Raw genomic sequence first — 144,179 nt, 5'->3', positions numbered from 1 at the left:
ATATATATAAAATAAATAAAAGATAAAATAAAATTTACGCAACATCGGAAACATCGCAATTTTTTATAATTTTTTATAAAAAACCCCGACCCAACGTTTTTGCGATATGCGATGGCTAAAAGGCATGGCATTTGTTTTTAATGATACTTTTGGTTTTTTTTGTTTAACTTTCATTCATGTATGAGTAAAGAGAGATAGTGGTAAGTTAGTATTTTTTTTATTAGTTTTAATATTAAGTAATTTAAAAAATTAATTTTATATTAATTAATTTAAATACAAAATTTAATTAAATAAATTAAATTAAAACTTAAATATTATTTAGATTAATATTAAATAGTTAATTATGTTAATTAGTTAGATTAACATTAATTAATAATAGTTGTTAATTAATTAGTTTACTTTATAATTAACAATCAAATTAGAATTAATTATTAGTTAATTAGAATTCTAATTTAGGATTAGATTTTTAATAAAAAAAATTTCAATTTCATGGCCCCCGAGACCCAGAACACGAAAAAAACTTTAATGTAAATTTTTGAGCTCCCGTGACCTCATGCTAACTTCATCACACAATTTCTCGCATCGCATCTTTAATAAAAAGGCATTCCAAAACAAAATGCAATCAATCATTTTTACGATATGCGATAATCCCATAACTTAACCAAATGATAAAGATCATGGAGCTCAAATTAAAAAACAAAATATAATTACATTTCATAAAATTTCGGGTCCATTAGCGATCACTTGATCGCATGTCGCAAATCAGGTCCATCGCAATTCTCATAACATTCGTATCTTAAAAACCCCGATGACCGATATGCGATGGCAAAGGGATATGAGTTCTATAATAGGTTTCATTCAAAAGGCACTCATACGTGAGTGAAATGTAAAATAGAGAGGGTAGTTATAGTATTGGTGAGGAGTGTAGTGTTCATTTAATAATAGATTAAATAATTAATTTTAAATTAATTAATATGTAATCTATAATTAATTTAATTAAATTGGAATTTAATTACTAGTTAAGTTCCTGTTTAAAGCTTGAACAGGCCCAGTTTAAGTTTCTGGCAGCTGCTATACATTTGGTTCATATGTAACGCCCATTATATTTGCTCAATATAATACCATGCTGATTTTTTTCGTCTGAAAAAAAAAAAAAGTAATTAATAAATAGTTTGTTAATTGATTAGTTTAGATCATAATTATTAGTTAATTAGAATTCTAATTTAGGATTAGATTTTTAATTAAAAATTTTGATTTTTAGTCCAGCAACAGAAATTCCAGAATTGCGCCAGTTTTGACTCATCAATTTTGGAGGCTCATAGATTGAGTTATACTTGGTTAAATAAGGCCCAGGATGGCTCATTGGAAAGATAAAATCAATGAGAACATTTCTGAGGAAGTTTCACTAATAAATTTGGTCATTAATTGGATCAAAAGTCATGCAGAATATCAAGCTCCGAATTTCTAAAACAAAATCAATTCTCTGAGTTATTTTCTGCATTTTCATTTGTCCTAAACCTCTTCTAATTGTAGATTCGCTCATCAATATTATCCTTAGCCAATTAAACCATCCCAGGCATCAATAGAGAGTTTATATTTTATTTTCAATTATTTATTTAAATAGAATTTGATTGGATTTGTTTTAATACCAGAAACGGTATTTTTATTTTATTATTGCATCTTAATTTATTTTGATTTCTTTTTGCAGGAAAACAGTAGAAGAAATATGAAGAAAAGATTTTAATCAATGAGAATGCTCCAGCAATTAAAAGATTGGAATTTTTGAGCAAATAAAATGGGATTGGACAGATTTCTCTTCAACAAACTTTCCTCTCAAGAATTCTTGTGCAAATATTATAAATAGTAGATTGCAGAATGTAATATGGGCTGCTCTCCTCTACAATTCTGGAATTCTAAAAGCACTTTTGTAATAGGGATTTAGAGTTGTAGGTGGGAGGAGTGGAATCTCAGATCTGGAGATTATTGAGGTTTTTCTTTTACATCCTGAGTTATGTATAATGAACAGAGTTTGCACTATTGTAGCTCTGCTTTTGAAAGCAGAAGCTTAGGCATTGTAAAGGACTATTAGAGACCAGAGCTGGAGAAATGGATTCAATAAATTGGTATTTCGAATACTATTATTTTAAATGTTGGTTTTATTTTATGATAACAGGAATGGTGTCAATTTACTTACATATTTGTGCACTTTTGTCGGTATGGGTAATTTGCTTCTATTTTATGTTGTTATTTATCTCTGCTCTTATGAGCTGAATTCTGATTTCTGAGTAACTATTTACTCATAAATCTGTCTTTTAATATTGGATGAATAAATAGTGATATGTTGTGAACTTCTTCCGCATATTATTGTTTAATTATTCAAGTTACTGATTAAATGATCAAGATCATTCTGTGAACTACTTCCTGAGTGTTGTTGATTGATTATTTCAGTTAAAAGGTCTTAATAGGATGTGTTTGGTATCCATAATGTCAGTTAATTGAACTATTTCATTAACTTGATATTCATTATAAACGAGACATTTAAATCTCAATATTTTAAATACCTGCTCTTGGTTAGGTTAGATCTATATCTGCCTAATTGAGATAGGATTAAGATAGTTTCTTTTACTTGCACCTTAGAACAAGTTTGCATTTAGAGTAAATTCTACATTCTTTTAAGTCCTCTTCCCAAAGAGGCAAACTTTAGTAGTGGATTGGTTGAGCCCTAAATCAGCTTAAGGATCACTTTCTTGCCTGATCAGCAAGAAGGACGATCTGATGTCTCTTTTCCATTGGTGAATGAAAGTCATATTTTAAAGCCATTGGAGATTGAGAGAAGGTAACTGGACCTAGTTGAACCAGTCGGAACCACCATTCCAAACGGAAAAGGAGCTGCTTTAAGGTCCGGACCGAGTGGTCATCCCCCATGTTGTTGCAGCGATTTTCGAGGCTTCAAAACCTCCCCACATAGAAGTGGATTTCTCCATTGAACTACTCCAAGGAGAAACTCTAACATCGAAGGCTCTATATAGAATGAGCACTCCAAAATTAATTGAGTTGAAGTTGCAACTCAAAGAGATGCTAAATCAAGGCTACATAAGGCCAAGTGTGTCGTTGTGGGGAGCACCAATCTTATTTGTTCATGAGAAAGAGGCACACTTAGATTGTGCATCGATTACATGAAGCTTAATAAAGTTACCATTAAGAACAGATATCCCCTGCCGCGAATCGATGACCTATTTTATCAATTGTGGGGAACAATAGTCTTCTCAAAAATTGGTTTAAGATCAAGCTATCACCAAGTGTGTATCGAGGATGAAGACATTCATAAGACAACATTCCAGACAAGGTATGGGAAATATTAATTTGTGGTCGTGCCCTTTAGGTTGACCAATGAACTTGCCACTTTCATGTGCTTAATGAACAATGTGTTACACCCTTACTTGGATAAGTTTGTAGTAATTTTTGTTGATGACATATTGGTCTATTAAAATACCAAGGAGGAGCATGAAGAGCACCTAGTTGCGGTACTAACGTTGTTAAGAGAACATAAGCTATATGCAAAGCTTAAAAATGTGAATTCTTTCGGTCACAAATCCATTATTTGGGACACATTTTCTTAAAGGAAGGGATAGTTGCTGGCCCATAAAAGATTAAATCCATCATGGAGTGGCCAACACCAAAGAGTGTGCCTGAAATTAGATTTTTTTTGGCACTAGCGAGCTATTACAAAAGGTTCATCAAGAACTTCTCTAGAATTGGTTATCCAATCACTACATTATAAAAGAAGGGGAAGAAGTTTGAATTGACAATTGAATGTGTTGCAAGCTTATATAAGCTAAAGAAATTGCTCACTAATGCACTAGTAATAAGAATAGCAAACCCAAACAAGGATTTTGTCATTTGCACAGATGCCTGCAAAGAGGGACTTGATGGATCCTTGATGCAGGAAGGCCAAGTTGTGTGCCACAATTGAGAAAGCTAAGTGAGCATGAGAAAAACTATGTAACTCGTGACCTAGAGTTGGCTACTATAATTCATGCATTAAAAATGTAGAGGCATTACCTCCTTGGTATGGGATTCATTTTAATGATTGATCATGGAGGGCTGAAGTATTTTTTGGTCAGCCTAAACTAAGTGTCAAGCAAGCTAGATGGCTAGGAAAAATAAGTGAGTTTGATTTCAAGATTAAGTACATTAAGGGAAAAGAGAATCAAGTGGCTGATGCATTTAGCAAACGGGTGTAAATGTGTTATATATCAGCCATAAGTTCTTATGGGACTAATCTCAAGGAAAGGATTGAAGCGACAAGACAACAAGATGAAAGATATCAACAATTGAAGGAAAATTTGCAATAAGAATCTCGAGGGGTGAAGGACAACGATTTCACACTCTCTCGAGATGGAGTGGTAAAATTTTAAAATAGAATCTATGTGACCAGCGAAAACAATCTAAAAAAACTCTTATAACATAATTTCATGCAAAGCCATTTTCTGACCACCCAGGTTATCAAAAGATGTTGTTAACTAAAAAAAAAAGAAGAAAAAAAGGTTTTATTATTGCCATGATTTAAAAAAAGAAGTGGTTGATATCATTTCTAAATGTAAAGAATGCCAACAAGTGAGGCCAAGTGCAAGCACCCAATTGGATTAATACAACCTATTCTCATTTCAGAATGGAAGTGGGAGGTAATTTCCATAAAATTTATAACATTTTTTTCCAAGTAATGCCAAGCAAAATAATGCAATCATGGCAGTGATTGAAAATTCGAGCAAGGTGGATCACTTTGTGGCCATTAATTTCGCTTCAACAACAAGAAAGGTGGCACAAGTTTTCATAAAATAGATTGAGGTTGAATGGAGTACCCAATTGAATTATCTTGGATAGAGATGCTAAATTCACTTCAAAATTTTGGAAAGAGCTATCTTTTGGCCTAGGGACCGTGTTAACATTTAGCATAGCATACCATCGACAAACGAATGGGAAAACAAAGAGGACAAATAGAATATTAAAAGACATGCCTATGATGTATGTAATGCACCAACCAATGAAGTGGGAAGAATACATTCCACTTGTGGAGTTTGCTTGTAATAAGGGTTACCAAGAATCATTGAAAATGAACCCATTCAAAGCTCTCTATGGGAGGAGCTGCAATACTCCTATCAACTGGAATGATCCAATGAATAAGGTCCTCATTGGGCCTGATATGTTGAAAGAAAGGGAGAAAGGAATGGAAACTATTAGAAGGAATTTAAATGTGACACAAGATAGACATAAGAGCTATGCGTATCAACAAAGAACACAAAAATAGTTCAAAGTTAGGGAGGATGTATACTTGTGAGTTAGGCCCAAGAAAAACTCCTTGAAAATCAATTCATGTGTCATGTTGGCACCACGATTTTGTGGGCCATTTGAAGTGATTGAAAGAATAGGCCCAGTAGCATAGAGGATAGCCTTGACTCCATCAATAAAATTTCATGATGTTTTCCATGTTTCCTTACTTAAAAGATATGTACAGGATGCTAATCATGTGATTGACTAGTCTGTGCTACAGGTAGAACTAGAGGGAGAATTACAGCCAGAACTTCTATGCATCTTGGACTGGAGGCAATGCATGCTCTAGAATAGAGTAATATAATAAATCAAGGTGTAATGGAGGCACTTTCGGCCCGAGAAAACCACAAGGGAAATGGTTGATCAGATGCAAGCAACATGTCCCTTTTTATTTGCTAAATAAAGCAAATGTAAATAAAATTGTAAATAAATTGTACAAAGTTGTTTATATAAAGCTCCAAATAAGTTTTATTATTGACTTAAAGAATGTTTTGATTTATGTTCGGTTACAGAAAACCGAGGACAGTGTTCCTCGAAGGGGGATGGGTTTGTGACAACCCTGGAAAATTCCCTCTTATTGTAAATATTATCTCTATTTTTTCAAATAACAAATCATTGAGAAATTGGGACACTGATTCTAGAGTTTGGGGAAGGAGAATTTCCTTAAGGAAACTTGGTTGATATTAATGTTACAATGTCTGCTTTAAATGAACAGACGACACAATAAATTATGTAATTCTCTAGAAAAATATGCAAAGAGAGAATCAGAATTAAATGAAGTATGGTCACGCTAGCAGACAGGGGCAATGAAGAGGGTGAACGCATGCAATCCAAAAATGGTGGATGCAACATTTTAGTAGGAGGAATTAATGAAGGGAGAATTTCATGTATGCACACATAAGAGGCAAGTATTACTACGCATCTAGAAGAGCCACGACTGCACGCAACCAGAAGGAGCTAGCAATGGAATTAGAAAACATGGAAGATAATTATTTAAGGGAACAATGGTGAAAATAAAAGGTGGGGGGGTGGGTATTTTGTATGACATAGAGAGTTTTCTCTAAAGCAGGGCAACTGAAGAAACCATTTTCAATGGATTGTTTGGTTGAGATAAAAGATTTTACAGAGCAATGGCTTTCCTGGAGGCCGAGGAAACCACTGTGAGTGCCTTGCTTAGGGACTGATGAACCCGCCAGGAAGTTTGTGGATTGATGAACCTATTGAATAGGAGGTAGAAAAATTTAGGTACTTGTGGGGTTGATGAACCACCGAGGATGGCCATGGGATGGGAACATTGGTTCTTGCGTTCATTGATGAAATAATTGGAAGGATGATCTCCATACTCCCATGGTAGCTTGTTTGTTAATGAACCTTCCCATGCTTTAAAGGAACTCTTCTCTTGGTGTTGAGTTATGACTCCTTGTGCTATAAGGAACCTTTGAATTGATATTTTCTAAAATAAAATCTCAAACATATAATAGTTGGAAGTTATTAAGAAGGCGTGAGGGAAGTGGTTCCCTAATCATTGTATTAAACTCTTTAATAACTAGTGGGTAAAGGTGGTGTAGCCTTTGAGGAACCAGTTTCAGTTGAGGTGTTAACTTTACCCTTGTTTTAGACTGAAGTATTGATTTTTACATTGTTAATCACTCCTCCTTGAGCTCTGAAATCTATCTCAAATGTGACAGTTGCAATAAAGGCTTAGTTACAACTTGTCTCAGTATGGGCAGAGAGTTGAAGTCCCAATCTCAGTTGCCAGACTTATTTCATAAGATCAATGTTTAGTTAAATCCTTGCACTTTTGAATGTCATGCATATGTTAAATATGTTGGTTTATTTCCCATGTTATTGATGAGGAATGTTGATTCTTGTATGAATTAATGATGTTAAATGCTTTGTAATTTTTGAGGAATGGTTATTCCCATAAGGGTTGATATATTCATGTTTTCATATGCATCCCTGAATTGAATAATGCATATTGGTCATTGTGTTGCTAGATTACCCATAACACCAAAATGGATATGATTATATGTATAAACAAGTGTTGATGGTTCCTTGAATTATTCCTAAGGGATGGGACTATGTATGTATTCATCCCAAGTTTGAATAATGGTTTAATTATCCTAGTCATAGGAGATGGGAAAATATTTGCTATATTAATTTGATTGTTTGTATTGAAATGAATCAATTGTCGGGCATTGTCTAGTCGAGGTAGTCGACTAGTATAGGTCGTTCAAATGGTCTTGTTAATCGAGTTAAGTCAACTAGTTTGGGTCATTAGACTAGTCTTGTTAGTCGAGGTAAGTATACTAATTGGGGTCATGTGAATGGTCTTGTTAATTGAGGTGAATCAACTAGTTTGGCTCGTTCGACTGGTTAGTTAAGCCATGTCGACTGGTTAGTCGAGGCATGTCAAATGTTTGGGTTATTTGACTATTCTTAGTAGTTGAGGTAAGTCGACTAGCTTGGGTTGTTCTATTGGTTAATCAAGGTATGTCGATTGATCAAGGTCAGTCATCAAGCGAAGTCGACTAGGATGAGTTGGTAGGATTGATCGTTGAGTGAAGTCGACCAGGATAAGTTGGTAGACTCAGCCATCGAGAGAAACCAACTAGGATTATTTAGTAGGTTCATTCATCAACCGAAGTTGACTAGGATGAGTCAGCAAACTTGATCGACGAGCGAAGTTGACCAGGATGAGTTGGCAGGGTTGGTCATTGAGCAAAGTTGACCGAGATGATCCAACCACAATAGTTAGTCAAGATCGATGATGAGTCAGGGCTCGATGATTATTCAGGATTGGTAATTCAGTCAGTGGAGTTGCTAGTCAAGGATCAGGCATATCGAGGCCTAGTGAGAGAGTTGATTAGGTAGAGTGTGGTGTGGCTAGGACAACTAAGTCAGGGTCTCGACTCTAGTTGAGTTCACATTTTATGTTTTTTCTCAAGAAGACTGACTTCCAATTATGCATAGGATGCACTTATTCTACATGGATTCTTCCACGATGCCATAGCGACCATGTAGTGCCATGTGGGAGCCACAAGTGATGTGGTATGATTAAATGGGCCTAATTAAAAATGGTCATAACTCCTTATCCATAAGTTAGATTAAGGTAAATTTTATATCGTCAGAAAGGTCTCGATGAGATGAACACAATGGAGTTGTTTATTATAGGTTTTGAAAAGTTTGAAAAGAGATCTAAATTTTATGACCCCATTTCCATAACAGAACTTTAGAGTTTGGGTCGTCATAGTAACTACCTCCTTCAACATTTAGTATGGGCCACGGATAGTGGAGGGTATGTTATAAGGAATAACCTACTAAGGTCGAGAGGAAATAAAAAGAAATATGCAAGAGATGGAGTAGGTTTAGGTTCAAATTCCATCCACACAAGCCGCCCTTCTAATTCTAGATGGAAAAATTATGCAAGTAATGGAGCCCTAGTTGAGCAAGCGAGGGTATAAAAGGGGAGTGAGTTGATATATTTTTAACGGAGAATTCCCATTATGCTATCTTTCCAAGAGTTGATATTCTTTCCTTTGTTTGGGATCCAAGTGCGTTTGATTGTAATATAGGGATTGCGGCTCATTACCCACCAAATATGAGATCCACCTTTGGGAGTGGAGGCTTGGTCCAAACAATGTCTCCTTTATCGAGATAAATACTTCAAGTGAATTGCTTGTTTCCACTAGTCATTGTAATATGTTATTATATCCACAAGGGTTTCCTCCCTAGAGCCAAATTCACAAGTGAGGAATCTTTCCTACTTACTTCACCATGATTTATAGGAGTTTTCATCGTTGTCTAGTTGACCAGGTGATATCTTTAGTGTATGTTTCATCACATTGCTAGAGGAATTTCCTTGGTTCATAATTGATTGTGTTTTATACCCCCATTAAAGATAAGGTTGTTGATAATTGAAAAACAAGGAGAGCGTATAAAACATCCTCTAGGAGGACAAGTCTCCTAGTTAGATTAAACCACTAGGCTCACCAATTGAGGAATTTTGATTTAAGTTTTTCTAAGACTGGTTATCTAAAGTGATACCTAAAGGGATTTAAACGGATGAGGATACCTAAATATCTGAAAGATGTTTACTCCCCCTAGATTGTGGTCTAAATTATTCTCTGAATTGTTGCATTTATATGTTATTACCATTCCATGTGAGAAAGAGGCTTTTTATTTTATTTATCAGACATCCTAAATAGTGAACAATTTGGTCAAAAAATTCATTGAATATTGTTGTGATAATTGCAAAAGCTCCTCCCACTGTAAGGGTGTCATCAATGTATTTTGCATGGTTTACCACTTTTACGCCCTTGACAATTTTTAGCCCTGGAAAATTGCCCATGTTTTTTCTTGGTCTAGTTTCTTACTAAGAGAATCAACCGTAAGAATATATAGAAGGGAAATAATGGGAATCATTATTCAAGACCTCGAAATACCTTAAATAAACCTATTGATTTTCCATTAACCAGTGGAGAAATATAGGGGAAGATAATGCAATGCCAATATCCAAACAATAAATTTGGGATTGAACATGAACTTGAGTATGACAGTAAAAATGAAACTATGGAATACTTGGTCAAAGGAATCTGTCATGTCTAACTTGATTATCATTCCTTTTTTTGTGCCTTGCTCCACTTGATCCAATATCTTTTGCTTATATATGTATTAAAGAATTACATGGATAAATTGCAGCTTAACCATACAAATTTAATGTGCACATGAAAGGAGAGGAGAAAACACACAAAAGCATGAAAAGAAGACAAGAGACTTGATAACGAAGTTCATCCAATTTGGACTAGGTCTCCCGGCCCTGCTCGATCAATGGGGAGGCCTTCATTCATTAAATGGCATGAGAAAGAAGAAGTACAACCAACATTTACAAAAGGAGTCTTATACCTCCAATCTGGAAAATGGCCGAAAAATGGAGAGCTATGTTACAAAAACTGGCATCACCATTGATTTCTTGTCGCTAAGAGGTGCAAAATCGATATAAAACTTGCCCAATTCTAACACTGGACCAAAACTGGCCCTCTCGAAAATGTGCTCAGGGAAGGTTTTGCCCCATGTCACAGGCCTGCTCACGGTTCCACCTCCTACAAATCATCTACCTCGAAAAATGTGGCACGCTCTCTCCCCTAGGCGCGCTGTGAAAAATGTTGATATATGGTTCTACGGGTGGATATACCAATGAAGGTCGTTGGGCGCATTGGCAAACAAGGAAAATCGTTGAGGAGGGGTCAGGGGATCAAATCCCTCCCCTCCCTTTTTTAATGCATAATGGTTATAAGTTTATTTAAATGGGAGGTGGGTCTTCTGGTCTAGTGGCCTACTCCCCTAAACCTCCATCGTTGCCTTCGTATAAGGTGAGTGGAGTGTCATAATCGGAGGTGGGTCCGCCAATCCCCGTGGCCCACTCCCCCCAAATCCCCGGCGGTTTGAGTGTACAGGTGAGGTGGAGGGGCGACGGGGTTGACAGCCCGCACCCCCACCATATATATATATATATATATGGTTTGTTGGTGGACTCCGGGGGTGGGGGGGTCATGACCGCCTGCCCCATTTAAATATAATTTTTGTTATTTGATGATTGGGTTAGGTGGTGGGATTGGTGGCCCCGCCACCTCTTAATATATATATATATATCTATATATATATATATATATATATATATATATATATATATATATATATATATATATATATATATATATATATATATATATATATAACCCCTGCACAACCATTCATCAAACCTTAAAGGGTATTAGACAAATTAACGCACCCATAATTTCTCCTGGAAAACTGGACGGATTCTGGTGTTGGATTCTTGCCAAATGGCCTCCTTAATCCTGCCACATGGGTAAGTCAACCCCGAACTTTGACTTCTTCTATCTTCTTCATACGGACTCAGATTGGAGTTTCGTTCACACCGTTGGAATCATTGCGACGAGTACTTCGATCTAATGTCAAGTTAATCGACTTTCTGCCTCTTTGAACTTTGAGCCTTTTTCATGCCACTGGTGTCTAGAAATCCACCTAGCTCACCACTAGTGTGAATCGCCTTTTGTAGTGGAATGATGTTGTCTATAATTTGCATTTTTTTTTAACAAACTCCACCTATTGTCCCTAGTTTTCTTAGATTAATTTCAAGTGGAAAGGCTTTAGCCTATTTGAGATGATGTTTGTGACAATATTGTATTAGAAATTATAGAGAGAAATAGGGAATTAAAAAAGAAAAATGAACTATTGATCTCCTTTGGAACCAAAGCTAAGTATGTTAAGTTATATCCCCCTCCATCTTTAAAGACTATTGAACATATGAGATCAATCAGATTAGATCCATATTTATAATTGACCAGCATGATTTATAACTTGGGAAGAGAACCCATCAAGCTAGGGTCTTTATCAAGGTCAAATGAGTTTGACTTCTTAGACTTCATTATCTATAATTGACCCAGTTAGTTTGTTATTTTCTTCTTGGGTTACGAGGTGAGAAATATGTTTCAACATGCTTTTTTAGTCTTCCACATATTTTGATGGTTGCTCTCTATAATCATATGTGTAGTGGTCCATCCCTACCTCTTTAATCTGATTGTATGAGTCTAACATTTTGCCATCATTCAAGGTCATTTTTCTTACATTATACCTTTAAATATGTTATATGGCCTACTTATGAAAAAATAAAGTATTTTCATCTCATGCCTTCAGCCATATACTTTGTGATTTAAGACGTCACATTTCTTCTTCATTTCTTGGTTCCTTTAGATATTATGAAATTTTGTTTCTTCCCCGTTAGTGAGGTGTGTGATATAGGGAATTTATCAAGTTGCTCTTGAATTTCTTCAAGTTGTTTCTTGAGGGAGAGGATGGATGATCCTTATTATGTTTTTTTAGCATTTATCTAGATTTCAATTTCATATTTAGCCTCCTTAATCTTTTGCTCCCAGACATAAATAAAAGATTCATCTATCCATTCCAAGCATTTGGAATTATTCCAAGGAATTTTTCATTCAAAGTCCAAATAGGGTTATAATGAAAAGGGAGTGGACTATAGTTTCTAGTGGGGGGGAAGGGAGGGTGGGAGAGAGAAAGAGGGAGTTGTTGAGCAATGATTATATCTAGACCATGCTAATATTTACAATAAGGTGGTGATATATTCTTCTAAAAAGGAACTATGGATTAAAAATCGATCGAGTCTAGCCATAATATGCCAGGGTCCAAGACATCTATTAGAACAAATGAATTTTCCTCTAGTTGGTTTTAGGTCTACAAGGTTCGAGGAGGAAGAGAAATTTCCACTCTCTCACTAAAGGGGTCTATGATCAAAGATGCACTTTTTTCCCCAGCATGTAGGGTGATATTGAAATCCCTTGTATATTGTTGCGCTCCAAGACTATATCTCTTAAGGTTAACAAAGAGTACCAACATGCTAATTTGTCATGGTAAACACTAGTCATGTACAAATTAATGAAATTGTGGAGCTTACATTTTGGGATATGAAGAAGACTTACAACTATCGAATGCATAGAGAAGGAGCCCTAAATGAGATGGAAATAGTTGAAGACCACATTATCCATATGCCTCCACACGCCCCTCTTGAGTTGATTGCTTTGGATTTTCTTATTTTCCAAATTATTTTGCCTTTAAGGAGGATGAAAAATTCCTCTAGTTTAGTCTTTTGTAGCATAATGATTTGCGGATTATCTACCTTGATTAGATTTATGACTAAGATCCAGTTTTATTCACTCCCCAAACCTGATTAATTCTAGCAGATGACCTTCATTACTTACCAGTTATTTTGGAAACTCCACCAGATGGAGAAACTGAGCCACGTTGGTTTTGGAGATCCTAGTGCTTTGATTATGGGGACCTTCTATGGTGTGTTGAGTATTCATTCCTTTATCTCTATTTGTGTGTTCTTATCTTCTTTCATTAGTAAGTTTCATTCTGCTTTCTTGGTGACTCTACTAGTTATTGAATTCTTGGTGTTTCATCCTTTGAATGTTCTTCTATCATCTTAGTTTCTAGCAAGACTAGACCAATGCTAGATCTAGAGACCCCGGCCCGGCAAACTGAAGAAAACCTACCAACCCCAAGCAAGCGAACAACCCGAAGCTAGCAAATAGATCGCGAACAGCAGATGCAATCCACATTCTGATCTCGATGCTGCATCTTATGAGGGAAAATAAATAATATTTGTTGAGCAGTAAGAGGCATCTTCCACAGGAGACATGTATGTAGACTTTTCTCCCTTATTTACCTTACATTCATTATTATCTGGAATATCCAATTAGGACAAGACTTAAGAGAAATTTGTATGTGGAGAATGATGGATTTATTGGTTCTATGAAGGTGGATTCTTAATGGGTTGTTGTTGCAAGGAAGATGGATCCTAGTTTGTTGAGGGAGTAGATCAGGGGAATAATGAGGGAGTTCTTGTCTTGCCTGTCTCCAACTATATTGTTTTCATTATTCTCCTTGTTCTGCATAGTTTTATTTTAATTACTTTTGGGAAATTAATTGTGAAATGGCCATAAGGTTTAAACGTAAATGGGATTTGATCATAGTCAATTGGTTGGAAAAATATTCAATTGCCTACGAAGAGATGTATGGCTACAATAGTCCTTTTCCCGAATCTACCTCTACACATATTTTGGCATAGGCAAACATTCCTTCTATAGATTCCACTCTACCAATGTACTTCCTCAATGCATTTTTTTTATGTTTTTGAGTGTGTCTTGTTCCAACAATGAAGAGGGAGGAAGGGGAATTTCACCCATATGGGAATGATAGATGGTATGTCATCTTCAGGGTTAGAATCATGGTTCCATTTATCTAGGTATAACCCTTGAGATCCCATGACATAAGGGTCACCTCTCACGATTAAATCCCTACCTTCTTTCTCTCCAAAAAGAAATGTAAAGAATCCCTTCTTGCAAAAGGAGAAGGAGAATGTACCTTTGATAAATGGTTGTCAATTCGTGTTAACCTAGGTGGCCAACATGTGTCTACGAGTCGAAGAGCCATGGAACAATATTTAGCAACATAGATTGGGACTTGAGGACGAATTTAGATTAAGGGGGACTTTGCGGATCTAATTTGAGTAGAAACGGGAATAATGAAAGCATTGGTGTCTAGTGAGAGAGGAGCAGGAGGAGGAGGCAAGCCTCCTTCTCATGCTTGATCCATCAAAGGAGACAAGGCAAAAGACTAGCTAGGGTTTCAATTGACATCTTTGTGCATGATCGTTGATCCATTTAAAGTTTAATATTAATAAGTTATAAATGATGATATTGTTTACTTAGATACAAAATTTATAAGAAATATTACTATATATGTATTAAACTATTTTGTGAATATATTATGAAATTTTTTGATGCGATTTTAGAGTTAATAATCTATGAGTTCTAAATTGTACAAGTTTGTTGGTAAATATTTTTAATTTAGTTTTGTTGTTGTTGATCTTTTTTAGAGTTTTGTCACTCATTGCTAGTGTTTTCATACATACATACATACATACATATATATATATATATATATATATATATATATATATTTTCTAATACTTTTTGTACATTGTAAAATAATGTTAAGAAAATAATAAGCACTCCTGAAATACTTGTAGTACATAAATTTGTATACTTGAACCATGATGAAATAATATGATAACATTTTTTATTGTTAAGTTCAATGCCATCTTTCTTTAATAATTAGACTTTATATTTGCATTTAATAGCAAAACTATATCTAACTTTTATGTTAAGAAAATAATAAGCACTCCTGAAATACTTGTAGTACATAAATTTGTATACTTGAACCATGATGAAATAATATGATAACATTTTTTATTGTTAAGTTCAATGCCATCTTTCTTTAATAATTAGACTCTATATTTGCATTTAATAGCAAAACTATATCTAACTTTTAGAAGAATGACTTTTATCTAATTTCTTTTTTTCTACTTAAGTGTAAAAACTCAAGACCATTGTAGTTATGTTACTTATGTTTTATAAAGTTGATATAAAGACAAGTGTAATTTTTTAGCGGAGAGGCATATGGCAAAGATGTTTTCATGTGATCTTACATTTAAAATTAACAAAATAATACTTACATTAACAAATTAAAAAATAGTAATAACAAAAAAAAACTTCCAATGTCAACCCAAAATAAAATAGTTTAATTTTCCCCTTAATGTTACATCAACTTTATATATAAAGATAAAGTAGTTGAAAGTGAAAAAATAAATAAATAAAATAGTAGTCTATAATTGCTTTCTACTTTTAGTGCCACAAAGATATGTAATCTCTTCACTTCTCAATATAGAGTTGGCACAATATTTATATTACAACCCAGTATGAAGGAGATGTGTAATTTATTTTGTGTATAATTAAGTAAAATATTTCAACATATCACACCGACACACACACATAGGGAGAGGGAGATGTTTTCTACTTCCCAATACAAGGAGAACGTGTATTTAAAATATACTACTAGAAAAAAACATTGTGGACAATGTGGGTCATGAATAAAATATTTCAAGGGCCATGTTGAGTGCATATTTGAAAATAAATTGTGCATATATTATATAAATTAAACTATGCTATACTATATAAAGTAAACGAATATAAAATTCCTTATGGGTAAAACATTTTATTAGTGTGTTGCTCAAAATGAAAGAGATGTGTGAAGTGAGATTTATTAAGTGTCAAGAGGGATCAAATCTCTCTAGGTGCAAACCTCTCTTTAAGTTTTGCACTTTAAAAGAGGTTTGCACTTCAAGAGATTTGATCCCTGTTGGCACTCATAGCTCTGGGTTAACATGGATTTATCTCGGGCATGGAAGGAATTGCACATCTCCTTTGTTCTAAGTAACACACTAATTGTTTTAGCAATTTTATTTTCATTCCCTGACCCACATTGTTCACATTAAAATGTTGTTTTTGTTATTAGTATATTATTAAATACATGCCCCCCTCATATTGGGAAGTAGAAAGCATATATCGATGGGACATAATCTCCATCTTTCTATATGTGTGCGTATGTGTGGTTCACGGTCCTCGCAAATCGGTGACTGCTACATCCACAAAATTATTGTAATGGGCAGGTCTACACGAAACGATTGTTGGCAATATTGTCATTGATGGCAAACGAGCAGCAAGAAAAGGGACAACAAGGGATGCAGGAGTAGCAGCAAGCAAGGAGCAACAACAATCATGCATGGTTGTGATCAATGCTAAAGAAGCAAAGGAAGACATATGTTGTTATAGCTGCAAATTAGCAAACAAAGGAGCAACAAGCAAGCAAAGTAGAAGCAATGCAAGGAGCAACAACAATACAAGGAGTAGCAAGCAACAAAAGATGGCAAAGGAGCAGAAGAAGGAGGAGGAGTTGTGATATATTAAAATGTTTCAATAATGTTCCAAAGATTGCTATATTGAAGAATGTATGATGTGAAAATGTTAAAAGCTTAATTGTTGTGATGCAAAGGCAGGACTCTAAGGCAAAGACAAAAATGTTTCAAAGATTGTTATGATGCATTAAGGACAAATATTGTTATTTGATGTTGACATTAGTTTAATGCATTTAATCATTATATGTGGCTAAAATTAATATTGGATGGATTATTCACTTTTTCTCTAAATATTCAAGATATGAAGAGTTTGGAAATGAATGAAGTGGAAGGCAAAGAGTCAAGCCTATTCAATTCATATTCCTATGTGGAATACAAACAACCAGAAAACTATCTTTATACAAGATGTGAATTTGGAAGGAAGAGAAGTTAGTTAGAGAATAGTTGAATGTATGGGAGTTGATTGAAATATTATGTATTAGTTACATGGCACTTATGAAGCTGATGCGAAGCAAATTTGAAGGGAAGACGATGCCCAAAATGAAGATGGAGATATGAAAATTTTATGACGAGGTAAACCAATACATTGTTATTTAGTGTTTTCATAAGGGGATGGTAGTCTCCTTTCAAGTTGAAGCTTGATAAATATCCAATTGGAGTTGGTTGAGGTAGGAGCCTCCTATGGATTGTAGCCTACAGAAAATCATATGGGAGTTGAAGCTTCCTTGCATGTTGCAGCGTGCAAAAAATTGAGGTAGCAGCCTCCTGTAGGTTGGGGCCTACAGAAAATCAGATGTAATAAGGAGTAGGAGCTTGCCTTTGCATCACAACAATAATAAAACCATGGTTTTCTCCCTTTATGGGTTTCCACATATATTTGGTGTCAATATGTGTTGTTATTATGTTTTGATGTGATGGTTTGGTTTTATTGTTACTTGTTGTTCACATATTCAATATGTTGGTCATTATTTTTCAAGATGCTCATGTAATGCTTCAACTAATGAGTTTGAAGAAAAGAATATTATTTTCCATGAGTATACTAAATTGATTCACCCCACCTCTCAGTTTAGTCAAGTGTTCATCAAGGATCACTTCCTATTGGCTCAACCGTGGAGCCTCACCCTGAGAGTATTGAGAAAATTGAACCTGTGACCTCTCAATAGAAGAGGTGTTTTAACGACTAAGACTCGAACAATTGAGCTCTCTCTCTCTCTCTCTCTCTCTCTCTCTCTCTCTCTCTCTCTCTCTCTCTCTGTATATATATATATATATATATATATATATTCATGCAATTGAAATATTTTACTCAATTCAATTCTCAACCATTGGATCTGACCCTGAGAGTATCGAGAGAATTGAACTCGTGGCCTCTCAATAGCAAAGTTGCTTTAACAACTAAGACTCAGCCAACTAAACTCTCTCTCTCTCTCTCTCTCTCTCTCTCTCTCTCTCTCTATATATATATATATATATATATATATATATATATATATATTCGTGTGTTTGAAATATTTTACTCAATTCAATTCACTTCATATTCCTATGTGGGATACAAACAACCAGAAAATTATCTTTATACAAGATGTGAATTTGGAAGGAAGAGAATGGATGAATGTGTGGGAGTTGATTGAACTATTATGCATTAGTTACCTGACACTTATGAAGTTGATGTGAAGCAGATTTGAAGGGAAGAAGATGCAAAAATGAAGATGAAGATATGCAAAGTTTATGACAAGGTAAACCAGTACATTGTTACTTCGTGTTTGCATAAGGGCATGGTAGTCTCCTTTCAAGTTGAAGCTTGATAAATATCTAGTTGGAGTTGGTTGAGGTAGGAGCCTCCTGTGGGTTGTAGCCTACAGAAATAACATGGGAGTTGAAGCTTCCTTGCATGTTGCAGCTTGCAGAAAATTGAGGTAGCAACCTCTTGTAGGTTGGGGCCTATAGAAAATCAGATGTAATAAGGATTAGGAGCTTTCCTTTGCATCACAACAATAATAAAACCGCAGTTTTCTCCCTTTATGGGTTTCCACATATATCTGGTGTCAATATGTGTTGTTATTATGTGTTTATGAGATGGTTTGGTTTGCTTATTACTTGTTGTTCACATATTCAATATGTTGGTCATTATTTGTTAAGTTGCTCATGTAATGTTTCAATTAATGAGTTTGAAGAAAAGAATATTACTATCCATGAGTATACTAAACTGATTCACCCCCCCCCCCTCTCAGTTTAGTCAAGTGTTCATAAAGGATCACTTCCTATTGGCTCAACCATGGAGCTTGACAATGAGAGTATTGAGAGAATTGAACCCGTGGCCTCTCAATAGCAAAGTTGCTTTAACAACTAAGACTCGGCCAACTTAGTGCTCTCTCTCTCTCTCTCTCTCTCTCTCTATATATATATATATATATATATATATATATATATATATATATATATTTATATATATTAACGTGATTGAAATATTTTACTCAATTCAGTTCAAAATAAATTAAAAAAAATAGAATGCAATTATAAATTATATTATATTTTTTTGCTTAATTTATATCTCTATATAAATTTGATGTAAAATTAAGGAGGAAATTGAAGTATTTAATTTTTTGTAGACATTGAAAGATATCTATATTTCTATGTTTTAATTTGTTAATGGAAGTATTATTGCATTATTTTTAAATGTAACATTATTGGGAAACATCTCTCCCATACTGGAAAACAAGCCTAAGTTTATAGGATTGCTTAATTTATAATTTTTTTCAATTAGTTATTTATATTTTGTGATTGCTTTTTTGGGACCACATCTTATTAGGGAGTCCATCAAGTTTAAAGTTTAATTTAGACTAGATGCTTCATTGTTACTTTATATATAAGATCAAACCATGTTGTTCATTAAAGTGGTGACAATATTGATCGTTATTAAAACCAAACAACTTCCTAGATATTCATGTTTCTTTTTAATATTAAAACTAGCCATCCTTTTACCATCAAATTGAATTCTCGACATTAATACAATACAATTCTTTAAAAGACTTATATCTAATCTTTAAGAGCTTGCTTTGTTTTTTTTCTCCTATGTAACTTTTCATTGAGGTATTTGCATCATAGTGTACAACTTGATATAATTTTTTATCTTCCTCACACACCATTCTTGTTACATTTACCTTTTCACTTTTTGCACCTCCTTTGCTTCTTAACTCTGCTTTATTTCAAATCTCCCCTAGTCACACTTAGCTTGTGGTTGAACTCATTTAACTCCTCCAAATATAGGCTACTGCAAATATACCCCAAAATTTTGTGAATAAGATTAAAACTTCGACCAAGGAGGAGTGAGCTCTACTAGGGTTTCTGACCCCTCAGTTTCTTGACTTCTGTAACCTGATCAGGATCATCTATTATGGATTCCCCTAATCACATCAGTTACAAACTCTTCAGAATCTTTGCCAATTGCAACTAAGAATGATTTCCCCTTGAGGGAGGGGTGCGAGCCCCTCCTATTGAAATATTGTTTCAGGTGATGACCCCTCTAAATCAATTCCGCACTGTGAGAATCATGGGCAAGGCAAGGATAAGGAGAAGATAGACAATACACCATTGGGCACATAATGGCAATCCATATTCAAGAGAAAATGGTTGCCTAAAGCTAATAAAGATCCCAAACATGAGGTAAAATCCACCAAACCTATTAATTATATACAATATATGAAAGACTATGCTCTTATCTGTAAATTTATTAGCATTTTTCCCACTAAAAGGGGCTTAGTCAAATGGATACAACACAAATGGAAAGCTAGAGGACACGTGGACCAAAGGTTTCTTTACAATCATCTTCAAGAATTTCGATGATCGAGCTAAAGTTTTCGAAAATGACCCACATTTTTTTCGATAATGTTGTGTTATTCATGAGATTTTGGGAAGAGCGATACAACCCAAATAAGAATAATTTATAGCTCCCCTAATATGGGTTCAAATTTTCTCGCTACCTAAAGAATTATGGGATCCATAAATCCTTGAGATAATGGGAAATACAATTGGCTATGTTGTGAAGATCTAGATGTTAGAATGAGAGGGCACTTTACTTCCTATTCCAACGTCTATGTCTATATGAGTATCTCTCAACCACTGCAAAAATCTATTGAGATCTCGTATCAAGGTGAAGTCTGGAAACAAACCCTTGATTATGAACATGTGCCCTTTCGTTGTCATCGTTGTCATGAGTATGGCCACCTCTTGATGGACTACCCACTCCTATAGGATGAGTCTAAGAAAGACTCCCAACAAATAGAATCAAAGGGATTTAGAAGAGCAGCAACAAGACAAGGAAACAAAACACCAAAAAAATTGCTAGCCAAAGAAAAAGGGGCCCCATTCAATCAAAAAATAAATTCTCAATCCTTATTAATCAAGAAGAAGAGCCTGTCTTTACAAAATATATTATGAACTTAAATCCAAGAAAAGAGGGAACACACCAAAAATTAACAATATTAGAAAAGGAAAGCTCTTGAAGATAATCAAGAAACCCCAGCCCAGGATGATGAGCTTTTGCATGATGCTTTAGTCATTGAACCAGATGAAGAAACATAGATCCTAGATAAGCATGAAAAAACTTTGCTAGAGTATATTGAAGAATGGAAAATCAAAGATCCAAATACAATTCCAGAACACCAAAAACTTTAATACCAAGAATCTACCTTATGGTAAAAGATCAACATCAATGAAAGAGATAAGGTCAACCAGTGGGGGACTGGGGGTCCACACCTTCTCTAACATAGAACAACCCCCAAAGATCAAAGAAGGTAAACTACAGGGGAAAAGGACCAATAAAGCCTTGATCCAAATAGTTAGAGATCATTTAGTCAATACAAGACATGTTACAATATTATTGGAGGTGTTCTCCTCCTCTAAACACCTTTCCCAGTGAAAATTGTTTCATGGAACATTAAAGGTCTCAATAGCAAATGTTAGTATGAAGTTTTTCTGCAAGTGTATGAAAATCCCTTAACTTAAACTGTTGGTGACATGCAGTCCTAACAACAAAGGTGGTTGCTAAGTATTCTTCAAATCTATAATAAAAAGTTATAAATCCTGCAAAAATAAATCTGCGAATATGAAGGAATATATAACAACAAATAATTAGATTGAAAAACCTAATGAAATGAAGATAGTTTTGTTATTAATGATCAAAATTATAACACCTGGTGAGGAGAGATTATATACTTGGGTCTATAGATCCCCCTCTGTGGGATGGGTCCTTCTTGACCTTGCACTTCAACAATATTCAACTCTCTCTCAATATATGTGTGCAATGGGAAAAAAACAATGGGTGCTTGAACTCAAGTGAGAGCTCAAATGTTATGAGTCGATAATGGGGATGATGAGAATGGTCATGGTGAAGAATGAGGAGAAAACCCCTCTATTTATAACAAAATATTGAGATAGATTGAGAATTAGAAAATAATAAAATATTATTGACTAAATCAAAATCTAGCTGTTATGAATATTTTATTATATTTTTTGAGAAGGAAAAGATATTCGAAATGGTCAAATATCTTTATTTAGAAAGTGGTTAAAGTAATTAACAAATAAAAATGATTTATTAATCATGTTATGGTGATTAAGTCAAATTTGAATTAGAAATAGTAATCAAATATTGATTTAACAATTATCTCATGAGAAAAAGTATGGTACAATAAATAAATAATGATTTATTTAATTATTCGTAAGTGATTAAGTCGAACATGGTTAGAAATAATCATTAAATAATGATTTGATAATTATTTTGAGAGAATATTAAATAAATCATGATTTATTTCATTTTTCTCATGGGGTTTTTGGATTCTAATGAGAAATAATTTAGGAAAATGGTTCACTAAATTATCTCCTATGGTGAAAGTTTGTTTTACCTTGGAAAAACTCATCCTACATGGTGTATTTCAATCAACCTAGTGAGAAATGTCTATGTGAACATTTTTTTGTGATAACAATTTGCCCCCCATTGTAAGAGTGTTAGGAGAAAATCGTATGACTAAAATACATTGTAGTTTTCAATTTCATGAGACACCGAAGGGGAGTCACAAAATCGTATGACTAAAATACGTTGTAGTTTTCAATTTCACGAGACACCGAAGGGGAGGCACACACACACACACACACACACAGAGAGAGAGAGAGAGAGAGAGAGAGAGAGTTGAAGCAATGCAAGGAAGGGTTGAAAGTGGAGGGGGTGAGACCTATTTGTCCGATATAAATCTCCTTTTATTAGTAAGTACATGATCTCATTGAGGCAGGGGAGGCATACCCATACTCGTCGAGACAACTGAGTACAAATGATAATGATGTGCCCAACAATGTGGGTTTGAGAAACATAGTACATCATACATGATATCCTAGAATCAATGAGCCAAAAAAGTAATACAATGATATAATGAGTCCCATATACATAATGTGCCTAGAAGATAAAGGCCAGGATTAATACTATGAAATGTGTTGATCTAATTACATAGACATAATGCCCCCCAAGCTAATAGGAGGGGGATATCACAACCAGAGAATCCATATTTAATAAGAAAGGGATCTGAAGTAAATGGACCATCTGAAAGAGAATTGCATGCAGCGAGCTCTGCAATTGGTTGAAACCGAGCTAGTCAAATCTACGGAACTGCATCTAAGGTTGGATCATGATCTACTGACATTTGGTCATGTGGGGAGCTCCCTGAAGGGCCATCCCCTCATGAGGTCCAGAACATCTCACACACACCCAAGAAATGTTGGTACAATCTGGTGGATCACTGGACCATCAGATGCACGATTCTCGATTGTGCGATAATGAGTTGGAGTCGAGTACACGAGAAACAACCAAGTAAAATGGTAATGATGACTCCCTTTACTTAATTTGAGGCGCCAAACAATGATGAATGATGGAACGAAGATGCAATACCCTCTAGACCACTCTCCCATAAAAGATGTGCTAAAGTTGATAGAAGAGGGCCCGCTAGAGTTGAGGCAATGAAGATTTCTCAACAAAGGCACGAGGATCGAAGTATTGTGATAGATATAGATTGACACTAGGGATGATGATGGAGGAATAAGGGGAACAATGGACTTATGACTTCCCTTGTTAGATCATAATTTCTAAGGTTGATCTGACAATGACTGACACAATTCTACAAGGGATGGTCAACTACTTCAACGAAGGCTTTTCAAAGACATAGTAGAATAGCTAGAGGCTAAATATGAGAAAGATGGGATGAATGTGATGCACATAGGGATAATATTGTAACATGACTCAATGGGACTCTGAAAAAACTCCATGGATGTAGGGGTAACTCATCTCTAATGCTCTGAACAAAGGTGACCCTATGATGCTTCCACATGGGGAAGGCCCAAAGGGGACCATAAAAACATGAGTAAATAGTGGTTGCTCATGATGAAACTCGACACATAAGTCAACAAGTGCAAAGGCAAAGTGTTACTAGAGTACATGTGACTCATATGAAGAGATTTTATTTGAATAGGTGGCAAAGTGAGACCTCATGGAAAAAATGGCTTCCCAACAAAGTTTCAAATTAACAAAAATGAAAAGAGTTCCATTATAAATGTCAGTGAGAGCTTTCCAAAGGTGCCAATGGTTCGTCAAACCAAGCTATGGTTTGTTGATAATGATCAATGGAAAAACTAGGGTTTTTCTTATAAAAGGGTTTCTTACCCCTAATTCCAATTCATTTTCACATTGAGTTGTTGAAGAATTTGGAGAGAAGAGGTCCTAAATCTTGGCGATCTCATAGCGGACAAACCAACCATTGGAATTTAGATCTGCGACTTTCAGGTAGGTGGCCTTACTTGTCTTAAAATGGCCTTAATGCTTCTTAGAAGTATGGTTCCTGATGAAGAATCAAGGAAGAATAATGGAATGAAATGCAAGAGGCTCTCAGATCATCCCCACCCACCAAGTCAAACATGGGGATGGGGTGGTAATTATGGTATCACATAGAGTAGAATATTTGAAGATATGGTATCAAGCATCTACAATATGTTATATGTATATGTCTCGCCGGATAGGCCGGTAAGACAAACTATCCAAGGAATGAAAGGATAATCAACCATACCTAGATCATTGAGGTGTAGGCCGAGACTAATATTGATCTAGTGAGAAAGTGGACGGGGGGGCCATCTTGCTCCCAAGCATGAGATGTTGCCCCCCAACATGTGTGATGGAGGGGATTGATCCGGTATGTAAATGTGCGAATGATGCCCCCATCTGGATGAGTTTGTGGAGTGTCATTGTGTTCCAAGCACTCAAATAGGGGATTCAAGCATTTATCCCTATTGGCACAATGGTATTTAGAGGATGATGAGTGGATGTAAGGGCATAGATGCCCCCCAGTTTTGTATGTATGGTTATAACATGTTATGGCCATGTCGGATGTATTTATAATAGTGGACTCTAAAGACATTATGATGGATATTTTGATACATAATGTGATTATGCATGATGTGGTGTTGTTGCCATTTGTTGTTTACGGTTATCTTCTTATGGGAAGAATAGATAGATAAAGTTGGAGAAATCCAATGGTGCATTATCAATCTAGTTTTGTATTGTATGTGTAATTCAAAGGGACTACATTTTTGGGTTTGCATATATGGTGTCACCATACCAAAGAGTGGCTTTGAATATAATGAACTAGTGCTCACCTAAACGACACTGGGGTTGAACAACAATTATGTCTAAGGGACTGGGTTGTTGATGTAAGATGGAGGAATGATTAAGTGGATCATCCCCAAGGCGATCTGGAGTGATATGGGACTCTAGAGGTTCTTCAAGGTGGGGAAGAATAATAGTACTAGAGTTGACACTACCAGATTCAACAAGAGGGTTAGGGAAAACTACTTCTTATGGACCCTCAAAAGTGAATTCCTCCTCACCCAAACATTGAATGATAATGTAATGGCCACAAGATGGATGTGGTTTGAATTCTTGTGTTCGAAGTGAGGATTAAGTGAACGAATCAACATCATGGAGGACATGGTTCACATACGCAATGTCTTCTAGGGGAGACTAATGACTAGTGGATACAAGGTCCACCAATGTTGAGACCAAAGTGTCTTTATAAGATGGATATAAAGCCACATGGTGAAAAACTCTTAAGGCATTTGAGTAAATTGATCCCATAGATGATGACAGGCAAAGGATGGGTTTTGATTTATCCGTCATCTCAACACCAGGAGGTGGAATCACAATGGTGGGTTGGAAAACCTCCTATCCTGGCGAAGAACTAGGGCCAAAACCCATAGGTAGAGAAGAAGGAGAGTCACCACGAGCAACAACTAACTCACAAAGCACATGAAGTGTATCCTGAAAATATTCAAGACGAGGACAATGATGTGAATAATGTTCGTACTTATCGCACAAAGCATAAGGGTGGTTCGTGTGTAATGATTTTTTCTTCTTAGCGGACTTAGGTAAGGTGACATGGACTTCATGAATGTTAGGATCAAGTTGAGTATTTGAGACCACACTCTTAACATGGGGGAGTTTAAGACAATTATTGGTGGCATGCCTAGGAACATCACACAAATTTAAAGGAGGAATAGGCTTCAGTGGTTTAAGAGGAGTGGTAGTCGCTTTGGTTGCCTTGTCCTTTCCCCCTTTTTCTGGGATTTTCCCCTCACCAGATGCTTTCACAACAAGACTAGATTCTTGTTGAGGTTGTTGTGGAACTAAAGCAAGGGATGGGGAGGTAGGAATGGGTTGAACCAGAGTCAAATCCATGTAAGGTTTGAACTGGTTGGGAGGATTGCTTCCAGGAGGATCGATGTACCAAAATGGGATCCCCAAATTCAAGTTAGGAAGACTCAACCTAGTCATTACAAGAGTAGAAAAGATTCATGGTGGTAGGAATAAGAAAGGTATCTGACCAAAGGAATAATGAATTGAAGGAACTCCCCCCGAGGGAGGAGGGCCAAAAGGAAAACCACCTAAAGGGAACTGGCCTGGAGCATTTGTTCCTAAAGGGCGAGCTAAGTCATGGGTAGCAGATTGTTGAGGAGATGGCTGCTAGGAAGATGTACCAAATTGCTTGTTAACGGGTCGTGACACTTGAAGGATGCAAAAACTTGAAGAGTTGTGCTCAGATGAAATAGGTGGTGGGCCACAATAAGCCCCAATCATAATGGAATATTTATAGACTATCGGGAAAACATCGGTAAGGGTAGGGGTGGTCTTATTACCTATCATTGATTAGACAGTGGTTTGAGGAGAGGTTTGTGACTAAGGGCCATAGTAAGTTAGCTAATCAATAGTGATGATCTTTCCATTATGAGGAAAGCACATCTTACGAAAGGCAAAGGATGTGATATCTGACATGGCGTATGTGTAACTACAACCAAGCAAGATGTTATAATATAAGGGGGCATCGATGACTTTGATATCAATCAATATTGTCTTGCCAACAACGATGATGGGTAAATTCTGACATAAATCGAGGGGCTGCGAGGGGTGACTGTCCCAAGCATGAAGAGTGATAGTGGGTGGTGATAGGTCATGGGAACCAAGTTTCTTCCAAACACTAGCGACCATCACATAAGTGGAGGCGCCTTTGTAGATTATATACCATTGAACAATGGCATTTTTTATTGAGACTGGTATCTGAAAGGCAACAGATGAAGGGAGGAGGGGATGTTCTGCTTTATCGACATCAAATACAATCAAACGATTATCAAAAGGATCGATAAATCCCATCGCAGATAGTAGAGCTTTCCATTGGGATTGACACGTCTAGAGGACTTCCAGTGTTGACATGGAAACAGGAGGTTGCGCCAAATCATCTACTATATCATATGTGTGGGAGGCTTTATAAGAACCAAGATTGACGTAATGATCCTTTGGTGATCTTAGGGTGAACCTCTACCTTAGGCATAGGGGTTTGTAAGGTACCATTTGGTGACTACATGGGCTTAGTGGAACTCTTTGGTTGAGAATCAATCATTGACTTATCAGGAGGATTGTCATATTGGTGTGATCAAGTCTGGAGGTTGATGTCTTTAGAATGTATCATGAGAATCTGGAAATTTCCATTCGCAAGTTGCGAAGGTTGAGGATCTGGAGGATTCTAGTTGGGTTGGGTAGCCACATATCCTTGGTGAGGGAATGGATTAGTTAGCACTATCGGTTGTGAAGAAGAAGCAAGAGGGGGTTGAGTAATGGGTTGTGGCCCTCTAGAGGCGGTTGCTTGAGCTTCCCATGCCTGACACATCTGAGGGAGAAGAGGACATTCATTAGTGTAATGGTCATAAGTCCCACAACAAGCACAAGGTTTATTTGTCCTAAGAGCCTTGCTATGCTTGGGTTGCCTACTCTGTTGTTAGGTTGGGGTATTGGATTAATCACCCTTATTGGCATTAGGTTGTCTACCTTGGTTGCCTTGATTACCCTGAGATGGTTGATTCGGGTTACCCTTCCCCTTATAAATTCTCTTGGGTTGTGGGGGATGGGAGCACTATGTTGAGCATAAACTTGACTTTGTGGAGGTAGTCGTTGTTGTGGTAAAGGAGGTTGAGGTGTTGGTGCCATTAGGGCTAGAGAACTAGGTAGTGAAAATGGATAATAAGGGTTTGCGGTAACATTTTGGTAACCAAGTTGAGAAACATTTGGCCTTGGCATCAAATGATGTGAATGGGAAAATGAGTATGACGTGCTTGTACCTTGGTAAGATTTGACATGTGAAGGATCAAACAAGAGATAAGTGTAGGTGGAACTGGTCCCCCCTTGGGTTGACCATAACTCATAGGAGGTTGAGAATATGGTAATGAATGAGTGTGGTATGTGGATCCAAAAATATCGTCGGTGGCATGAGATTCCCTTGGCACATAAGTAGCACTAGGTCAAGGCAGACTAGGAAGGACAGTTTAAACATAACCTGACTGTGCGTAGATTAGATCATATTTCAGTGTTATATGGAGAGCTTCTTCTTCAATTTGAGGGAAGTGTGAGGCAACATATTTACCTATGGGGACAAAAAGAGTTCTCAAAAACCAATCCATATAAACATGATCCCTAAACTCAGAAGCTTTATAGAGGCTCCTCCTTCTGCGCCATTCTTATACATGGTCAGAAGACGAGTGGCAGAAGTTTGATGAAAATAAGTCAATAGTTCGATATCGATGTCATATCGAAGAGGTAATTGGAAACATGAAAGGAAGGTGTTGGAAAGAGTCACAAAGTTGGAATGAGAGGCGTGCAATTGATCAAAATACCACTTGGTAACAACTCTAGTTAGAGTGAATTGGAAAAGACAAAGAAAAATGGAGTCCTCGGTGATGGAATTTGATGAACACCACATATGGAAAGAGAAAACGCGATTAATAGGACCTTCTCCAAAATTACCTTCAAACAAGGAATGTCTGAGGGAAGTTTGGTGGGCATGGGAGGCCAACTCTGGTCATGGAGAAAGGGATTGTTGATGAGTTGGCTTAAATTGGGGAGCTCAAACTAGCCATATAGGGAAGAAGAGGTTGATTAGCAGTCATATCTCAAGAGGATCCGATATTACCTTGATTAGGACTAATGTTACCACTCTAGTCCCCACCACCCACAATAGCTCCTTACATGGTAGCGGTGTGGGGTTGGGAGGATGTAAAATTAGAGGAAGAGCTAGATGAATCAGAAGAAACAAAGTTATCAATCAAATGAGAACTATTACCTCAAAATGAGAACTCTAGCAAAAAAACCCCAAGAAAACATGAAAAAGCCTTAAAATTCCAACAATTTTCAGCCATGATGTTAAAGATAAAATACTTATAATTGTTTTCAACCATAACATTAAAGATAAAATATCGTGACTTAGAAAAACCTTAAAATTTTGACAAATTTTCAACCATGGAATTAAAACCAAATATGACTACAAAAAACCTTAAGTTTTCAATATATTTCAACCATGGCATTATGAAAAAATTATATGACTAAAAAAAACTTTAAAAATTAACACTTGAATGAAATAGTCATTATACCAAGAGTAATTTCTTTTTTAAATGCTAAAAGTATATCTATTTTAAAATCTTAGCCTAAGACAACTTGACACATTGCAATGAAAATTTAAAAATCAACCATCAAATTGACATGTGATGTAGGGGAACTCGACCTATTGCAATTAAATCTTAATTATCAACCATGAAATGGATACGTTGTGGGGGCAGACTTGTCCATTATAACGATAACTTAAAAATCAACTATAAAATTAACACATAATGAGGTTGCGTTGCTAATTGATAATCGACACGAACCCTGCAAAAAAATAAAATAATAAATAAGCAGATAAATAAATAAAAATGAAAAAAATAAAATTAAATAAAAATTATTATTATTTCTTTAAATAACAGTAAAACAAACAAACAAAAAAAAAAAAAAATAATAACAACTGCTAAATAAAACAATATATTAAAACATAACCAAAAAAAAAAATCACCTGGATGCGGGTGCTCCCGAGGCACATTCAATGCAGGCTCATGTTACGCCGGCAGCTGGATTTTCAGCTAGCGATCCGGCACTGCATTCATTACCCTCCCGCGGTTGATATGAATTTCTTTTGGTACCGGCAGCTTGTCAAGCATTCGACATTGAATGCGCTCCCTGTTCGAGACTTGGCGCAGGTTGTTATATTCATGGCTCCGTCTCTGGTTTTGGTTGTCATTCTCATCGGGTCTCTCTTCATCCGCCTGTCTTTATTCCTGCATCCCTGTGTTGCTCTGGTAGCTTGGTGGCTTCTCCGGTGTATGTTCCTTACCTGGCTTGCCCACCCTCGTCCCTGTTCTGTCTGGTCCTATTCATTTCTTTCCTCAGGTCTCTCTGTTTTCCTGAAGATGGTGCGCCGCCGTGGTTGTTCTCGCCGTGGAGGCACTAGTGGTAATCGTGGTCGCTCTCAGCCTGCTCCCCAGAATATCATTCCTCTGGCTTCGGCTTCCCCGTCCTCTGATCATGGCAAGCCCTTCCCGCATAATTCATTCCAAACCACCCGTTTTAAATTTCACAGTCGGCTCAATAAACCAATTCTCTCAGCTAGCATTACAGTCATTTTAGCTGAGGAAGAAGATAGGCCCAGCAGCTCAGTCCATACCTCACCTTCGCAGTCTCAGGATGACAGTGTGCTCCAGGGAGATGTGGTAGGAACTGTGTTTAATTATGATGATTTGCAGGTTGCGGGGAACGTTCCTGAGGTCCCTAAGCCTCCAGAAGATAATGCTCAGAACAATTTGACCGTGGTCGAGCCGGCGCACCCATCTGATGGCAATCTGAATTTGGTAGCTCCTCCAGGTGGCTGCGACACGGGCGCTGGGGACAATGTCGATGACATGTGGATGGGCTCTCCTTGCCGGGTGGAGAAGGATGCTCGGGACCCTCTGCAACATGCATGATACCTCCGGTACCGCGCCTACTGATTGCAGCTCCCCTTCTGGTTTTTCTATCCTATGTGTTATGCTTCTCTGGATTTTGTCAAACATGTTTTGTATCAGATCTTGGCTAGGTATAGTTATCAGCCATTATGGTCTTATGCTCTGTATCAGGTCTTGGCTCGGCAAGTCTATCAAGCCCTTGTTTTTGTTAAGTTTTGCATATGGTTATCAGGGCAGCACAGATATTATCATGGCCATAGTTCTCATCTGCTTTGTAATGTTGTTTACCACTGTGGTCAGTATTTTTTGTATGTATGGACTCTGGGAACTATGTATTGGGTCATCTTAATCCCGGAATTGGGTCACAGGGTTATCTGGTCATCAAGTTATCTGGTCTTATGGTCTCTGGGTCAGGGTTGTCGGATAGCTTCAGCCTCCTCTGAGGTCTTAAGCTCTCTGTAAATATTTTCTCTTTATTAATAGATTTAGCCTTTACATAGAAAAAAAAAAAATATCAAAACATAAAAAATAAATATAAAATATCTTTTGGAGAAATCATAGAGTAGTTTTCCAATGCTTACTATGATTTATCATGAGGAGGAGATATATATATCACAAAAAAACACAAGTACAAAATTTCAAAAAAAAACTAACTCAAAAAAAACTAAAAAAAAACAAATAAATAATATTGAATTAGATTATTAAAAAAAAAAATGAAATAAATACAAACTGAAAAAATAAAAATAAAAAATTTATTTAAATCATAAAAATAAAAATAAATAATATTTTAGAAAAAAAAAAGATATTTTTTTTAATATAAAAAATTGTAAAAAAAAAAAAAATTAAACTAAAACAGTTTCTATATATATATATATATATGGGTTATGTGTGACACAATCTTATTCATTCTTTTAACTAAATGAAATCAAGGTAGAGGGGATGGCGCGCACTACAGCTGACCGCGAGGGTTTCGGCTAGGGTTTCAGACAGCCCTCCCTCTGCCACCTGAAGCTTAACCGCGCACCTGCTCAGCCTGTTACCCGGCCCGGTTATTCAGGCCCAACTGTCGTTTTCAAGATGACCTCGGATACTGTCGGTGATGTTATGGAAAAGAAGGAGGAGGTAGACTATTCTGAAGACCCACTTCCTTCACAGGTAATTTTTGGACGCCCTAATTTCATATCGTCTAAAGCTAGCCCTAGCCATTCACCGCTTCCGACGCCGCATCCCTCTCTAGTGGTAACTCTCCCGGATCCCCACCCCCTCGACAGCCTGACAAATCCTCCCCTCACGAGCCCCCTAGCTTAGATCTCCCTCCTCTGTCACCAGGGACTCTCCGTTTCCTGTCGACTGTCATCCCCCCGTCGCCATCTTTTGACCCGCATCCTCCGTCCACTTCGTTCCTGGTTGCATCATCTTCTGGACTCCCCTCTTCGTCGGAAGCCGGGCCCTCTACTTCCCTCCTCTCACCCTCGGGATGTTTTGAGACCCCTGCAGTCAGGGTCAGTTCATCAAAAGCGACTCCCCTGGAATGCTCCCCGGATCCATTAGTGGATCACCCTTCAGCACCGCGTTCGGGAAAGAAAAGAACCAAGTGTGTCAAAGCAACCTCCAGGGACATATCTATTCGGTTCGAAGATACATTGGCTATTGGGGAGGCAGCCAGAATGGCAAACACCATTATTGTAGGGCATGTTCGAGGGCGTGCATATTCGGTGACTCGGCTCACCCTTTGGGTGAAGGAGATTTGGGGAGGGGTCCTTAAAGATCTTCCTGAGGTGCAAGTCCTCCCCAGAGGTTGGTTCGCCCTACACTTCGCTAAGGAGAACTATACAGACATGGTATTAGCTAGGTATTGGCACATTGAGATGGTGCCGGTGCTGCTAAAAAGATGGAGCCCCCTCTTCGATCCGAAGCGAGCAAATAGGGGTTGGGCCACTATGGGTTCGCCTGCCTGGGCTTCCCCTCCAGTACTGGAGTGAAGAAGTCTTCATTCGCATCGGGAACGCCCTGGGATCATATCTCGACCATGATCGCACCTTCGTGGAGTCTAGGAACAGAACGCTTGCTCGCATCCTGGTACATCTGGACACACGCGAAGGCTTGGAGGAAAAGATTACTCTTCACTGGGGCAGATACACACGGGTTCAAATTCTGGACTACGAAGGGGTGCCATTCAGATGCTGTCGCTGCCATAGGGTGGGGCATATTTTCAAGGATTTCCCTCTCAATGAGAAACAAGAAGAATCCCCTATGCCATCAAACATGCCCTCGAGGACTATATCTTCGGTCTCTCAGCGTACTCCGGCATCGGGCACCCCCATCAACATTCCTCATCAGGCACCTGGAGCAGCTCACAGCACTATATCTCCGCCGGTTACCAGATCTCGGGCAGCCACAGCATCTGCCTCCGCACCGGGTACATCACTCTTCCCTCCTTTGTCTATTTACTCTCTTGTTTCCTCTTTGCATTCTCCAGCTATGTCTGCTGCATTCTGCACTTTGCCCTCCTCCCCGGTCTTTGCTCCTTCCGCACCCTCATTACATAAGCACTCCTCGCCATCATCCTCACCCTCATCATCCCGGGGGTCAAAACACAACTACAACCTGCGTCCTCGTGCCCACACACTTGGTTCTCATCTGAAAATCGTCGGTTTGGGTATTGCATCATCTGGGTTGACCCCCTTGTCTACCCGAGGGAGAAAATCTCATCTGTCAAAAGCTATCAGGAGGGCGGAAGCTAAGGTTGCCTCTGGGCGACAATCCACCATCGTTGGGGTTCTTAGAGCAGTGAACACCCCTGGCAATCCTCCCCCATGAAGTGCCTTTCCTTCAATTGTCGAGGCTTGGCTAGTGCCTCCAAGAAACTAGCCCTGCACAGGCTGATTGAATCAGCTCCAGTTGACATTATCCTCCTCCAAGAAACCCTTGGCCCGGCTGACTCCATATCTACCTCTTTATCCACCATCATCCCGGGATGGCAATTTATGGCGATGGACTCCACTGGTAGATCGGGGGGCCTTGCGATTGGATTTAACCCAGCATCCATCAAGGCTCATGGTACATGGGGGGGACCTGGATTCTTGGGATTAGACCTCTTCTCGGCTGACCTGGGTATCAATCTCAGGGTAATCAACATATATGGACCCTGTCAACAAAGAGAATCATTCTGGAATCACTTACTGAGTTTATCTATCCTCTCAGCTGAGAATACCATTCTTGGGGGTGACCTAAATTTCTCCCTGGGATATAGCGAATCTTGGGGATCTATGGCACAGATTGACTCGATCACCGGATTTATGACCGACCTCCTGGAGCATCATAACCTGATCGATGTTCCCATGAATAAACCGCTCCCCACCTGGAGGAACAGAAGAATTGGAGAAGCTGCTCTAGCTCGCAGATTAGATAGATTCATAATGAAAGGTACTCTGATTCAACAGCTCCATCATTATAAACAATGGGTCGGTTCTGGAGGCATATCTGATCACTATCCTATTTACCTGGAGATATCGGGGCCAAACAATAAACCAAAAGCCCCCTTCAAGTTCAACCATGGCTGGTTACAGGATCCCTCATACATCAAGTTGGTTAAGGAGTTTTGGATCCACAACCCGATTGATAGGTCAGATTCTTTGGCAAAAGGTTTCTGCACGAACTTATCACAGCTCAAACATCTTTCTATCGAATGGGCCAGAGAAAAATATCAGAAGGAGAACTCAACACTACTGCACATAGAATCTGAACTATCCTCACTTTCAGATGAAAGAGGCCTGGGGTACGTTACAGCTGAAGACAAATCCCATCTGGTGGAACTTGAAAATCAGAGGCAAAAAATTTTAAGGGAGCGAGAAGAATCCATTTGGCTCTGCAGTAGAGCCACCTGGCTAAAAGTTGGAGATGACAATACCCGTTTCTTTCACAATTATGCAAAAGGCAGGAAGGTTAAAAATACTATTTGGAGCCTCCCTCTGCCAGATGGTGGTGTAGCAGATACCTTCTCTAAGCTCTCTCATCTGAGATCAACCCACTTCAGAAATCTCTACAAGCAACCCCCGGGTTCAACTATTGCAGACATCATCAACATCGTTGGTCACTTCCCCAGGTTTGTAAATGAGGATGAGGCAGAGAATCTTTTTGATCCAGTGACACCTGAGGAACTTGAAAACACCATAAAGTGGTTCAAGAAGGATCGAAGCCCGGGGCCGGACGGGTGGACCATCGAGTTTTACATTACCTTCTATGAGCTGATCAACAATGATTTACTGAGGGTAGTGGAGGAATGCAGGGTATCTGGGTCACTGTACAATGCCATCAACACAACTTTCATAGCTCTGATCCCCAAATCTGATACCCCTTCCTCCTTTGACGATTATCGCCCCATCTCCCTTTGCAATGTGCTCTACAAGATCATCTCCAAAATCATAGCTAATCGCATCCGTCCTATTCTGTCTCGTCATATTGCCCCACATCAATTTGCATTCCTGGAACACCGTCAGATTCATGAAGCCATTGGAGTGGCTCAAGAAGCCCTTCACACTATCTGGACCAAGCACCACAAAGCCATTATCTTAAAGATTGATTTAGCCAAGGCTTTTGACCGAGTCAGTTGGCTCTACCTCAAGATGCTTCTCATCCATCTGGGCTTCCCAAATAACTTCATCACTTGGATCATCGCCTGTATCACCACTCCCACTTTTAGTGTACTGATAAATGGGTCTGCATCCCAGTTTTTTCACTCTGAATGTGGTCTTAGACAGGGTTGTCCTCTGTCTCCCCTACTTTTCCTGATTGTCATGGACGGCCTGAGCCGACTTATCGATTCTGCTAAGAGAAATGGAGAATTTAGTGGCCTCAAGATATCCGATGATTGCTTTCTCACCCACCTTCTTTTTGTGGATGAAGTCATGATCTTCCTTGATGGCAGCATCAGGGATTCCCGCTCCTTCTCGAACATTATCACTCTTTTCTCTTCTACTACAGGGATGCTTGCCAACCATACTAAATCTTCCATTATTCTTTCCAGAACTTCTATCCAAGAGTCCCATCTGGCCCGCCATCTGTTTCCTTATAGCATCCATCCCTTAGACCATGGCCTACAATATTTGGGTTTCTGGGTCAAGCCTTTCAGCTCAAAGATCACTGACTGGGTCTGGCTAGTCGCAAAATTGGAGAAACGCCTCAATATCTGGAGCCATCGATATCTCTCTAGAGCAGGTAGACTTGTACTGGTAAAAGTTGTCCTGGAGGCTACCCCAGTCTTTTGGATGGCACTAGCCTGGATTCCGAGAAGCATCCTGGTTAGATTACAAAAAACTTGCAATAGGTACCTGTGGAATGGGAATCAGGATAAGCGCATATTTGCATGGGTTGGATGGAAGAAGATCGCCACTCCCAAAAAATGGGGTGGATGGGGACTAAAAGACCTTCCTACATTCGCTCAAGCCCTTGCGGAAAAAATGGGGTGGACCTTACTCACAGGCAACAATCTCTGGACCAGCATAACATATCACAAATATATCTGGCCTCTCCACATCTTGGAATGGATCCGACTACCAACCTGGCCTAAAACTGGTATATCACCTATATGGAAAGCACTTCTAAACTCTATGCCTCTTATCAGGGATAATCTGGTATGGAAAATCAATGACGGATCATTGGCTCGTATTGGTATGGACCCATGGAATGGTAGTGGCGGTAGGCATATTCTACCTGAAGCTCTCATCCGGCATCTACACCCACAAGAGATTAAAGTTCTGGCTGACATTGTTGATCCACAAAACTCTTCCATATTAGATTAGTGTTGGAAATCTGCATTGCAGATTAATATCCCACCTCTCTGGCACCAGGAATGGTCTGCATATATCAATGCATTATCAGAATCGCATATCAGGATCAAACAAGGGCCGGATGAGCTCATCTAGTATCATTCTGAGAATGGAGTTTACTCACCTAAGACAGGCTATCTCACTCTGATATCGTACAAGGTTCCGAACACAATTTCATTTTGGTGGAAATCAATATGGAAGCTCACCGCTCCCCCCAAGCAGAAACTATTCTTTTGGTGTATCCTAAAGGGAGTAGTACCCACAGGGGAATATCTCATGCGCCATGCAGTCTATGGACCGACCTGGTGCACCCTGTGCAAACGTACCTCCGAATCGAGCATCCATTTGTTTATAAACCGCTCTTCATTAACGTCCTTATGGCAATCTGTATCATCCTCTATTCAATACACAGGCAAATGGGAAGGAGATGATATAATTCGAACCTGGGAAACAATCACAAAAACTCCAAGCTACAAAGCATGCCTATCATTATTAGCTGGTACCTCTGGCTGGCTCGAAATCGGGCGATCTTCGAAGAAAAACCTGTGAACTGGCCGCATCTAACCGCTCTCATCATATTGGCCTATAATGAGCTGCCTGAGCCGCCGCAACCTAGAGCTAGAAGACCGCATGACCCTCCGCATATAGAATATAGCACTCCATGGGCATTCTTCGATGGCGCTGCCCAACAGCAGGGTTGTGGGGGAGGTTTTCTATTATACATTAATGAACATCACTTCTTCAAAGTAAAACTGGGGCTGGGAACTGGCACAAATAATTTCGCTGAGATTATCACCCTCCGTCATCTTTTGCATTTTGCATTGGGGCACAACTGCATGCACATTCATATATATGGATATTTGAAGATTGTCATTGATTGGTTCAACAATATTACTGTTTGCCACACACACACTCTCAGCAACATCTTGGATGATATTAATATACTGAAGGCACAATTTATTGACATCACTTGTAATCATATCTACAGGGAACACAACAGCAGTGCCGACCAACTATCCAAGGAGGCCACGGCACTTCCCAGAGGAGAGTGGATGATTCAGGAGCATCGAGGAACAAATGCATATCACTACTACCATCGTCCGTACATAGATACACACTATCACAGGGCAGCCAGCCCATGAGATACAGATCTGAAAAATGATATTTTTTGAACATTTTGTACATTGATGATAGTATTACATACCAGAAGCCCTGCGTGGCAATATGTATATATAACAGATCAACAAGGAACATCCTGCGTGATGATTTTTGCTTTTGAATAGACATAATAGACATATAACTGGCCCACATGTGGCAGAAGAACTTACAACATATGCACAATGCATCTGCAATATGTAGTTTTTCAAAGTTAATGAAAGATTACGATTTTTCCAGTGAGAAAAATATATATATATATAGATAATTAATTAAAATTTATTTAAAAAAAATTATTAAAAATTAACAAACAAAAAAAAAATTGAAAATATAGTTTAAAGAAATTTTTTTATTAAAAAACAAATAAATACAAGTGAATTAGATAATTATAAAATAAACAAATTAAATACAAATGAGTTAATATATATATATTCCAGCCAAAACCACCTAAGGCTCAAACGAGGTTGTTATAAAGACACCAGGACCTGGTTAAACCATTGGGAGATCGACGAGAATGTTGCATTGCAAAACATTAATAACATTAAAAAGTATTGTTACTTCTAAGTTCAAAGAAAAATGTGGTGTGAGAAAGATTTAGTAGCTAAAAGAAAATTAAGATATTATAAGGAGATCATCAACCCCACCCTAGAAAATCAAAAGTATCTCTCGGTTTTAACTAGCTCAAAGAAGAAAATTAATATTGCCAAGATTAGAACGAACTCTCATGAGTTCCATAGTGAAACAGTCGTTGGGCAGTTCCTAAAACACCATGGATGGAAAGGTTCTGCCATCTCTGTGAGAATACGAACATCGAGGATGAAAATCACTTCATCTTAGAGTGCCCCGCGTACAACCACATTAGATCTTAGTTTCAAAATCTTTGTTGCAACACTGACCTTCCTAGCATTTTACGTTGTCAAAAATACAGTGAACTCGGGAGGCTTCTCTCCAAGCTTTTTGAGCATAAGAATAAAATCTTAAATCAAACTAAATAATTCGTTTCTTTAGGTTTGATAGACCAAAGTTTGGTATCATCATCATCATCATCATCATCATCATCATCATCATCATCATCATCATCATCATCATCAAATTAAATAAATATATATATATATATATATATATATATATATATATAATTGTAAAAAATTATAAAATATAAAACAATTTAAAAAATAATAATAATAAAAAATTTAATTTAATTTAATGAAAATTAAAATTTTAAAACAATTAAAATAAAATAAATTATTTAAAAATATATATATTAAAAAAACTATAATTAAAATTCATTAAAATAAAATAATATAAGAATATTATATATATATATATATATATTAGAAAAATGACCTTCAGTCAAGCAGGATCTGAGGGCCGTCCCTCAGGCCCTAGGGTTGGCCGGCCCTCAAGTCGCCGCCTAGAATCGACCCTCGGCTAGGCGGGGGCCTGAGGACTGCCATAGGGCAGGGTGAGCGGCCTCATGACCAACTCAGTTGGCCATCAGGTCGGGGCCTGGCGGGGGGTCGATGACCCTCAACCAGGCGGGGGCTTAAGGGCCGCCTCGGGTTGAGGCCAACAACCTTAGCCTAAGGCGACCCTCAAACCCTCAACATATGCTTGGCCAGGTGGGGCCCATGATCCTCGGCTAGGCAGGGCCTTGTGGATCGGTCAATCTAGCTTGAGGTCACTCGGCCGATGCTTAGGTGCCAAGCAGATGACCCTCGGCCAAGAAGCCTGAGCCCACTCGGTCGGGCCTTGACGGGGCCCTTAGGCCCTCGCTTGGCGTAGCGGGGTCCTGAGAGCCGGCCAATTTGGCTTGAGGCCGCTTGCCCAACCCTTAGGCACCGAGTAGATGACCCTCATCCAAGTGGCCTAAGGGCACTCGATCGGCCTTGAGGGAGCCCTTAGGCCCCCGCTTGGCCGAGGGTCGATTCCCTGGCATCGACCCTCAGCCAAGTGGGGTCTGAGGGTTATCGTAGCCCATAGGCCGCCATTTAGCCGAGGGTCGATTCCCAGAATCAACCCTCAACCCCCGCAACCGACCCTCGACCAGGGAAGGGTAGAGGGCTGGTTTTATATATATAATAATAATAATAATTTATTTAAATTTTTTATTTTATACATATATTAAATTTAATTTACTTTGTTTTTTTAATATTTTAAAATCATTTTTAATTATAAAATTTTAATTGATTTATTTTAAAAAAATTAATTTATTTCCTTTATTTTAATTTTCTTTTTAAATTAATCTTAAATATATTTTTTAATTTAATTTAATTTAAATATTTTAATTGTTTTTTTAATTATTATTTTTTTTAATTCATATATAATATATAGAAGAATCTTCAGCGAAAATCACATAGAGATAATTTTTTTGTCGACGCGTTCCGAACCAACCAGTGTGGTTCATCGTCAGGGACCCCCTATATCGGTGAGACTGGTCGCTCCATTAACCAAAGGATTAGTGAGCATGCAGCAGACCTCAAGCATATGAGAACCAAGTCTTCCGCTTTAGCAGAGCATGTGGAGAAAACCAATCACCATGTCTGCATCGAAGAAGCTAGTGTGATTGCTAGAGTGTTGCAATTCCATCACTGGAAATTTAGGAAAGCCCTTGAGATTGAAAAAAGGCCAAACAATCTCAATAGAGAGGATGGCTGGAAGATTAGTAGTTGCTGGGTCCCAGCCATCTCCTCCTAGTCGTTTTCTCCCTTGAGTGTTTTTTTTTGCAAGTTCTTTGATTCTTAAATTTAAAATTAATATATTTTATTATTATTATTAAATTTAAAAAAATATATATTATATATATTTCCAAGCTCTTCATTAAAATTAACATTTTTATTTATTTATTAATTTATTTATTATTATTATTATTGTTTTTTTCAACTTCTTTTATTCTTAAATTAAAATTATTATTATTATTATTATTTTTTCATATATATATTATTGTTATTTATTTATTTTTATTTTTGTTTTTGTTTCTATTTTTATTTTTTATTTTTATTTTTACATTTTTTGGCAAGCTCTTTGATTCTTAAATTAAAATTAATATTTATTTAATTTTGTTTTATTTTTAATTTTTATTTTTTAAACTAATATACTAATTTTTACCCTTAATAACTATTAAGTAAATACTTTTATCAGGTTATTGTTTGACTATGAATATGAAACTTATTTACTTATTTATATATATTTTAGATTTAACTATTCTATATTTATATAACCTCGTTGATTTATAATTAATTTATTTTAAGATTTAAACTCCCTTTATCTGATATTTTATTTGAAATATAATTAACTCATATTTATTTAAAATATAGTCAACTATTATCTATTTTTAATTACTCCATTATTTTATGTTTATAGTATATTAACTCACTTATTTTAATATATATTTATAAAATTGTCTATTTACGTTAATAAGAAAATTAATAACCGAATTAACTGATTTGAATAAAAATAAATAAATAAATATTTTAGCCGTTTCCTGGTCAAATCTAGCCGTTACCTGGATATTATGCCCGATCTATTTATAATGCATAGCAAGATCTGTTCATTCAACTTGTCCTGACGATGAACCACACTAGTTGGTTTGAAACACGTCGACAAATTTTTTTTTATCTCTATGTGATTTTCGCCGAAGATTCTTCTCTAAATTGATATGGATCACAGAAGCCTAAATTCAATAATCATTTATATATTTTTGATTGTTTTATTTTTTATAATGTTTATATTTTTTTTTACAATGTTTTTATTTTATTTTATTTTATCTTTTATGTTTTTTTAACTCATTAAAAAAAATAATAAATAAATAATAAATAAATAAAAAATAAAAAATAAAAAAATATGGTTTTTTATTTTTATTTTTTAAATGTGTTTTAATAAAATTTTATTTATTTAAAAAAAAAAATAGTTTTAGTTTTTATTTACATTTTTTTTTATTATCTAGTTCACTTTTTTTCTTTTTTCTTTTTTAAATCTTAACTTCTTTTTCTTTCTTCTTCTTCTTTTTTTTAACAAAGTTATCGGTCTCGACTGCGCGACTAGGGTTTGTGCGAGCTCTGCGACCTCCCCTCGATGCCTCTGGTTCAGGCCTTTGGGGCCTTGCCAGCCATGGTGGATCTGCAACAGCATCCTAGAGCTCGCTCCTTCAAGGATATGGTCTCTAGTTGGTCGCCAGACCAGGCTTCATTCTTCACAAAGTTTGCCTCCAGCTCTGCCTTCTGCACGCCACCAGGAGGAAGCTCTGACAAAGAAGAAATTACTCATCCACAACAAAACGAGCTGCCAAAAAGGAATGAAGACACAATGAAAAGGTCAACCAAGGATACTCGGGTAGACAAGAGCAAGGCCGCAGACTCGCCCTTCCCTACTAATGTCAATCCTTCAAAATCTCAGGAGCAGCTACAGGATCAGGCAAAAATACTAAGAATAATTGTAACCCCAAAGCCAAGAAAATCCCAGAACTGGAAATCCAGGACCCTGGGGTAGCTGAATATAGAGAATACATGCAAGAACACACAGTTATATGCAAGTTCATGGGAATATGGCCAACTGAAAGAGCCATAAATTGGTGGATTCATAGCAAATGGACATCCAAAGGGGAGATCAGACTTCAGTTAGGCTCCAAAGGATTTTACACAGTCATCTTTGGCCTCCTCAAAGATAAAGACATAATTTTTTAAGGAGGACACTATTTCTACAACTCAGTCGGTTTATACATGAGATTCTGGAGGGAGAACTTCACACCGAAAAAAGAGGATTTCACTAGGGTTCTAGTCTAGGTACACCTCTACTCCTTACCAACTTATTATTGGGCTCCTTCAGTCTTAAAAGGGATAGGAGACCAGTTAGCAGAGTACATCAAAATGTCTAAAGGCACCAGAATAGGTCACTATGTTTCCTATGCCTGAATCTGCGTATACATAGACGTCTCTAGTGCTCTGCCAGAAGCAATCAAATTAATCTCCAAGGATGAAGTCTGCCTGCCAAGTATAGACTATGAGCATATACCCTTTCGATGCAAAATGTGTCATGAGAATGGGAATATTTTCTGTGATTTTCCTATGAATAAAACTCCTCAAATGCCAGAGCAAGCAAATAAACAAAAATACATCGAAGGTTTTACCAAAGTCATCTCCAGGAACAAGAATAGTAGGAAAAAATCTATCCCCAAGAAAAACCTATCTAAAATAGCAAGCCAGAACCTAAAATAGCAAGCCAGAACCAGTTCAATGTACAGAACAGTACCCAAGAGAAAATGGATCCTAACGAATTGATAGCAGATGAAGCAGGAGAGGAAGAAATGAACCCAGTAGATAGCGAACATGATGAAAGGGATACAGGTAACACCAATAGAAGGAAGCAACAGGAGCAAGAGGATACATAAATGCAACAAGTAGAAATAGAGGAAAACGCAGTAGAGGAAGCTCTAAAGGTGGTAGACCTTGCAACAATTGCAGAGGAATGGAAACAAAAAGGAATAAATGCCATATTAGAATAACAACTACAAAAAATTGAAGGAGCTTATCTCCTCCATGAAGAATTAAAACTCAAAACTCACTATCCAGTACAAGAAAGCACGGCTTCAAAAGGCATATTAGCCAATACTCCAGTAGAAGAACTCAACCTCAAAGGCTTAAGCAGAAAGCGAGGATGAAAGACCACCAGTCAACTCCTTCAAGAACTGGGTGCCAAGCTAATCAGTGAAGGAAAGGTAAAGGCTCTGGCTCTTCCATGTCAATGAATTGCATCTCTTGGAATATTAGGGGACTTAACAGTCGTGGGAAGAAACGCATCTTAAAAAGCAGAATCATGTCTGATCACCCCGACATCCTTCTAATTCAAGAAACTAAACTTGACTCAACTCACCCTCCCCTCCTTCTCAACTTGTGCTTCAAGCCTTACAGCTCCTTGGCTAATATGGCTTCAGGAACGACGGGGGGCATAATGACTTTTTGGAAAAACTCTAAATTCAACCTTATTTCCTCTCTGGCCACTCACCATTCCATAACTGTAATCCTGAGAATCATAGGCACCAACGAGACCATTTGCATAACCAATATTTATGCCCCACACAAGGTGACAAACTGTATCAAAATGCTCCAAACCTTATCCAATCTCCTTGACCCTCTACACCACCCCCTCAAAATCATAGCTGGTGATTTTAATATGATAACTAACTTATCTGAAAAGAAAGGAGGAATCTAGAAGTTAGATAAAGACTTTGAGGCTTTCCTCACCACCATTGAAAACCTCAACCTCATCGACATTCCCACTAGCAATGGCTTATTCACCTGGAATAATAGAAGAGGAGGAGACCATCAAATAGCCTCCCGTTTAGACCGCTTCCTTCTATCCAAGGCCACTTATCTTACCTCTTGGGAAACGGAGGCGAGAATCCTTCTGCAAGCAGGCTCTGATCACTAGCCTATCTCTCTCAAGTTTCAAATTTCCAATGGTCTGAAAAATAAGCCTTTTAGATTTGAGGCCTTCTAGTTGGATCACCAGGATTTCATGGAAAAAATGAAACAATGGTGGACTTACTCTCCTATCAGAACTGGAAACAAAATGTTTACTTTCCAACAAAAGTTAAAACGCATCAAAGAGGAAATCAAAAAATGGAACAGAGACACATTTGGAAACATCATTACGGATTAAAAAAACTTGGAACACCAACTGGAACTTATCCAACAAAATATAATTGAAGAAGGGCTAACAGAGAACAGTAAGCAAGAAGAACAATGACTACAACAAAGTTGGGATGAAAGATCCATTCAGGAAGAAAAGTTGTGGCAACAAAAATCTAGAATAAATTGGCTGAAATGTGGGGAAAGGAACACGACCTTTTTCCATAAAACAATGATACAACACAAGAGGAACAATAAAATTCTGGCTTTGAAGAATCAAGAGGGTCATCTCATTCACTCTCAAGAGGAGTTGGAAACAGAGCTCAACCACTATTTCAGCTCTCTTCTCAAAGAGCCAAGGAATGATCAGGATCAGGACATCAAAAAGATCACCAAGAATATCCCCAAAATCCTCACGGAGGACCATAACAAAATGCTCCTAAGGAAAGTCTCCCTCCAGGAAGTGGAAGATGTGGTCATGGGAATGCCCAATGGCAAAGCTCCAGGTCCGAATGGGTTCACCATTGATTTCTACAAAGCTTGCTGGCCTATCATAAAATTGGAAGTTCATTCCTTGGTTGAGGAATATCATATTCAGAAGTCTGTCCTTAAAGCCCTCAACTCTACTTTTCTAACTCTGATACACAACGAAATCTTTGCGGATTCCCAAGACAAATGTAGGCCCATAGCCCTCTCCAACGTCATATACAAAATAATCTCCAAAGTTATGTCCAATTGAATCAAAGTTATCCTCCCTCTCCTCATCTCCCACCAACAGTCTGGCTATGTGGAAGGAAGACAAATCATGGATAGTATCATCCTCTCTCATGAGCTTATTCATTCTCTCAAATCACAAAAAAAACCAGGTATGATGATTCAACTAGACATGTCCAAAGCCTTTGACAAAATTAGTTGGAACTATATGAGACAGGTCCTGGATGCATTTGGGTTCCACAAAGAAAGCATCAAGTGGATCATGGCTATGGTGTTGGGAGCTTTCTTCTCCATCCTCGTGAATGGATCACCTTCGCAACCCTTCAATCCTTCAAGGGGTATCAGGCAAGGGGATCCAATCTCTCCCTTCCTCTTTGTTATAATGGCGGAAGGGCTAGGTCGCTCTATCTCTGTTGCCCTGCATGAAAATAAGCTCTCTGGTCTCTAGCCCCATGCCTCGGCCCCCCCTACAACTCACCAGCAATTTGTGGATGATACCCTTCTCATGGGCCTCCCAACTATCAAAGAGGTTGCCTCTTTCACGTCCATCCTGACGGACTTCTCTGCTGCTTTTGGTACCTCCATCAACCCCCTGAAATCCAAGTTGTTCTTCTTTAACACTCTGCTACCCATTTGTAGGAACATCGCCAGACTCCTGACTATTCCCATTAGTACTCTACCCTCCACTTACCTTGGGGTTCCCCTAACAGATAGGCCTCTCTCCCGGGCCACTTGGGAGAACCTGATTAACAAAATGGAGAAAAGAATTGCCAACTGGACCTTCAGATCTCTCAATTTGGTTGGTCGTCTTATCCTGGTTAAATCTGTCCTTCAAGCCATCTCGCTTTACTTGTACTCGGCTCTAGCAGCCCCAAAAATGATTTCAAAGAAAATAAGAAACCTTCAGAGGAACTTCTTATGGAAAGGTGCAGAGGTCAAACAAAAATGGGCTCTAGTTGCATGGGAAAAAATCTGCAAACCCAAAAAAGATGGTGGCCTTAGTCTTAGTGACATAGACCTCTTGGGAAAGGCCCTGGGAGCCAAAAACTTACGGAGATGGTTTGCAAACCCCAATTCCCCTTGGGGAATCCTTTGGAAAGAAAAGTACACCCCCTCCTTAACGCAAGAGCAAATCATTAGGCTCAATGGAAACATCAAAGGTTCAGTCATCTGGAATCAAGCTCGAGAGAATAGGGACATCATTCAAAGACATAGCTTCTGGGAAATAGGCAGTGGGAACAAGGCTCTTTTCTGGGAGGATGCCTGGTAGAAAAGGTCTAAACTTGATCAAGATCACTATCACCAAATCAAGGCTAAAATGCAAAACAAAGGGAAGATCAAAGTCAACCAGTACTGGGGAAAAAGTGAAGAAAATGGCAGATGGAGAAATTGGATGAAACAAGAGGAATGGACTCCCCACATGAACCCCCAAACCTGGTCGGACCTTTCTTCAGAATTACAAAAATGACAAGTCCTCCTTGACTTTGCTGAGGATAAACACAGATGGAGAAAAAACTCAGCAGGACACTTCATATTAAGAGAAGCCTATAGATACATTGCAAAGCATGATCAACTCCAACCAAACCCAAAGTGGAATGCAATCTAGGACAGGAAGCACTGGTCGAAAATTTCTATCTTTCTTTCGTTATTCATGCACATAAAAGTTATAACGTGGGACTATCTAAGAAGGAAAGGATTTATTGCCCTTCGAGATGCCCCCTCTGCCAGCAAGAAGAAGAAACCCCCAATCATATGTTAAATGTTTGCCCTTTCGCTTCCAATTTATGGAATTGGATTTCTTTAGTCTTCAAAAGATTTGACTGGGACCCCTCTTCTATTCAAAGTACCATCGCGAACTCAAGAACAGTCTTTTCCCCACATCCTCTGGTTAATCGCACATGGAATCTAATTCCAGGTTTGATATGCTGGGCTCTGTGGAAGGAACGCAACGCAAGAATCTTTCGTGGCTTCTCCACCCAGGAGGAATTCATTATCTTGAAGATCAAAAGTGCGCTCTAGGAAATTATGACCTCTCTACCCACTCAGACTGTCAAAGCCCCTCCCACCTTCCTTGAAGTGAGCATTCTCTCAATGTTGGATCTCCTTCAAATCAAGGTCTGTGAAGTCACTCCCCTCCCCAGGCATGAAAATAAAAATAACACTTGGCAGCTGCCAGAGCAAGGGACCTTCAAGCTCAACTATGATGGCGTAACCAAAGGGAATCTGAGCCCAACCAGTTTTGGTGGGGTCTTCAGAAACTCTAAAGGAGAGATAATTTGGATATATGAGGGCAATATAGGTTCAACCACAAACAATGTCGTAGAACTTCATGCCCTGGAACATGGCATCACCACAATGCGTGACGTAAACCTCAGTCCTCTGATAGTTGAAGGAGACTCCACGCTGGCCACCCAAATTGACAAAAAACTTCAGCAGAGCATTAACATGGACAAAATCTCATAAAACTAGCACCTAAACAAAATAATACATCGGATCAAGTAGGGAATTGACAACATGGTAGGCCTCCACTTTCAAGCAATCGGAAGGAAGGAAAATAAAGTCACGGACAAACTAGCAAATGAGGGTATGTATAGTACCCTACGCCTGAAGTCCCAACTATGGCAGGAATTGGATGAAGGGGAACTCCGTCAACAATGTGAAAAAATCAATGACGAAGACAACTACTCTACTAAACAATATATGTTTGCGTACCTTCCATCATTACAAGGTCACTTCTCTACTCAATTGGAAGGATAGGTGGATGGCACCTAAGTACTGAATCATCCTTGGCTCACCTGATTCTAGAGCCCGCGATGCCACCTCCCCTATCCCTTGTGTGACCACCGCCTCTCAGTCAGATCCTCTCTATTTTGTCATTCCTTCGCCGTCCCTCATCAGATCTTCGCATGCTTCCCCTTCCCGCCTTCTCTCCCCCATTCAGGCCTCCTTCCTTTTCTCGGCTTCTATTAATTCACCCCTCCCCCTTCTCCCCCTCATTCATCTATCTACATTTTCCCCTCTCAGTTGGTCCCTTTCTCTCTGGTTCCCCTCGCTCCCTAGTCCTTCTGCTTCTATCATGGCCTCGAGGAATTGCTCCACCCCTGGTCCAAGTCGGGGAGGTGCACGCAGTCGCGCTGCCTCCCATTGGCAATCCCTAGGCCCGGCCCCTACTGGGCGCGCAGCTTTGTGCTATGCGGCAGCTGTTAATTCGGAAACTCAACAACGAATTTCAAATTTAGAAGCCCAAGCAAATGTTCTCCGTAGAGAGGTCACCACTGAGGAGGTCGATGTCAAATTTGCGTGGATTTCGAGTGTGCGAAAACCTCTATGCGCGTTCTATAGAAACATGGTGGCAAATGAAGACCATAATGGGGCTTGCTATGCAGGAACAAGAGGAGCGCACCAAGGTTCTAGAAACAAAGATTGATCGGCTCACTGAGAAGTTTGTAATGTATGTAGAAGCCATCCACCACTGCAGATTCATCACTCGAGACGCTCTGAATTATATTTTCATCAAGAAAAAGTCGACAACAAAGGTCCATTCAACTGCGGAAGGATCCCTGAGCATTAAGAAAGAGGACGTCGAGGCCTCCACGAGTTGTCGAATCACCACTGCGCAGCAGAAGGAAAGCTCTCAGGAGACTCCTATTCGTCTAAATGAGGATCGAGTCACCACCAACCATGAGTGATGTCGTCAGTTTCCTTCCCTATTCTTCTTCCTTTGTGTATGTTTTTCTTCCTTTGCGAAAGGCTTTCTATTGCGAAGGAAATCAAAATCTGTGTGGTCGGCTGCCATAATGCTTCCTTCTCCTTTCTCGGCTTATATACTCTCAATTTTGAGAATGTTGTAAAGAGGGTTTCGCGGTTCCCACTTTTGTTCTCGGAATCCGCTTTTGCTATGACCAACACTAGTATCTATGTTGGGTCTTGTGTCAGATTCTCGTTCCCACACAAGCCAAATATTGTAATCTGTTAGTTTACCAAGTAATATATTTTATCTTATTTACAAAAAAAAATAGTTTTGTTTTTTAAAGAAATTTTACGGTTTTTTTGTGTTTTATGTTGTATATATATATATTTGTGTTTTTTTTAAATAGTATATTTTGGTAATAATTATTTTTTGCAAAGTATTAATTAAGGATATATAAATTTATAAAAAAATCCTAGCTTCAAAATATCAATGTCATTCATTATAAAAAACATTGCAAAACAAAAAACACATATTTGGAAATCTCTTAAAAAAAAACATTTTATGATGAAAAATAATAAGAAGAATAAGATAACTTGAACAATTGTTAAATAATCAACATTTAAAAAAAAAAAATTGTTCATAGTTAGGACATGAGAAAATTTTAAGTGTCAAAAATATGCCTTAAAAATGATGATTTTCATAATTCACATGAAAATCACAAACATTTTAAAAAATATTTACACACTCAATACATTAGAAAATTTAAAGTGTCAAAAATAAACTCTCTAAAAAAAGGGGGTTGATGTTGCATCAACACTTTTCAAAATCAGTATGAAAAATAGTTAACATTTAAAAAAAATTAAAGTGTTAAAAATATGCTCCATAAAAAAAAGGTTGACGTTGCATCAACACTTTTCAAAATCATTAACTTAAAAAAAAAATGTTTATAAGAAATTTTGAAGTGTCCAAAATATGGTTAAAAAAAAGGTGTATTATGAATCAACAATTTTCAAAATCGGATGATTTTTTTGGTATCTTAAAAAAATTGGTAATTGGTAATTTTCTTGTTTGATCGATAACTATGTTAAGAACTAGAGTCTGTATGCAAACACAATGGAGGACTATGAGGATGGACCCTAACTCGATGAGTAGGGGTAAGAAGATGTCCTAAAAGAAACGAGGGCAAAGGCCACAAAGTCTCCGCAAAAGACGCCTAAGGGGTGCAATGGTATCATGACAAAATGATGACACTAAAGGCTAAACGGTAATGATGAAGGATGAGAGTAACAAACAAGAAGCAAACACCTAGTGCAATGGTGCCAATGTCAACTAATTATAATGATATGCGACTCTAATCCAAGAAAACATGTCATATCAAAAAGAAAATGACCTCTAACATAAAGGTAGTCTAAATCCTCAAACAAGTCTTGGTTCTACTGTTTCAGATGGCTTTCCAAAAGACTTCTTACTTGATTGGGTTTGATCTCCACAAGCAGAGCTGTCTAGAGAAAGGTAGGGTAGAGGAGCAATTGCTTTTCCCATAGCCACTGCCTATAGGGTGTTTTCCTAAGATTGGCCACCAAGGTTACCTTTGTCCCAAGGGGGCAGTCGAGTCTTGGGCTTCTTGGCAATCAATCAACAATGTGGAACGTTGTACCAACGAGTTAGGCTAGCCTCGTGGAGAGTCACACACACTGAGACCTAAGCCTAACCTCCTCTCAAATGGGTCCTTCGCGTGCACCGACTTTGGAATGTGGGATTATGAAGGATTTTAATCTCCCTACAAGGACAACTTTCTATGTCTTGGTGTAAGTGATCGATGGGTGTTTTTTGAATCCTATCCTACTGATCCTAAACCTAACTACAAAGATTTTTTTGCCCTATTTCCCAAGTGGGCTTAATCTATGTGAGTTAAGTTATTATTAATGTGGAGTGTCTCAAGTCTTAGCTTGGTGGTTGTAATCATGATCACATTCACTTAAGGTGTGCGTGTGTGAAAAATGTGTCAATGGATGAGTTAATTGAGCATGTTTTGAGATGTCATTTCCACTGAAAAAAAATGCATAAATTGTAAATAATAATGAAAATGAACAGTAAAATAAACAACAAACTCAAGCACACAAACCCCTCCCAAATGACTATCAAGCAACAAGAAAAATAATGGAAAAATAAGCGACTCAAAGGCACAAAGTGACCAAAAGATCTAATGTCTAAAGGGACTGGGATCTTAAGGCAAAAATATGCTAAAATGATGTAGAAAAACCAGCAAAAAACATAAAGGAAAGTGTCGGAAAATGGCAGAAAATAAGCTGCAAGAAGAAGGGTATTCAAGGAGATGCTAAAGAGGGCAAGCAACACAAGTTTCTAAGGAAAACAAAGTGTCTAAAAGCTACCTAAACAAGGATGCAAAAAGATGAAAAAACATTGGATAACAATTGTTCAAAATTCTGCAAACTAAACTCCTCAACTCAACAAATTTTCTCCTAAATGATAGAGGTGTACTCTAAACCCTATGGTCATTTTTCCTTCCTCAAAATGAGAAAAATGCTAAGAGACTGTAGGCCTAGGGGTGACTAAGAAAAAGTGCAAAAACCCTTCCCCGCACACCAACAAAACTCTTGGAAAAGACTAAAAATTTCTTAAAACTAGAGGGCATAGATGTTGACTTGTTTAGTGCACCTCGATGCAAAAAAGGGCCAAAAAGTGTGTTTTAGGGCACATTTAATGGTCCAAAAGTGAGTTTTGTTCTCGGAGGACCAACTCAACAAATCTGTTGCAAACTCTGTAGTCTCTTGCGTGACTAGTACCTGTGACTTGCAAAAAAGATGTGAAAACCCAACAGAAGCAAGAATTTTCTAGCAAAAGGCAAAAATCTAAAATAGAAATGAGAATTGAGAGAAAAAGAAATTCTAAAAATTATTGAAAATTGTTGAAACAACAATTACCAAGGTTCTGAATTGCTACACCAGTGGAATCTGTCAGTATGAAATTTTTCTGCAAGTGTGTGAAAATCCCTTCACTTAAACTACTGGTGACATGCAATCCTAACAACAAAGGTGGTTGCTAAGTATTCTTCATATTTGCAATAAAAAGATACAAATCCTGCAAAAATAAACCTACAAATATGGAGGAATATATAATAGTAAGTAATAAGATTGAAAAACCCATTGAAATAAAGATAGTTTTATTATTAATGATCAAAATTATAACACCTGGTGAGGAGAGATTATAGACTTGGGTCTATAAAACCCCCTCCATGGGATGGGTCCTTCTTGACCTAGTGCTTCAGGAATATTCAACTCTCTTTCTCAATATATGTGTGCAATGGGCAAAACACAACAATGGGTGCTTGAACACAAGTGAGAGCTCAAATGTTATGAGACGATAATGGTGACGATGAGAATGGTCATGGTGAAGAGTGAGCGAAAAACCCTCTATTTATAACAAAATATTGAGATAGATTACAAAATAGAAAATAATAAAATATTATTGACTAAATCAAAATCTAGTTGTTGTGAATATTTTATTATATTTTTTGAGAGAGAAAATATATTCAAAATGGTCAAATATCTTTATTTAGAAAGTAGTTAAAGTAATTAATAAATAAAAAATGATTTATTATATATTTTATGGTGATAGAATCAAATTTGAATTAGAAACAATCATTAAATAATGATTTAACAATTATCTCATGAGGAAAATTAGGGAATAATAAATAAATAATGTTTTATTTAATTATTCTCGTAGGGTTTTTGGATTTTAATGAGAAATCATTTAGGAAAATGGTTCACTAAATTATTTCCTATGGTGAAAGTGAGTTTTACCATGGAAAAAATCATCCTACATGGTGTATTTCGATCAACCTAGTAAGAAATGGCTAGGTGGACATTTTTGGGCGATAACAACAAAGAAAAGTAGAGTCTTTTCAAGGAAATAATTTGGAAGGAAAGCCCGACAATCATTATAATACAAGACACAAAAATCTTTGGAGACAAAATCAATGAAATAACCCCCTTATGTTTGCAAGGTTTTGAACCATTAGCACTTGATGTTGTTGGCAATGCTCATGGCTTGATGATCTTATGGAATCCCCAAGAAGTGTCATTTATTGACTGGACTGTTATGCCTTGCATTATCTCATGAAGATTTGAATGTGCTGGAACTAGGGAGATTGGTTATATTATTGCAATCTATGGCCCCCATATCCAAGTAGAAAAACTTGATTTCCTCAAAAACACAGAAGCCATCGGAGCCATCCATCATAAGGAACTCTGGATACTAGGCAGGCACTTTAATTTAATAAAATCCCCAAAGGAGAAAAAAAGGTAGTATCTAAAGTTTGGGCTTGAAGTCTTGGCAATTTAAGGACTTATTTCAATAACTCCAAGTGATAAATGTGAAAACCATAAATGATATATTCACCTAGAATAACAGGCAAGGAGGGAAGCATTAGATTACCTATAGACTAGACGAATTTATTGTCTCTGAAGCATTCTTAGAAAAATATATTTTTGTGGAAGCTTCAATCTTACCAAGACTAAACAAATTTATTGTCTCTGAAGCATTATTAGAGAAGGATATTTTTGTGGAAGCTTCAATCTTACCAAGTACATGTTCATTTCGTTGGCTCCTATGCTTGCAACTAGATCTTAAAATTGAACCTTGTAACCGTCCTTTCAGATTTGAAAGTTTATGGATGCAAGATCCATCCTTTTTAACGAAAGCTAAGGAATTGTAGTCAGAAATAGATAGCTAGGGGAGGAATAACATGCATGCACTCCAACTAAAATTAAAGGTGTTTAAAACAAAGATAAAAGACTAGAATAAATCAGAGTTTGGTAATATTTTCACAAAAAAAGCAAGCTCTAGAATCTCAAATGTAGCAAGTTCAAGAGAAAAACATCATGGAAGCATGCATCGAAGATTTGATCAAGGAAGCAGAACAACACTCACGAAAATAGAGGAGTGTTGTAAGCAAGAATTACTATGGAAACAAGAATCCAAAATAAGGTGGTTAAAAGAAAGGAAAAAAACACAAAATTTTTCCACAAGGTGATGATCAAACATAGAGAAAACAACATCATCTTCTCTTTAACCTCTACGGATGGGGGCAAACTTGTTGCACATGCAGATTTGGAATAGGTATTGAGGCAACCATCAATTTATATTTGATTTCCCTTTATAATACAACCTATAAATTCATATATACGATCATAACTAATTGTATCAAACCCCTTTTTAGCTCTATCATATCCCCTACACAAGCATGATTTGTGGAAGGTAGACAGATCTTGGACGAAATCATAGTGGCTCATGAAACAAAACACTCTTTGTAAAAAAACAAAGAAGGTTAGGATAATGATTAAGCTTGATTTGTCTAAAACTTATGATGGACTAAATTGAGATTATCTCCTTAGGATTCTTTGGGCTTATGGCCTCTCATAACATTAGAACGAATGTATCAACTCTTTGATCTCGACTCCCTTCTTCTCAATTCTCATGTATGGCTTCCTGACCTCCACATTCAACTACTCTAGTGGGATTCTCTAGGGGTATCTCTTGTCCCCATTCTAGTGGCAAAGTGTCTATGACAGTCTCTCGAATAACCAATAAATCAAGGCAAACTCAAAGTCTTTTGCTTATATGGAGAGGATCCTCCCATTACACATCAATAGTTAATAGATGACATGATCTTGTTTAGAGCACTAATGGATAGAGAAGCCAATGCTTTGAAACAACTCCTCAATGATTACATGGACACATCAAGTACCTCTATCGATGTTGAAAAAACTCATTCTTTTTAATACTAATGTGGTTGTGAAACACCACTTGGCTCAAATATTGGGATTCCAAATCAGTACCCCACCAACCAAATACCTAGTGCCCCTCTAGTTGAAAGCTCAATGCAAACAACCCACTAGCAAGACAACCTGCAACAGATTTCACAAAAGCTCAATAGCTCGACCTTCCAGTTGTTAAACCTGGTTGACCTATCCATGCTTTTGAAATCAATATTACATTCACCTCCCTCATACTAGCTCTCAGTGATGGTAGCCCCCAAAGTGATTCTCAAATTAATCAAGAATATTTATATAACCTGCAATTTGAGGTCATGATATGAAGATAAGCGAGTCGGTAAGGGATATTATACTAGAAAGAATTTTTTAATTGGCCTCGAAGGGTTGTTGCTAGATGGAAAGACTATTTTATAAATAAAAAAATCCCACAAGTTATTTACCAAGTAGGATGGCACCTCTAATGACCTTTTTACGCCTCTAGCATACTTATTACTTGGAGTTATTCAGTTCTCCTCGTATATCAAGTTTTAGAAGGATGTATCGCAACTTATGATTCAAGACAAATAAGGAAAGAATGGGGGTTATTAGACCATAAATTTGCTTTGAGTAAGACCTTTGCAAGATATAATGAACCAAAGTTCCATAACCCAAAGACCTAGTCACAATTCATTTAAGGCTTCTCTTCCTAAAAGTAATCTCAAATAGGGGTAATATGGAATAAGGGAGAAAAAGAAGCAATAACATTAGAAAAGTGTTTCTATTTCATACATAGACTAACCATTCCCAACATTGTTTACCATGTCTTGGATCTGATTTTTGTTTGGATTGATTTCGTACAAGGCTTTTTTGCATTGACCCATGGTTTTCAATGTCCCTATTAGTTGATCCTTAATGCTCAAGAGTGGATCTTATCATGGTTTTCATCTTCATAGCACTTTGACTTGTGTCCCTTATTTATAATTATATGTCTTCCTCTCTTTCACCTTATATGGATGTGATGGAATTTAGTGAAATTTTCCCTTTGGTTATTTAGTTTAATATTGTGAACCAATCATTATGGTAGATTGGGACTCTAATATAAAAATGTCAATTTTGAACAATACTATCATTTTGCATCCTCTTTCTTTCTAGGTTATTTTTCAACAAGTTATGCAGGGGGGACAAAAGTGTCTATAAGAAGGGAAAATGACAACACATTTTTATTGGCAAAGCTTCTTCAACTCATCTTTGATATCTTGAACCCATCGTTCCCTCATAAATGGGTGTGCTAGTTTGTTTATGAAGAGAGTTGATTCACTGAGGAGATTGAGCACTAGATCGATAACCATTTTGAAAGCTAGTGCCATATGTTATGGGAAATCTGGAGAGGGAGCCCTCCCATCTGCTAATTCAGATAATTTACAAACCTACGATTGAGAAACTCCAATGGCGAAAAAAAGAAATAAGAAAAAGACCTCGATATTTCAAATCCCTCATTATTCAAATGACTAATCTCAATGAAATTGGTGAAGGAACTTATGAACATGTACACAAGAGGGTCATTTGACTAGCAACAAATCTAGATTTATCATTGGACAAGAAGAAAGTCGGTCATAAGTGAAAGAGAGTAGAGTTGAAACTGCATGTCTAAAGTTTTTTGTTTTTTGTTTTTTGTTTTGTTTTGTTTTTTTGTTTTTTTTTGTTTTTTTGTTTTTTGTTTTTTGTTTTTTTGTCTTTCGTTTTTTTGGTTTTTTGTTTTGTTTTTGGTGGTCACAATGAGATTGGGGTTTGTGTCCTTATGGACCTAGAAGGAAACAATGCCACCAATATGGTCCTTTCCATGAGGAGTAAGGTTGTACTTGAAACCACAATGGATGTTGTAGCCAAAGACGATATCTTTGAGCAATATGGGGATTGTGTTTTTAGCACAAAGTGAAGGCTACAAAGAGGATATTTTGACAATGTTCTATTTTATCACGAGAAGTCTACAGTGGTGAAGAATTTATTTTTCCATGCAAAAGAGAGCGTCCAAGTTTATAGAGTGGCCTAACTCAGCCTTGAATATTAACTCATGGCTAGAAGAAAATTTTGAATGTGATTTGTTTTATTCATGTTAACTCATGTTGATTTAGGGTCCGCCATACCATATATCATCAAATGCACAAATGAGTAAATTCATCAACCTCTGATGTTTTAAATAATGATTTTAAGGTTATGACATCATTTAAAGTTGGAGAATGTATGAGAAAAGTTGCAAACAAGACTACTCCCCCACCTTCGGGTACAAAAAGCATGGATGGAATTGGTTGGTAGAATCCTTGGGAATATGTTACCAACTTAACTATAAAAACTGGTAAGACTGTTTTTGGTTCGTCTTCCAGTAAGTAGTGTGCCACAAAGCCTGTTGGAGAAATTAGTTCTATCGATAAACTATCGTGTGAGCTTCTTGTTGCATTAAAAACAATTTTTATTGCATAATAAACATTCGATAATAGATTGGAAAATGACACTCTCAGATCAAGAACCATTAGTTTTAAGCAGTTTCCCCATGGCCTCCCAAGTTGCTGCATGTTGTTTAGCAACATGCATTCTTTCAAAAGGTTGGAAACTAAAGATGCTTCCTAGTGTTGAGAAATGGTGAATCTTGTTTATGTTCTTATTGATGATAAAGGTGAAGTGTCAAAACATGGGAGCAAGTGGTTGTTTAACTAGGCACCATGAGAAATAGATTTTTTAAGTGTTGAGAAACGAGGTAGGGGTAGTTCAAACATTTTGGCAAATGTTGCAAGATCTTGTTGAAGGTTTGAGGTGGATTCCTTTGTCAAGAGTACATGCCATGCCTTTATGTGGGGGAGATGTTGTGCTCATATTTTTCAACACCTAATTTGACCTTTTATCCTCATGTTTTACACTCATAACCACATATCGCCTATGTTATTATGCATCGCTAACCCTTTGAACCCAAAATCCTTTTGACACACATATCGAGGTAAAAGTTGTTGATTTGTATTAATTCCCAAGCCTCTAATGAATAAATTGAGTTTTAAGTTGATTTTGTAAATGACAAATTGTTTAGCCGAATTCTTGTACAAGTAGTTTAGTTCCCGTACCCGATCATGGTTAGTACATTTGTGCCTTTCTAGAAGAAATTCTGCCACATGAGTTTTGAAGGAAAAGGTATTAAAATAATTCTAGGTTTGTCCAGTTTGTACATGAGAAGCTCCAACTCTAAAACAAAGTTAGGTCAAATGTAACACCCTCCTCCCACAGCTACCTAAGTAACTATCCAACCAAGGTAACACATGAGACGAGAGGCTACTATGATTGGATTCAACCTCCTATGTGACCTTAAGGAAGTGGAATCAACAAAACATCGCACACAGTCATCCAACATTGGCTTCAGAATCCTCGGGAGACAATTCAGCCACTCAGATAGCCTGTCCCTAGGTCCCACTAATGGTCTGGACATCTTAGACCTCAGTCGCTCCCATGCCATGGGTAAGAGAGCGTCCAAAAACCCAAAGTCGCTCTCACAGTCTTGCCTGCCAGCGATCAGAGACTAAGATTGCCAGTTTTGTGCCAGTGACCCCGGGATTTAAGCCACTTTTTCAGGCCCAGAGCCCAAGTCACTGCCCAAAATGGAGTGATATCTTAAAATCGGTAAAAGTATAGGGAAACAATGATGTCAAAGCAATAATTTGAACAATACCTTAACCAGACCCCTACTAGCTATGACAGACATTTCGTCAAACATATCATTAACATGTAACCTACAGGTATAAACAACAGAATTAAGTGTAGGGATCTCATACTTATCTGAGAATAGTTATGAACCATTGTTCTCTCATGTCATTTGTTGCATTATTATCTATTAGGTCATAGGCACATTATCCATTCATTTACAAGTAAAAACATGCTAAGAGCCATACATAGTTGTTGTCATAAAACATACATATAACCAACATAATAGGAACAAAAATATCATAAACATATCAACCATAAAATCCACATATACATCAATACATTTACACATGAAAATTAAGGGAATGAATTTCTCATTAATGAATGCAATAAACCAACCAGAGATGGGACTACCACGTTCCACCCAACCATAGATTGGCTGAGCCAAGTCTCTCTTCAACCAATCACCCTCATGCCATATTCCAAGCATGAATGTGGGACTCATAGAACACACCAAAAACACCAACAAGCATGGATTCCATCGAAGTTCTTCGCCTACACCATGAGGAATTTGAGTACCTCCTAGCCTCTCAAGATTTACCGCAATCCACAGACCTATCTAAGGATCAATAGGCCCTACATCGAGACATACCCTCCAGGCTTTACCGTACATCCCATCTCGGGACTACTAGGCCCAACAGAAGGAAAATCCACCTCTTAGCTTTATTGTATATCCCGCCATTCACCAGCAAGGATTCTTAGGCCCACCGAGGTGCACAAACTGGCTTTACTATAACCCACAGTCTAGTTCATGGGTTACTAGGCCAGTGGCTTTACCGTGATCCACAGTCCGGTTCAGGGACCACTAGGCCATGTGTTTGTCAGTTCGGAGATCCACCCCACTCAACTTCGAATCCAATTTGACCATCCCACATTAACCGAATGTGAGAACCCATCTCATCAAAGCTATCAGGAAATGGAAAGGCTAGGCTAAAGAACATTTTCACACCTAGAAAAACCCATGCCATGATAGAAAAGAACCACATGCAATCCCATGCATGCCAAATCTAGCAAGGAAAATACACATGCAAGTCAATACCTGCAATGAAACCTATTGTAGCTGCTTGATCATGCATTTCCCTGCTTGATCTTTGCTTCCTCTTGCCTTCTTCGCCTTTCTTGCTCCAATGCTAAAGTGCTCCAAGAAACTCTAAGTGTCCAAGAGTGAGAGAGCTCCAAGACTCAACTGACAAAACATTACCAACTGAGAGAGCTCCAAGACTCAACTGACAAAACGTTACCAACTGAGAGAGCTCCAAGACTCAACTGACAAAACGTTACCAACTGATCCTCAAAATCCTTTTTATCAATGAGGCCTCTATTTTCTTCATTTTCCATTATTTTCCTTCATTTCCTCCTCACATGCAACATGTGACCTTTCACCTCTTTTTTCTCCTAATTTCCATTTTTTCATAAATAATTGTGCCAAAAATGTCACACCCCCTAGGATGTTTTGCCCAACATTCAACTCGGAATAAGTGTCCCATCGACTGTGGTTATTGTTTTTAACTTTTATGACATGGAATTTTCACTAGGGTTGTTACATCAAAGTTTTTAGGCAAACAACTTTGGGCACATTTTTTGAGGCTACAAGCGAGAATTTCAAAAATTTGTGACTTGGCTTTTGTTCCTCGTATGGAAACTTGGTGACACAATGGGTTTTTTTTCCAAAATACTGAAAAATTTAAGGGATGTCCATGGTTCTTTAACACTAATTTGGCCAAAATGCATAATTAAGCCCATATTTGTAAACAGTGCCTATATTTGAGCAAAATGCCAGATTAGTGATCAAGACAACAAGGGGAGATGAATCTCAACTACCTTGAATAATAGAAACCTTTTGTTAACATGTATTTGTATTTTTGGGAAGCAAGAGATCTAATTTGTTTTGAGTGTCATTGTTTTACTATCTTGAATGTATTTCACAGTTAGGAAAATTTGAGATTGGGGGATTGGTTTTGTTCCACGTAATGCTTTGTTTGAACGAATACTTACTCATAATAGAGTTGGGAGTTGTTGATCATTCATTCTGTAATAGATTTTGGATGGGTAGTTGATAGGAGATTTATTGTGGCAACAAGGTTGTGTGTTGCCCTTTTGTAATCAAAGTTGGTTTATCATCAATGAATGTTGTTTGTTCCTAATCTTTGTTGTATCATCTCAATATGATTTGAGTGTTCTTGGAAGCATTAACCAAGCTAAGAAGGATCCCTCAATCTTGTGTGATGATCTGCCTCTCTATTTTGCTAGTTTAGTTCATGTTATTTAATTTGCCTCTATTGTTACTACATTACTTTATGTTCTAATGCCTCGTCTTTAATCTCAACATTTGATTCCAAGGAACTAAGAATCACAACTAGATTCCTTTACTTTCTTGTTATTGGTTGCATGAACGTCGTCTGAAAGAAGTGAAAGATTGCAATCGAAGTCGTGCCAAGCGGTTTGAGACAAGGATTGGCTAGATGAATTTTGGTTTCAATGTGTTTTTATTGACCTTTAGTTTTCCTTCATAAATATGTCATTTAATTGCAATTTTTCAACAGTAGTTTCGAGAATTAGGTTAGATTAGAGTATATTAGGATATAATAGGGTTTTGATCTCGCATATACTTTTCTTGCATCTCCAAGTATTATGATCTCGGTTTGATAATTAAATGTTGGTAATATAATACATATATTTTTCCCAACATAATGCTTGACAACAACTACCGAAGTTGGAATCCCAAGAAGAGTTCATGAAGCTTGCAAATCTCACCGCTGCTCAAAACTGCAACACTATCTATGATTTATAGAAAGCATCTTCTAACCCCTGATAATGGATAAATTGGGAATAAAGGGAGGATTGGTCAACTCTGCTAGCTTTGGACCCCTAGACAAAGCTCAATTAGAAATTGCAAAACTGCAAATAATTATAACAAACAACCCTGATAAGCTCCACTGGGGAGACCAAACAAAAGGAGTGTTCCCAATCAAAGAAGTCTACTCACTAAATAACATAACTCCCTCTCTAAAATGTCCATTTGGTTTAAATTTTGGCTTCAAGGTCATTTTCCAAAAGTGGCACAATTCCTTTGGATGATAGTCATGTGTCATGCGCTCTTCTAGGACAAAATAAGAAGAAATGGATTTGAGGGTTCGTCAATATGCTTACATTGCAAAAATTAGGAGGAAGACCTAGAGCACCTACTTAATTCTTGTCCCTTCTTTGGAAATTTATGGGATTGGGTTTTGATACTCTTTGGGCATTCTGACCAGAATTTTACCAGCCTCATAGACACTATTGATCAACGGAGACAAAGAATCTTCAACAATCCTATCCTAAACAGAGCATGGATCCTAGTGCTAGAAGTGCTATAATTTCTCTTATGTCTCATATGGAAATAACACAACAAGAGGATTTTCAAGAAAGTAGAGTCTTCAAAAAACACGGTTTGGAAAATTATCATACATAATGTCTGAGAAACAATTCTCTAATCTTCTTGGGTGCATCTTGATTGGGATGTAAACCCACATGCGAAAGTTATTCTTACCAAACTCGAGTTCTCCCTAGATATGAGTATTGCAATAGGACCCACCCTGCCTCATACTAGAGTTGACTCACCTATAATCTTCCCTTGTTTCCTAACAAGGTTTATCAAGCAAAATTTTGATGGAGCTTTGAAAGGAAATTTGAGCTTGGTTAGCTTTGGAGTATTTTCAGATATAACAATGGCCAAGCTTGCTTTACTTGTCAACCACCCCTCCTGAAATCCAAGATGAAATTCGGCAACTTGAAGCCTGGGTTGCAAGTTACCTGAATGCCCGTTTCAAATCAGAAATTTAGGCGGAAGTCTCTGACCGGGTCCCATATCTTGGCCTTACTAGAGGTAGTAGAAACTAATTTTTCCATTCCATCACTCTAAATTGGCAAATGAAGACAATGTTGGGATGTGTCATCAAAGAAGAACAAGATGATCATAATGAAATCATAGCTTGCCTCAATGACTTCCAACAGATTCAAAAGCTAGTGCTCTTGTCTTGTCAACTTGGATGCTTGGTTACCTCACATTGATAGGCATCTTAAATGTGGGAGACACTCTCCAACAAGACCAAGCACATAGGTTCCCACCCTTGCTTCTTCTTTTGAGGACTAATGCATGCCCAGGTCCCCTGTTATTTCATGTTTATGTTTAATGAAATTTATTTTACTTTCTCAAGTGTTTCACAGTTGTGGTTTGTTAGCTACACCTAGTTGAATGTTTGTAAGTTTTATGATAACTTTGCTAGACATTTGTTTTGGCATAGTGATACATAGGCAATATGTTAATTTTGATAGACAAAAGAATGTTGCATCACTTATATAGATATAGATATATATATATATATATATATATATATATATATATATATATATATTGACACACGATCTTCTCGCTACATTATTTTTATATACTTCTTAAACACTGCTACAAAATAATGTTCAATTACTACAGATTTTCCTTTTGGATTCTCATTCGAACTAAAGATTTAAACCTCATCAAAAGTCTATTATCGATTATGTATATAATTATATATTTTTGCATGCACCTTTTGGACAAATCTATATTTCATTCTTGTAATCTATTCTACCAAAATAGAGTCATTCTATTCTATATTATAACACAGAAAGTTATATTTAGCATGTTTGGAAAATACTTTATGTGTGGAACGATTCATTTATTAAGATGATATGAAAGAATTACTCAATGACATTAACATCGGAGTAGTCTTTAACGCGACTTTTTGAAAGCCTTTCCGGCGATTTTTTCCGGTGAAAATCCGGCAGTAATTTATTGGAATCCAAGTTTGATAGCTAATTTCTGCACAATGAAAGCGTCCCAGGGGTTTTTCAGGGTGCTGAATCCGAATATGCAGTTAAAAAACCATTTTAACTGCAACAAATCATGATTTCATCTCAATTTCTTCCGCCGGATTCCGTCACCAGAATCTCAAAAAGTCGCATTATAAACAACTCCATTAACATCTATCACATTGACAATAAGTACATACTTCCAGAGAAAGACTCACATGAACAACCAATGAAATTTTTTAAATAAAAATATTTGTCGTACGCCCTGTACATTTTGCCATCAATAACTATTATTTTTAATAATTATAATAATTAATAATTCTTATTATTATCATTTTGGAAACTAAAAATAGACTAATTGATTCTATTAAAGTAACGTACAATTATTATAAGGCATATGTAAAGCATATATAGAATTAATTATAACAATATATTCGTTTACTTCTACTAGAACATACAAAATGCATATACGAAATACAATATAAAAATGAAGAGCCCTAAAAAAAAATATAGTATTATATATTGGAAAACAATATATTCTTGAGTTTACTTATTTATTTTCATTTTATATATATATATATATATATATATATATTTTTTTTTTTTTCATTTTACATATTTATTTTAAATGAGACACTCTAGCTATAATAGCATAGGAGTGTGAGTCATGTACTTGTGTATAAATGTGTTATATATTGAATTTTAAATTCATAAAAATTAATGTACACATTATTTGAAATTATAATATTTATTTTTATTAAAATTTGATAAATTTTAAAAATTGAATTAGGAACAATTCCTTATTCAGTTTTCAATTTAACATTCGTAGAAACTAAAAAAAAATTAAAGTATATTTTAAAAAATTTAAAACTAATATATTAAGAATTTTACTAACAATTTTAAATTTTAAATAAATAAATATAAAAAATTTACTTGAAGATTTTTATTTTTATTTTTTATTTTGTAAGTTGAAGATTTTCTATTAATCAAAAAGCATAAACAAAGATGTCAAAATGCATGTAGTCTCACCTCGATCAGGTTGGTTGACCAATGTTATAACCATGCAACATACAAAAAGCAAAATGCCCAGTTGAGAGGTCCATAGCCTTAAAGGCCTAACACATCAGAAAACAAAAAGAACTAGAAAGACATAAGTTCCCATAGTCAATCATTAGAAGTGATTGAAGCAAGATTATGTAGCCCCGCTCCTGGAGGAAGAAGAGGGCGATACATGTAGTTGACATGATGCTCAAAGTGTGCAAGCCAAGCTTCCAGCTTTTCGACTTTCTTCGTCAGCGTTTTTTTCCCACGCTAGACAATTACGACTCTTTCACGAACATGGAATTGGAAGTAGTGGATTTGCTTCAACTTGGCCATAATTGCCTCATGCTCCTCCCTACGGGCTCTATTGTGAGATTCCAGTAGGTCAATGACATATTGGACCAACGCCTCAAGAGTCATGGAACTCCCGGTACGCCTGGAAGGAGCATCACCAGCTAAACCCACATGACCCTGGATGTTGCTCCATCCCCGTGAGGCCATGGCTCGGTCGCAACTCGATCCTCTGCATCTTCTGACAACACCACAACCACTCTGAATTAACACTATGTTGGCTCTGCCCACCGTGGAACCGGCCGAGGACCTACACCCTCCACGTGCTCCCTAACTCCCATGCCCTAACACCACATAATGAACCAACACCTTGTCTTTCGCTGCCACCACCTGCGTTCACTATGCCACCCTGAACGCCTTCCTGAACAATTAACCATTCCCTAAGGAGCGACACTTCTGCCTTGCCTGAACCAGGGCACGCAAGGAGTGCGGGCTTGCCTTCACACTGAAGTCCAAGAAGAAGCCCAAATCTGAAAGTCTATCCCCAATCCACGCCAAAGACCACCAAAATAAACCAAGCAGCACGCAACCAGAGACTACATACTCAATCAATTGGCCACCCTCCACTAGATGCCCAACAATCCACATAACAGACAATGAAGGAAAGGGTTTTCGACGCTGCAGATCACCCCACCTTAAATTCACCACTAAAAAATATCGAACCAGGCTCTAGCATGTAAATGGGCCCTTGCCTGGAGAGGCCGCAGGGTGACCTTTGAACTGCGCACAAGAACAGTTAGGAAAGCGGGCTCCCAAAGTCCCGACTGATGCTAGAGCCACAAGGCTATGTCGAAAGGAGGTCTTTTATCAGCGACCCCAAAAGGGAAGAGTCAAGGGATGCCTATAACAGAAAGCCAACACCACCCTAGCACCAATTTCGCCACCCAAACGAAACCAACACCACCAAAAGTCTAGGTGTCATTTAACAAGTAACATACTCCTTATACAGATGACCAAAGAACCACCATACATAAGGCTAAGGCGAGAAACTAGCCAGACCTAGAGCAACTAGGGCCAAAACCAACCAGAACCTCAAACAACATGCCCTCCAACTTAGGAAGAAGAGGGAAAGTTTCACCAAGTGCAATAAGGAATGGAAGATTACTGAATTGAGCCCGCAGGAGGAGTGATAGATAGACGATCACGACTTGGAGATATAGGAACACAGAGGAATTCACATCTCTCGAAGAGCCAAAAAACGACCAGATAATTGCGTGCACCAAGCTACTTAACCAAATAAGCATAAATGTCATTGAACCTCGAGACAGTACAATCCGTTGCACACAAACGAAGGAGGATATTTCACACATACGAGATCAAGGTTATTAACTATCGTGTGGTGAAGGGGCTATAAGCCTGCCCTTCCCTGCTTTAACCAAGGGTTAAATGTCATTGTTCACATGATGAGTGGATCCTGTACTCTGACACCCCCATCGGGGATACTTGAAGAATTTTTCAAAGTATATTTTTGAATTTTTAAATTGATATATTATGAATTTTAATAACAATTTTAAATTTTAGATAAATAAATATAACAAATTTACTTGCTATCATTCTCTTCCATGGTATATATATAATCTTTACTTACCCTAAAATGCTTAATTACATTAAAAAAAATATTCATATAATTCACTTTACAATATTATAATTGGGAACACTTCTTACAACACATTATGACATCAAAATATTTTTGTTTAAACTAAGCAACAGAGACGCTGACTATATAACCTTGTTTCATAAATAAATTTTAAATAAAAATATTAAATATAATGTTAAATAAAATCCAAAAATATAAAACATAAAACATGATTTTGTAATAAGAATAGGAGAATAAACATAAAACAAAGCACAAGGTATTGTTTTACTTTATTAAATATTAAATACATAAACAAAGAAGCCGTGAAACATGTAATATTATATACATTAGTAAATTGTATTGTTTTACTTTATTAAATATTAAATACATAAACAAAGAAGCCGTGAAACATGTAATATTATATACATTAGTAAATTTATAAATAAAATATTGTTTTATTTATATTAAATAAGAATTTAAAAGAATAATCATAAAATAAAAAGCATAAAATATTTAAGTATTTTTAGCTTTGAATCTCACAATATACATAATACTTTATAACACAATAATTTATTAAGTTCTCATTTATTCATTTTTCTCTCTATATATAAGTTTAGATATATCTTAACTCCGAATTTACCAAGCGTCCAAAAAGACCCCCCTTGGGGCTTGGTAGATCTAGAGTTAACATGGATCTAAGTTAGTTTAATCCCCACTTTAAATAAGCTATATTCCACATGGATACATGGGTTCTCATACCATAGGTCAATACATGAGTGAATACCGTGAAATTATTTTTATTTTAACATTTTATTTTATTTTTATTTTTTAATTCATTTTGGTCGAGTAAAAATGTTTTCACGTTATTAATTTTATTTTTATTTTTGATTATCTGAGCCAAAATGTTTAGAGGGTAGGACACGACAAGACATTACAACATCTCTTCCATAGTGGTTGGAGCACATCTCAACAATAATTGAAAAAGAAATAAATTCTAACTTATGAAATTTATGAATGAGTAATTTTAATACATATTAATGTCTATATTTATATTTATACGTAATTATGTTTCTTTTTACAACTCCGTATAAAAATATGTTTGATATTAAATAAATCTTTTTTTTTTTGTAAGCTTGGTAGGACCTTTTCATTCATTTTCTCAAAAAGTACAGGTTACAACCAGAAATCAAATTGTTAGGTGGCCTCAACCTGCCCAAAGGGAAACCATATTTGTTGGCCACCTAACAACATTATATGCCATCCAAAAACATAATAATTTAAGCCTAACAAGCAGTGCTAAATATGTCTGAGTATCCTTAAACTTCCTATACTCTAGATAACTTAAAACAAAAATTAAAGTATGTAGCTTCATCATATAACAAAATTCCAAAACATAAATTAAACCATCATGCTACTAGTCATCAGAGGAATCCACAAGGGTTGAATCCTTCGCACTTGAACCTAGAAGCTCATTTTGCAAGATACATGGAATGTGCTTTTCGATGTGACTATTGCTGAAGCTGAAACTGGATCAGTTGAAATTCCTTATGGAATTTCGAGAATCCCTGAGCAATCTTGGAGGATTTAGTGGGAGGGGTTACCACCGCTTTGACTACTAATTTTTTCATCAACCAATAAAGATAATTTGTCTGCTTATACTGAGAGGATATGCATTTGGAATGACCGGGGTCCGACACCAAATCTTGCCAATCTTCCATATCAATTTGTGTATCTGCAACTCGTTGATTCAAATCACTTCCCACCTTGCAATACACTTGTAGAATTTTTCTACACATCAGCTAGCTCTGATACCATGTAGAATTTTTCTACAAATCAGCTAGCTCACTGATATCATGTAGAAATTTCACCATCTGTAGATCAAACTGATATATGCAATGTACTAAAGCATAATACTAGATCTACTTCTACAACCAATTTAGCGAAAGCTTAATTGAACATGAGCAACATCAATAAGAACACATATAACTGATATGGAGAAATCAAACACACATAACACAGAATATATAACTAGGGGAAAGCACCAGCCTAAAACCCCATCTCTGTATTATCATACAAGTGGAAATATGTCCGGATTACACAAAGCCTTAGCTCGGAAGCTATCCAACTCTCAGTACAATCCCTCTGCTGCTCATAGACAGTCAAAGGCTTCTCACAAACCTTATCCTTTGCCCTCCAAGCCTCCTATTTCTATGCATAGTTTTTCCTGTGTCCTCCAACTACAACCTGTGTGATTCTCACCTCACACACAACACTGACCTCTGAAATAACTACACAAAACTGAAGGAGATAAATCCTCATCATGGATGAGCTTCCTTTATAGGAAAAATATTCATCCAACTGATAGTACACTGTCCCTTCTCTGATCTCAACTAGGTCTCTGTCTAATCTAACATGCATCAGTTATCCATGAGAGAATACTCAGTTATCTGAAAATAACAGTTGTTACACGCATGCAAACATCAACAAACTGTATCTCATTAATTTAACAACTTGTTAAATTAATCTAATTGAACTTGACTAAGTTAAACTAAGTCAACTAATCCTCTCAATATAGAACTCATCCTTAATTCCTCAATCAGTGAGCAAATCAAGGACACATTCCCCAATCAGTGGAGAAATTATTACATGTTCTCACAAAGACTTCAAGTTTGATTTTTCTTAACTAATTAACTCATGAAGAATTAATTAATTAATTAATATTTAAACTACTGGTAAGACCAAATTCGAATTTTACTTCCTATGTTAGACTAGGGATTGTTTAAAAATAGGAATCCAACTTGAACTGCTAAAAATAGAACTTCTATTTTTAACACTTCCTTTTTTCATTCCCTGTTGCCCAATCTAGCACTGATGCCCAAACTGCTATTTTTCGCAATTTCTTGTTGCCAATTTTCAACACTCTCTCTCAACAAGAAAGGCTTCCTCTCGAACCCGATCCTATACCTCTGGAATGTTCTGCATGAAACACATCTACCAAGTGTGGTTGCTCCAGCGACTCTCGGAACAAAAAAAAACTCCCAACTGACCTCTCTGTTGGGCTAGAAACATACTCAAATGCTGAAACACTACCTGCTGCTGACAAGTGCTCCCTCTCTGACCTCTACGCTACTGCAACATCTCCATGCATCTCACACCATTGCCCCCTTCTTTATGCTACCCTGCACTGTGCAACACACTTGTGCCTCTCGCATTGCTGCAACCTGCATGCTCTGCGCTATCCTCAGATTCCCTGCACTGTAGCTCCCTCTGCCACTCCATCCGCATCTGTCTCTACCCAATCAGCTAGTCCTGCTACTCCTCGTTGGGGCTCCTGTAGCAAAGCCGAATCAAAGAGGTTGAGTACCTCAAGGATCCTACCCCTCCTCCTTGGGACGATCACTCCACATCGACCCACCTCTTACTTGGAGGTATGGCTGCATGTGATCCCTCTGCCCACCTGGCTCGAAGTTTCCCCCTACTAGAGGTCTCTGCATGAGTAGATGTCTCTACTCGATCTCCTCTCAGCTTCCCCTGTTGTGGCTGCTCCACAACCTCCTGAAGCTACTTCACCAATTGTGGCTCCTCCATAATTGTCTGAGACTTCTTCTAGTGCTGCATGTTGAGAGGTAATTTACTCTCCCTCTCAACCACCTAGTATCTAACCTTTGCCTTGCTCCTCAAGGCTTTGCATGCATCTTGTACCTCAAGTGCATATAGTTTGTTGGCTAGCACACCAATCTGTTTCATCTTTCCCGCCGCCACGATTTTTTTTTGGAAAAAGAGTTGATTTTAAATCAGCGATATCTCTCTCATCCGAACTCCGATTCAGCCAATTTTTTTTTCGATTTTGGGTATTTTTCCACAAGGAATCCAACTTTGTTATTTGTTTCTGAAAATTTTGTACAGAAATTTTTAGATTTGCTTTGCAGACTCTTGGCCCAAAACTCAAAACTTTGAAATCTCCTCTTCTTGTATATTGTTCTTCCTTGATCACCTGTGCTCTGATACCATGTATAATTTTGTAGAATTTTTCTACACATCAGCTAGCTCTGATACCATGTAGAATTTTTCTACAAATCAGCTAGCTCTGATACCATGTAGAAATTTCACCACCTATAGATCAAACTGATATATGCAATGTACTAAAGCATAATACTAGATCTACTTCTACAACCAATTTAGCGAAAGCTTAATCGAACATGAGCAACATCAATAAGAACACATATAACTGATATGGAGAAATCAAACACACATAACACAAAAGATATAACTAGGGGAAAGCACCAGCTTAAAACCCAATCTCTGTATTATCATACAAGTGGAGATATGTCCATATTACACAAAGCCTTAGCTCGGAAGCTATCCAGCTCTCAGTACAATCCCTCTGCTGCTCATAGACAGTCAAAGGCTTCTCATAAACCTTCTCCTCTACCCTCCAAGCCTCCTATTTCTATGCACAATTTTTCCTGGGTCCTCCAACTGCAACCTATGTGATTCTCACCTCACACACAACACTGACCTCTGAAATAATTGCACAAACCTGAAGGAGATAAATCCTCATCATGGATGAGCTTCCTTTATAGGAAAAATATTCATCCAACTGATAGTACACTGTCCCTTCTCTGATCTCAACTAGGTCTCTGTCTAATCTAACATGCATCAGTTATCCATGAGAGAATACTCAGTTATCTGAAAATAACAGTTGTTACACGCATGCAAACATCAACAAACTGTATCTCATTAATTTAACAACTTGTTAAATTAATCTAATTGAACTTGACTAAGTTAAACTAAGTCAATTGATCCTCTCAATATAGAACTCATCCTTAATTCCTCAATCAATGGAGCAAATCAAGGACACATTCCCCAATCAGTGGAGAAATTATTGCATGTTTGCACAAAGTCTTCAAGTTTGATTTTTTTTTAACTAATTAACTCATGGAGAATTAATTAATTAATATTCATATTGCTGGTAAGACCAAATTTGAATTTTACTTCCTATGTTAGACCAGGGACTGTCTAAAAATAGGAATCCAACTTGAACTTCTAAAAATAGAACTTCTATTTTTAGCACTTCCATTTTTCATTCCCTGTTGCCCAATCCAACACTGATGTCCAAACTACTATTTTTAGCAGTGCTATTTTTAGCAATTTCTTGTTGCCAATTTTCAACAATGCTGACAATCCTGAGGCAAATTACCTTCATGGAAGGCATGGGCTGTGTCTTAGATGAGACAAGAGGTTGTTTTATGGCCTTTATTTTTTCACTGGTCGAGGGCGCGTTTGACTACCCTCATAGGTCAACATTGGATTCTTACCACGACCGCAAGAACCCCCAACTTGCTGACCTTTCACCGAGGTGGCATGAGCCACGGAACAAATAATATTAGAACCCCCGATGGTATCAACCAGAGACCACAATGACAAAACCTTGGCTGCCCCACACGAAACAACCTTAAAATTCTAGAGGTCACACCGAACAGGAGAACCTGCCAAACTATTAAGGCAAGAAGGCATAACACAATAAGTATACCGACAACCTGCTCTACAATGGGGAGCGATAATGAGCTGGAGCAAACCTCGGAGCCCAAAAAAGCACAGCCAAGGCTTCCCTGAGCAACTCAAGATGTCAACATGAGACATACAAAAACGAACCAAAACCATGAATGTAACAACCTTGGTTAAAAATCCATGCAAAAATATATATATATATATATATATATATATATATATATATATATATATATATATATATATATATATATATATATAAGGCCACGCTCATGGGACACATATTCCGAGCTTAATGGTGGGGAAAACATCCTAGTGTGTGTTCATTTCGGTTATTATGGCTAAGGAAATTGGCAAAGGCAATGCCTAAGGCTTTGGAAAGGCAAAATGACATTTTTGGCACATTTATTTATGAAAATAATGGAAATTATGAGAAAAGGGAGGTGAAGGTCACAAGTTGCATGTGAGAAGGAAAATGAAGGAAAATAATGCCCTCATTGATAAAAAGGCTTATGAGGATTAGTTGGCAGGCTTGGTTAGTGCAAGCTTGGTCAGTTCAGTTTTGGAGCTCCTCCAATATTCTCTCTCTCTGTCACTCTTGGATACTTAGATTTTTCTTGGAGCACCCTTGGAGTTGTGGAGCAAGAAGGCAAAGGAAGAGCAGGAAAGCGCAAGAGGACATCGGTATCAACAACTACAACGGATTTGGCTTGCAGGTACCGAGTTGCATGTATGTTTTCCTCAATAGTTTTGGCATGCATGTGGTTTATTGGTCATGATTTGTCATTGACATGGAGGATAGGTGGGATTGATAGTGGATTTGCCTAGCCTTTCCATTTCCTGGATAACCATGGAGATTGTGGGTTTATTTCCTTGTTTTGTCTTGGTTGGTTCTCATGTTTCCTTTAGCTTGGGTTGAGTTATTAGTTCCTGGAAGCCTTGGTTGGACAAACACTCAGGAAGCCTTGTAACAGCTTGGGTTGCGTTACTAGTCCTAGAAGCCTTGATTGGGCAAATGCTCTTGAAGCCTGGCGACATCTGTGGGTTGAGTTACTAGTCTTGGAAGCCTTGGTTGGAAGAAACGCTCTGGAAGCCTCAAATAGAGACCAATTTGATGATGGTTTTGTGATGCTCGACCGTGAGGTGGAATCACTGTTTGATGGGTTGAGGTGGATGGCCTTTGGAGGCCTTTGATGGTTTTGGATTGATGTGTTCTATGAGATCCCACATTCATGCTTGGAATATGACACGAGGGTGAGTGACTGAAGAGAGATTTGGCTCAACCATTCTATGGTCGAGTGGAATGTGGAAGTCCCATCCCGGGTTTGGATTTTGCATGATCAATATGAGGTTATTTCTCTTTGTATTTCTGTGAGTATTACACTGGTTTATATGTGGATCATATGGCTGTATTTCCTTGGTATTTATGTTGTTATTATGCTGGTTATGAATGTGTATTATGACAGTGGCTATGTATGACTCCCATCATGTTTTTACTTGTATATGAATGAACAATGTATTTATGGCCTAATGGATGAAACTGCAACTAATGTGATAAGAAAACAATGCTTCATAGTGAATCTAAGATAAGTACGAAACCCCTATGCTCAAATATGTTATTTACACATGTAGATTACATATTTGTGATATGTTTGACGAAGTGCCTGTCATGGCTAGTAAGGGTCCAGTCAAGGTCTTATTCAAGTAATTGCATTAGTACTGTTATTTCCATGTTATTTTACTGTTATTAAGGTGTCATTTAAGACCTAGGCTTTGGGCTTGAAAATGTAGCTTAAATCCTGGGGACGCTAGCACAAAAATGAGTAAAATAGTCCCTAGACGCTGGCTTGTAGGTCTGTGAGAGCGTCCAGAGGTCCCTGGATGCTGGCTTGCAGGCCTATGAGAGCGTCCAAAGGTCCTTGGACGTTGGCATGCCCATAACAGGAGAGCGCCCAGAGGTCAATTGGTCCAAAATGTCAGTGGGACCCAGGGGCTGGTTGGTATAAATGTTGGGTTGGTTCCTGAGGGTCTTAATGTTGATGTTGAAGGTTTGTATGGTATGTTTTCGTCGGTTCTACTTCCTCAATGTGAATTAAGAGGTCGAATCATATCATAGTAACTTCTCATCACATGTTTACCTCGGTTGGCTAGTTACTTGGGTAGATGTAGGAGGAGGGTGTTATAATGAAAACCCAATGTAGATCACTGAATACATCCATTGAAATATCATTACAGTTGCCACATGCAGTCAAACAAAGGAAATAAATTAGTTTCCATAGCTGATCCCCCGGTATATTCCCATGCGAGAAAGCAAAATTCCAAAGTATACAGAGACAACTGTGCATAATACAAACAAACCATCATAATAATCAACCATTTCCTTCCAAAAACCATAGTGAGACTTCCATCGAACATCAGACATCTAGATATGACCACTCCTCCAAAGAAAAAGTAGAGATACTTGGCGAGCAATGGAGGTGAGGCGAAAAAAACCTAAGCTAGAAACATAGCTATAGAAAGCGACTGAAGCATAGCGAAAATCCGTTGCAACCGAATGAAGGACCACGAGGAGCACCGTCTAGAATCCGCAACAATCCATGAACAAGACTCTATCCAAATTCCTCATAGAACAAAAAATTTACTTACCCTTACAATGAAATTACCCTAAAACTTCGACAATACTCTGTTAGTGCCACATTCCTTAATCACATTAATGGAATGCATGCGAGAGGCAACTCTCCATACACCTTATACATGCGAGGGGTGGTGAAGCTCTGCCATTGTACCTTGTTCATTACGATATGCCAATTGATGAGCCCGATGCCTCCTACTCGCACCCCGATTGGAGAAAATTAAGTTTAAATTTAAATTTCAATAGATACCAACTTTTAACTCTTATGCCAAATAATTTATTGATATAAATGAGGTCAATTTTTAAAATGATTTAAACTTTTCAAACATAACCTGTTTAACCTACTTTTTAAAATATCAACTCAGGTGTATTATGCAGGAAAGAGCTAACCAGCCATATATTGGGTATTTAATGCCCTCAGAGCAGCACGCGACTTAACGCGATAACACGGGAGCGGGCAAATTCGGCATTAAATAATATTTGCCCACTCCCGTGTTATCGGGCTAAGTGGCGTGCTGCTCTGAAGGCATTAAATACCCAATATATGGCTGGTTAGCTCCAGCCATAGCTTTGTATTATGCATACTTTCTCGTAAAAAGTGAATCGAAAGTCATGTCTTAAACAAATGTGGAATTAGCATCCAAAGTAAACAATAATAATTTAATTGAAATGACCTTCTAACCAAATATAAAATTAATTAAAAAAGTAAACAACAATAAATATTGTTTATTAATGATTGTTACTTCGGAATTTAAAATGCTTTTTGCATGTTTTGAATATGTCACTCACATGCGAGGGTCAAACGTGGCAGCGGGAACTGGGAAGAAAACAACAATCTTGGTTAGGTGCAGAGCCGCGTATGCATAAATATGTCCCACATGAATTGTGCAGGCGACCACGAGAAAACCGACCTTAAGTTTGGCGGTTTTTTTTTCAAAAGGAGGTTAGAGGTCAAATCCGGGGGCGCAAGTAATCTCCTCTGGCGTCGGTCATTTTTAAAGATTACGCTCGGTCTTTTTTAAATATTACGCTTTGCGACCTCGACAGAGGGAGGCTAAAGAAAAAAGCTCTGTAACGTCGGTAGAAGACAGGAAGATCACCGAAAATGGATTCGCAGCCCGCAGTCTTAGTGATCACGGACTCCGTGACCATTCATGCAGCCATCGTTAGCTGGGGTATTCAAAACTTTCAAGTCAAAGCTGAAGATTTACATGTTATTACACAGGCAGATCGGTTAGGTTTGTCCAGAAATCCTTTTATTATTATTATTATTATTGTTTATGCAAATTCTCGTTTTTGTTTGTTTAGGCATTTCTGGATATTGATATGGATTGATCTGTTGCAGAGGGAAAATTAAATTTGAAATCGTCGTCACTGGATGCGGTCGTTTCGGTCTCTGGACTTCACACGCAGCAATGGCTGCTGGAGCTCGCGAGGGTTCTCAGACCTGGCGGGATTATCGTTCTTCAAAACCCTAATTCTGCAAATCATGTACGTGCCTGCAATTCTTTTGAAAATTTTAAGGCTTTTCTATGCATTCATGGGGTCGTTTCATGACAATTATGCTTTTTTTTATAGGATGTTAAAGAAACCCTTTCTGCCCTAGAACGCGATCTTCTGCTGTCGGGATTTGTAGTTTCAGAGAGCGCCGATGGCAGTATTGACGGGCTTGGGCCCTTGGTGGTTAAGGGACGGAAGCCTGTTTGGGAGACAGGATCCTCGTTTAAGCTTAAGAAGAAGGTGGTGGAGAAGCCAGCTAATGTGGTAAAGGCTGACATACCAGACTTCAGGGTTCAATTAGGGGATGACCTGGACGATCTCATTGATGAGGACAGTTTGCTTACAGAGGAGGATTTGAAGAAGCCCAACCTGCCACAAGGTTTTCTTCGAAACCCTAAATCTCACCATTGGAGTTAATTTTATTATGGGTTGCCAAAGGCAGAGGGTAGTTGAGAATCCATCATTTAAATTATTTAGTTATTTCCCCCCTTTTATAACTTCTTTTCTGTATACTTAATATTGACCTCCTACCTTGCCGTTAAAAGAAAAATTCACATGATGGCTAAATTTGTGAAATTCAGTTCATTTCTTAATCAGAAGCAGTAAGTCTATCGAATGTTTACATTACATGTATCATACATTACAGTTTACTAAGACACGCTTTCTTGGTCTATTTCTAAAATTGCATGTGAAATTTGTGTCTTCTAAAACAGTTACAGGTTTTAACAGCGATGCAAATGACGAACCATCATAAGGCTGTCAAATTTCAACACAGGGCCTTTTTTTGAGAAATATCCTCCTATTAACAGAACCATATATTAATAACATTACAAAAAAGTGCAGAAGATTGTTCATTGCCACAAGAAGAGAGCAGGGGTAGAGTACACACGTTTTATAAAACCAGCAGAAACATACGGTGATATTCCTTAAAGCCACAAAACCAGGGAGAAACCAAAGACCAAGGTGCAAGAAAGTGCCGCTTTACAAGCACAATGTAAGGGAGAGGCGTGAACCAGGGTTCTGTAAAGCCACTGAATATTTATCCCAGAAAACTGCTGAAAGGTTATTATGGGATATCACATCCTCAACACCTCAAGCAGACATGCTGCCAGCAAAACTGGCCAAAAATTCTCTGCTTTTCAGTTGCTAGCGGCACTGTGGTGCCTAGCTGAGCCAACTTCTCATTGCCCAAGCTGCCTGACCCAGACATAAAATATTCATAAAAGTTTGAAGCGAACAAAGTTCCTTCTACAAATTAATTACTCCAGAAAACATGGAATATATAGATATCCATTAAGGATATAAATATTATATATTAAATATATGAATAAGAATGAGAATTGATATACAAATGAGAAGGAGAGGCTTGCTTATATACCAAGCAAGTGTCTCTTCATGTAGAGTCATGTCCTATTAGACATGCCTCTTCAACCTAATTACTATTTAATAATTATTTATGCTTATTATCATTTATATTATTTTACATTATTTATATATATTTTATTCGTTACATTGCCTCCTTCCTCAAAAAGCTTTGTCCTCAAAGCTTGTTGATGATAAAAGGCTTGATCTCTTTTTCGGCTTCAAGCGTCTTTCTATCTTGGAACAATCATCTTCGTCGATACACGCTGATATGATCTTCTTAGTGACAAACAGAATTGTTGCACTGAGAAGGGATCAGACCATCCCAGATTAATCTTCTATATAGTATTCTGATCACTAGAACTTTGTAACGACTTGGCATCATAAGACGAGATTGATTTTACGTCATTATTCTCTGAAACATCAATTTGTTGTTTCTGGTCTGAATGGTCCTGATACATAGATTGGTTGAGTTGTCTATTCTCACGATTTGGATGTTGATAGGGAACTTTTTTGGTTTTACTTTCCCTTATTTGGCACGTGGCAATTTTTATAATTTCTTCTGGCGTTACTGAATTTGGTTCCAGTGTAAAATCTTGGAGCGTTATTTTCTTCTTTTTGTTAGCTGAGACTATGTTTTAGCTATTCCTCAATGTTGAGAGGAAATTGTCCCAAATTTCAGCTGATGTTAAAGGACATAATAGGTTTTAAGGTCTATTTATTCATTGTAATGTACCAATGAAACAATAGGAGGTGAGTCTTTATTGAAATGTGACTTGATGTTTGGCAAGAAGAAATGTCTTTGTTTAGTAGTCTTTCTTAATACAAGTTGTTGAAGAGTAGGTGTGTAGATTTGCAAGGGGAGGGTATCCATGAGTAACTGGGTCTTGAGAATGATGCAATATCATTTGCTTCAGAGGAGGATTGGGATGTGGACATGATGTTTGGAGGGACACTTGCTAAATTAGAATCATGCAGGTAAGGTTGCCGTTAGGGTTGGAGGGATTAGCACTAGACTATGACACAGTTACAAGTTTGTGGAGTTTGACTTTCTTAACAATTTGTTGCCTTGATTGAGTAGAAAAATATGTGTTTTGGTAGCCTTTGCTATCCTTGTGAAGTTTGTCAATGTTGAAGAATCCATTGAAACACAATCATTTGTATCAATGGAAGGTTGAATGGAAAGACAACATAACAACTATATGTGATGGGTGTGGAGAATCAACTTCCTTTACCCATCTAAGATGATATGGCCACAAATGTGGTGTGTTAAAGCATTGGGGCAGTTAGTCAACCTTTGAGATATTAGGTTCATTTCATTGTGATTTTCCTTGACCAAGGCTCTCCTTGTTTGAGGTTTTGCCCAATCTAGAAAGTGAAGAGAGGCTCTCGCTCTAGATTGCTGTCTTATTGGGCTAGGAATTGTTGGAGGAACTAGAATCATGGAACTTGGAGTTCTCTGGATGTTCGTGGGGGCATGTTCTTTGATTACTTGTAGTTGTAGTTTATAAGGAGAACCTTTGTCTTTTTAGCTTGCAAGGTGCAATACTTATCATTGGTATGACTGTAGCACTAATGATAAGAATAATGTTTATTCTTCCCTCTACTAGTGGGATTCATTGTCTCTAGAACAAAATTGGTTGTGGCTGATTTTGGAAGGTAGTTGGAAACTAGAAATGGACTCGACACAAAGCGTACTTGTAAAATCCCTTACCTAAAGTTTGTATAAGAATTTTTTTAAAGTCCTTGATGAATTGTAGAATTGATTGTCTAGGAGCTTGTTAAAGTTGTAGCCGCAATACTAGCATTGCGTCTTTATATCGAAGTGGGTAAAATTTATTGCAAATGTTTTGAAATCCTTCCAACTGTTGATTGGAGTTTGGTTGGAGGTTGCAAGGGGTTTGTCATGTGTTTGCTACCATGTCAGGGCTTGTTTTTCCATGTGGACCTTAATGTCAAGGATCTTTAGTGTGTTTGTCATATTGGGTTGTGTTTTGAATTAGGCTTCTAAACCATGAATCTAGAAGTTGAGTATGCCTGTGAGTGTGGTGTGGTTCGGTAAAGCTTTTCTCTTGAGATCAACATCTTGTTGAGCTCAATGTTTTAAAAAACGACCGAATCGAATTTGAAACGACTGAGTTGATGCGAGTCGTTGGGATTTTTTCTGCCTCGGCAGAAAAAACAGAATGGGAGTCCGAGTCAGTCATGACTCGGTCAACTCGGTCGGTTCTGCAATAACTCGGCCGAGTCAATGAATGCGGCCTGTAACCCCAAAAAAATGTGATTTTTCATATTTTTTAATTTTTTTTAACTGTTAGCTGAGTGTTGGGGACTCCAAGGTGTTTTCTAAATTAGTTAAATGCTTATAAGTAGAACTTCAGCGTAAATCACATAAAGAGAGACATTTGTTGACGCGTTTCGAACCAACTAGTGTGGCTCATCGTCAGGACAAGTTGAAGAAACCGATACAGCTTTGCATGCTAAATAGTCTGAGCAGAGCCTCCAATGGCTATCTTCATCAACGGCTAATTTTGACTTAGGGACGGTAGTCAAAAAGTCAAAATGATAATTTAATGGGAGTTAGTTATCATACCATAGATTATATAAAAGAAATAATTCTAGAAGTTGATTACGTTAATAGTTTATTAAAAAACGTGACTTATATGGGAATTAGTTAGATCAAGGACCTGACATCTATATATATATATATATATATATATATTAAATATAAATGTAAGGCAATTTCAAGATGATAGTTAGTTATAATAACTATATATTACTAGAAAGTTCAAATTATATATATATATATATATATATATATATATATATAAAACTAATAAAAGTTAGTGGAAAGGTATAATTTAAAAATTCAATTAAGTGGGAATTAGTTATATTAAAGACCAATATATATATATATATAAAGTAGGTTAGTTGTAATTACTAGAAACTTAAAAATGAACTAATTTTATATGGTGATTACTTATAAAATTATAAATTCAAAGGACATTAGTTATATAAAAGATAAATATATTTATTTATATAAGGTAACTTTAGGGTTATAGTAATTAAATATTACTAATCTATTAGAATAAGAAGGATAGATAGCTAAAAAATAGAAATGAGTAAAAACTAATTAAGAATGTAAAAGAAATAAAATAATAATAATAATAATAATAATAGTTACAATTATATTCAATAATAACCATCAGGGAGAAATAAATGGAAAGAACCCCTAACAAAAAAAGAAGAAGGACTGGAAAAAGTCTAAAACAAGAAGGACAAAACCCTAACGAAAGCAAAGATGAAAACCCTAACAAAAAAAGAAGAAGGACTGGAAAAAGTCTAAAACAAGAAGGACAAAACCCTAACGAAAGCAAAGATGAAAAGGGGGGAGCGGGGGGGAAGAGGGAGGAAGAGAAGGATGAAAGGGCAGGGATCCAACATCTACCAATCTTCTTGCGGTCATCTCTATTGAGATTGTTTGGCCTTCTTTCAATCTCAATAGCTTCCCTGAATTTACGATGATGGAACTGAGCAACTTTGGCGACAACCTTGGCCTCCTCTATACACACCTGATGCTTGGTCTTTTCTACATGCTCCGCCAATGCTGAAGACTTGGATCTCCCATGTCTTAGGTCGGCAGCATGTTCGCTGATCCTCTGATGGATGGAGCGCCCTGTTTCCCCAATATAGGGGGTCCCACAAGAACAAGGGATCAAGTAGACACCCTTCATGTCCTTAGGGTTAATGGGATCTTTCACCGATCGAAGGGAATTGCGAATGGTGTTGAGGGGCCTAAAGGTTGAGGGAATCTCATACCTCTTAAGGATCCGAGCAATCTTGTCCGTGGTTCCTTGGACATGTTGAAATTTGGTACAGGAGGACAGGTGGTTCCCTTAGGCTTTGATCTTTGGCCTAGGGAAAAGTGTCCAAAAGAATTTAATTTTTCTCCTAAAGTGACTTTATAATTTTATAAAGTTAAATCTAATTTAAAAGTGACTTTAAGTGATAAAGTTACTAAGTCTAATTTTAAAGTGACTTTTATAAAGTCAATGAAAAATTAGAAAGGAAAAGTGACTTTGGAAATAAATGACTAAGTGGGTCTTTATTAAAGTAGGGTGAATTAAAAAAATAAAAGTGAGATTTAAATGAGCATTTAATCTCAGCCTTAGATCTCAATCTATTTCAGCCATTGGATTTAGGGATCACCCAAAAGTCACTTGGGGTTAGATTAAAGGAGGAAAAAGAGGAAAAGATCATTAATTCTTTCATGAGCAGATTGAGAGAAGGAGAGCAAGAGAGCAATGGAGATTTCTGGACAGTGAGCTGCAGAGTTTCAGCAAAGCGGAGTTTCAGCAGTGGAGTTTCAGCAGGGTGGAGTTTCAACAAGTCTGTACAGTGGAGTTTCAGCAGGGCGGAGTTTCAGCAAGTCTGAGATAAGTTGTAAAAGTTTGCTTGTTGATTTTTGCTGAATATTTCTCTTACTGTAAAAAGGCATTTTCCAGAAATAAAAAAGAGTTCTCAAACTGGTTTTCCCCAAGAGTTGTAGGGGGTTTTTCTAGGGTCACATTGACAAAAAATCTCAGTGTTTAAATGTGTTTTAATGGCTGTTTATTACTGTTGATTTTTATTTCTGCAATTTCCAGCATTCTGTAAAATTTCTAGAATTTGTGTTTTCAACAAATTTATTTTTTCCAGCTTGTTAAATGTATGGTTATGGGAAATGGCATTTAACTATATGGGAGAAATAAGGAGAAACTGAAAACCGGGGTGGGAAATGAGAAATTTCTACATGGTATCGGAGCTTGAGCGCTGAAGGACAATTTGGGACAGCAAAAGGAAAAATTACAGCTGCTGATTTTTCACTCAGAAAATTCCAGCAAGTTGATTTTTTTTATAAACAACAGTTTTATCTTTACTATAGCAGTGCTATTTTTCAGTTTTAGGACAGCAGGATGTCATTGGGATTGAGGGTAGAGGATAGGCTGGATGGGCATACAAATTACAGCGTTTGGAAGGAGAGAATGCAGAGTATCTTTGAGGAGGCAGAAGTCTGGGATATCATGGTGCATACCACACAGAGCCCTGTTATTGTGCCTACTGATGCTACTCAGTTGACAGCTTATAATAAAAAGAACAACAAGGGTAAGAGGCTGATTTTAGACGGAATCAAAGACTATTGCATTCCTCATGTGAGAGGAAAGAGCAATGCCCATGAGATGTGGACAACATTGTCCAATCTCTACCAGAGTACCAATGAGAACCGGAAGATGGTCCTGAAGGAGAAGCTGAAGAACATTAAGATGGGTAATGATAGTGCAGTTGGATATCTCACAAAGATTACTAATGTGAGAGATGAGTTGGCAGCGATTGGAGAGGCCATTCCACCCACTGAGTTGGCGTGGATTGTAGTGAATGGCCTCCCCCGTTCATGGTTGAACTTTGTTGATGGGGTTTGTGCACGTGAGACCCTTCTCACATGGGAGATGTTTTGGGATTATTGCATTCAGACAGGGATCAAGAAAGGTCAGCTTGGGGCAGCCAAGCCAGTTGAGCAGGATGAGGATGTAGCACTGGTGGCAGGAGGCAAGAAAGGCAAAGGGAAGAAGCAGGCTTCCACAAGCAGTGGTGGGGGCAAAGGCAAAGGCAAAGGTAAAGGTAAACAGGGGAACACACAGAAGGACTATTCCAAGGTGAAGTGTTGGAATTGTCAAAAGATGGGACACTATGCAGTTGTGTGTCCGGAGAAGAAGAAGAAGAAGGGGAAGAACTAGGACGTGACAGCTTCAGCAGAGATTGAGGACTTTGCAGGTCGTGTTTACCGGGAGTTTGCGTTCACCACGTGTGAGTCCTCTAGTGTAGGATCACCTGGTTCAGAGGGAGCATGCTTTTCCCTCGATTAGCGGAGCATCTTCAGGTATCTGGTATGTGGACAGTGGGGTTTCACGTCACATGACAGGAGTCCGTGAGTACTTCTCAGAGCTTTCAGAGAGTGGCACTGATATAGAGGTAGTACTCGGTGATGACAGAGTTGTTAGAGCAGTCGGGGTGGGGACACTGACATTTCAGAGGGAGTCCAAACCTTCCTTGAAAGTGTCAGATGTTCTTTATGTGCCAGGGATGAGGAAGAACCTCATATCCGTCTCAGCTCTTTGGAGGACAGAGGATATGAGGTACTGTTCAGGGGAGGACAGGTGTTGATGTATCTCAGGGGCAATCCAGCTGATTCAGCTAGAGTGATAGGTGTACGCCATGCAAAGGTGTACAAGTTTGCATTCCAGCCCCTTTTGGCATTGAGCAGTAGTACTGACAGCAGAGCTAGCAGTTCTGAGCTGTGTGAGATTTGGCACCGTAGGATGGGACATATGTATCATGGAGCCTTGAGGACATTGCGGGAGATCACTACAGGTGTGCCAGATTTCAGTACTGATCACTTTGATACTTGCAGAGGTTGTGCGATGGGCAAGTTTGCCAAATCCCCTTTTCCCAGCAGTGACAGTAGAGCGACTGGGATACTTGATTTGATTCATTCTGATGTGAGCGGTCGGATGTCTCATGTTTCCTTGAGTGGATATGAGTACTATGTTTTATTCATTGATGATCACTCCAGGAGGACGTGGATTTATTTTTTGAAAACCAAGAGTGAGGTCTTCAAGCGGTTTCAGGAGTTCAGAGCTCTTGTGGAGACACAGACAGGTCGAAAGATCAAGTCCCTGAGGTCGGACAATGGAAGAGAGTACACCCTTGGAGAGTTTGTTGACTATTGTGCGGAGGTAGGCATTAGGAGGGAGTTCACTGTTCCTTACAACCCCCAGCAGAATCGGGTTGCGGAGAGGAAGAACAGATCCATCATAGGGGCTGCCAAAGCCATGTTACATGATCAGGGGTTGCCATTGTTCTTGTGGGTAGAGGCCTCCAACATAGCTGTTTACTTGCAGAACAAGAGTTCGCATCGTGCCTTGGGGCACATGACTCCGGAGGAGGCTTTCTCTGGGAAGAAGCCTGATATTGGTCATCTTCATATCTTTGGATGCATTACATACTCCTATATACCCAAGGAAAAGAGGACGAAACTAGAGCCCACCGCAGAGAAGGGTATGTTTGTGGGCTACAGTGAGACCTCAAAGGCCTTTCGGATTTACATTCCTGCACAGATGAGAGTTGTTGTCAGATGGGATGTGAGGTTCGAGGAGGACAGGGCCTTTAGGAGGTCACGGGAGTTAAAGTATCTGGATCAGCCAGACTCTCAGCAGCAGTTGAGTCAGTCGCAGGGATCCAGTGGGCAGGGATCAGGAGGATCAGGGGGTACATCTATGAGGATGTCAGGTCCGTCAGTAAGCAGTGGCTCACCGAGCCAGAGGGGTGGTGCTCCGGGCAGCATGCAGAGCAGTTCACAGAGCAGTTCACTAGGGAGTCCACTGATGGACAGTTCACACGGTATCTCAGCTTCTACAGGTTCAGGTGCAGGCAGGAGGACAACAGACAGACAGTTAGGAGTTCAGGCTCCTGATGATGATGAGGAGGAGTTTCATTCTCCGGTGGGAGAAGTGCGCTCAGGGAAGAGGAAGCCCAAGTGGCTTTAGGACACCTTGAGAGATGTCTCATCTGTTGCTGAGCCGAAGAGGTCGATCAGAGAGAGTAGACCACCTGAGAGGTTTTGTAGCTATATGGCGATGGTTGCCAGCATCCTTGACTCTGAGCCTTCTAGCTATGAGGAGGCAGCTAGCCAGCAGGTCTAGAGAGAGGCCATGCAGGAGGAGTATTCTTCTATCATGAAGAATGATGTTTGGGAGGTGGTGTCGAGGCTTGAGGGCAAATCTGTGGTTACTTCCAGATGGCTTTACAAGGTAAAGCATGCTGCAGATAGCAGCATTGAGAAATTCAAAGCAAGGTTTGTGGCTAGAGGGTTCTCCTAGGTAGAGGGAGTTGATTATGAGGAGACCTTCGCTCCCTTGGCTCGATATACTTCGATTCGCTCCATTATATTGATAGCAGCAGAGATGGGTTGGAAGATCCACCAGATGGATGTGAAGATTGCATTTCTCAATGGCTTCATAAATGAGGTGTACATTGAGCAGCCACAGGGCTTTGAGGTGCATGGGAAGGAGTCCCATGTGTGCAGACTGAAGAAGGCCCTTTATGGCCTGAAGCAAGCTCCCAGAGCTTGGTACTCCAGGATAGATACATATTTGCAGGGGATGGGTTTCACAAAGAGTGAGGCAGATCCGAACCTTTCCTTTATTGTGATTGGTGAGGAGCCTCTCATTCTGGTGCTGTATGTGGATAACTTGGTCATTACAGGTGCAGAGAGACTCATAGAGCACTGCAAGAGAGATCTTGCGACGGAGTTTGAGATGAAGGACATCGGCTTGATGCATTACTTTTTGGGCTTGGAGGTGTGGCAGGAGGAGGGGCATTTCTTCCTGGGGCAGGGGAAGTATATTGTGGACATCCTTAGCAGATTCCACATGGAGGATTGTAGACCCATGTCGGCACCGATGATCACCAACTGGAAGAATCTTCATGCTTCGGATTTCGAGTTGGTGGATCCCACATTGTACAAGCAGCTGATTGGTTCCTTGATGTATTTGGTCAACATTAGACCAGATATCTGTTTTGCAGTCAACACGATGAGTCAGTTTATGTGTGAGCCTAGGAAGGTTCACTGGGTGGCTGCAAAACACATTTTGTGGTACTTGCAGGGGACAGTGGATTATGGTCTGGACTACAGGCAGGGAGATGGAGTGAGATTGGCAGGATACACTGATTCTGATTGGGCAGGTTGTGCTTTTGATAGGAAGAGCACTTCAGGGTGCTGTTTTGGGTTGGGTTCAGCAGTAGTGTCATGGTTCAGTCGGAAGCAGTAGTCAGTAGCACTGGGTTCAGCAGAAGCAGAGTATATGGCAACCAGTCTAGCTAGTTGTGAGGCTATTGGCTTATTTGGTCAGTCGTTGAGACCTTCAGTGATTTACTGTGATAATCAGAGTTGCATTAAACTCACGGAGAATCTAGTATTTCATGACAAGTCAAAGCATATCGAGATCAAATATCATTTCATCAGAGACTATGTTCAGAAGGGAGCTGTGAAGCTTGAGTATATTACCACTGATGAGCAGGTTGTAGATATTCTTACCAAAGCCTTACCATGGGGCAAGCATGTCTACTTCAGAGACAAGATGGGTGTGGTGAGGAACACTTTCCTCGGTAAGAGGGACTGTTGAAATTTGGTACCGAAGGACAGGTGGTTCCCTTAGGCTTTGATCTTTGGCCTAGGGAAAAGTGTCCAAAAGAATTTAATTTTTCTCCTAAAGTGATTTTATAATTTTATAAAGTTAAATCTAATTTAAAAGTGACTTTAAGTGATAAAGTTACTAAGTCTAATTTTAAAGTGACTTTTATAAAGTCAATGAAAAATTAGAAAGGAAAAGTGACTTTGGAAATAAATGACTAAGTGGTTCTTTATTAAAGTGGGGTGAATTAAAAAAATAAAAGTGAGATTTAAATGAGCATTTAATCTCAGCCTTAGATCTCAATCTATTTCAGCCATTGGATTTAGGGATCACCCAAAAGTCACTTGGATCATCCAAAAGTCACTTGGGGTTAGATTAAAGGAGGAAAATGTCATTAATTCTTTCATGAGCAAATTGAGAGAAGGAGAGCAAGGGAGATTTCTGGACAGTGAGCTGCGGAGTTTCAACAGAACGGAGTTTCAGCAGAGCGGAGTTTCAGCAGCGAAGTTTCAGCAGGGCGGAGTTTCAACAAGTCTGTTCAGCGGAGTTTCAGCAAGGCTGAGATAAGTTGTAAAAGTTTGCTTGCTGATTTTTGCTTAATATTTCTCTTACTGTAAAAAGGCATTTTCCAGAAATAAAGAAGAGCTCTCAAACAATGTTTTTAAAACCGGAACCGGTGACCGGACTGGTCCACCTAATGAACCGGTTTACCGACCGGAACCGGTCTAACCGGGACTGGTTTGGTCTAAACGAACCGGTTTTAGAAAAATACATTAAATAATTATTTTTTAATGAAAAAAACTATATTTAAGATTTAAAACCATGATTCCAAGCCAATAGAGACAAAATATGCAAAGATTGCTCATTTATATACCATGTAAAGGTGAATATATCAAAATGGCACCGAGTGCAATACATATCATCGACAAAATACATAAGCAATGAGGCTCTAAATGGCCTCTAGAGTGCAAAAACAAAGCCTACAAACTATGGGGCCAGTGGCCTACTACAAGACTTCAGTCTAGACTCTACATATATGATAATAGTAATACTATAATAGTGATCAACATTATCACTTGAAGTTGAAACTTCTCATGAGTCTCAGTCATCATGATCAAACTCAGTTGGTTGAGTCTCGACTCCCAAACTTTGCAGTCACAAACTTCTCTATTGGTTCAGTGACTTGAGTCTCAAACTTCTGAAGGTATTCTGCCCTAATATGCCCTATTATTTCATTTGGTGCTCCACATGGCTTTACATGGCCTCCTATCCCAGCCAACTGTTGCTTGAACCTGTTAATACCTCCTCCTTGAATGGATTTTTGGCAATATTTGCAGATCATTTTGCCATCAATCATATCACAATGAGCCCATGCAGTATCTCTGGCTTTTGGAGGCATGATGACTCCCTGGATGGTAGATCATAGAAGTGAGAAGTTTATAACACATAAAAAAAATTAATTCATGGACAACAGTCAAATAAGGAATTTTCAAGTGCAAATCCTACCTCGAAATACAAACTAGCTTCCTTAGCCTCCTCTTGAAGATGGCAACTCCACTGACAGCTACACACTATCTCCAAAATAGCTCCAACTCCAACTCCAAGATGACTACTTTAGCAAAAACTCAACACTCTCCAAGCTCACAAACACACACACACTCCAAATCAATTGTGTGAGACAAATGAGAGTGAGAGGGGCCTCTTATTAGCTTGGAGAGGGTGTTTTTGGAGGGAAAACACCCTTAGTTCCCCCCCAAAACCCCAAAACCACAGTCAAAAAACCGCTTTTTGCAAGTTATGGTGGGCATGCCTAAAACCGGCTGGTTTAGGACGGAACCGGCCGGTTTTCACCGGTTAGGGCCAAAATTTGGAGAAATTGCCTTTCCAACTGGGTTTTTTGGCCGGTTTAGACCGGTGGCCTTGCTAATCGGCCTGTTAGACCGGTAACCGGTTTTTAAAAACGGTTTTAAAAACACTGCTCTCAAACTAGTTTTCCCCAAGAGTTGTAGGGGGTTTTTCCAGGGTCACATTGACCAAAAATCTCAGTGTTTAAATGTGTTTTAATGGTTGTTTATTACTGCTGATTTTTATTTCTGCAATTTCCAGCGTTCTGAAAAATTTTCAGAATTTGTGTTTTCAGCAAATTTATTTTTTCCAGCTTGTTAAATGTATGGTTATGGGAAATGGCATTTAACTATAAGGGAGAAATAAAGAGAAATTGAAAATCGGAGTGGGAAATGAGAAATTTCTACAGGACATAGGGAAGATGGACACCTAGACGGCGCTCTTTAGGCTCTTTCATTAATGCATTTTTAGAGGTTTTACGGAAAACCTTCTGACCTAGGCGCCTACTATATCCATTTTCCACAAAGACATCAAGGAGATGGGATCTCTCCTTATCAAAGCTCTCACTATCAGAAATCCTAAGGGCACGAACTAGTAAATTTCCATTGAATTTTGTCATGTATTAGGGTATGGAACTCGTATTTAATCAAGAGCACCAATCCCTTTATGTACCTTGATGTTAGTGACATTGGTTGTCGAACTCCTCTGGGATTCGCTCCCAAACTAGGAGTTTCTAAAAATGTCGCTTTCGCTCCTGCTCTCGTTTTCGCCCTCGCTCCTGTTTTCGCTCTTGCTCCCCACTTTCACTCCTGCTCCCAAGTAACACTGAGCCAGATGATGTTGGCAACTCTAGTAGTAGCCAGTAGTACTGGTCACAAACTTTTGTTGTAGAGGCCATTTATAGCCTCCTTGGTTATTTGTTTTTGTTTGGATCTCTATATCATCATCGTGTATGTATTGAACAGTGCACTGGGTGCCATTTTGATATAATGGATATATTCATGAGCCTACTTTGATCATATGTTGTCTTCTATCTATATTTTAATGTTGTGTGTTTGGAAACATGAATGAAAATCTTTAAAATTATGTATAAAAATTAAATATTTAATGTATTTTTTACAATGACCGAGTCATTGAAATCGAGCTGGCTGAGTCGATTCGGAGTCGGTGTTGGAGTCGGAGTCGACCCTCGGTTGAGTCGGAGTTTTAAAACATTGGTTGAGCTAGGTGGACCAAGGAAGGGTTGGAGGATTTGGGATTGTTGATTTCATAGGTCTTCCAAATTGATAATTACTTCTAATGATTTCTTAACTTAATCTTTCATGTGCTCACATTCATCATTAAGTAATTACACAAAAGATATCAACATTAGAAATAACAAAGGCAATAGGATCATAAAGAGACAACCAAACAAGAGACACGAGAAATTTACTCTGGGAAAACCCACTTGGGGGAAAATCCCAACAACCCTTTCTTAGAGAAATTATTCAGTTCAACAAGCAATACAATTTGATCCTCTTCAATCAAAACAAGGCCAGACTTCACTGTAACCAAATTCAAGTCAAACTTGATCAAACATAAATAAGTAGCCTCGGGAATTTCGGTCAATCTTTCCATAGAGAATTTTGACCTTCCTCAGAGATCTGGCCTGTCTCAGAAAAATTCGGTTTGCCATGAACTAGGTCTTCGTTAGGAAAATTTGGTTTGCCATGAACTAGGCCCGCCTTTAATAACTATGTATGTCCATTAACCTAGTCCGCCCATAAAGAATCTTGGTTTGCTGCTTCACGTGTCAACAAAATTGAATAAGAGATTTGAATTGGTTGCTTAATGGAAGAGGTTGAATGCCTTTATATAGTTGTTGGGTTGCCTGAAGTGGTGTGCCTATACCATGAGCTGACTTGTAATTTTGGGGCTAGCCGACATGATCTAGGAGGCAAATAATTTGGATTTTGAAAATTCAATTTCCCACTTTTGAAGTCGACTTAAAATTTAAATTATATGTATTTTTTATTTTTACTTTTGAGGGCTTAAACCAAATGATGAACACTGACCATAGCTACCAAAATTTAACAGGGATCATGGATATTCCTTGGGGTATGTTATTCAATTCATTCTTGTAATTCAACAAGGAGAGCCTTGGTATTTTTAGCTTGCAAGGTGTAATATTCATCGTTGGTACAATGACCATAGTGTTGGTGATAAGCACAATATTTTTGCTTCCCTTGCCTAGTGGGAGTCATTATCGCTAGAAGATAACTTTGTGTGTGAGTTTAATGGCAATGATTGAGTGAGTTGATTAACTTTGGACCATTTGATAGCCTTTTTTTTCACCAAAACCCTTGCGCGTCTTACCAAGACTATACTAGATTATCTAATCTATCTTTGCTTTTCAATTATTTGGCAGGATATTGAGAGCTCATGCAAGGCTTGTGTGTTGGGTGGCATCTCCTGTTTGGTTAGACACTCTTTCTAGGACAAGGTTACAATGGTAGCATTGGACTAGTGTGCTAGGTTCATGTAGGTTTTGATTCAATGGCTTGCCCTTGCTTCCTTGAGACATTTTATTATAGTTTGCTTTGACCTAAGTGTTTACAGAGTCTTTGCGTTGGTAGGTTGACATGGGATACGTGCCCATTGTGTAGTATGAACCCTCATGGGTTGAGATCTCGATAGTCATTGACTCATTGTTGCAAGCAACCAAACCAAGAAAAATAAATGATGTTCGATGTATGGTCGTTCTCTTGAGTCTTAGCTTCCTAGCTTATAGATTCACGAGACTAGTAATGAGGTCGATGGAGGCTTCAAGAATCGATGGAGGTGGGGGTGCATGGTGTATGATCAACCCTTGGATGTTCTGCGATTGGATTTGCATACGAGAGATGGTCCGTAATGGGTTTGCGCATTGGATATGGCTTACTTAGTGGTTGCTTGACCTTAGTTGGGTGTTTTGATGATATTCATCTCTAGGTTGTTGGAGATCTTGAGACAACTTGGTGATGTTCTACATGATGGCCACATGGAGATGGTTGCTTGGTTGGAGAAATCCCTACTTAGCAAGAAGGGTGTTGGGATCGTCAAGGAGGAGCATTTTATATATCTGAGGATGGCCTTGAGCCCTATACAACATAGGATAGCTCGGATACTTGCATGGAGGCTTGGAGTTGGCTTGAGGATGCATGGGTTGTTATAGTGTTCATGTAGTGGGATTGGACCCAATAGAGTATATGGCTTAGGAGGATTGATGGAGTCATTGGAGGCTTATAGGAGGAGCGTTGGACACATTGTGGTAGGTATGTGCATTTGGAGCCTTGCTTGTGGACGACATCACCTTGGATCTTGACACATGTACTCTTAAAAATGTAATACTCCAGGTCTCATGAAGAATTCGCTTTTAGTTTTGGTCATGGAGCATAAGGGCTTTACAGTAGAGTTCAAGAACGAACAAGTCTTAATTTGGTTGAAGGATCCTAGCCTAGATACAACTCAGGTGATTGTGGTTTAGAGAAGGTAATTTGCACAAGCTGTAGGGTGAACCAATTCAAGTTTTTGGTGCATAACAATGACAACTTGTATGAGTTGCGGCATAAGAGAATGGGACACTTGCATCACAGGTTGTTGCCTTTTCTGAGAGAAATAGTCATAGGTCTTTTAGAGTTTAGTGTTGACCAATGTGGAATATTCAAAGGGTGTACACATGGCAAGCATGCCAAGGTTGCTTTTTGAAGTAGTGAGCATTGGTCTAAGGGGATTCTAGACTATGTTTGAAGTAGCGAGCATTGGTCTAAGGGGATTCTAGACTATGTCTGAAGTAGCGAACATTGGTCTAAGGGGATTCTAGACTATGTCTGAAGTAGCGGGCATTGGTCTAAGGGGGTTCTAGACTGTTTTACATTCATATGTTTGTGGATGGATGTCAATGGCTTCAATAACATGAAGCATGCATTATGTGTTAAAATTGTATGAGGACATGTACTTCTATGTTGGCTAAGTGTCATAGCACATAGAAGTCATCCTATTTAATTAATCAGCTCAGACTTTATTATTTTAATAAAGTGACTCGTTAAAAAGTACATCAATTAATTATTGATGTTGACTTGTGGGAATAATTATTTTTAATAATGATTTAATGAGCGCCTTACGAGTTCGGGTCGTCCCCTTACGAGTTATGGTCGCCTTATGAGAGTCCCATCCCTTCTCTGTACCTTTATAGCCTTATAAGGGTATAGCAAGAGTCTCTCTCAGATTCACTGGCCTATTTGAGGGGAGAGTGGAGTGGAAGTCCGAACATCACTTATTGAGATCATCGTTAGCAACTCCCTTAACTGTATCCAATAATAAGGATGGGAAAATATGATTTCATGCATGTTACCTATATATCAATCCGAAGATGAATATCTATTGTGTCTCTTACTACTGACTCGTATGTAATGGATAAGTGTGGTAGGGAAGGCAAGTCATGAGGCAAGCACAGGTTTAGCTAGGTCGGAAGGGGGGGAAAATCAAACTATCCTGACCGGCAATAACTTGGGTGGTACGGAACCAGGCATGACACTGTATCCTTCCAATACCAGAGTCTGTCCTTTCCTCTAGAACAAGTAGCTGGACTCATCGGTGTGTTCGGAGAATGCTGAATGGAGATATAAATGTGGATGAATATATATATTATATTATGCGATTTCATATTCTTATTGTTATTCTATCTCTTTGAGGGCCTTTCAAAGGTCCTTTCAGGCGGGCGGTAAGGTAGGTCCTGCTCACCCAGTAAGCTCCTTCTCAACCCGGTCAAGTCCTTCCTTCTCCCCTTCCTGATCTAACAGGTATGATCTCAGTTTCTCTAACTGTGTGAAGAGTTGGCTTTTCCTGCTGCTGTTGGATCTACCTTCTCTCCCTCTCTTTTCTTGGGGCCCCTCCCCCCAGAGAGCAAGCTCCTCACCATATGAATAGTGAGTCCCTCCGGGCCTCGACCTCGTCTTTCTTCTCTCTCTCTCTAGCTAGGAAATCACTCTCATTATATATGTCATTACGGCAGCAAATTAGGAGTAAAAGAGCTCGGAGTTGAGTGACATGTCATAGAGTGTTTAGTTCAGTTAAGTGAGAGAGTGGAGTTAACTCCAAGAAATGATGGCTGGAGTTATCTCCAAGAAAATCAGTTAACTGTAAGCAAGTGAGAGTTCACTTATGTCGAATGAACTCATGCATGGTGAGAATCCCAAGGAGGGCGCACTTCACTCAGGAATGCATGATGCTAATTCCAAGGCGAGTTAACTAAAGAGGTGGCAAGTTTTGGCATGAATTAAAAATATAGGAGAGGAGAGCTGGTGGTACAGGTTCCCAGGAAAAATGCATAGAAAATACAACACAAAATTCAAGGCAGCTTGTCATAGAATTCTAGGTGTTGTTTTGGCACTGTTTCCTAGATATTTACAGGAGAGTTTTGGCACAAACTTTGAGGGCAGATTGCTGTAATTAACAGCAGAATTTTGCAGGAGATTCGAGATAATTTCTAGGGCTTTTATGCACAGAAATCAAGGCTGCTATCTAAGGCTGTTTATGCATGGAAATTGAGGGACAAATTTTCCGTGTTCAGTCCTATTGTTCTGTAATTTTGTTTTCAGATTTCTCTCTTTCAGACTGAATAAGAAAAACACTATTTCCGGTTTTTCCATTCTGGGTTTCCAAGGTACATACTGTGTCATTTTTGTGTGTGGTTCTATGAAGTTTTCCACTGCAAATCTGTTTAAAGGTTTTGGAATTTTTAAGTACATGCATGTGTGAACACTTGATGAGAATTAAATCAGCTGCAGAACCTATAAAAAATTAAAATTAACATGGTATCAAAGCATTAAAACTCTGAGAAAGAAACCAAATCCTGACACAAGTATTGAAATTAGCAGGGCTATTGATCAGTATAGCAGATAGGGCTATGATGGCAACTAGTGTCAGATGCTAGGACAGCTTGGAGGGAGCCTCAAACTTTCATTAGTGGAAAGTTCGGATCACAGATGTTTTCAAGGGGGAACAAGTTATGGGGTTATGTCACTATAGAGGTGATTCCATCTAAATCAGATCTAGTAGCTTTGGACATTCATGAGGTAAAAGAATCTAGAGCCCAAAGGATTGTTTTAGATGGTGTGAAAGATAATCTAATCTCCACACTTGGCTGAAAAGAAAATAGTTAAAGACATGTGGGACACTTTGACCAAACTCTATCAGTGTGATAACAGGAAATTGGCATTGGGAGAGAAGCTCCATAGTATCAAGATGTCCTATGTAGAGGATGTGATTTCTTACCTTATACGGGTCACACAGGGTAGAGATGAGTTTGCAATCACAGGGGATACAGTTTACGATGAAGAATTGGTACGTATAGCCTTGAATGTATTTACCAAACATTGGAATGTATTTGTCAAATGCATGGTGGGACGAGAGAAGCTTCCAACATGGGAAAGGTTGTGGGATGACTTTACCCAGGAGGAGATCTAGGAAGGATCTCAGAATAAGGACCATAAGAAGCAGAGTGAGGGAGAAGAGAACCTTGCACTTGTAGGCAAAGGGAAAGGAAAAGCTAAGAAATGTTCTAGTAGTAGGGAAACCTCGAAAGGGGAAAAGGAGGACGACATGAGCAAGATAAAATGTATTGCATGTCACAAATCGGGACATTACTTAAGCCAATGTCGTAACAAGAAGCAAAGTCTCGCATGGCAGCTTAAGCAGGTCGAGGACTTCTCAGAGAAGTTTGAAAAGGAGTTTTCATTGTACGCTTGTCTTTCTAGTTCAGTGACCACAAGAGTGTGGTACATCAATAGTGGAGCCTCATGTCACATGATTGGGGTGAAAGAATTCTTCTCAAGCGTAACCCATAAAGACTTAGACCTTGAGATAGAGCTTGGTGATGATGTAAAGTACAATGCTGTTGGCATTGGTACAATGGCATTTGAGAGTGATTTTGAAGTTGTATGTGAAGAATGTCTTGTATGCTCCAAGCTTGACGAAGAATTTGTTTTAGTCTTAGTGTTGGAAGAGAATGGTTATGCAGTAACCTTTATGCATGGGAAAGTACTTATCCATCCTAAAGGTTTTAGCATTAGTTCAACAAAGGTGATTGGGATTAGAAAAGGAAAGCTTTACAAGCTTTAGGCAGATTTAGCTTAGGTATTGATTCATACTAGTACAAAACTGTGCGAGCTGTGGAATAGAGTGATGGCACATTGGCCCCACAAGGCACTTAAGGTGCTACGAGAAATTGTAACCGGACTTCTAGAGTTTAGTACAAAGCATCATGGAGTGTGCAAGGGATGTGTGCTTGGAAAATATGCAAAGATTGCATTTCCAAGTAGTGAAAGTAGGTCCAAGGTAATCTTGGATCTAATTCATTTTGATGTATGTGGGCGAATTTCTTCTATTTTGATTGGTGGATCTAGTTATTATGTTAATTTCATCGATGATAATTCTAGGAACACTTGGTTGTACTTTTTGAAGACCAAGGATGAGGCCTTTAGTAGATTCCAAGTGTTTAAAGCTCTTGTGGAGATTTAGACAGGGAGAAAGTTTAAGGACTTGAGGACTAACAATGGGGGCGAGTTCACCTCAACTGAATTCAATGATTTCTATGCGTATTCAAGAGATAATTGATTGTTCCTTACAACCCCCAACATAATTAGGTGGATGAAAGAAAGAACATGGCTATAATTGGAGCAACCAAAGCAATGCTTTATGATTAGAGTCTTCCATGTTTTTGTGGGTGGAAGCATGCAACACAATAGCTTACATAAAGAACATGAGTCTCCACAAGGTGTTGGGGAACAAAACTCTAGAGGAGGCTTTTATAGGAGTGAAACTTGAGATTGGGCATCTCTGCATCTTTGAAGCCTAGTATATTGTCATGTCCCTTTTGAGAAGAGGACAAAACTAGACCCTACAACAGAATAGGGGATATCTTCATCCAAAAATTAAGGAGGACAATGGTTACACGAGATATTAGATTTGAGGAGGAGAGGGCTTTCAAGAAGTCCCATGATAGTTCTCCACAAGTTACAATAGATCAAGAGCTAGAAGCTCTGAAGGATGAGGAGGCATAGGTGGTTGGTACAGAGACAATCACAGGCTTAGGTGGTTCTGATACTCATACTTCAGAGCAGAGAGAGGAGTGAGATGTTGCTCTTTTATAAGATGTACCTTCCATTTTGGGGAAGATGAAACCCAGGCGGGTTGAGCAGATCTTGAGAGATGCACAAGAGCATGTGGAGGCTCCTAGGAAAACTTTCAAGGAGGGCAAGACACTGTAGAAGTATTCTAGTTACTTGGCACTTGTTTGTGATCTCATAGATTTTAAGCCTTCTAGTTATCAGAAGGTTGCAAACCAACATGTATGGCCAGATGCCATGTTGGAAGAGTATTCTTCCATCATGAAGAATGGAGTTTGGGATGTGGCGCCTTGTTTAGAGGATAAGTCAGTGGTGAGCTCCAAGTGGATTTACAAGATGTAATAGGATGCCAATGGCAACATTGAGAAATACAAGGCAAGAGTCATAGAAAGGGGGTTCTCTCTAAAAGATGAAGTAGATAATGAGGAGACTTTTTCTCTTGTTGCTTGATACACTTTTATTTGAGTTGTCATTTGACTCGCATCTGAGATGGGTTGGAAGATCCATTAGATGGATGTGAAAACAACATTCCTTAATGGAGAGATTGAGGAGGAGGTCTACATTGAGCGACCGAAGGGGTTTGAGGAGTATGACAAGAAGGTATATGTATGCAGGTTGGAGAAGGCCTTTTATGGCTTTAAATTAGGTTTGTCTTGCATGGCACTCTAAGATAGTTGGGTACCTCTTTGGTTTAGGCTTCACCAAGAGTGATGTTAACTCTAACTTGTACTACATGCTTGTAGAGTGTGAGCCAACCATCATTGTTCTATGTGTAGATGATCTGTTATTGACAAGGTCAAAGAGGCTCATTGGCATGCATAAGGAGGAGAGGCTCATTGGCATTAATAAGGAGGATCTTGCCATAGAGTTTGAGATGAAGGATACTGGATCGATGCACTATTTCTTGGGATTAGAGGTATCACAAAAGACAAGGGAAACCTTTCTTGGATAGGGAAAGCATGTAGTAGAAATCTTGAGGAGATTAGGGATGGAGGATTGTAGATCGATGTTAACTCTCATGGTTACCAACTAGAAAAAGATTGATGATTCAAAGTTAAAGTTGGTAGATCTTGCGATCTATTGTCAGTTGATTGGATCCATCATGTATTTGGTCAAAACCAGATCCTCCTTAATTCCTTCCTTCTTGCAAAAATCTATGAATTTATTTGAGATGTATTCCCCTCTGTTGTAGGACTTGAAGATCTTTATTTTCTTTCCTATATGATTTCTAACAAAAGCCTTGAACGCCTTGAATATTTCGAATGCCTCATCCTTTTGCTTCAAATAGTATATCAATGTCTTCCTTGAGAAATCGTCGATGAATTTGATGTAATAAAGATGACCCCCAAGTGAATGCACGAGCATTGGGCCACATATATCAGAATGAATGCGGTGAAGGATGTCTTTCGTCTTGTTGTTGATAGAGGGGAATGGTCCCCTTGTCTTATTTCCACTAGCACACCTAAGGCATACTACTCCATGTTGAGCTTGAACATTAGGGGTCCCGGAGACCAACTTCTTTAATTTTGGAAGAGCATCATAATGCAGATGGGCCAATTGTCGGTGCCACAAGATGATTTGTATTATGGACCATAGCTAGGAGAGGTCTTCCAGAGTCCTTCAAACCTAGATCCCAATGTGAAGGCATTTCTCAGATAGGATCCAACAAGCCAAGTGAGTACTTTTCCTTTGATGAATGCAACCCTCATTCCTTTATCCTCTAGAGCAGATATCGAAACCAAATTCTTCTTTAATCCCGACACATTTAATACATCATGAATCAAGATAGATTCCCCAGAGTTCAAATGAAATTTGACAGAACCAAAGCCCTTTACGGAATGAGTGGTATTTTCCCCAAGAATAATGTTCAAATTGGTCTGCCTCTCTACCAAGTTAGAGAGAACCTCCTTATATCCAAAATAGTGGTAAGAGGCCCCATTATCAACCAACCAACTATCCCAAGAATTTGAATGAGATGAACTAGATAAAGAAAAATTAGAATATATTCAGATTGATTAGTAGCATTGCCTTCATACCTGGAGTTCCTTGACCTCTTTGGAGGACAATAGCTATCTTCATGATCATCGGGAGAGTCTCTTCTTCTTTCATTCCTTCTTCTATCATCTCTTCTTTCATATGACCTGTTGTTGTTGAAGCCATGGTTATTGTTGTAGGACCTTGAAGAGTTTCTTCTTGGAGCATCTCTCTTTTTAGGACAATCTCGAGCATAGTGACCCTTTTGATGACAATTGTAGCACTCAACATCTCTATTTCTCCTTCTTGAATCCTTGGAATCTCGATTGGATTGAGGAGGTCTTCTTGATTTAGATGGATTTCCCTTTCCTTTCTTTCCATTCTTTCTCGATTGGATTGAGGAGGTCTTCTTGATTTAGATGGATTTCCCTTTCCCTTCTTTGCATTTTTTTTTCCTTGAGCAACGAAGGCAATGGGCTCTCCTTCATTTGGTCCTTTAATTCTTCCTCTAGATATCATCGTTGATTCTTCTTGAGTGAGCTTTCCAACAAGCTCACCAAATGAGGGGAAGCTATAGTTGTTACTTATAGTAGTAATGAAGATTTCTTAAATGGAAGGGAGACCTCTAAGAGTTACAATCACGGATTCCTTGTCAAGTGTGGTTTCCCCAATTCTTTGCAATTGATCTCGAAGACGAGATATCCTCATAATGTATGATTGCACAAATTCTCCTTCATTCATCTTCTTGTCTTTGAGTTGGTCTTTCAGAGAGATGATTTAATTCAAATTGTTGAATTCATACATGCAAACTATCTTATCATACATGTCCTTAGACCTTCTCAAATTTGGATTTGCAAGTTACATGTAGGATTGTTTGATTAGGGGGAGCCTACAACATTTACTATGATAATCAAAGTTGTATCAAACTCTCAATCAATCCAATGTATTATGACATGTCCAAGCATCGACAATGTTCGTCCAAACTTTTGGGATGGGGTACAGATAAGGGGGACGTGTGGGAGCCCCCCCAAATTTTAAGGAAATTCAAGGTGATGCGGGGATATTAAGGATTATGTGTGTAATTCACTGAAATAGAAATAGTAAAATATTGTATACTTTGATTTGAAGTCGCCATTCTAGAATCTACATCAATTTGAAGTTGCCATTCATTATTCTAGAATTTGACTAATACTAATAGCAGATACTAAAGTTTGAAGACTAGAATAGTAAATTGAAATTATTGAAACTCAACATAGTAAAGAGTGATGAGTCAAAGATTTGGTTTGAGGTCATTAGTATAAAGAATCAAGACTTAAAAGTTAAAATTGAAAATGAACAATGAACCAATGTTATCAAAATGGTACCAGTAACTGAAACCATCGACCTCAAAATTGGGAAGAAAAAAAGCAGACCAAAAAATCAATTGACCATGAAGTACATAAATATTCAAATTTTGGAAAAAATACATAAATATTCACGTGCATCCAAATGAATCCAAGCCATTATACACAAATATGCAAAGTTTCTCGTATATGGAGCAAGCAAGGGTGCATACAACCAATGTTACCAGACTTAAAATCGACAATAAATCACTGAGGCAAAAGAGCAAAGAGTTTTAATTGGATCGGAAAAAAAGGGGAAAAAACCAGTGGATACAATAAATAAATATATACACATATATTGAATTAAAAAGAAAAAAACATTTTTCACTGATATTCAATAAAGCCATGTCCAAACAATGCATAATATCAATAGATGTCCAAAAAATAATGAGGGCAATGTGTATACTTCAAGTATAAAATATATTCAGTATTGGAGAACATTTAAAACATGTACAAAGATTCAAATGATATTAGGAACTTCCAAGTTTTTGTCAACCAACACTGCGGCCTTGCTAAAATCTTACTTGGGGTTACAGTGGTGTGTTTTCTAAATTGGGTTAAGTTTGTATTGGTAGTGCATTATACCCATTGGTAGATCACCTATACACTCGATGACAACAAATGAATTTAAGGAATTGTTTCATTATTATAGGTCCTTGTAAAGTTCCAACATTCGACAATGATTTGCTTTTATTCAAAACGATATAGAACTTTAACATACTACAACCAGTTTCTTTTATTCAAAATGATATTTTTAAAGGAAAAGAATGTTGCTCGACCATTGGGGAGTAGCCACAAATATGTATCTCTACCAGCCAACTCAATAGCTACTGGCATGAGCATCGAGGCAAGTAGTTCGTGTTTGATAAGCGAACCCATAGTTCACTTAGGTGACTCTTTGGATGGGGGAAGGCGGCGTGGCTGGACCTAAGGCATAAAAAACCTGGAAAGCAGCATAGTTTGGTAAGATGAGCGATCTTGCTAAAGTTGTTGCCTAATACATGAAGTAGACTACCTAATATAGTATACATGAAGCTAACCAACAAAACCCATTGCGACCTTGATGAATTAGAGAAAGGGTTCATGTTTATTGAAGCCGATGTTCGTGTAGTGAGGGAAGATCGTGACAATGGCATTGTTTGATCCACGACGTCTCTGGATAGGCAGGCGACAAGAAGAAATGAAAGTGAACTCCAAGCGCGGTAGGCAGCAAGAAGAAGTGAAAGTGAAACCACAAAATAAAACCCCGCAGACTTCTAACCTATGAATCCGAGTGGCTCGTTGACTCCTCTACAAATCGCCAAAATCGCGAGTCAAACTCACGTTAACCACAAGTCAAACTTGGTCAACACAAGTTTGACTCGCCAAGATTCAGATTGGCTCGTTTGGTTGAAGATCAAAGTCGGAATTGTGAGTACTTGTGAGTGATCACTGCATATAACCAAAAAAGCACCGAATGCAATCTGTTTTTGAACCCAAAATCCATTGACAAAGAGGCTCTAGATGGCCTCTATAATCCAAAAAAATCATGCTACAACAAACACCTACATATCATCAAAATCATTGTGTATATTGGGATCATAATGATCAATACCACCTTCTAAACATTAAATAAGATAGAAAAGCTTAACATGTCAAATCGGGATTTTGTTTGAGTGATGGGTACATTTTAATTTTTTATTAGGGCCATGATAGTAGAGTTCAACAATTAATGCCACCAACATTGAGGTACATAGAGGGCTTGGTGCTCTTGATTAAATGCTAGTTCCATAGATTTGTTGATGATAGAATCCAACAGAAATGTTGCAATTCCCCCCCAATTCCTAACCATGAAAAATAAAGTATGCTAGATTTTGAGTGGGATCTAAAATTCTACTTTCTCCATATGAAATCCAAAGAAGTCTGAACCACTTTCAAATGTCATGAAACAATTAATGATGATGTTAAAAGTTTATGGAGAAGTAGGTCCTTAGGGTAAAAAATTAAGAATTTAACATTACCATTAATTACATAGCATTAGTAGGGCCTCAAGGTTGAATATTAGGCTTCCCCATTCATAAATTGTTGTATTTAGGGAAAATTCAGGGGTGATGCTTAGCCCTTTTTGAGAGTATGCCCACAAACACCTTTTTTATGGAATTGTGTGCCCCACGTTGGGGAAACGTTTCCCCTTGTGTTTCCCCAATTTTCCCCAAAAGGTGGATGTGGGGAAACGCTTGCCTAACTGCCCCTCATCTTGGGAGTGTGAGAAATGTGGGGAGCGTTCCCCCCACCCTATGGAATGCATTGCTGTGAAATACTGGGGATCAGATATCACTTCATAGGAGACGGGGGTCAAAAGGGAGTAGTGAATCTCCAACATATTCCCACATATTGCCCAAGCCTGTGGCTAAAGGGAAGTTTAAGGCATTTAGAGACAAACTTGGATTGGTGCAGAATTATAGCTCGGATAGGAACCTTTGCACATGTTCATTGTGAACACACAAGTAGTACTTTGAAATATTTTCACACAAATAGTACTAAGAAATATTTTTGAAGCTGTTCTTGAAAAATAATTTTTAATTTTGGAAAAACAATTCTAGATTGTAATTCACTTTAGTTAAAAAGTGAAAGTTTTATTTTTAGCAGTTGAGTCTAAAGTTGTGCTTAGACCAGGAGTAATCTTAAAAAGACATTTTCCACTAAAACTATAAGGGCAGGGAAAGGTAGACGGTTTTAAACACACTCGAGCAGTTGAGTGTGAGTGAGAGTGAGACAGAGAGCAGGCAGCCAAGGAAGATGCAATTCCAGGCAGCACACATTTCAAGACATCAGCTTTGTACATTCATATGAAATCTGTTCAACAACTGTGTACAGCAGTCATACACACTGTACAGTGGTGTTGTGCGGGAGAGAATTGTTCTTGCTGATTTTTTCAGCATTTGTACCTCTCTAAGAGCTTGTAAAAACTCAACTTCAAGCTTTTTTTGGTATTTGTGCATGTTGTTTTTCTGGGAAGTTGTGAACGTTTACTTATAAATTTTTCAAAGGAATAAAAACTGATTTTAAGGAGTAACTACCTACGTGAGTGATTTTTTTTTTTTTTTTGTGCTTCCACTGTTTAATTTCTAGCTGTTGTGTGATTGATGCTATGGTCAAATTTTAATTTCAGCATTCATTAAATTTAGCTATCTACTTGTTTGATTGAGATCATAAGAACATTAATCACCTGGGGCCTGAAATTCTAACAGTTTGATTTTGCTACAAGGAGTCTTGAATGAAGTAGACTGGTATTTTGTATAAAGAGGGGGGCCAGCTAAAATAAGGGCCTGGGTGGGGGCAATGCTGACCATTGATTGGAAAAACCTATAAGAAAATCATAAGCATCGATGAGAATAGCAGCTATGCACTTGGGTAAAGGTGACATCAATGAATGAGAGATTCTATGATTGCCTTAATTCAACCATACCATTTTTGCTTAGGAGTATAGGGAACAATCTTCTATCAAGATTGCCATAAGAGTGGGGAAATTATTGGAAAGCATAACCCATATACTTGCCTTTCCCATTGATCTAGTGATACTTGTTTTTTGTTTGCATTGAGCTTCAGCCAGAGTTTTGAACTCCAAAATTTGCCACACACCTCATGCTTGAATTTAATGATGTAGAGTCGTAGACTCGTAGAAACCAAGAGTAATAGTCTATAAAAGTGAGGAAGTAGTTGGCTCCCTGAAGAGAAGCTGTGTCCATGTGACCAATGTTGGAATCTAAAAGCCAGCCTTGCCTGTCAAAAACAAATTGTGGTCAGATATTTTTACTGCCCTTCAATTTGTGTTTACACAAATCAATAGGCTCTATGGTATTTTTACCTTCTATGTTGAAATAATAGTGTCTTGTTATTTTTATTTCAGGTCATTGATGGTTTTTAATTCCTTACTGGTGGATTCAAAGCTTGTTAATGATGATGCGCTGTAGCCATTGGAATTTTTTCATATTGTTTGGAAAATATTTCATGTTTTTGGTGCTTTTTAATATATTATATTCTTTTTTCATGCTCTTGGATTCAAAGGTTCTTAATATTGAATGCGAAATGTAAGGTATTCTATGTGAATGTAATTTTCACAATTTTTGTAAAAGCACATAAGTTAGAAACGTTCTGTTCAAAAACAAAGTTTAGAATAGGAACACTGTTTATATATTGTATCTTGTTCCATACTCATGGATTCAAAGCTTGTTAATGTTGCTGCACTATGTTCATATGCATATTAATGTGGGATCAGCCAGTAATGACTCTTTGATAAATTAATAACAGCCAAACATGCCATATCAATGCTCTATAATAAAATAAAATGAAATAGAAAATTATTCACATAACCCCACAAATGTCAAATTTAAAAACAATCAGACTATATAGTAAATAGGCAATATATGCAAACCCTAGACTACATATATCTATCTCAATTCTTGGTCTCTCGAGCTTCCAAAATATTAACGTGCTTAACTAGTCTACAATTAAAATTCTTACATGACAAAATATTTAAAGAAGATTTTGATTTCCCAGAGCATATCAAGCCATTAGCAAGAAAAGAAATCCATAAAGAGATGCCTGGTATTCTTTTTCCTTCTATGATAACCTTTGCAAGTTATCTTTGCCCAAGCTTTCCACTCACATATGATACAGACTTTGCTTCCTATATTTTTTTCATGTGGTAATCTGGAACAATAGGATACACCCTTGAAGTTTAAGCAATCCCTCCTCGACCTTGGTCCCCAATCTTTTAAGTTTCAACTTTTCCCTTCTCTGCTTTGGTGTTAAACATTTTAAACTAACATAGATTAATATTAATTTAGATAAGAATCAGCTTATATATTTATGAACCCTTTTACCTTGGCCATCACTTGTAAAAAGGTAAGACCTCCAGGGTATTGAGTCTGGCAGTATACCTGGGTAGCGTTCATTGTTCTGAATAAATTGGTGTACATCCCAAATATGCCTCACACTTTTGTTAACCTTGGTTGTGATGAACAACATCGAGCTCCACATAAAGAGTGATCAATTCCATGGCTTCATCCATTTATAAACATGAGGTCATAACTATTATCACTTTCAGGGGGAAGTAGTTTCTCCGCATACATCCACAATCCCAATCCGTGAATTAAGGCTGTCATTTGATCGTTCCAAATATGATAGTTTGCCCCATTAAGATGGGGAATCAGCCATTTCCCATTGATAATTTCAGTGCCATCTAAAAAGAACCTGCAATAGATTGACTGAAAGGAGAAAAAAAGAGTGTGCTGCCCTAAAAGAGAGGATGTCAGTAAACTAAGCCCTGAAATTTGAATTGAACTTTATCATTGTCGAACCCGAACTCAAACCCAAACCTGAACCAGAACCAAGTGACATAGCATGTAATTAGCAAAAGAAATTTGGGACTAGGCTATCATTGGGCTGTCTTTTGTATAGTTTAAACTTTATATGAATCTTTCAATTTCTGTTCTCAGCAGATTGTTGGTATAGCTCTAGCCCCTGAATTCACAGATAACTATGAAGTCCTCTGAATCTAAATCCAAGAAGCAAAACAAGATCAAGAGTAGCTGTTGAAGAAAGGTCACATAATTGGTTGATAGGTCCTTGAAGTTTGTGAGATTCATACTTGAGAGATAATTTTAGTAAAGGGTATAAATGGTAGACAACATGTTTACAAACTCAGCACTTGTTTATTTCTTATAAAAATGATATAATACTTCTATTGTATATAAGCATTTCTTACAAAGCAGTAGGTGATAGGGGCATGGACAGGGGTGATGTTTATACTGTCTGTCGTTTCTTCCCTGCTATAATGGTGTACAAGACATCATTTCTAGCAAGATAAGATACAAGTTGCTGTTAGTACAGTTGGTCTGTGTAGTATTTTTTATTTGTAACTAAGAATCAAGTATCAATAATTAGATAGTCACTTTATTATGAATTGCAATCCAAGACACTGGAAAATGCTTTATTCATTATAATTTGGTATCAAATCTTATTATGGGTATCCCGAGGAAGTTCTGTTTGTTAATTATCTTTAAATTGTTATCCTGTCTGTTCTGCAGCTGATGATTGTGAAGTAGGCAAGGCAGGAAGAAAAGCATGCAAGAATTGCACATGTGGCAGGGTTGAAATGGAAGAGAAAAAGGAGAAGTTGGGATTGACATCTGATCTGTTGGACAACCCGCAGTCTTCATGTGGAAGTGTATGGTTGCATTTATTCCCCACGTTTGATTTAAATGTGTCTTATTCCCTGTATTAATATTTTATTTTTCTGTTTCATTACGCATTGGCTTTACCAGGCTCCAAGGCTGATATTCACATTAGTGTTTCCTAAAAGCTAGTTTAATTGTTTATTATAGAAACATGTTAGGTCACAAATCAAAACAGAAAATGATCTTTCTGTGCTGCTGTTTCTGGAATAAAGTGAACATGTCTTTTGTTGCATGTTGTCATCCTTTATTACTTCCCAATGTCCTTGAGCCCAGGAGTAGTAAACTGAATTTTCAAACCTGAAAGGGGCATTTACCGGCCTTAAGCTTTTGGGGAATTTCCAACTTGATCGATCTTGAATGAACATAGATTTTTAAAGTGCAGCAGTGATACAACTCTTGAAATGAGCTGCAGACTACTGATATGCTCTGAATAATAACAAGGACTTTAGCACAGAGAAACCAATAACATAGATAAGATAGATTACCATATGCTCAAATGAGACAAGGGACATTCATCATGGGCATATTTTCATAAAGGTTGACCTAAGTGGATTGCGCTTGCTAATCTGGATGTATAGAGGAAGACTTCCATGACTTCCCCAAGGTTTCTACTAAAAGAGAAAATTAATAAGATTTTATTGATTGATTGATAGATAGAATATTATGAGATGTTTTTAAATATACATCCAATATGTATACATAGGCTGTCTGTCCAAGCTGAAAACTCTTGGTAGAAACCACTACAGAAAAGTGAACTATGCTAGGATATCTACTTGGGCCTTATTGACGTTTGATTGGCCTTTACATTTTTCATGTTTAAATGTCCAGTTATTCAAAGATCATATGCTTACAAGCAAATGGCTGATGTAAATAGACTTTAATTCCACAGGAAAAATGTTGTGGTTAGGTGCACATATCACTTACCCCGCGTCCTTCAAAATGAAAGATTCTAATGCCCTCTCTGATCTGAGTCACTAGCAAGCAATCAGTCCAGTATTTCTGCTGTAAAGTCCTGGCAACATCTTCTGTTATTCCAAGTGAACTTTGCATGTTTAGGGAAAGTGCACACTAGGTTTTTCAATTTAATTATAAGAGTGAATTTAGGTCTCCAACAGTTCCATTGGCATCTGGAAAGCTTCTAGTTTTGACAAGATTTGCTTTTTACCCCTCGGATCATTTGGAGCATACAACTGCTAGTCAAAAGGTTTAAATCAGACGAGGCATTTAAATGCTAAAGAGAGCCATCCCTCACTTCCGACCACACTCTCTATTTTGAATCTGCAGGAATCCCACAGAATTGCAAGGCCTTCCTGATTGACCTCCTGCACTGCTAGAGCCTAGCCATATGGCAGCAGTTCTTCAATAGGCTATTGGATATCTCCTTTTTACTTTCTGTCTAACTTTGTCTCTGTTGGGATCAGTTGTTTTCAACATTAGTTTAATTAATCTATTTTATCGGATATCTAGTTGTGACTTGGACACCTGATTAATGCATTCTGTTTTCTTCTATTTTCATGCAATGTATTTCTTTTAAATTTCAGTGTGGGCTTGGTGATGCATTTCGTTGTTCGACGTGCCCTTACAAAGGTCTTCCTCCTTTTAAACTAGGGGAGAAGGTATGATCCACTAGCAACAATATTTTGTAACATCTAATTTTTCATTAGATCTTTTATTGACTTACAGAATTGACATGGCATGAATATGTTATGTTTGCAGATAACTCTTAGTCAGTCATTCTTGACTGCTGATATATGAGAAATTGGATTCAAAGGGTAATCTGTAGCAGCACTAAACTTCTGACATTCTTCCATTCAAATTCAATTGTATGTGGAACGGTCTAATTTTTGACTACTCTTTGAAGCTTCTTACATAGTTAAGCTAGCAGTTTGTCTGTTTAGGCAGTTAAGAGGCTTTTATAGATGTGGCGGCAGCAAGGTTATATCCTGTCTCATGAACTCTGATTGTCTTCGGCAATATTTAAAGTGGAGCATCAGTTTGTTAATGGATGTATCTCCTGATGACAGTGGTTTGGTATTACAGTGTTATCAGTTATCTGTTCGTTAATGTTCCATGATGCTGTTTTAGCATTCATACTATTGTACTGCTCCTTGTTGGATTTCAAACCAATAGAAGTTTTGATTTGCCCGTTATCATGATGACTAATGGAAGCTGTAGCTTTCAAAATGAGGTTGCATTGAAGCGATTAACTGGACACTTTCTGTTGAGATGGTATTTTTTTGTCGATTCTCCTTTGGCTCTTAATATTTTTCCTGAATATATCGTGGTATGCTTTTTATTGCTCAAATTATGGATCGTGGTTAGAGGAGCTCTATATGGCACAATGTTTGCTGATTTCTTTGAAGATATTTTTGGAAGGGTTGATGCTCCAACTACTTGCTTGCGAAACACATGAAGCCTGACATGGATATTGTCCATTCACCTTTTCATTTAAAGTTGGAACTATAGTGCTACTTGTCTGTATTCTTTTTCAGTTAAACTTGGAACTAGAGGTTGTCGAGACTGCCTGGAAACGTGTATTGTTCTCAGATGTAAAAGATTGAATATTTGGATCGAGCTCAATATCATAATATTCAAGTTTTAAAGTATCTTGTTCATACTGATGATGAGTTTTAGATGGTGTTTTACAATATCTTGCTGATACTGATGCTGAGTTTTAGATAGTGCTTTACAAGTTCAGAAACAATCGGCACCTAGCATTTCCTGTGTTCCTAGTGGAGTGAGCCCTTGAGGTTTAAATTGCATCACGTGGATTTGGATAATAAAATGTTTTGGTCTTAAGGGCAAAGAGCATTATGTGGCATTGGACGTTTAAAATTGTTGAGCTCTGGAGATTTGGAGTGCATAACGTTTGTGGATTACGATGATAAAATGTACTCGATAAGTGTAATTGGTACTAACTTTGCATTCATATGCATCAAAGCGGTAGACTCAAGGTTGGAACCTAATTGAATTGACTGAATTACGTATGTTGATTATACTTGTTGATTTTAATGGGCCATGCTACCCACCAAAAGTGGGTGACCCCATAGGCGAAAGTTCTCCTACCATTTCTTTTAGCCAGCAGTCAGTAGCCCTTGACAGCCACCAGTGGCTGATGTTGATGTGCCATTTATATCTCCACGTTCTCCTACCATTTCTTTTAGCCAGCAGTCAGTAGCCCTTGACAGCCACCAGTGGCTGATGTTGATGTGCCATTTATATCTCCACCTTAGGTGAAAGTTCTCCTACCATTTCTTTTAGCCAGCAGTCAGTAGCCCTTGACAGCCACCAGTGGCTGATGTTGATGTGCCATTTATATCTCCGCCACATGCATCAGTCATATCCTTGCCCATTCTGTAAGAGTGACTTCAATTAAAAGCTACTTTATTCATTTTGCAATCTGGTGTTTATATCTTTGCCCATTTGGTAAGAGCACACGTTGGAAGGTGGGCTTCAATCAAAAGGTACTTTATTCATTTTGCAATCTGGTGTTTATGCTTGTTTCTATTTTAGGTATTTGGCATGGATCTTGAAGGAAGAGGGGTTTTGACCATCATTTTGTTCACTCACCTTAAATGTGGGGGCAAAGGGTTAATCTTTCATTCTAGTCTAGTGGAACTTCCCTTGATAGCCTAATGGGCATTAGAGGGGCACTAATTGAGAAACTTTGATTGATATAATGTAATTCATCTCTCCGTATTCCATACTCACCACTTTTCCGTTATTCCACCCCTCGTCTCTGAGTTCAATTGACCATTGGTTCTTTGGGATTTGGCACGATACCCCATACTTGGGTAGGGCTTGAAACTTTGCTCTTGGAAGTTGATGCAACTAAAAGAAAGAGAAAAAATATATGATAAATACAAGCAAAATATCAAAATGCAAAATATGGTCGAGATATACATATTAGCACGTCGGTAAAAGCCTAGCATGAACTTTACCTCACTCGTTATGGCCATCACTCGGTCCCTGAGCACATGTTGCTCGTTATAGTATGAGAAAGAACCTTTGCGTGTTCCAACCCCTGGTTGGTGATGAATTGCCTCACCCTTAAGGGGGTAATCACTACTATACATCATACAAAGCAAGTTCTAACCCTTGAGCTACGAGCAATAATACAAAGAAAAATCAAGAAAAAGTAAAAAACGCACAAGATGGGTGGGAAAAAGGATGTCGAGTTGGTAATTCGTGTAGCCATGGTTGCTCCCTCCCCACATCTATATACTCAAGATGAGGAGACCATCGTAGTTGGTCCCTTTGACCATGGTGTTGGCCATGAAGTTTTCTATCCCACCTTTAAGGGGGTAATCATTACTATACATCATACAGAGCAAACTCTAACCCTTGAGCTACGAGTACAAAGAAAAAATCAAGAGAGTAAAAGTCACTGGCCACGAAGTTGTCTCTCCTTCGTTCCATCATTGTTCACATGACACCCATTAATTGAAGGGTGGACCAAGTGTAGAAATATGTAACTAGGTTTGGTATTCATAATGTCTCGTGCAAATTTGATTTTATGTATTTGATGTAAAGAGAAAAAGAATATTTATTATTATTATTTTCTAGCATGGGTTTCATGCTCAAGGTTAATTTTTTTATAGGTCAAGCACCTAGGGCTTTGCCATAAAGTCTAGGAGTCAAGAGAGTCATTGTAATATGTAAAAGACCCTAATGGGCATCTTGTAATATGTAAAAATAATTTAAGTAAAGTCATGTTTAAAGACCTTCCAAGATCAAGTTGGCTTGCTATCAACAAGTCGGCGGCTTAAGGGCTACTCGACCTCCACAAGAAGCTTATATATAAGAGGTACTCGACTTCATTTGTGACATATCAAAGAAATTTGATTAAGGAAGAAAAATACACCAAAAGGGAGCTAAGAAGAAGGAAAAACAAAGGAAGAAGAAACATAAGTTTTTAAACATTGTTTTGGGCTAAATCCTACCACATGTGTGAAGAGTTAGGGCATCAATTTGTTGTAGGAAGATTGAATCGCAGAACTGTCAAGAAGCCGAGTTTTGGTACCAAGAATACCTACTTTGGATGTCGAGTATCCAAGAAGAAAAGATTAAACTAAGCGAAGGAGAAAAAGGACTCTATTATGCCATCTACATAGTTCACACGTGCGAAAATCACAGAGATTACAGGGGGCCAAAAATTGTAGGTCTAGGAGGCCAAAAAGTTGCAGAATTGAAGGAGTTGAAATTTGTTGTAGGGGTCAAAGTTGTGCCAAATAAGAAGTATTTGACTTGGTTTGACTTTGTGAAACAAGCTCATAGAAGTTGACTTGGTCTTGGAGGGGTCTTTGTCAATGGTATAAGGTCTTGGAATTTGTCATTTGAAGATTCTACAAGAAGAGAAGAATTCTTGTGGGTTTTCCTCTCAAGAGGAGAGAACAATGTAAACTTTAAAACGGGAACTGATACTGTTACCCATTTTGTAGAGATAACAAAAAAGTGACCCGATTTTGAAAAGCGGTGATGTAGAACACGTTTTTTTTTAGAGCATAGTTTTTGACACTTTAATTTTTTTTTTATGTACATTGCGTTTTAGAATGGTAGTGATTTTCATGCTAATTTAAAAAAGTGGTTATCTGCATCAGAGTTTTTTTTAAAAGATATATTTTTTGACTTTAAATTTTTTAAAATATGAAATGTAAATAATTATTTCGTAACCCTTTTTTTTTTTTAACCGAAACGGGTATTTTATTTATGAGTGGCCAAAGCCATATCAAGTTTTACATTTTTCTGTTTCTAACAGAACAATTTTCTGCTTTTACAAGATCGACTTGCCCTTTTAAGGAATGGCTGCCACATTCGGTTCTCCTGCATTTATGCTGATCAAGTTCTTTTCTAGATTACATCCAATATTTGCCAGGCTGTCTGCTTCTGAGTTTAATTCTCTGAGGATATGAAAGATTTGAACTGAAGAGAAGTCCTTCAAGAGTCTATTCACTCTTAATATCTGTTTGTTCAGTACTGGATCCTTGAGCCCTTTCTTATTTAATAGAGATTTTATCAGCAATTCTGAGTCTCCAAACACTAAGATTTCCCTTGGGTTTCCTTTTCTGGCCAGTTGGCAAGCTTTTAAAAGACTGAGGACTTCTGCCTGATTGTTGGTTTTAATTCCGAGTCCCCAACTGAATTCCTCTTTTCTTCCATTCGGGAGATAAATGACCCCCCCAGCTCCTGACCTGCCTGGATTGCCTTTCGAGGCTCCGTCAAAGAAGATAGTGCATTTTCCTTGAGATTTCCACCACTTCTGGAAGCTTTCCAAAGTGTCTCGAATCTGCCAGTTTTCCTTGTGATTTGGGCGAGTGATTGTTGAAGGACTCGTTGTAGGAGTGTAATCACCCAACCATGCTCTTTCTTCATCTCTTAGGGAGCTGTCTCTAACATTGGATTGTCTCAGAGTTTCTATTAGTAGTTTCTTGGCCTTTTCTGCGACATTTCCTGCAGACATTTCTTTTTGATTAAAGACAATTTCGTTCCGGGAGAGCCACAACTTCCAGCACACATATTTTGGAGCTGCAATCCACACCTTGTGCCAAAGGGATTTGTCTGCGATGCTGTAGGGATAACGAGCTTTCCAAGACGAAAACATGTCTGTTATCGAACAATGCACTGGGGGTCTAACATTCAGTCCAGCCAAGAAGCTAGTCCAGGCCTTCTGAGCATACTCACATTCAATAAATATGTGAACTGAGGTCTCCAAGGCTTTTTTACAGAACACGCATCGATGTGGACCAACTATGTTCCTTCTACATAGGTTATCTCCAGTCAGGATTTTGTTGTGAAACAAAGTCCAAAAGAAGAAATTGATCTTCGGAATGCTGAAGCTTTCCCAGATCTGCTTCCACACTGCTTCCGGGTGCGAAGAGTCCTTTTTGCCTTGCATCTGTAAGTACCCTTGTTTGGCTGTGTATACCCCTGTTTGTCCCCAACCCCATGAATCTTCCTCGTCCTTGTGCACTGGAGTAAAGTCTGTGATTGCATCTATGAAATAGTTTAACTGATTTTTTAAGTGCGCTGGTATGTTGGGCAAAGTCCAACACTGCCAATTGCCTTTGTTATCCCACTCTGCAATGTCCTCGATTTTCCTGATTCCTTTTGATCTTAACCAGACTCTTAAATCTGCGATTTCGTTTATGACTGAGAGTGGAGGATGGCCCATGATTCGGTCTCTCCACAACAATGTTTTTTTGCCGTTCCCTGGAATTTTATACAAATGTGTTCTGAAGAAATCTATCCCTTTGCAACAGAGCCTCCAAGCCTGTGTTCCTCTAGGAGAAGGCGCTGGGTTGAAGGAGATGATCGACCGATTTCTGAGATATTTGAGATTTAAGAGCTGGCTGATAGGATGCGTGGGCTCAGATATTAGCTGCCACAGGAGTTTACAACCCAGGGCTAGATTTGCTTGTTGGGGGTCTCTAATTTGGAGTCCACCTTCAGCAATGGGACGCTTCACCATTTCCCAATTAACTAAGTGAAAACGGTTACTGTTCCCCTTCCCACCATTCCACAAAAAATTCCGCATTAAACAAGAGATCTGATCTGCGATTTGCCTTGGAGCCATCAACAAAGAGGCTTGGAAAGTAGGCAGAGCTGAAAGCATCGAATGGATGAGAGTGAGCTTGCCGCCTGTGGTAAGCCAGACTCCACCCCACGCTGCTATCTTATTTTTGAACTTGGAAATCACCTCCTCCCACAAATAATTGCGATTGGATCCCATCGTCAACGGAAGACCAAGATACTTTATTTTATCCCACTCTGCATAGCCTTTGAACCCCAATTCACTGGCTATCCTTTCAATTGTTTGTTGATCGGTATTCCATCCGTAAACTGCGCTTTTCCTCTCACTGATTAGTGCTCCAGTAACACTGCAATACTTTTGGAGAATTGTCTTGAAGGATTTAGCAATTCTCATGGATGCGCCCCCGAGCAGGAGTGAATCATCGGCAAAAAGCGCATGATTCACTGGGGCTACGCCTTGCACGATTCTTATCCCAGGAATGGTGCCGCTTTGTTGCTCCTGTGTCAACTTTCTGCTTAATGAATCCGCCATCAGAATATAGAGAAAGGGAGACAGAGGGCAGCCTTGCCTCAGTCCCCTGGTGGCTAAAAAGAACTCTGTTGGTCTCCCATTCACCATTGGAGCGATCCAGATGTTTTCGATGCAGGCTTTGATAAGGTTTATGAATTCCTGTCTGAACCCAAAGGCTGCAAGTACCCTGAGCAGGAAAGAACGGTTAACACGATCAAAAGCATTACTCATATCTAATTTGATAATCATACCTTGTTCTTTCCGTGTATGGCTGGAATGGAGAGCCTCTTGGATTTGAATGACATTGTCCAAGATTTGTCTGCCTTTCACAAATCCTCCTTGGGCTGGAGAGATGAGTTTTTGAAGAAGTGGCTTAATTCTGTTTGCCAGCAGTTTGGCCACGATCTTGTATGATGAATTACAAAGGGAGATCGGCCTGTATCTGTCAAAGGATCCTGGGTTTGTTTCCTTGGGGATTAAAGCGAGAAATGTGGATTTTATTCCACCACCCACTTTTGCCTTCCTCAAGATTCCTCTTATCATTCTGAAGAGATCAATTTTGATAATCTCCCAACAAATTCTGTAAAAGTGTACTGTGAAACCGTCGGGACCTGGGGCTTTATCTGGTTCCATGGACCAGACTATATTAGTTATCTCTTCTTCCGTTACTGGGCTCATCAGAGAATCATTATCTTCCTCACTGACTAGATTTGGGATGGTTGTGAGGAACTCTGCTTCATCCTCCTCGTTCCCATTTCTTTCTGCACTAAGAAGGTTCTGAAAATGATTTACAGCTGCTTCTTTGATTTGAGAAAATCCTTTATAAACCTGACCACTAGTGCTGGTAATTTCTGTTATATGATTGCGCGAGAGACGGGCCCTGCACTGTCTATGAAAGTATGAGGTATTTCTGTCCCCAGATTTGAGCCACAGACTTCGAGACTTTAAGCGCCAATATTCCTCTTCATTTCTAAAAGAACAGTATACATTCCTTTGAGCAGATTTTTCATTGGCTAAATCTGTGGAAGAGGGATCTTTCTCCTCCATTTCAAGTTGTATTCCTTCCAATTGAAGAACTGCCTCCTTCCTCTGCCTATTGGGGGATTGCATGGATTTCTTTATCCAATCTTTGAGTGCTTTTTTTGTATTTTTCATTTTTTGTTCCCACACATAGCTTGGGGAACCGAGTACATCTATCCTCCATGCTGCTTGAACTGTTTCTAAAAACCCTTCTTTACCTGCCCAAAGAGGGTTGAAACGAAATGGAAGGGGGCCTAAATCTTCTTCTTCTTTTAGGCATAAGAGGATAGGCTTATGATCCGATGTGAGCTTTGGAAGAATCTTGGTGAAAACTATTCTGTTGTCCATCATTAAAGAGCTGCTGATGAGAAACCTATCCAATCTGGCAGAGATATGATTTTCTCCGGTTCTATTGTTTGTCCAGGTGTATTTGCCTTTCACTGGTTTGAAGTCTACCAAATCCCACTGCAGAATCAAATTGCCCACTGTATTGATGAAAGGATCTCTAGACTGAATCCCTCCTTTCTTTTCTTTGGGATCTAGAGTTATATTCAGATCTCCACCTATGACTAAATTTGAGGGGCTGATTTGCGCTATATAATCCAAGAGTGTCCTCCAGCACTCTCTCTTTTCTTCATAATGAACAGGGACATACAAGTTAAACAGAGCGAGGGAAAGATTGCTTACGGTGTGACGCAGCTCTGTGAAAATCCAATGTTGGGTCGCTAAGAATCGTTCTAGTGAGAAGTCTTTTGTCCAAAAAGTACCTATTCCTCCAGCCGTGCCCCTTGCACTAACAGCCTTTCCTGAATCAAATTTCCATTTCATAGCGCTGGTGTTTAGAAGGGTTTCCCCTTCTACTTTGGTCTCTTGGAGCATAAGGATGTCCACGGTCTCCATCTTCAATAAGTCTTTGATAGCCTCTGCCTTGTTGGGATTACCCAGACCCTTATAGTTCCAAGAGATCAACTGCATCATTTACCACTTGAAGGGATAGGCCCTCCTCCTTTGGAGGCCCTAGGCCTGATATTCCTCCCTAGTGTCATTTCGATGGTAGCTTGACTGCCGAGGGTTTTTTGTCTTTCTGACTCCTCTTCTCTAGTTTCCTTGTTTGATCTTCGTCCAGCCCTTTTTGTTGTCCTTTCAAATGTTTCATCATCTGATGATCCCATATTCTCTATGGTTTTCTTCTTTTTTTTGATTATATCTGCGTATGAAGGGGAAGAAATATTGCTTGGGATGGGGATTGGGTTATTACCTGGTTCTATGGTTTCAATATTCTCCTGCTGTGGTGGTTCTTCTTCCCCTGCTTCCGGAGGATCTGAAGGAGGCGTGAGGATTTCAAAGGGGTTTTTATCCCCCTCATTGCCTTTTGTTTCACTGCTTCCGGCGTTTTGGTTACTTGTGCTTCCATTATCTACTTTGTTCTCTGTCCCTTTAGCCTTGTTTTTGTTACTCTGTCTGCTGAGTGTTGTCTTCTTTGCCTGTTTCCATTGTTCTTCTTTTTCCTTCTCTGTTGTCTCCTCGTTTCTTTTTTTGCAGTATCTTGCAAAGTGCCCGTACTCATGACAGAAACGACACTTGAAAGGCAGCTGTTCGTAATCAAGCTCTTGTATGTGTGTCCAGTTTGCCACCGATAGCTGAATCGCTTCGGGTAATCCTGTTTCCAAATCGACCTCCACGCAGATCCGGGCACAAGAGTATTGATCCTTCCTTGGGGCCTGGTCTATGTATTTTCCAAGAGCGTTTCCAATGGATTGAAGTGAGCTTTGATTCCAGCAATGCAGGGGAAGATGCGGGAGGCGCACCCAAACAGGAACCGCCTTGGGCACGTCTTGCGCTGGATCGAAATCTGTAGACCATTTGTTCAAGTAGAGTCCTTGAGGCCCCATGAAGTATGGCTCGTTTCTGAAAATCAGGCCTCTGTCCTCTGTACTTTCAAACAAGAAAACGAAGAACCCTTTGCCTACAAAATAGATCTTGATTCCTTCATTTACCAAAGGTAGCCATTTCCTTTTGACCCATTCTTCGACTGCTCTCGGGGATGGCCACAAACCGGTGAACTGGCCGATCAGAGCTTTTTCTGCAAGATTCAGCGCAGATCTACAGATTTCCTCCTCTGGTAAGGCCACCTTGGGTATACTGTCCAATTTTTTGACGAATTTTTGCTGTGGGCCTGTGACTTGACGTTTTCCTGTTGCAGTTACAAGAGCCTTGAAGGCTTCGATCTCCGGAGGAAAGGAGGGAGGGGCTGCAGGGCCGCCTCCAGGCTCCATGAGGGAGAGCGCTTGCGGGGTCGCTCAGAAGGCGCGGCTAGGGTTGCAGCGCGGCAGCTCAAAGCGATCAGATTCGTAACCCTTTTTTTAAAAACCTATTTTTTGACTTTAAATTTTTTAATGTATGAAATGTAAATAATTATTTCGTAAATTTAATAATTTTGGAAGTGGTTTTCTTTTTCATATTTTCTAGTTTTTATTTATTTATATATTTTTTTGCAGTGTGGTTTTTATTGATTTGCATATTTTTTAGTTTTTATTTATTTATTTATTTTTTTGCAGTGCGGTTTTTATTGATTTGCATATTTAAAGAAGAAAGGTTCATATTTTGCATTTTCGATATTCTACATCATTTTTGATATTCTACATATTTATACATTGTTAATTAAATTTTCAATCCACATGAAATAATTGTCTCTAAAAAATAAATATAAAAATATATATAAAAAAGACATAAAAAATCAAAAAATGTTAAATTTTTTTTATGTCATAGACCATAAAAGAATTCGGAAAAAAAACAAAATTAAAATATATATATATATATATATATATATATAATTAACTAAGTAAATATTGAGAAATTAAAAAAAGATATTAGCAAAAACTAGGGAAAAGAAAATTAAAAACAAATATATATATATATATATATATATATATAAGAAATTAAAAAAAAACATTAGCAAAAAGTGGGAAAAAAATAAAAATAAAAAATAAAAACAAACTAGTTTAAAAAAAATATAAAATTAACAAAAAAAAATTAAAAAACTGGTAAAATTAATATTAAAAAAAACAAAAATAAATTTAAATTATAAAAAAAAAAACAAAAAAATGCTTTTTTTTTATTAAAAGAAGAAAAAATGCAATTATTTATTGAATATACATATTTTTTATTAAAAATGTTTGTATTAACTAGTAAAATTAATATTAAAAAAAACAAAACTAAATTTAAATTATAAAAAAAACAAAAAAAATGCTTATTTTTTATTAAAAAAAGAAGAAATGCAATTATTTTTTATTGAACATACATATTTTTTTTTTAAAAATGTTTGTATTAAATATCTATTAATAATTTAAAAAAATTATTAAACAATTTTTATTTTATTTTTTTTTTGAAAAAAAAGTTCATTAAACAATTTTAGTAAAAATTATTAAATTTTAATTTATTAAACCATTTTAATAAAAATTAAATTTTAAATAATTTTAATAAAAATTAAATTATTAAAAAAATTAATAAAAATTATTATTATTATTATTTTTTTTCTCGGTAAATACTAATTCTATTAAAAAAAGGGAAAAAATATGTATAATGAGGTTAAGACCTCAGAGGAGGCCGAGGCCATTCCTCAACCAAAAACTCAGGGACTTTACAATTTAAACTGTCAACCAGATTTACAATACAGAGCTCAGAGATTTGATTTTGGTCCCTGACATACGGACAAAATTTACCAGGACTGCAATTATTATAACCTTCAGTGACCTCAAAAACACTGTAGCGACTAGCATAGCTATTTAAAAAAAAAAAATTGAAACCTGTGTTGGCTATAGTTACTGCCTGAAGCATGAGAATGAAACAGACAAGGACATTTAACTGCAAAATCAAAGACACAGGACCAAAATTGCATAGCATGTGATCCAGAAGGCGACCCGTCGGAAAGGAGCAGAGATTAATTCGCATGGCTTGGAGAAGCTGGCATGTCCTCCTTTGCCCGGCTTGGTGAAGCTAGCCAGGTCACTAGCCCGTCATCGTCCAGAACCGGCGCTCCATCAGGATCAGTAACCAGATGTAGAAAACCAACTGCCTTATGAGATGGCCCGCATGCAATAACATCTTCCTGAGCTGGGTCAGGTTGCTGAGGCGCTTCCGAAACAGGGGCGTCCTCGTGCATATGGTTTGCGTGAAACACCAAACCGGTCATATCCCCAAGTAGAACATTGTCATCCGGAGAGTGTGAGGAAATGGGAGGCATCGAACTGAGCTGGTTGCTCTCCTCCTTTGAGACAAATACGGTAAAATTCACCGTCACCACAGGCCTGTTGAGCCGACTTTGGAATATAAACCTGGAGGTCTGGTAAGAATTATTCGGGATAGGCCTATCAGGGTCCAAAGGCGGAGATGAGGGAGGAACCAAGGCAATGGGGGCAATATGCTGAGGAGCAGGTTGAGAAGGGCGACCCCTGTTCCCTGACCGACCTCCACGACGCGGGATACCTCGGTTGCAAGTCATTGTATCGGAAGCAAGAGACCTGAGAGAACGAATGAGACAGAGTAAACCCGAAATGGTGGGAGTGCTGATAAAATCCTGACGATTCCAGAGCCAAGCAATTATGCCGAACCGAAAGACCAGACAGGAGAGCTGAGGCGACCTAGCTTCATAAAGAACAGAGTCATTAACTGCCGCAGAGATGTTGAGCCGATCCATGTTAAAGAGCCGAATTGTGTACAGAGCAGGCATGCTCGCATTGATATCAAACTCACTTCGAGGCTGTCCAGGATTTAATTCACCTGCCATGAACCTGAAGCGACCTCCTTCATCGCGTACCTTGTAGACCTTCCGCCTGTCATCCATCAGGCCAGGTGTCTGCATGGCGTAATTGATCATTGATTGCAGTTGTGATCACCCGCATCCGGGTGTGTATACTTTATCTGAGATTTGCCCTGAGTGACAATTTCCTGGACTTTGGCGATTTGGTCCCCGGAAACTAAGCTGGCAATAGTACCTTCAAAGTAGCCACCCTTAGCGTCCACTCCAATATTGGCAAGAAGATCAGCAAGCTTGTTTCCGTCCCTTCTGATGTGTTTGAATGTGATTGCTTGGTGCTGAGAAAGCCAGTGATTGATTAGCTCAAGCCTCTGGGCCATTCTCCAGCTATTGCTTACTTTGTGAATGGGTGAACCGTGCTGAAGCTTTATGATCATTCTAATTATGATTTGCGAATCTCCTTCTATAATGAGAGGAAAAAAATCCCTTTCATGGGCTAATTTGAGACCTCTCCATAATCCCTCCAATTCTGCTGAGTTGTTGGTGTCCCATCCTATCGAGCCCAGGAAGATGCATTGAGGATTACCATTATGGTCTCTGAATGCTCCTCCGTATCCTGCTTTCCCTGGATTTCCTTTAGAAGCTCCATCAAAGTTGAGCTGGAACATGTCTATGGGCGGCGGAGTCCAATTGCTTGATTCCTGACTCTGCATATTGGGGTTCTTTTTATTAATTGAGTTTTGGTTTATCTGAAGCCTCCAATTGTCCCATACTGTTTTTTCCTGAGGTAATGTGGGAAGATCGTCTGAGTACCATTCTCTAATTGATAGAGTCTCCATGATGTTCTGATGAAATTTGTTCCAGATTTTTTCTAGAGGCATAGTTTGATCTTTGAATATTCTTCTGTTACGCTCTTTCCATATGTTCCACATCAGTAAGCCAGGTATAAGATGCCACAAGGTGTTAAGGAGATTACTTTGAAATGGCTTTTGACTCCAATTGCGTATGGTGGCTTTGAGATCTCCTTGCACTCTGCCCTCTTTTTGACAGCAGAAAGCAACCTTCTCCCAGAGTTTCCTTCCAGTTTGACAAGTTTGCATAAGATGTAGGGCTGTTTCCTCCTCTTGCCTGCATATGTGACATATAGATGGGCCCGAGAAGCTTCTTTTCCTGAGATTATCCCACGTTAGAATTCTGTTGTGACAAAGGAGCCATAGAAATGTAGAAACCTTCGGCCAGTTGGAAGTGTGCCAAATTTTGTCCCATAAATTATCTTTGTTTAGCTGCTCTTGGATTATTATGTTGTACGCTTCCTTTGTAGTGAAAATTCCTTTCTCTTCATAACCCCATCTTAAAATGTCCATTTCTTCTGAGACCATGATTTGCCTCTTTTGTAATTCTGTATTGAGATGTTGCTGAGTTTGTGCAGAGCTGTTCAGTAAAAATTGATTTGCATTTTTCCATTGCCTGTGTTCTTGAGCTGTAGCTGTGTTCCAAAATTGATTGACTTTGGCTAATTGATTTATCTCCCGCTCTGAAATTGGATGGTCTTGGAGAATGTCTCTTATTTTTGGTAATTGCTGCCATGAGTCCTCCCAAAATCGAGCAGTTGTTCCACTTTTAATTTCCCAAAAACTGTGTTCTTGTATGAGACTCCTGTGTTGTATAGCCGAATTCCAGATTGCCGATCCCGTACTTATCTCTGTCATTCGTATTCTTTCTTCCATGGGGCAGTTGCTTGCATATTTAGCTGTCCAAAGGGAGGCCCATGGAGTATTAGGATGGGCCAGCCATCTCCACCAAATTTTTGCACCCATTGCTTTATTGCTGTGCTCAGGATCTCTTAGACCAATACCTCCTGCTTTCTTAGGAAGACAAACTTTATCCCATTTAATTAAAGCCCATTTACGATTTTGGCCTGAGCTTCCCCACAGAAAGTTGCGCTGGAGATTCTTGATTTCTTTGAGAACCCATTTGGGGGCAGCCAGGATGGAGAAAAGATAGAGGGGCATGGAGTGAAGGACTGCCTTGATAAGAACGATTCTGCTAGCCATATTCAGAGCTCGATTGGTCCAAAGGGATAGTCGAGTCTCTAGTTTTTCCAACAATTGCTTCCAGGAAGAATGTTTGAGAGCTGAGGCCATTAGAGGGGCACCGAGATACTTGGAGGGAAGGGAGGCACTGGTGAAACCCAGAATTCGACCAATAGCTTTCTGGGTAGGAACAGGGGTATTAAAGAAAAAGATTTGGGATTTGACTCGATTGATAAGGGCACCAGAAGCATCAGAGAAAGTTGACAGGATTGATTTGAGGAGGCGAGCTTCCTGCACCGAAGGATGGCCAAAAAGCATATTATCATCTACAAATTGCTGGTGGGAATAGGCAGGGGAGTTGTTAAAAGAAAGACCTCTTAATTGCTGATCAAGCCTAACAGCGGTGATGCTTCTACCCAATCCCTCAGCCATTATTACAAAGAGAAAGGGAGACAAGGGGTCTCCTTGCCTTATACCTCTGGAGGGACGGTAAGTAGCCGAAGGAATACCATTAATTAACACAGAGAAGAAAGCTGAAGATAATAGGTTAAAGATCCATCTGACCCATGAGTGTGCAAAGCCAAAGGCAATAAGAATTTTTTGTATATAGACCCAACTGAGACTATCAAAAGCTTTAGATAGATCTAGCTTAAGCAACATACCTGGCTTCTTGGTTTGCTTTAAGGAGTGGATTATCTCATGAGTTAAAATAATCCCGTCCGTTATTTGTCGTCCTTCTACATAACCTGATTGCTCGGGCGAGATAATAAGAGGGAGCAGCGGCTTTAATCTTGTTGCTATTACTTTTGAAGTAATTTTATAGATGATATTACACAGAGCAATAGGTCTGTATTTGTCAGGAGTGTTGGAATCTTCCCCCTTTGGAATTAAGGCTATGAAGGTAGCATTTAAGCCTGGATACATCCATCTGAGAGCCCGGGATTCCTCCACGACTTGCCAGACCTCATTCTTTATCAAGTCCCAGAATTTATGAAAAAAATTCGACGTGAAACCATCCGGACCGGGCGCTTTCCCTTCCTTCATTTGTTGAACTGCCTCTTCAACTTCCTGTAAGCTAATCGGCTTAACGAGAAGACTATTATGTTCCTCTGTTATTATCCTGGGTATGTTCTTTAGAAGCTTATTGATGGCCGACATTCTGTTTATGTTGGGTTCCTGATGAGCTTTCTTAAAATAATTGAGAAATTCCCCTTCAATGCCGTCATGAGTTTCAATTTTATCCCCCTGTTCATTTTTAATGTGAGTGATGTAATTTGTCATTCTGCGCTGCACAGTAGTTTTATGAAAAAATTTTGTGTTCTTTTCTCCACTTTTTAGCCATCTGATTCTTGATTTCTGTCTCCATAATGTTTCCTCCTGTTTGTCCCTTTCTAAAATTCTAGATTCTATAGCTTGCTCCTGTTTGGTAAGTTCCTCCGTGCGCCCGGCGGTGATAATGGTTTGCTGGATTTTTTTCATCTCTGAGTTGAGAATGGCTTGTAGGAATTTACAGGGTAAGTTCCTCAGAAAGAACACCAAAAGGACACCGCTCACACCCAGATCACAGATCAATACACCAGTATTTTTGACGTGGTTAAAACCCTCAAAGAGGGAAACAGTGCACGGCCTGAGCCAACGCGGCCACTTCAGGCAATTTATTAATCAAAGAATGAAAATTTACATAAGCTTCTCTCATGCACGGATTACCCTACAAATGACCCTCCATGCGCTTTAAATAGAATTCATGGACCAATCGGGTGTCAAGCCACGGATCAAGTGTCGGTAATACCGAGGAGAGAATGAACCGTCGGATCACTACATATCGTGACCGTCGGATTGTAAGTTACAAAATGTACAACGGTAAAGAAACACACTTTACCTAACTCTATACTAGACCAAGTTGTACTTAACTATTTCCTATGTGTCGGAATATCCTAACATCCCCCCTTAAGAACAACTTGGGATAGGATTGAAGGATTTACAAATATGACACAATAGGAGAAGGAAGGAGGCACTAGAGCCTATCCCCCCTTAGTGACAACTTCCTGAACTCCAACCATAAATCGAAGTTTAGTGAACTTCGCCTCTGTGAGAGCCTTTGTGAAGATGTCTGCAACTTGATCATCTGTTGAACAATATTGCACTTCAAGAACATGGTCGTGAATGAGCTTTCTGATGAAGTGCATGTGCAGTTCAATGTGTTTGCTGCGCTGATGTTGAACTGGATCTTTGCATAGCTGAATGGCACTTTGATTATCACACCAAAGTGTAGTTGGATGCTGCTGCTCAAAGCCAAACTCTGATAGGATCTGGCGAAGCCACAAGGCTTCCTTACTAGCTTCCACGGCACCATGATACTCTGCTTCTGCTGACGAAAGAGAAATGGCACCCTGTTTCTTACAAGCCCATGTAATAGGTCCTGAACCAAGAGTGAAGACATAACCGGCAGTAGACTTCCGATCATCAGGGTCACCAGCCCAATCAGAATCAGTGAAACCAACAAATAGAGGAGTTGCTTCGGCACTGTAATGAATCCCAAACTGAACTGTACCTCGAACATAACGAAGTATTCTTTTAGCTGCTTTCCAATGACTTTCACGGGGGTTTTGCATGAACCGAGCAACAAGGCCAACAACAAAGGAAAGGTCAGGACGAGTATGGGTTAGATACAAAAGTTTTCCTACAAGTTGACGGTATAAGGTAGCATCAACTTCAGGAGAAGTACAAGTGACTGAGAGTTTGACTCCAGACTGAAAGGGAGAAGGGGCTGGCTTACAGTCTTCCATGTGAAAATGACGTAGAATATCACAAGCATACTTGGACTGGGAAAGGGAAATACCCTCCTTGGATTGCAAGACTTGAAGACCAAGAAAATAGTGTAAGTGTCCTAAGTTTGTCATTTCAAATTTCCTTTTGAGGCTAGACTTCACATGGTTTATAAGGTTGGGATCACTACCAGTAAGGATAAGATCATCAACATAAAGAACAAGGATGATAAGAGAGTTGCCCACTTTCTTGGTGTAGACAGTATTGTCAGAATGACACCTAGAAAAGCCAGATTCTAAAAGAAAATTATCCATTTTGGCATACCAAGCCCGAGGAGCTTGCTTGAGACCATAAAGGGATTTCTTAAATCGACAAACAAGGCTGGAGTCTGTTTGTATGAAGCCAATGGGTTGTTCCATATAGATTTCTTCATGCAAGTCCCCATGCAAGAAGGCAGATTTAACATCCATCTGATGGACTTCCCATTTGAAAGACGCAGCAAGGGAAAGAACAAGGCGGATAGAGTTCATTTTGGCAACAGGGGAGAAGGTTTCAGTGTAGTCAATGCCTTCAACCTGTGAAAAGCCCTTAGCAACAAGACGAGCTTTATGTTTATCAACTTTTCCATCTGGTCCATACTTGGTTCTGTAAACCCATTTGCATCTAACAAGTTTTCGTCCCTTTGGTAAAGGAACAAGATCCCATGTATCATTTGCCAATAATGAATGATATTCTTCATTCATAGCTGCTTCCCAATCTGGATGGCCTGAAGCTTCTGCAAAGGTGTCAGGATCATAATTTACTGGAGCTTGAGCCAGTAAAGAAGAGGCTCTCTCGAACTGAGAACGTGTGCGTCGCTGATCTGAAGGATCACCGGCAAGATCACCTGCTGCATCTCGAGTAGCACAAACCCATTTTGGAAGCTCAGGAGCTGAAGGAGGATCCTGAGATGGTGGGGGAGGATTGTCATCCTCACTTTCATCATCTGAAGAAGAAATGTTTTCAAAGGTAGAAGAGATAGGGAGAGGTGGCACATCCCCCGGACTAGGCTCACAGGCCGATATATTTTCATCAAATTTTACATCTCTTCTAATGATAACATTTTTGGACTTAAATGGAATAAGTCTATAGCCTTTTACATATTCAGAATATCCAACAAAAGTACATTTTTCACTCTTAGGTTCTAAAGCTTTATGCTTTTCATCTGGAATATGGGCCCACGCTTCACTTCCAAAAACACGAAAGTGACTTACATCTGGTTTGATTGAGCTCCATGCTTCTTCTGGAGTGATATTCTTTAAAGCCTTAGTAGGAGTGCGATTTATTATGTAATTTGCACAGTTAATTGCTTCTGCCCAAAAACTAAGACCAAGTCCTTTAGATTGTAGCATACAATTAGCCATTTCCTTTAAGGTGCAATTCTTCCTTTCAACTACACCATTTTGTTGTGGAGTATATGGAACAGTATGTTGCATTTGAATTCCATTCTCAGTGAAATAGTTGAGGAATGTGTTTTTAACATATTCTCCACCATTATCAGATCTTAACTTAAGAATTTGATGTCCAGATTGCTTTTCAACAAAGGCCTTGAAGGCCAAAAAAGTGTTAAATACTTCACTCTTGAGTTTTAAGAAGTATAACCAAGTGCGTCTGGAGAAATCATCAATGAAAGTTAATAAGTACTTGCAACCAGAGAATGACACAACTGGAAGTGGACCACATAAATCACTATGCACAAGCTGTAAAGGGGCTGAGGCGTGCCAAGAGGCACGTTTTTCAAAACTGTCCCGATGATGTTTTCCGAGTACACATCCGGAACAAACACCATCTCTGCAAGATACCATAGGAAGACCTGTCACCATATTTTCTTTACATAGATGCTGAAGGGAGCGATAGTTTAAGTGACCAAATCGCTCATGCCAAAGTTTGCTCACTTCATCGTTATGAGCAACAAATACTGAGGGAAGATTTGATGACCCAAAGTTGTGAAACTTATACAACCTTGTAGAATCATCAACAATGCCAGTGGCCAAAATCTGTTTAGGATCTTTTAAGTCCTTGATTACAACATCATGAGGTGAAAACTCAACGATTTTACCTTCACCTGAATGAGTTATCTGATATACAGATAGAAGGTTGCAGGATAAGGTTGGAACACATAATACATCATTAAACTGACCATTGTCTAGATGAACAGTTCCATTTCCTACAACATTAAGAGATCTATCATCACCAACATATATATTTTTGACACCAAAAGGACACCGCTCACAACCAGATCACAAATCAATACACCAGTATTTTTGACGTGGTTAAAACCCTCAAAGAGGGAAACAGTCCACGGCCTGAGCCAACGCGACCACTTCAGGCAATTTATTAATTAAAGAATGAAAATTTACATAAGCTTCTCTCATGCACGGATTACCCTACAAATGACCTTCCATGCGCTTTAAATAGAATTCATGGACCAATCGGGTGTCAAGCCACAGATCAAGTGTCGGTAATACCGAGGAGAGAATGAACCGTTGGATCACTACATATCGTGACCGTCGGATTGTAAGTTACAAAATGTACAACGGTAAAGAAACACACTTTACCTAACTCTATACCTAACTCTATACTAGACCAAGTTGTACTTAACTATTTCCTATGTGTCGGAATATCCTAACATGGCTTGAGCTTTAAAGATGTTGCCAAAAGTATTATGATTCCATTGTTTGATTGCCCCTTTTAGATGCTTGAGTTTTTGCTGGAACCTGGACATTCTAGTGCCTTCAGCCGGATTGAAGTTGAGCCAGGTTGATCTGACTAGCTCTTCAAAGTCCGGGTGAGATAACCAAAATTCTTCAAATCGAAAGGGGCGTTTGAGATTGTTGCCTGGCCTGTTCCATTGTAGTTCGATAGGCCAGTGATCTGATCCAGAGATAGGAAGAATAGATGCTGTGAATTCCCCTCCTAAGTGAGTTGCATTATCTGAGATGAGGAATCTGTCAAGACGCGAAGCAATCTGCTGCAAACCTTCCCTTTTGTTAGTCCAAGTGAAGAGGCCGTTGCTTGTGGGAATATCTATCAACCAGTTGTTATTAATGAAATTTTTTAGTAGATTGCCATCACTATTTGCTCTGCTTCTACCGCCTTGTTTTTCTTCCATGTTGGCTGTCATGTTGTAATCGCCTCCAGAGATCCACAGTGGGTATGGCCTGTCTTTGTTGAGTTCTGACAATGTATTCAGGATTTGAGCTTTTTGAGCAGTATCCTGAGGAAAGTATACATTAGTTATCAGTCCATGGGTATTAGTACCTGAGAGGTGGAAAGTTGCCTGGATGAAACTTTTGTTAGCTTGTATATTGTTAAGTTGGATGGCCCGGGCATCCCAAAGGATTGCCAGTCCTCCCGAAGCTCCCTGAGCATCAACAGCTGTAACTAGCCCTCCTGGCCAAGCTTTCGCTGCTATTTTTTCCAAAATTGTTGAGCTGCATTTCGTCTCCTGCAAAAAGAGTATACTTGGTTTTTCTTGCATCAACATATTTTTTAATAATCTACCTTTCCTCGGGCCATTGAGCCCTCTGATATTCCATGATATCAAATTCATTGAGAAGGGTGGGGGTTTGCATTGAAATACTTGGTCAGTTTGGCATACCTCCTTGACTCCACTAATATCTCTCCAATCTTGATAGTTCTTTCAAGTGTTGTTTTTCTGCCTCTCTTCTTATTGTCCTTGGTGATAAATTTACCATCCCATGGACTTCCTATTTGGACTCCTAGAGAGTATTTCTTCTGTGCTCTGTTCAAGACTTCTACTAGGTTATCCACTTGCCGTTCTGGTATTTTTTCAAAATTCCCTGTTTTGCATGCTTGTTCCAAACCTAGTATGTCCAGCTCCCCTATATCTAAGGGCTCCGGATCTTCTTCCATGATTTGAGGTTCTTGAGAGGTATCCACTCGTTCATTTGATGATTTTTCATTTGGCTGCGTGTATTCAACGTCCATTCCTTGTGATTGCCATGGCATGGATTTGGTTTGAGATATCAAGTTTGCTTGCTTTTGAGTTTTCTTTCCTGTTTGCCCTGAAGTTTCGCCTGGTTGTTCTTGATGGGCTTCTTTGTCCTTCTCCCTTTCCTTCTCCAAATCTTGCTCATCATCCTTGGCCAGTGCTGCGAAACTATTGCTCGTTGTAGGCATTGCCTTATTGACTGCATTTACCTTGGGATTGCCTGTAGCTTTCTTGTTTCCTCTCCTTCGATTTGTTACCTTAGTGAAGCCATCTGTTGTTTGATTGTCGGAACTGTCTTGGGAGGAGGGTTTCTTATTTTGAGGACAATCTCTATAGAGATGCCCTATATCATGGCATTTCCTGCATCTAAAGGGCACATGTTCATAGTCTACAACTTGAATCCACTCAGAGTCTTCATGAAAGAAACTTACCGTGTCTGGCAACGCTTGCTTGAGATCCATATAGACACAGATCCGAGCATAGGATGTGTATCTGCATGATTTTGTTTCTTCTGCAATCTTTACGAACTCGCCAAGTGCGTTCCCAATCTCTTGTAGAGATTTTTCTTCCCAGTATTCCCACGGCAGTGAGTAAAGCCTTATCCACACTGGCGCAGAGCTCAGATCCTCCTTGTCTGGGTTGAATCTTTTGACCCAACCTTTGAGGTATAAGCCTGCAGAGTTTAAAAAATAAGGACCCCCGTCCAATATCCTATTGCGATCTTCTAGGCAGTTAAAAACTGCTGTAAAGAAGCCCTTGGCTCCTAAGTGCAGAGTGATGTGCCCCTTTGGATGCCATTTAGTATTGATCCAACTTCTCAGCGCTTTCTCCGTCGGCCATATTCCTATGAATTTACCGATCAGCGCGTGATCTCTCATGTACTGTATCCTAGCATTGATACGGTCACTCGGGAACTCCACCCTTGGTCTGTGGGCAGCTACAGGCTTGCAAGTTGAAGAGCTTGCCCTGTTTCTTTCTTCTGCATCAATGTCCTTTCCTTTCTGCTTTCTGTGGTCCATGGTACCGCCGCTCAGTTCATTTTCATTCTCCTTGTCTTCCGTATGCTGTGTTCGGTTGTCCGAATTGGGGGGAGGCCCCTGGCCCTCCCCCTGAGGAGGTTGCATTTTGCCTTGTTCCTTATGGGCGCTTCTCCTTGATCGCTGGTTCGCCTGACTCTGCCGGTTGTACCGAGTTTGACAGGCCTGCCGTTTGCAGGTTTCGCAGAAACCCTAGGGTTGGTTGCAGCAGCCGTAGGTCATCGCCTCTTCCCCAATAAAAATTATTATTATTATTATTATTATTATTATTATTTTTTTTTATATAAAAAAAAAATTTGGCCCCCTGCCGCACCACCATCGGGCGGCGGGAGGGCCGTGGGGTGATTTCGGCCGCGCAACTATCAGGCTGCAGGAGGGCCGTGGGCGATTCCCGGAATCGCCCCATGGCCCTCCCCCCGCACGGTGGTGGCGCGGTCGGGGGCCAAATTTTATTTTTATTTTTTTATTTTTTTTCTTCTTTTAAATAAAAACAAAATTTATAAAAAAAATTAAAATTTAATTTTTATTAAAATATTGTAATAAATTTTTTTAATAATTTATTTTTTATTAAAATTGTATAATAAATTAAATTTTAATAATTTTTATTAAAATTGTTTAACGAATTTTTTTGTTCAAATAAAAAAATTACGTTTTAAAAAAAATTTATATTTATATTTTTTTTGTTTGTTTGTAAATAAATAATGAAAATGTAATAAAAAAATTTATTTATTTATTTCTAAATCAAAAACACATTTTTTTTGTAAGTTGAAAATGTTTTTTAATTGGAAAAAACCTATATTTTTAAAATTTCGATATTATTATTATTATTATTTTTTAATAATTTGAGCTTATTTTTGTCTTTTTAGTTTTTTCTAAATGTTTTTAATATTAATTTTACTAGGTTTTTTTTTTTTTGTTTTGATTTTTGATTTTTGTTTAATCTTTTTAATTTGTTTTTTTTTGCTAGTTTTTGTTAATGATTTTTTTAATCTTTCTATTTTTACTTACTTAATTTTATATATATAAATTTTTTTAATATATTTTATTTTTTATTTATTTTTATTATTATTAATATTATTATTACTATTTTTTTTGTCTAGATTCTTTTATGGTTTTTGAAACAATTTTTTTTTAAACATTTTTTATTTATTTTTTGTCTCACATATATGTATTTTTATATTTATTTTTTTAAGTAATCATCATTTTAATTTTAATTTCACTAGTTTTTAATTTTTTTTTGTTAATTTTCCATTTTTTTTAAATTTATTTTGTTTTTAATTTTTTTTTTTTTTTTTTTAGTTTTTTGTTAATGTTTTTTTTTTTTTTTTGCTATTTTTACCCACTTAATTTTATAGTTTTTTTTAATGTGTGTGTGTTTTTTTTCTTTTCCCAATTTTTTTTATGGTTAACATTTTTTTTTTTAATTTATTTTTTAATATGTTTGTTTTACTATTTATTTGTTTATAATTTGTAATTTTTTTTTCTAGTTTTTTAATTCTTATTTTTTATAGATTTTTTTTTTAGTATATATTTTTATTTATGTTTTGTTATTTTGTTATTTTTTGTTTTGTGTTTTTTCATTGTTTTAATTTTAATTTTTATTATTATTATTATTATTTTTTTGAAATTTTAATGTTTTTCGGGGTCATGATAAAATATTTTAAGGGTGTTTTTTGGACAATTTTTGCACAAAAAATTGGTTTTGACCGCCATTTTTTAAACATGTTGAAAATTTACCCTGGACAAAAAAAAGGGTGTTATTCCAACATCAACACTTTTCGATTTTAGCACTTTTTTTAATGTTTTTTTTGGAGTTTTTTTGCCAGAGTTTCTGTTTTGAGTTTATAGTTCCCGTTCAAAGTTTACATTATTAGAGGTTTTGGCCATGGCTAGCAGCGTACATTTTGTGTCCTCTTGTCTCATTGATATTCATAGTTTGGTAGTTGTTTGATGATAAGAACACAATAATAATCGAGTGAAAAAAAGCTATTTACAAATACATTAAGTAAAAGAACATCACAAACAATTATTGAAGTAAGAGAAATCACCTTAATCTTGCTGCCCTTGACCTCTCAACACCAAGGACATGTCATTTTCATTTGGTGGTTGGAAACACTTAATAGGGTGGGTTTATAAGCCACTCTTACCTAGGGAGGTAACACTATTTCAAGTTCAAAGCTTTGATTCTGGAAGGGGAGCCTCGTTTGAAGTGTCAAATTGCCCATTACTTGCGAGCTTGTGTGACCTCGATGCAAGATCATGTAGATGTTAGCATTGGATTTTGTGTGTAATTGTTAAGTGGTTCGACATCCATGGCTTGGGCAACTTAATTGGGGCTCAAGTCTTTAAGAGGAACATATTGACACCCACGGGTGAGCATCACACATCACCACGAGTTTCCAAACTATAGCAGAGCATCACACATCGCTATGGGTATCTCCAACACCCACAACATTCTAGCACTTTGCCCTATATTGATGACTTTTATAGGATGATGCACCTGGATCTAACATGCCCCAATGGGCTTAGCACTTCATGAGAGATTGACAGTTGATCCAAGGCCTAGAGGAGGAGGGTCCTACACAATGAGACATGGGAGGGCTAGCAACACTTTGAGAGCCCTCAACATTGGAGCAAAGACACACATGCTAACCACCTGGAGATTCATGAGACCATTTTTGTGCCTTAATGAAAATTGGGGTCCACATAGGGAAATTGATAAAGACCTAGGGGTCAACCCCTAAGAGGCTATTTTAGAGGGCCTCTACTCACATAATGGCACCTTGAACCCTCAACGCTTGCCCTAAGCAAGCCTAAACATGCATGATGTAAACATTTTCTCCTTTACAACTCACATGTGTGGGGGGGAATTTTGTATTTTCTCATTGGCTACTAGGTCGATTTGTGACCTAACTTGTTTCTTACATATTATTTTATTGTTTTAGGGGCTAATAGGCTAAAGTAGGAACTCAAACTCATATAAATAAAGGAGTCATTTGTATCATTCATCGTGAGACACTTGGAATTTTGGCCATCTAGTCTTGTGTAGTAATTGGTTTTTATGAATGCATTTCGAAATTTGGAGCAAATCATTTGTCTTTGGTGCTATTATCAAAGATCAATGGATGTAATCTTTTGTATGTTGCCTTGTAAGTGAACTCATTATTGAATATCTATTTTCTCCATGTTTAATGTATGAAATATGTTGAATCTGGGGGTTTGCTATTGTGCCATGATTTTTTGAAAAATATATTGAATGGTATCTAGTGTCACTATTGCATGCGTTATTCATGAATATCATGTAAATGAATTTCCTAGTGGTGAACTTTAATTAGCTCTCCCATAAAACCCCTTTACCCATTACATATGTAATTGTTAGGGTTTTTGATGCTAGGGCGTCAATACTTTGGCCTCCATAGCAAATTTTTGGTCAATCAATAAAATCATAGACTCCATTCTTCCAAGGATCTAGGCACTAGCATTTCCATAATTTGTCTCTTTTCTCTTGCCCCAATTCGACCCCTTTAAGGTCAAGCGACCAAGCTAGGGCTTGGTGCAAATTCATAGGGAAGAGGAATTTCCGGAGTTGGAGAGTCTAATTGCCAAGAGGATAGTGGTTGCCACAAAATCACTCATGTTGGGAGGCATTCACTTCAATTTTGCCCATAAATTTCTTTGCCCTAGTTACTAGCCATAAGCTAACCCTAGTTTGGATTTTGGCTTCAACTTGGGAGCTTTTTGAGGGTTTCATGTGCCTTGTATTTATTGAAAATATTTTTTTGGAAACCCTTTCTCCACGCCTTGACCTTTGGTCATCACAACACTGAACCTACTAATTAAGCCCTAGGTCTCGAGCCTCATCTAATAGGCCTCTACCAAGAAAGTGAATTGCCTTTTATTGGAGCTTTGAGCTTAAATTGTGACGTTCTTGTAGAACGCTGTTGGAAATAATACTGAGAAGGGGGGCGGGGGGTGAATCAGTATTATTAAATCAAACACTTTTTCATTTTCATACTCAGATTCATATACACTACTTCAGTGAAGGGAACTTACGTGTACACATAACTGTGTCTAATGCAACTAGCGTATATCCAGTGAACTTATGATTTAGTTAATCCATTAAATGTTGATCTTTAGTTAGTGCATCAGATCTTTTATTAACCATATGAACAATAAACAGGTGCAGTAAAACAGAATAGATCATCACACACAAGAAGCACACATGAACACCATGATGTAAGGTGGAAACTCAAAGTGAGTGAAAACCACCTGCTGCAAGTCATCTCTATCTTCTTTTAATAAGAAACTTCTTTTTACAATATTTCTGTACTGGTGCAGTCTTATACCAGTACATAGGGTTCTACCTGCAGAAGGCTACAACCTTCTCTCGTTCTCCAGCTTCTCCTGGAAGGGAGCTGCAACCCCCTTAGCTCTTGTACTACAGATCCTTTTACTAGTACGTAGGTGCCGGCCCACTGAATGCTCCAACCTTCACTCGTTTTCCGGCTGCTACTGGAAGGGAGCTACCACCTCCTTAGCTCTTGTACTAGCTGATGTACTAGTACGTAGGTGCTGACCTACAGAAGGCTACAACCTTCTCTTTCTTCCTCGAGGTACCACGTTTCATAAATTTTTAGACTGGATACTCATGGAACACATTATCATAATTTGAAGGCCACGTTTCATCCAATTTTCATACTGGACCCATCAATATCATTGAAGCACACAATCAATCAACACTAGCATCATCAATCTTTGAATCACTGAAACTCAATCAACAAACTGCAATCACCAGAACACAGAGCAGAACACAGAACTCTGCAACAATGTTCAGATTGAACTGTATCATAAAAAATCATGTATCAGAGTGCATACGCTACTTGGAAGAGCCAAATCAGCATGTATACGCAACTTCACCAAAGCGAACCAGCATATATGTCATTAATTACTTATTTATAACTTCGCTGCACTTCTTGACTCCAGACAAACCCAGATCAGTCATTATGATCCTGATCCATTATAGATCTCATCCATCAACACTGAAGCTAAACACAATCAACCAAACTGAATATGCAGAATACTGACACCAGTAAACAGTCATCAGAACTCATCAACAACCAGAACCACCTGTAACTTCAGACATCATAGTTCATATGGTATACGCTACTTAGATGTATCTACCCTGCGTATGTACGCGCTTTTATCATAGTCAACCAGCGTATACATCTGTAAATATTCACTCATGATTTGCAGCTATTCCAAAACTTGAGTTATACCCAGATCATAATATTTACAGAACATTACATGCGTCAGTATTCAGATCTAGAATAAGCGTGATCAAACCGTATAGAGATGATTCATTCCAAGCCATTAGATCCCAATCTATCCTTAGATCCCAATCTATCCTTAGATCTTGTGCTACATCAGCCACTGAGATTCCTCCTTAGCAAAGCATTATGAACCCATAACCTGCATACTAGATCTCATACTTCATCAGATATTCAAGACTTTCTGAATATCTTTGCCTAATGATCTTCTTCTCCTTTTATAGTCTTAGGCCTTATTCAATACCATGGTCCAAAACCATAGAGAATCAATACCATGGACCTAATTCCTGGGTTCAACACTTCAGAGGAGATACCATGGTCCAAAACCATAGGTCCAAATACCAAGGACTAAATACCACGGACCCAAAACTTCGTTTTCCGACATGTATGCAACTTTCCTTGCGTGAAAGTGCGTATGTACGATATACGCGCCTTTTTAATAGTGATCCTGCGTGTATACACTACTTGGTATATAGAGAACCTGCGTATATTCGCGACTTGGTATATAGTGAACCTGCGTGTGTACACGACTTGGTATATAGTGAGCCTACGTATGTACGCGACTTGGTATATAATGAACCTGCGTATATACTTTTCTTTCTTCATTCTTTGTAGTCTGATCATCAATTCTTTGCTACTGATCTGCTGCACTATGATCTATCATTTGTGTGAGTTGTCATCAAGGACAACACTTGTATCATAATGCCAACAATCTCCCTCTTTGGAATTCATGGCAAAGCTAACTTGCCATATTGAGAACTGTCATCTTAATGAGTTGTCATTGTTCATTACATCTGAATTGATTCCTTTGAGCTGTCTTGCATCCCATGTATTCTGTCACATCTGATATCTCTTCTGTAGATTCATCTAGTTATATATAAGTGAGTTGTTCTTCTACAAGGGATTTCCATCAAGTACAACACATGCATCATAATGCCAACAATCTACCCCTTTGGACTTGATGGCAACAACCATACCAAGTCACTCTCCCCCTTTGACATCAAGGGCAAAGGGCGAACCAAGGTATTCTCTTCTTTGTCCATACTCCCCCTAAGTACTTGCTGAAATCTCTGATTGAGCTCCCCCTTTGTATATGCCAAGGTGTACCAATCTGTCCATGCTCCCTCTAAGTACATGCTGAAATCTCTGTTCTGCTAAAGTGTGTTGTTCATGCTCCCCCTTACTGTAAGCAAGGTCTGCAAAAAGATATTCTACAAAAAGAACATGACTCTATACATCATAAATGACCTTTCTATCACTAAAGCCTCATACATACATCCATCTCCCAACCAAGTGGGGATATACCAATATTGACTCATCCACCCAACCAAGTGGGGATATACCAGATACCAATTGTTTATACATGACTGAAATATTACATCATTCTTCCCATGCATAGTGGGGGTACAATTTACATCATATGACCAAAAGGGATTCATCAAATGACTACAATAGGCAGAGACAAACTATTACATTATGAGTCTTGATATGACCTTTACATTGAATGATATACATGACATTTATAACAGAGACCAAACATCTAAATAAGACCATGATAGTTATCAACAACTAACATACACAGTGTATGATCTGCTCCATAAGCATCTATCAATAGCATCTAGACCAACACCCTGTATATGTCCATTAGTGTAGATAGCATCAACCTGTGACAAGATATGTCTGCATATAGATATCAATTCATTTTCTTGATCTTGAGCATTATAAAATCATTCACATTATATCATATGCGAAAGACACCATAGCCATCTCATCAACATCAAGATTTGCATGATCTTATATATCATCCATGTATCATCACTCGGGGACTTCCCTCATCTGTATCAATCAACATATGTAAGTATCAACCTGTCATCATATGGGTAAGAACTCATCATCATCATGTCTCCAACAATGCAACTTTGAGTAATCATCCATGCATCTAGCATACTGTATATAGCACTATGTATCTTGAGCTCAAGATCTTTTGTTAAGACTTCTTGATATCATCAACAACAACAATCCTCATCCATGTGAACGCCAAGAACTTGCATCATAACTGTATTATATGTCGACAACGGTGTATGAATGACTCATCATCAAGTAATGAAATTGCATATTCAAGCTTTGTACTTCTCCTTATCCTTAAGAAGATCACCATGTAAGCACCATATATGCATCATTAAAGAATCAACCACAAATCTGATCTGAACACCAACTATGTAACCCCAAGAATCATATGAGATTTTACCATGGAAAACTCATAACCATATCATAGCAAGATGTATCATTTAGCCATATAAGCATCATCACCAAGGACTACTAACCATAATGCCAACAATGCATTATTAAAAGTATATGCTCCCCTTGAACTTGTGCCATCTTGTTTACTATCAGATTTGATCATGCATATATTAGCAAAAAGTATCAAGGCATAATCATCAACAAGTTAGGATCAAAACACTTCTACACATCTTATAAGTATCAAGACATTTCCACACATGATTAGCAAATTGTAACCATGATCAAACAGAGCAAGTAATGGACTGAATCATATCAGACCCTTTTCCTGAACCTGTCCCATTGCTTTTCTCAAACTGACATATACACGACTGTGCACTGTCTAACTCGCGTATATACGCGACTTCTCTTTATGAAACTTGCGTATGAGATTGAGAACACTGAAGTTTTACACTTTCAGCTTCCTTTGAGTCTGTTATGTCTATACATTGTGCTGTGCCACATCTTTCTGACAATACTTCCTTCTTTTTCCATATCTTCAAGTGTGATGATGTTTTCTCTTTTTGGTATGGTGCCCGTACTTTGTTCCTGCATTCCTTTGCTATATGTCCAAGCTTGTTACATGCATAACATCTTACATGTTTCATATTCCTTCTGTAGCAATCAACAGCTTTATGACCAAACATATTGCAAGAAAAACAATATCCCTTAAAGTACCTGGAACGTGATGATCTTTTTGTGTGATGGTCTTGAACCATTCTACTTCTACATCTGGCTGCAACATGTCCAAGATTATGACATACATAACATTCAACATTATTCATCAGAGGAGTAAAAGATTTTCTTTGAAGAATTTCTTTCCTTGGTTGTTGATGGGACTAACCTCTCATCTCCTTGTTGAGTATTTCAGATTGTTCATTAGAGTTCCTTATCTTATTTTGTGAACTAGATTCACCTTCAATAGATTCATGAAAACCAAGACCAGTTTTGATAGCAGGAGACCTTTGACTACCAAGAATATCATCCAAGATCTTAGTACTATCTTGAAATCGTAAGAGCTTATCCTTTTCTTCTAAGTTATGTTTTAGAATATTTACCTCAACCTGAAGTTGCTCTTCCTTTTCACGATACTGCTTCTTCATGTTTTCTTCAGCTTTTCTTCCTTCTTCCAACTGGTCTCTTAATTCAAGAACTTTGTTTTCTTGTTTTTCAAGAGCTTGGAGTAGTTCTTTATTCTGCTTATTTGATTCTTCAAGATCTTTTTTTAGCGAGAGGATCGTAGCTTCAAGACTTTCATAGTAACTGGTTCTTTCTCTGAGTTTCTTGATTGTTGTGCTCCTTTCATTTACTTCACTTCTTAATGATGTCACTTCATCCTGCAACTTTTGACATTGATCTTCCTTTTCCTTGAATAGTTTCCTTACCTTGTTTCCTTCCTCTAGTTGACTTTTAGTTTGGTAACTTCTTCTTTGGAGATACATTCCCTTTTGTGAAATAGATCTTGTTGATCCCTAATTTTGTCTGTAAGCCTTTTAAATTCTGTCTCTATTTGATATCTTTCTTTCTCATTCATAAGAGCAAATTCAGTTGTTTCACTATCACTTTCATCATCTTCAAATGGATGGAGAAATGTATCACCAGAGGATAACAAATTCATACCTGATAGTTCTTTTGCTTGTTCATCTTCATTCTGAAGTGATTCTGAACCTGAAGTGCTTCTTCCACATATTCCCCAATCGATTCTTCCACTGTCATAGTTCTTCTGGGATGTCTTCTTTTCCTTAGGTGCTTTCTTCTTAAGCTTATTTCCCATTGTTCTACAGATCTCCTTCAAGTGATCAAGCTTCTACCAAAAGACATGATCTGATACCAATTGTTGGAAATAACACTAGGGGGGGTGAATCAGTATTATTAAATCAAACACTTTTTCATTTTCATACTCAGATTCATATACACTACTTCAGTGAAGGGAACCTGCGTGTACACTCAACTGTGTCTAATGCAACTAGCATATATCCATTAAACTTATGATTTAGTTAATCCATTAAATGTTGATCTTTAGTTAGTGCATCAGATCTTTTATTAACCGTATGAACAGTAAACAAGTGCAGTAAAACAGAATAGATCATCACACATAAGAAGCACACATGAACACCATGATGTAAGGTGGAAACCCAATGTGGGTGAAAACCACCTGCCGCAAGTCGTCTCTATTTTCTTTTAATAAGAAACTTCTTTTTACAATATTTCTGTACTGGAGCAGTCTTATACCAGTACATAGGGTTCTACCTACAGAAGGCTACAACCTTCTCTCGTTCTCCAGCTTCTCCTGGAAGGGAGCTGCAACCCCCTTAGCTCTTGTACTAGCCGATCCTTTTACTAGTACATAGGTGCCGACCTACTGAATGCTCCAACCTTCACTCGTTTTCCAGCTGCTACTGAAAGGGAGCTACCACCCCTTTAGCTCTTGTACTAGCTGATGTACTAGTACGTAGGTGCTGACCTACAGAAGGCTACAACCTTCTCTTTCTTCCTCCAGGTACCACGTTTCATAAATTTTCAGACTGGATACTCATGGAACACATCATCATAATCTGAAGGCCACGTTTCATCCAATTTTCATACTAGACCCATCAATATCATTGAAGCACACAATCAATCAACACTAGCATCATCAATCTTTGAATCACCCAATACTGAATCACTGAAACCCAATCAACAAACTGCAATCACCAGAACACAGAACTCTGCAACAATGTTCAAATCTAACTGTATCATCAAAAATCATGTATCAGAGTGCATACGCTACTTGGAAGAGCCAAACCAGCGTGTATACGCAACTTCACCAAAGCGAACCAGCGTATATGTCATTAATTACTTATAACTTCGCTGCACTTTTTGACTCGAGACAAACCTAGATCAATCATTATGATCCTGATCCATTATAGATCTCATCCATCAACACTGAAGCTAAACACAATCAACCAAACTGAATATGCAGAATACTGACACCAGTGAACAGTGATTAGAACTCATCAACAACCAGAACCACCTGTAACTTCAGATATCATAGTTCATATGGTATACGCTACTTAGATGTATCTAACCTGTGTATGTATGCGATTTTATCATAGTCAACCAGCGTATACATCTGTAAATATTCACTCATGATTTGCAGCTATTCCAAAACTTGAGTTATACCCAGATCATAATATTTACAGAACATTACATGCGTCTGTATACAGATCTAGAATAAGCGTGATCAAACCGTATAGAGATGATTCATTCCAAGCCATTAGATCCCAATCTATCCTTAGATCTTGTTCTCCATCAGCCGCTGAGATTTCTCCTCAGCAACGCATTATGAACCCATAACCTGCATACTAGATCTCATACTTCATCAGATATTCAAGACTTTCTCAATACCTTTGCCTAATGATCTTCTTCCCCTTTTATAGTCTTAGGCCTTACTCAATACCATGGTCAAAAACCATAGAGAATCAATACCATGGACCCAATTCCTAGGTTCAACACTTCAGATGAGATACCATGGTCCAAATACCAAGGACTAAATACCACGGGCCCAAAACTTAGTTTTCCGACATGTATGTGCCTTTCCTTGCGTGAAAGTGCGTATGTATGATATACGTGCCTTTGTATATAGTGATCCTGCGTGTATACACTACTTGGTATATAGCGAACTTGCGTATATACGCGACTTGGTATATAGTGAACCTGTGTGTGTACACGACTTGGTATATAGTGAACCTGCGTATGTACGCGACTTGGTATATAATGAACGTGCGTATATATTTTTCTTTCTTCATTCTTTGTAGTCTGATCATCAATTCTTTGCTACTGACCTGTTGCACTATGATCTATCATCTGTGTGAGTTGTCATCAAGGACAAAACGTGTATCATAATGCCAACAATCTCCCTCTTTGGACTTGAAAACAAAGCTAACTTGCCATACTGAGAACTGTCATCTTAATGAGTTGTCATTGTTCATTACATTTGAACTGATTCCTTTGAGCTGTCCTACATCCCATGTATTCTGTCACATCTGATATCTCTTCTGTAGATTCATCTAGTTATATATAAGTGAGTTGTTCTTCTACAAGGGGTTTCCATCAAGTACAACACATGCATCATAATGCCAAAAAAGGCCTCATTGTGCCACCTTGTATTTTAACACTATAATATCTATTAGGTGACCTCACATATCAGGACTGCTCTTATTGGCAAAAATCCATAAAGAGTAGGGAGTTTTGGGTGTGGTGACAGTGGGCCATCATCTCATTATTGTTACTTGGTCTAATGTTAGCCTTTTCAAGTGCCCCTCTCCAAGCCCTATTAGATTTTGTTGTAACAAGGCATAAAGGAAAATGATGAAGATTGTGATGGGTGGAATTTATTTTACAATGGGAAGAATTTTTTTTTCAACTACGCAGAGGGAGAGTTTAAGAAATTATATGAGAATGCCATTATTATTGTTTTAAAATATTTTCTTGTATGCCTTTCCGTTAATTTTAATGAGCTCCATCAATGAGGTATTGGCTCCCCATGTTTTATGCTCTAGAATTCTGCTTGAAGGTATTATATATAACTTTTACATCTAAGACCTAGTGCTGAGGTAGGTTGATTTGGTTTTTATATTCTGCTAGATGTTGATTGATTTGGCTGTTCTATTCTGCTATGGGGTGCCCTACCTATCTAACTTATCTAATACCGTAAAGAGGCAATTCGGCAAATATCATGAAATTTTTTTCTGTTGCGCAGATACCCTAACATGAAATAAATCTGAATTTAATCGTTATGAATGTTTCATTTTCAAACTCCATCACATATTCCGTGAATAAAACATGGGCGTTAAAGTGATATACTAGCAAAAATTGAAATAGTCATGTTTTATTACGCAAAGTCGAAACCCCTACCACGATTTGGTAGCTTCTAACTAGTTTACATTGTGTCAACAAATGTTGACTCATATCTATATGGTTGTCATATCTGGTTGTGTGAGTGAATGTAGTTTTCATGTCTAGGCTTTTTGCTACTGGGCACTTTTCTTCTTTCTAGGTTGTAAGTGCACAAATAAGAGATAAATAATAAATGATAGATAAATATAATTATGAATACCAAGTTAATTTCTATTTATTAAATAGCGCGCATATATATATATATATATATATATTTGGTTTTAAGAAAAATAAAGTAATTGTATTCACAATTTGAAAGCATATTATAGAAATAATCATCATGTGAATAGTACAAAAAATATATCCAAGGAAGAAATAAAACAATTATTCAAAAACTGGAATTGATAATATTATCACTGAACTAGGATAAATAAATAAAAACCATTAAGTAGAGAGCATATAAACAAGCTATACAAAATACTAATTGGTGAGTTTATGTGAGAATAAATTAGAAAACAAAACATGAAAGAGGTGAGATCACCACTTTACCATATATAAAAGAACTCCAAAGAATTGAGAGGATCCTAACCATATTTGATCCACCGAGAGAACTAGAACCCTTTGTAGAAAACTATAAAACCAAGCCTGCAATAAGGATCATGAAATAAAAAAATTGCCATCTCCATACAACAAAAGTGGTCCTTGCAAAAATGGATCTTGAAATCAACATTGATATCTGCATGCATCATAGACTGGTTCTTGAACAACAACAATGAGTCTCTTCTACTTGTTCATTTTCTTGTTCCATTATGACCCAACAATCCTTCTCTAGATGTAGGTCATCTTTTGATAAGCTGTTTGCAACCTGATTCCTTTCCCTGAAAACATGAGAACATGATAAAGATTTGAAAGATTCAACAACATGATAAATCTCCTCTATAATAGGCTTAAGAGATATGTTCCCACAAGAAATAATGCCATTGAGCCAGTTTATAGCTAGCTTCGAGTCCCCGTAGACGTGAATCCTTGAACATCCCTTCACTTTTGCAAATAGTAGTAGATATTTACAAGTAAGGATCTTTGCTATATTGTTAGCCCCAAGTCCCAAGCCCATCTTGACCTTGAAAAAGTGGTTTGGAGAGAGGAATATAATAAATCCACCACCGCAATGTTGTCCATTATCGATAGAAGCTTCATCAAAATATCCTCATGGATTGGACTGATCAATACTTTAAGGGGAAATCAGTGTGGGAGCAATATAGTCTTTTTCATGTGGATAATGGCTTAATATGGCCAAAACTTCATCAACTATGTGTGATGGAACCAAAACCTTGTCCTGAAAGATAGCCCAATTCCAAACCAACCAAAACCCCCAACAAATGATAAGGTGGAGGGCTTTGATGAGACGACATAATGGATTATTGTACCACAAATGTGAAGCCTCCTACATAATAACCCCTGTGCATGATTTGTGACCCAATGTTGGTCTGCAATGTTACCAAACATTTTGGAAGAAAGGACATTCCATGAAAACATGAATATCACTTTATCCATCATTTTGACAAAGAGAACACCATTCAAGACCATACATATGCCTCCGCTAAAGGTACTCCATGTTGGAATCTTCTTCATCATAACACACCACATGAAAATTTCAGATTTTTGAGGACATTTGGCTTTCCATACTGCCTTCCACTACCATTTCACCTCAAAATCCAAATTGTCTGCAATAAGATTAACAAAGCCCAACTTACGGGAGCAGATACCAAAGGAGGAAATACACCATATAAGTTCATCAGGCATGTTAGAGATGCAAATATGATCTTCAACTAGGGCACGATTGTAAT

At 38.1% G+C, this 144,179-nt stretch overlaps 3 protein-coding genes across 3 annotated transcripts; 1 reads left to right on the top strand and 2 right to left on the bottom strand.

The window, feature by feature from the left end:
• Window positions 1-75,472: 75,472 nt before the first annotated feature.
• Window positions 75,473-108,353, top strand: LOC149224612 (anamorsin homolog 2). Its single transcript, XM_089386183.1, has 6 exons — window positions 75,473-75,780; window positions 75,888-76,033; window positions 76,121-76,421; window positions 106,054-106,193; window positions 107,745-107,819; window positions 107,920-108,353. Exons 1-6 carry the CDS (start codon window positions 75,648-75,650, stop codon window positions 107,956-107,958), a joined length of 834 nt encoding a protein of 277 aa, XP_089242309.1. The 5' UTR covers window positions 75,473-75,647; the 3' UTR covers window positions 107,959-108,353.
• Window positions 108,354-111,997: 3,644 nt separating this feature from the next.
• LOC149224611 (uncharacterized) lies at window positions 111,998-117,540 on the bottom strand. The gene is made up of 2 exons (XM_089388225.1): window positions 116,523-117,540; window positions 111,998-116,070 (listed from the first exon to the last, which is right to left on the bottom strand). Exons 1-2 carry the CDS (start codon window positions 117,538-117,540, stop codon window positions 111,998-112,000), a joined length of 5,091 nt encoding a protein of 1,696 aa, XP_089244351.1.
• Window positions 117,541-127,466: 9,926 nt separating this feature from the next.
• On the bottom strand, window positions 127,467-129,937 carry LOC149224610 (uncharacterized). Its single transcript, XM_089388224.1, has 2 exons — window positions 128,460-129,937; window positions 127,467-128,292 (listed from the first exon to the last, which is right to left on the bottom strand). The coding sequence occupies exons 1-2, from the start codon at window positions 129,935-129,937 to the stop codon at window positions 127,467-127,469; spliced, it is 2,304 nt and encodes a 767-aa protein (XP_089244350.1).
• Between the last annotated feature and the right edge of the window lie 14,242 nt (window positions 129,938-144,179).

The sequence above is a fragment of the Pinus tabuliformis genome, chromosome Q (genome assembly GCF_031772625.1).
Source record: "Pinus tabuliformis cultivar Carrire ecotype Pingquan chromosome Q, CPIR1, whole genome shotgun sequence".
In the NCBI taxonomy this organism is placed as follows: Eukaryota; Viridiplantae; Streptophyta; class Pinopsida; order Pinales; family Pinaceae; genus Pinus; species Pinus tabuliformis.
This window is presented reverse-complemented; position numbering and strand designations above follow the sequence as displayed.

Coding starts and splice junctions, on each gene's coding strand:
- LOC149224610 (XM_089388224.1), bottom strand. CDS start 129,937: ATGCAACCTCCTCAGGGGGAGGGCCAGGGGCCTCCCCCCAATTCGGAC. Junction 128,293..128,459: donor ATATTAGTGGAGTCAAGGAG/GTATGCCAAACT, acceptor GACGAAATGCAG/CTCAACAATTTTGGAAAAAA.
- LOC149224611 (XM_089388225.1), bottom strand. CDS start 117,540: ATGGAGCCTGGAGGCGGCCCTGCAGCCCCTCCCTCCTTTCCTCCGGAG. Junction 116,071..116,522: donor TATTGAAACCATAGAACCAG/GTAATAACCCAA, acceptor AATTTGATTCAG/GAAAGGCTGTTAGTGCAAGG.
- LOC149224612 (XM_089386183.1), top strand. CDS start 75,648: ATGGATTCGCAGCCCGCAGTCTTAGTGATCACGGACTCCGTGACCATT. Junction 76,034..76,120: donor ACCCTAATTCTGCAAATCAT/GTACGTGCCTGC, acceptor TTTTTTTTATAG/GATGTTAAAGAAACCCTTTC. Junction 76,422..106,053: donor GAAGCCCAACCTGCCACAAG/GTTTTCTTCGAA, acceptor TCTGTTCTGCAG/CTGATGATTGTGAAGTAGGC.